Below are 144,179 nucleotides of genomic sequence, written 5' to 3'. Positions count from 1 at the left end.
GCCGAGTAGTACAGACGCACCCCACATCGGCTCCGCACAAAGACAGCGGAATTCGCCAATAGCCAGCATCATCCGCCCAAATTTCACCATCCACTGATCTACGAATGTGAGTGCCGCACGCCATCAATTTTTGGCCCGACTAAGCCATTTTTCGCGCACCCACGGCCCTTCCTTTGTGACCTCTTCGCCTGAGCTAGGCCTTGCTCCGCTGGGAGCTAGGCCTACTGCGTCGGACGCTTCCGCCACCAACACCATCATGGAGGTGCAGGTGCAGGGAGAGGTTCTTAACCCCCACGACTACGACCCAAGGGACTGGACGCACATTCTTAGTGTGCCTGCCCGCTCCAAGGACGTCCTTTCACCATCCCGAAGCCAGGAGGCCGCAGCCTCTGCTACCGGTGCCCCCAAGTCTGCGCGCCTTGACAAGTCAGCGCACCTACAAGAAACGCGCACAGCTGCGCAGCGTTCGCGGCAGCAGCCGCCGCTTCCTGCTGCAGACTACAAGGTCGTGTTCAGATCACGAGGCGGGCTGCAGCTGGACCTGCTTCCACCCCGACAACTACGGGAAGCCATCCTTCAAGCGGCGTCCCAGCTACACGAACCAACGCGTACCCAAATCAGGGTACACCCCATAAACAATACGTGCACCGTAAGCACGCCCATAAAAGCTGACGCGCTTGCCCTGGTTAGCGTAACCAGCATCAAAAACCAAGGCAAGGACTTCGCCGTTGCAGCTTACATAGCCCCGCCGGATGGAGCGGTACGCGGAGTCATCTCCAATGCTTACAGGAATGAGACCCCGACAGAGCTCCTGCAAGACCTGATCACCGGCAACCCAGACGCCCTCATCGTGGACGCCCGCCGAATGGGCTCCACGCGTTCCATCCTAATCACTTTCCGAGCTGGACCTGTCCCTCGCGCCGTTCTTTATGGAGGAGCCCTCCACAGGTGCACACCCTCTCGAGGGCATATAACTAACTGCCGCACTAACTACCGCGTCGCTGGTCACCGGGCAGACGTGTGTGTCCACCCGAGATCCCATAAGTGCCCCCGCAATGGGCACTCCCACCCAAAGGAAGATGAGCCCTCATGCACCCCCAGCTGTATTCTCTGCGGAGGCCCTCTTATGACCGGCACCGGGAACTGCAAGGGACGGGGCAGCAAACTAGCGTCCCCGAAGAACGCTCTCTCTCCTCCAGATACATCGCGGCTTTCCCGCTGCGATCAACCAGGCACTGCCAGCAGACGCAGCTCGACGGCTTCCCGGTCGCCTTCTACAAGCCGGCAGAATGGCAGCAAGAACGCCGCGCGTCTCACCTGGGCAGACCATGTTTCCGGCAAAACCACCCGTCAACCCCCACCACCCCAGTCCTCCCAGGCAGACCCGAGAGACCAGGAACTCAAGGCCTTGCGTGACGAGGTAAGCCGCCTTTCCTCTCTCCTAAGCACCCCCGCCCCCTCCATGCCCCCTCAACCCGCACCCCCTGTCATTAATTCGAGCTCATCATCCACAGACACTTCGAGCACCCCTCCTGCAAAGAAACAGCGCACCACAGACGCCACAACCCCTCCCGTGCCCACAGAAATCGACGCTAAATTAGCAGCACTCGAAGCAAAATTTGACCATAAACTAAAAGAGCTAGACGCCCGCCTCGAGGCCAGATTCAATCACCTTGCCGCCACCCTCACCGAAAAACTTGAGCAGCGCATGGACGCTATGCTTACCAAGATGATGGAGCTCTTGGAACATAATCTTACCCATCGCTTCACCCAACTTCATACCCCCTCCACTCCCCCCATCCTACCTCCGCAAGCACAAAACACCTTTCCTGAGCCACACATACCAATTGACACCCGTCTTACTACCCTCCTCAATCCCCCCACCATCCAATATAGCGGGGCGGAACACTATCTCCCCATTATAACTTGGAACTGCCGCGGCTTCCAGGCAAAGCGCGCACCTCTGCAACTTCTCCTTCCCACCATCACACCCACGCCCCACATACTTATTCTCCAGAAGACTGCACACCGAGCAACCCCTGCAGGTCAACACATCTTGGGACCGTCTCTGACGGGGCACCCCTGGTGCGAAGATCAAGCTTCAGTCTTCGAGTTAAACCAACCGCCTCTGGAGGGGCACCTCTGGTGCAAGGAAGGAAGAAGAGCCTGTGAAACTTGACTGGCGCAGTCGACGAGGATCCTGCGGCCATGGGAAGACGGCGCAGGAAGAAGATTGAACGCAAGGAGAAAGGTGACGATCAGGCAACAGCAGCGTTCGAGAACGGACCTGCGGAGAGACGGCGGCAAGTATGCAAGGACCACGGCAGTAGTCAAGCGACGCGGGACTGCATCCGATCAAGGAAGCAGCGCGTCGAGATCTCGACGGTCACCGGCGGGTCGCAGCAAGTGACGACAGCGGGCACAGGACCAGCGGCGTGCGGCAGCTTATCGCAGCGTGCGGTGAAAGTGGCGGTGGACTCTGACACCAGGAAGCTGGCAATGCGGATCGACGCATCTTCGGCTACGCCGAGCAGGGGCCTCCCCTAGTGTTAGCCAGTTCCACCTTTTTGTTGTGTTGTATATTTTTGCTGCTTAATATGTCTCTAGTGCCTGAACTTGTATACGCTGTAAATATCTGTATATAAAACTTCAAGTATTCGCCTTACCCCTGCGTCTCAACTCATCACGAGAGCGTCTCTGACGAGGCACCTGGTGCAGAGATTAAGCTTCAGTCTTCGAGTTACCAGCCGTCTCTGGCGGGGCACCTCCGGTGCAAAGAAGAAGAAGAAGAACCTGTGAAACTTTACTGCAACCAATCATGTTACACTCTTCACATGATTGGTTTACTGAGAAATGTGGGCCGGGCCTTTAGGTCTTTAAAACTGGACCCTGGACCCGGAAGTGAGGTTCTGCGCTAAGGTGAGATGCTACGCATCTTCGGCTACGCCGAGTAGGGGCCTCCCCTAGTGTTAGCCAGTTCCACCTTTTTGTTGTTTGTCCTTTGCTGTTTAATGTCTCTAGTGCCCAAACTTGTATATTCTGTAAATATTTGTATATAAATCTTCAGCTATTCCCTTTTTTATCCCTGCGTGTCAACACATCTTGAGACCGTCTCTGACGGGGCACCCCTGGTGCGAAGATGAAGCTTCAGTCTTCGAGTTAAACCAACCGTCTCTGGCGGGGCACCTCTGGTGCAAGGAAGGAAGAAGAACCTGTGAAACTTCACTCCTCCCCAGCTACACATCTACATACTCGGATACCACTAACACACCCAGGGCGTCCACACTCATCCACCGCAGCCTCACCTACAAAACTCATCACATTACGTCTGAGACGCCCTGCGCGATCACGGAAATTATACATCACACACATTCACTTCCTTCTATATTTATAGCAAACATATACCACCCCCCGTCCCTGCCGATGGCCCCGCTAGAATCACTTCTGCGAAAGCTACACCATCTAGCAGGGAAACATCCCCTACTCATCGGTGGGGACTTCAACAGTCAGCATACTGACTGGGGATACACAACCACGACACATCGAGGTCGTAGGCTCCGGCTGCTCCTGCAGAACCTCCAACTCACTGTGCACAACACGTTTCAGACGCCTACGCGGATCGGCAACAGTGTCAGCATGGACACCAGTCCGGACCTGACGCTGAGAAGCTGTATCCGCGGCGTTACCTGGAACAGAACACAACATACACAGGGCAGTGATCATTACATTATACAAATCACTGTCCCATACAAACCACCCCGTCACGCAAATATGACACACAAACTCATTAACTGGTATGCCTTTCGCGATGCACGCACCGCCCTCCCAGACACTCCCATCGCAGACATCGATGCATGGGTGCAATCACTCAAGCATGACGTTCACCACAACACGCGACACATTGAAACTACAACCGAAACACCGACCCTTGGCACACGCCTAGCCCACCTCTGGGAGGCTTATCACAGCATCCTGGAACGCTGGAAAGGGAACAAACACAACAGAACGCTTAAAAAGCGGCTTGCCGCGCTGCAGACACAAATCCAACAGCACTCTGAGGAGCTCTGTCGATCCAACTGGGGACAGATATGTGACGGCATCGCCGGAAACCTGTCCAGCAAACGTGCATGGCAACTCCTCCGACACCTCATTGACCCCACACGCACGAAATCAGTAGCACCGCACCACGTGACACGCCTCACACATGAACACATTGACGATCCCGACACCCTTTTAGACACACTTCAAACCATGTACACATCTCCAGGCGGCCCCACACCTCTACCCCACTACACAGGACAACCAAATCCCACACTCGACACCGACGTCACGGAGACGGAAGTCAGAGCGGCCCTCCTAATTCTCCGCGCCAACTCCGCACCTGGTGCAGACCAAATCACAAACTCCATGCTCCGTAATCTAGATGACCGATCGATCACCCACATTACGAAATACTTCAACCAGTGCTGGAGGGAGGGTAACCTCCCGCAGTCCTGGCGCCACGCGAAGGTAATATTTATACCAAAACCCAACAAACCACTTACCATTCAAAACCTTCGCCCGATTTCGCTAACCTCATGCCTCGGGAAGCTCCCCGAGCATGTTGCGTTAGCGAGACTCACAAGTCACATGGCGGACAACAATCTCTACCCGCATAGCATGGTGGCCTTCCGCCCTCATCTATCCGCACAGGATGCCATGCTGCAACTCACACACGACCTTTTTGACCCGCTTCTTCCAGGTCACACCAAGGCAGTCTTAGCTTTGGATCTCTCCAAAGCTTTTGATCGCATTGAACATCAGGCGATCATGACTGCTCTATCCCCATTGAATGTGGGTGTGCGCACGTATGCCTACATTCAAGCATTCCTGACTCACCGCACGGCTGAGATACACTTCGGCCCTCTGTCTTCCCCCTCCTACACACTTCAGAGTATCGGCACCCCTCAAGGGTCCGTCCTTTCCCCCTTTCTCTTTAACATAACCCTCATACCCCTCGCCCGGAAATTGGCAACTATTCCCCACCTCAAGCACACTCTTTATGCCGACGATATCACCCTGTGGACCACCCACGGCAGTGACGGCGACATAGAGAACGCCTTACAGGAAGCAGACACCCTAACCCAAAATTACGCACGGACCATCGGACTGTCTTGCTCCCCAGGGAAGTCCGAACTGCTCCTCATCCGGCCTAAGAACCGCCGCTGTCCCCGCTCGCCCATTGCCATTGAATTGAATGGTTACCCGGTACCTGAGGTTGGCACCCTCCGTGTATTGGGCCTGCACATCCAGAACGATGGCAAAAACACCACTACCCTCAAGAAACTAAAGCAGGTTGCAGGCGTGATATCGCACCTCATCCGCAGGGTTTCGGGACATCATAGAGGCATGAAGGAGGGCGACCTATGTCGCCTCATTCATGCCTTTGTCCTCAGCCGTGTACTGTACACTACCCCATACTTACAACTATCCAAACATGACATAAACGCTTTGGATGCTTTGATTCGCAAGGCATTCAAGGTAGCACTTCATCTTCCCCTCAACACACCCACAGACACATTACTAGGCCTGGGCCTCCACAACACGATCGGGGAACTGGTGGAGGCCCACCGACAGGCCCAATACATCAGGCTCACAAAAACTTCCACAGGTGGGTATATCCTGGACTCCCTCGGAATCAAAATACCGGCCAACGACCCAACCCTCCTCGCCATCCCACGACCCCTTCACCAGGAGCTCCTCATCAGGCCGCTCCCGAGGAATATGCAAGCGTCCCACCATGAGCAGCGCCGCAGAGCCCGTGCGAAGGCACTCCATCGAGCGTACGGCCCCCAGCCGGACGCCGTATGGGTGGACGCTGCCTGCACGGGTGATGAAGCGACAGCAGCTGCGGTGGACTCCTCTTCATCCACCCTCCTCACACTACCTCTCCCTCCAGACACGTCTCCAGAGGCTGCAGAGGAAGCCGCCATTGCACTTGCTATAACCCGCACGGAAGCCCGGTATATTTTAACTGACTCTAAAACTGCGATTCTAAATTTTGCTCGAGGCCGAGTTCATGTCCCTGCTTTTGGCATACTGGACTCGCCCGATGCACCCCCGCCCCGCCAAGTAGAGCTGATATGGGTGCCTGCGCACTCCGGGAATCCCGGAAACGAGGCCGCCAACCTTTTAGCCCGAGGTTCTTTAAACCGGGCTCAGGTGGCCTCGGATCGGGGATTCACGAAGGATCGCATGCACTCATTCAGTGAGCTGACCCAGGCATACAGAGCCTTTCGCCAGCTCTACCCCCCGCCCCACCCTTCCCTAGATAACAGACACGCAACACTCTGGCGCAGATTACAAACACATACTCTCCACTCGCCCCTTACCCTAACCCACTATCATCCCTCCTTCCCCACTCCTGCTTGCGCCCTATGCCCAGAACCCTTCGCTTCTTCCCTCCACATCCTTTCCCTCTGCCCGGAGGAACCTCCCCCGCGGGACCTAGAGAACCTCAAGACCTGGGAGGACTGGGAGACCCTGCTGCGCTCGGAGGACCCGGCCGTGCAGACCATCGCCACCGGCCGTGCTGCCAGTGTTATGGACCTCAGGAACATAAACACTTGAGTGCAGTGGGGTCTTGCCCCGAATTCCTTTGTAAATAAAGGTTTCTGTCTCTCTCTCTATCAGTTATTCACTCACCTAGAGTAGCTTGTCAATCTTACTTCTCTAAAAAGTGCACTGCAGCTGATCAGGCCCCTAGTTATTTCACAGCAGGCTCTTCCTTTCTTTATAAATGAGCGCACGCCTATCTTTTTGTACGCTTGTAAAGCGGTCGCACTCGCGCTTAATACAGCGGTCGATAGAGAGGGACTAAACCATCCTAAAAAAGCGACACCAAGCGCGACGGAGGAAGCGAGTGACGCGGCCATCCGCCTACTGGATGTGACGGCACTCGCGCAGCGCGCAGGCCTCAAGTCTTTCTAGGAGGTATTGGCTCGACGGGCTGTAGTGTAGCTCTAGTAATATGCTTCGCATAAAAACGTTATTGCACAAGGAATTCGGGGCACGCCCCAGGGTCCCCACACGACCCCACTGAACTCAAGTGTTTATGTTCCTAAGGTCCATAACACTGGCAGCCCGGCCGGTTGCGTTCAAAGGGCAAGCATCGCGCCGAACGAGTGGTGGTGTTCCGTGGACTGCCTGGCAGCGCTACAACACGCTTTCGCGTTCCACTCCTAAAGGCGAAGCTTAAGCGTCGTTAATTAGTATTTAGTCATTAATCAGTAATTAGAAACTCATTAGTAATTTATAATTACTTCGTCATCAGTTATGTGTGACGTCATCCAGTGGTGACGTCACCATTGTCACATAGGTAAAGTGGTGCGGAAAACGCTTTCGCCTCTACGCAACGCTTTCGGCTCTACGCACTTAAAGACAGTCAAAGTGTCCCCTGCATTTTTTATGTTCTCTTTATCTCCTTTTGCCCTCTTCTTGTTGTCCTCAAAGAGAGAGAGAGAGAAACTCTTTAATGAAATACAGAGAATTTAGCCGGCGTTTAAAAATCGCTGGCATGCTACTCTGCGTAGGGAGGGGAATTTGGGAGATAAAGACAGAAGGAAAGCAGTGTGAAAAGGGGATAAAAAAAACGAAAATAAAATGCAGCCATGAAATGGGTACTAAGGATGCAACGGCGAGTATTGATGGGCTGACGAAGTTCACTGCATGAAGAATGCATGAAGAAAACGTGCAAGTGAATTTAGAGCTTATCGAGATGTCCAATGTCTTTTAAATATGTAAATAGAAACTTAATTGCCTGCAAGTCTCTGTTGCATAAGGCAGGCTAAGGCACCTAAAACTTTGTCCATCGTTAGCGGCACGGGGCAGAGCTTGTGCATGCAATGTTCCTTGTACGCACGCTCGTTAGGATACGCAGGGCACTCAAGCAGGATATGTTCCACAGTTTCTATCGAGTCACAGTTGCCACAATGCGGACAGTTCATTTCTCCAAAATGGTATCGGAAGCCATTTGTATATGCAGCATTCAGAAGAAGTCGGTGATAAAGTGTTTCCAGGTGGCAAAGAATTCTGGGTGAGAGTCTTGATCTAAGATGTGGGTCGACTGAGTGAAGAAATTGGTACTGATGTTTCGGCAAACTCGAAAGCCGATACATTTCTTCAGAAGCAAATCTTTTAGCCATTTGGGACGCATCAGATTTCGTTAAAAAAGTTCGAATGTATCTCTGATGTTGATGGCCCTTATGGGCCGCTTCATCTGCTTTTTCATTAGCCAGAATGCCACAGTGAGCAGGTACCCACTTAAATGTTATGCGCGAAATGTTATGAGCGTCACCCCTCTAACCCGGCCATGGTTCAGCGGACGCCTTAATCACGTTTAGAAGTATGCGGGGCAATGAGAGAATGTGGACTGCAGGCATTGTCAACCTTGTGCCAGAAACGCGGCGCTGAGGCCCTAGGCCGTCGGTGTTCATTGTGTTCAGTGGCGTTTGACAACGTTTCACACTGCGATCATTTTAAGTAAAGGAATGCGTATAACTGGCTCTCTGGGTCAGTGGGCGCCTGAATCGTGCTTATAGGTTCGTGGGGTTATGTCAGAGAGAGAGGGATGTGGGCTGCATGCGTTAGCGCTGATAACGGTGAGCGAACTCTCCCAATGGTTCACTTCACTGCCGCCTTCCAGGGTGGAAGGGCGGGTGTGGGCTTTAATGCACATATAAAGACAAACACGAATTTCTGACCACTTATGCGGGAGAGCATCCCGTTCCTCTTGCTCACAACAATCCTCAATCGATAATGGACCAAGGATACTCAACGTGGTCCCAACACCTAGTATCCCACTTGAAATCAGTCGAGCAAAATGTTCAACTCTCAGAGGCGAGCCCGGCGGTGGATAACCACCTCCTCCACCTCTGGGAGGCACGACACAGCCTAGTCCGCCGCTGGCGTCGTCAAAAACACAATCGGAAACTCAAAATTCGCATCGCGGATCTCACCCAACAGGCGGCACAATACGCGCCCCAACTCGCCGACTCCAATTGGGTGCACCGATGCAACACTGCAGCTCGGCAAATGTCGAGTCGGAGTACGTGGCGCCTCTTCCGCGCCGTTATTGATCCGGCACAAACCCGTACTGAGGCACAAAAACAGCTTCAAAGGGCTATACATAACTTCACTGGAGACACGGCCAAACTGGCCGATGCGCTACGCGACAAATATTTGAGTATACACCAGGATCCCCGAGGTCAGGCGTACTCGTATGCAGGTTCCGAGAACGCGGATTTGGATCAACCGTTCCAGCTCCATGACCTAAAAGAGGCCCTGGCTAAAATGAAGTGAGGTACAGCACCGGGATGGGACAAGGTGACGGTAAAGCTTATTGCCAACCTCCCAGATCCCGCCTACGAAACTCACCTCGATTACTTCAACACTATCTGGATTGGAGGCACACCACTCCCCATAGATTGGAAAACGGCACTAGTAACTGTCATTCCCAAGCCAGGTAAAGCCATTAACACCGACAACCTCCGGCCCATCTCCCTCACTTCGTGTGTGGAGAAGCTGATGGAGACTATGGTCCGCGACAGATTGTCGGCTTTCCTGGAACAGCAAAACATTTTCGCAGACACCATGTACGGTTTCCGCCCACACCGGTCCGCCCAAGATGTCCTGTTGCAACTTCGCAAGGAGATTCTCGACCCCGTCGAGCACCCCAGCAATGATAAAGTAGTCGTCGCACTTGACCTGCGGGGGGCTTTCGACAATGTGATCCACGAGATCATCCTATCCCACTTGTCGCAAACAGACTGTGGGCGCAATACTTTCAATTATATCAAACAATTCCTTACAGATCGCCAATCCTATATCCGGCTGCAAGACACAGAATATGGCCCATATCAACTTGGCACACGAGGGACCCCACAGGGAGCTGTCCTCTCGCCATTACTATTTAATCTGGCCATGATGAAGCTCCCTACCCAGCTGGCAGAGGTCGCCGGTGTGCAGCACGCTCTGTATGCGGACGACATCACCCTCTGGGCAACACAACAATCGGTTGGAGACATCGAGACCAACCTGCAACAAGCGGCAGCTATTGTGGACGAATACGCTCGTCGCTGTGGTCTTGAATGCTCCCCGAGCAAATGGGAATTTGTGCACATACGCCCCAACTCAAAGTGCACAACCAAAATTGCCCTTTCCGTACTTAGCGGACTGATGCCTGAACACGAGGAGATCCAAGTACTGGGGCTTTTCATCATAGGCGCAAGATAGACACTACCCTAAACAAGCTACGTAAGGTGGGGGACCAGGTGGGTCGGATGCTCCGCCGGGTGTCCAATAAAAGGGGGGGGACTACGATGCAAAGATGCCCTGCGGCTGGCCAATGCATTCGTAACCAGCCGGATTTTATATTCGGCTCCCTACCTCCACCTACGCAAATGCGATGAGAATGCCTTAGAAGTAGTTCTCCGCAAGATTTATAAGAGAGCGCTCGACCTCCCCATAACGACGTCCAACAAGCGTCTCCTCGGTGTGGGGATGACCAACACCTTTGGGGAGTTACGAGAAGCTCATCTTAACAATCAATACTTGCGCCTAAGCAAAACACCTGCGGGGAGCCGCCTTCTGACCCGCTTACACATATCCTACGCAACACATACACAAGAACGGGTCCGCATCCCTGAAGCCTGGCGCTTTGCACTCCAGGTGCGACCCCTTCCGAAGAACATGACTGCAGACACCCATGATGGTCACCGTCTCGCGCGGGCGGAGGCTATTTCTCAACAATATGGCCATAAGCCAGGTGTCTTCTATGTGGATGCGGCCGGCACACACCATGGGGGTTGCTACACGGCGGCCGTCATCCACCAAAACACTACAGTTCAGGGCCTTACTTTCCGTGCCCCAAACATTACATTTGCGGAAGAGATCGCCATTGCACTGGCCGCCGCAGATCCAGAGTCCCGAGTCATTATTACGGACTCCAGGGGCACCTGCCGCAATATTGAGCAAGGGTATATTCCAGACCGTGCTTTCAAAATTCTCCATGCATGCGAATACACAGGGTTTCCGACCCATCGTGCCATCGTGTGGGCTCCGGCTCATGCGGGTCTTGAGGGGAACGAGGCAGCCGACGCTGCCGCCCGCGCGCTTACTCACCGGGCGTCGCCTCATCCGCTGCCTGATCCAGAACTCAATTTCAATCCGGCCATCACTTTTAAAGAGATCACCTCCCTTTATCAAAACTTTTATGTTCTATATCCCCCTCCCTGTAAAGGCCTCACCAGGGTGGTGGTGGTGGTGGTGAAAACATTTATTAATCATAGAGAGAGGTGTTGGGGGTCGTGACCTGAAGGGTCACGCCCTTACAACCACTAGGTGGGATGCCTAGTCAGGCACACCATTGGCGTTTGCCGCAGCCCGGGCGCGCTGCGTTAAGGCCCTTTGGGCCTCGAGGGTGCAGCGTGGAGGAGCGCTGGCTTCTCTGCCTCTATACCAATACTGTACTGTGCCCGGTAGTACTTAAGCACTTCAATTCTTCCTTCTCGGGCGCGTGCCCACACTGTGAGGAGGAGTTTTCGGACACCTACCACATGGTGTGGGCATGCCCTTCCAATCCTGCCTACCCACCCCACCTCCACCCCACTCGAGAGGACTGGGAAGCTGCCCTGCGCGGCTGCTCCGAACTCATTCCCAACAGGCATTGGTAGCTAGAGCCCGGGCCGCTGCAGAAGCTACAGGGATCCCGGACTAGGGATTCCTCCTAGTGTTTGTAAGGGGCGGGCCCTTCCGGCTCGCCCCATCGACCTCTCACTCTAAATAGGAATAAAAGTTTTCCTCCTCCTCCTCCCACGGCTGTGACAACCTCGCGAAATACTTGCGCAGAGCTCGGCTTTTAGAACCAGGGATTGGTGCAGCAAAAACCTCGCAGATTACTGTTCTAAACAGTGTACACACAGTTTTAAATAAAAATCCACCACGTCCTACCCAGCACAAGCTTTTAGTTGCTTGACATTGAGAACCTTTCGTTTTAGCTGGGAATATTAACAAGTGGCTTTAAAAGCACCCAGCATTTTAGAGAACGCCCTTTTTTAGTGTGTGAAACATCTTGATATATCCATGGGCGACGCAGCAATGGACAACGATGGTTCCTCGTGTCCCGTTTTCTACCTCTGACAAAAGTTATGAAGTCCTAGTGACGAATGCTTTGAAAGTTGTCCTATTGATTGGTCTCTCTGTGGCAGTCCTAAAGCCGCACAACCCAGCCCGAGGTTAAGCCGCACAACCAGGTTAAGCCGCACAACCCAGCCCGAAGCGAAGCGGACCCCTGGACGCCGCCAGCCCGCCCCCAGCAGGAGGCGTCGCCCCCCTGGAGGACCGCCGCCCGGGCGCCCGGCTAACGGCCGGCTGCCCGGGAATTCCTGCCGCCCCCCTGCCGTCCCAGGAGCCTGGTGGAGGTGCTGTCAGCGGCCCCCCACCCCCCACCAGCGTCCCGCTTACCGAACCCGGTCCCGTGCCCGGCACCAGCATGGCGTCAACCGGTCCCCCCGGAGGACCGACTTTAAGAGCGCCTCCCCCGAAGGCGCACTGCTTCACCTTCGAGGTGAAAACCGAGGCTTCGGCCGACGACATTGTCGACGGCATCGAGGCCGTCGTTGGCCCCAAGTGGCTGGAGTCCCTCCAGCACCAAGGGGGTTTCAAGTTTTGCGTCGCCGTAGCCTCGGCTGCGGCGGCTCAGAAGCTGATTGCAGAGGGGGCCTTTCACATCAACGGCACCCCTGTCCCGGTCGCCTGCGTGGGTCCAGCCATGGTCAACATCACCGTCTTCCGGCTGCCGCTCTTCGTTGGTGACGCCTCGCTCGCCTCGGCACTCAGCCCCTACGGGAAAGTGCTCGAGGTGAGCCACCCAGTTCTCAAGGGCCGGCGGCACGTCGGCAACGGCCAACGCCTCGTGCGCATGGAAATGCGCAAGCCCGTGCCAAACTTCATCTCGGTGCTGGGCCACCGCGCCATGTGTGATTATCGTGGCGTGCGGAAAGTGTGCTCGCGCTGCGGGCAGGAGGGCCACGTTGGCGCGACATGCCGCACGCCGCGGTGCTCGCGCTGCGAGGCGTTTGGCCACGATACGGCCGGCTACCATGCGGCGTGCCGGCGATGCGGAGGCCCCCACGCAGCAGCCGATTGCCTGCGGCCGCGTTCCTACGCAGACGCGGCTGCCGCCAGGAAACCAGCGACCTCCCGGCCCGAGCTGCCCAAGAGAGCTGCCGACGACCAGCAGCAGCCCACCGCTTCGCACCGCCCTGCCGACGGCCCCCAGGTGGACCGGGAGGAGACCACCCCGGTCGATACCCCCAAGGAGGTCCAGGCCGAACACCATCTGGCCGAGACCCCTGAGGAGGACCCAGCCGCAGTGCCTGCTGCAGGCAGCCCGACCACCTCGGCTGCCGACGCGCAGGCGGAGGGCTCCCTGGAGCTCTTCGCGTTCGGCTCGCCCTCGTCCCCGACCGTCTCAGACACAACGGGGGCGTTCTCTCCCGAGTCGCTCGCACCTTTCGGTTCGGCTGACGAGCTGAGCCGGGACTCCGAATCCTCCAACTCCTCGACCGAGGAGGGTGGGCCCATCGACAGCGGCTCTGTGCTGCGCCTCACGGGGGACCTCACCTGTGAGCAGCGCGCGGCCCTCACCACGTCGACCGACCAGGGCCTGCCCCGTCGTACGCCCCGTCGACCACCGCCCGGGGAGGAGGACGGGCGACGAACCGCCAGCCTGGCCGCCTCGAACGTCCCCGACGCGTCGGAGTCGGCATCCGGAACACCGCTCGCTTCAGTGTCGATGAGCCAGCCACTTGACCTGCGCGCGCCCCCCGTTGAGGATGTGGACACGGGTAAGCTCGCGGGGAAGCACGCCAGGCAGGAAAGCTCTGATGATAACTTAGATGGCGCTGCCCCGCCCCACGCAAAAAAGTCCACACCCAGCTCCGCTCATGGCGGGGCTACTTAGACGTGTCACCACTACGTCGGCACCCTGTCTTACCATCATGGCGTTAGTGCATCTCCTCTCCCTGAATGTTCAGGGATTTCGATCGCCGGACAAGCAGAGAGAGGTGATGCACTTCGCCCGCGCACAGGGCGTCGACATCCTATTTTTGCAAGAGTGTAACTTACGCTGCCCACGCGAGGTCACTGATTTTAAGTCGCGTTTTTGTGTTGAAGCTTTTTTTTCGTTAACCTGTTCTGTTTCGTGCGGTGTTGGCGTCGTTTTTGTCAATAGTTCCCTTCGCTCTGGCGCGCATTGCACCTACGGCGTGGATGGCCGCACCCTCGCGGTCGACTTCTTCCTTGGTGGAATGCGCGTCAGAGCGTTGGTGGTTTACGCGCCAGCCCGCCACTCCGACTCTTCTAGCTTCTTTGATTCGCTAGATTCTTTTATGTTAGATTGTTACCCTTGCTTTCTCGTTGGCGATTTTAACTGTGTTCTGGATCCCGTACGAGACGTTCGCGGTCGAGGCCAGGGGCGAGCCTACGCCGGGGCCCGGTCTCTGCGGGATATTTGTATTCAGTTTGGTTTGACCGACTCGTGGGTTAAGCTTCACGATGGTTGTTTTGGTGGAACTTGGGAGCGGGGCAGCTCAGCGAGCAGAATTGACAAGTTCTTGTTCCCTCGAGAGCTCGAGTGTTTATTGGTGGCCTGCAATGTGCTCGCGTTCCCCCCGGGTACACCGCGCATTAGCGACCATCGACCACTGTCAGCAGTACTGGACATAGGCGAGCGCGCCCCACGTTTGGAAGCGTGGGGTATGGACCCATGTCTGCTGACAGATTGGTCGAGCGTGATAGCCCTTGATCATGCGCTGGGGAACCCGGGTGGACGCGACGCGACGCGCATTACCTGGGACGAGCGAAAAGTGGCATGGCGCGCGCTCCTTATCACCGAAGGGCGCCAACGCCGTAGGCGAATAACGGGCGAAATTAACATCACTCTCGCTCGTATACGCGCCGTGCAGCGTGGCGCGCCGCTTACTTTCGCCATGCGCGATTACTTGAACATCTTGAAGGCGCGCTACCACACACTCCTGCGTCAGTCATCGCGGACAGCAAGTAGGGCGCTCGTACAGGGCCGACCGGTTTCCGATCCGACCGTATTACGCCAAGTACGGGCAGGTAGCCTTGACGAGGAGCGACAGGCCCGCGTGGAGGAGGTAGTTTTGCCGGACGGTACCAGGAGCAGCAGCGCGGCTGACATCTCTGACGCATTTACGCGTCACTTTTCGCAGCTGTTTGCTTCCGAGGCCGAAAGGCGGGACGACGCCTCTTTCACGGACTCCCTCCGTAGTTTCTGCGCTACGCTACCGCAGGTCCCGAGCGATCTCGGCGCGCAGCTGAGCGCTCCCGTAGGCGCGGAAGAGCTCTTCGCCACCGTTAAGGGCATGAACGCCGCCTTAGGTCCAGGCCCTGACGGCATCCCCATCAGCTTTTATGCTAGGTTTTACACCGTCCTGGAGGATCACCTCCTCCGGATGGTGAACGCCTTCGTCAGGGACGGCGAGAGGCCGGAGTCTTTTCGAGAGAGCCGCGTAGTGCTCATCCTGAAGCCCGGCGGGTGTCGATCTGACCCGCAGGCGTGGCGCCCGATCACTCTGCTAAACGCAGACTACAAGATCGTGGCGTCACTGCTGGCTAAAAGGTTGAGTAAGGTTTTATCGGTGCTCGTAAGCCCTGCGCAGACCTGCAGCGTGCCTGGACGCTCGGTGTTCTCGTCTCTCGCACTAACGCGTGACTTGTTCACGTTCACCTCGAGAACAGGAATTCCGGGTTGCTTTGTCTCTCTCGATCAGGCTAAAGCCTTCGATCGGGTCGAGCACCGATACCTTTTTGGAGTACTCGGGGCTTTCGGCTTTCCGCCGGAGTTCGTAGAGCAGTTGGAGCGGCTGTACACCGATCTTACAGCTTGCTTGCTCTTCAACGGGGCGTTGTCCGCACGTTTCGGGATAGAGCGCGGTATTCGCCAGGGTTGTCCCCTGTCACCTATGCTCTTCGTATTATGTTTAGACCCGCTCTTGCGTCGCGTAGCAGAGTCTCCATCGATTCGCGGTTTCCCTTTGCCTGGCCAGGGCCAGGTGAAGGTGTCAGCGTACGCTGACGACGTGTCCTTGTTTCTGAGGGACGCGGACAGCTTCGTAGCGTTTGTACGGCTTTTTTCCAGTTACAGCGAGCTGTCCGGCGCCCTCCTCAACAGGGGCAAGAGCAAGGCTCTGCGTTTCGGGGCCTTCGCGTCGGACCTGCTGGGCGAGGTGGAGTGGGTCCCGGCTTGTAAGGTGCTTGGAGTCGTGTTCCTCTCCTCGGGGGAGGTAGCCCGCGACTCGTGGACCGAGTTGAGAGCGACCGCTGAGCGACGCCTGACGGTAGCAGCGCGTTTCCGCCTGTCGCTGTCGGAACGCGCGTTTATCATCAGGTCACCGGTGTGCGCGCCGCTCTATTATATAGCTCGCGTCGCTTGTCTGCCGCGAACCTTTACGCGCCGCTTGGCCACTCTCTGTGGCAGTTTTTTCTGGGCGGGAAAAACGGAGACCGTCGCTCGCGCGCTCCTCCGTCTTCCCACGCGCATGGGCGGGTTCAGCCTGCCCAACCTGCGCACAATGTGCAGCGTGCTTGCTGTTAGAGGCGTCCGCGACCTGGTCGACGCCACCGACTACCCGGGAAGAGGGCTCCTCGCCTACCTTCTCGGGACTTCGCGGCGCCTCTTTTTTGGTGAACTCGTAGGTCCTTCAGCCGAACGGCAGCCGGCGTTCTTCCGGTATGTCTGTCGGACGGCCGAGTCTCTCACCGCCACCCTGCCCGAGGTCGACGTCTCTCAGACGCAGGCCTCCCGCGTTTGCGAGCTCCTTGCCATCCAGGAGGCTACAGCTGAACAGCTAGAGCGGAGCAGGCGGGTACGGTGGCGAGACTTGACGTCGCACTCGATACCACCAGACGTCCGCGACTTCGGCTGGCTGCGAGGCTGGAGAGTCCTCCCAACGGGGGTCCGCATCGCCGCGTGGGGCATCGCTCCTTCTTCTTGGTGTCCCCAGTGCGGTGCGACAGAGACCCTCGAACACGCGCTTTTTGAGTGCGTCGTAGCGCGCACTTTTTGGAGGCTGATGTCGCGCATGTTTTTTGTTAGCCTCGACTCGCACACCAGGCCGCGCGACGCATTTGTGCGACTCTTGCTGTGTGTCGGGGCCTTTGTTTTGTGGCGCCAGAGAGACGTCGCTTCCTTGCAGGGCCGGCCTCAACGCGCCATGTTCCCCATGCTGCAGAGGGTTCGGGCGCGCCTGTTTCAACAGGCGTGTTTAGATCATGTGACCCTCCCAGAAGACGAGTTCCTGCGGCGGTGGAGCACCCGCTTCATCGCCGCCAGCGGGGGCCGCGTGACGGTGCGGCTCCTGCCATATTGAGTGTGTGGTGCGCGGTGTCGGTGCGCGTTCATCGTATTTAGTGAGCGTGCTTCCCCCCGCGATGCCTGGACATTATGGACCCTTTGAACATTCTGTGCTGTGAATGATTTTGTGTGAACGGCGACAGCAGTCGCCGTCGTGTTCTTGTTTCATAGCTTGTTTGCACCGAGCGACACTAGTCGCTGCATTGTTGTTTTTGTCTTTGTGAGGGACTATGGTCCCTTTGTATGAATAATCAGTCCAATAAACTTCTCTTCAAGGAAAAGCCGTTTTTTAATAGTACTGGCAAAATGAGCTTTACTATAATTCCTGACACGTTTTACTTCTTTACCGCGAGTAGGAACAGGAATGATTAGTTGATCATGAAACAAATGATCACTTAGGGAAGGTACGAAACACGACGGTAGAGGCCGGGTTTAAGAGTAGATCGAATACGGGCTGAAGAAGATGACGTCATTATGCTTGGTACAGAGTTAAATTGCTATGCGCAATTTTGAATGCTTGTACAGAAAGTTGCTGCATTCATTCTAGAAAGAGCTGCGTTACGAGGCTTATTTTGGAGAACGCCCTTTTTCGCTATGTGAAACGTCTTGATATATCACTGGACGACACAGCAATGAACAACAATGACTAGTCGCTCCATTGGGCTCTACACTGAACACCGTGGGAATTACTCGGCTTGTGGCTGCGAACATCCGTTACACGAGACGACCAAGGAGTAAGGAGATCGCTTTCACAAGGCAAAATGGCAGCAACAACTCCTCGCGTCTTACCTGGATAGACCGCGTTTCTGGCAACGCTACCCGTCATCCCCCACCACCCCAGTCCTTCCAGACAGATCCCAGAGACCAGGAACTCAAGGCCTTCCGTGACGAGGTAAGCCGCCTTTCCTCCCTCCTAAGCACCCCCGCCTCCTCCATGCCCCCTCAACCCGCACCCCCAGTTATTAACTCGACCCTATCATCCACAGACACTTCGAGCACCCCTCCTGCAAAGAAATAGCGCACCACAGACGCCACACACCCTCCCGTGCCCCCAGAAATAGACGCTAAATTAGCAGCACTCAAAGCCAAATTTGACCACAAACTAAAAGAGCTAGACGCCCGCCTCGAGGAAACATTCAATCACCTTGCCGCCACCCTTGCCGAAAAACTTGACCAGCGCATGGACGCTATGCTTACCAAGATTATGGAGCTCTTGGAACATAACCTTGCGCATCGCTTCACCAAACTTCAAACCCCCTCCACTACCCCCATCCTACCTCCGCAAGCACAAACCACCTTTCCTGAGCCACACATACCCATTGATACCCGTCTTACTACCACCCTCAATGCCCCCACCATCCAATATGGCGGGGGGAAGAATAATTATCTCCCCATTTTAACTTGGAACTGCCGCGGCTTCCAGGCAATGCGCTTACCTCTCCAACATCTCCTTCCCACCATCACACCGACGCCCCACTTACTTCTCCAGAAGACTGAACACCGGGCAACCCTGCCTTGCTACACATCAACAAACTCGAATACCCCTAACACACCCAGGGCGTCCACACTCATCCACCACAGCGTCACCTACAAAACTCATCACATCACGTCTGAGACACCCTGCGTGATCACAGAACTTTTACATCAACCACATTCACTTCTTTCCGTATTTATAGCAAATACCGCCCCCCGTTGCTGCCGATGCCCCGCTTGAATCACTACTGCGAAAGCTACACCACCTAGCAGGGAAACATCCCCTACTCATCGGTGGAGACTTCAACAGTCAGCATACTGACTGGGGATACACAACCACGACACATTGAGGTCGCAGGCTCTGGCTGCTCCTGCAGAACCTCCAACTCACTGTGCACAACACGTTTCAGACGTCTACGCGGATCGGCAACAGTGTCAGCATGGACACCAGTCCTGACCTGACGCTGAGCCGCTGTATCCGCGGCGTTACCCAACTTTTTTTTTCAAGTTTCAAGCTTATAGCACAGAAAAAATATACAAAGTTCATGGTGAATGAGGCATCTGGATCCTTAGCCAGTGGCTAGTTTCGGATCCATTACTAATATGTTACATATCTAGGCAGTTGAACAAGGCTGAACATACAAAACTTATAACTAATATAATTTGAATAAAAATAATCAATTCAACAGTAAGGGGAGGTGTATTGTTCAGATAGCATGTACTTTTTTAGAGCAGGTGCAATGTTCGAGATGGACAATGCTGAATGGGATGATATTCCAAACTTTGGCGCTGAAAAATGCTATGCTTCTACGTCCGTATACATTGTGTGGTGTGGGTAAATTGATGTTATTGTTGTCAGCGTGTCTAGTGTGACTTGAAGGAAGCTTCAGAATGGAAGAATTGTAAGGTATATCCGCTTTAATAATAGTGCTCTCCAAGAGCGCTGTTTTGTAATCGCGAATTATACGAAAACGCATGATGTTGAGGTCTCTGAAGAGTGGATCTGATGATGAGTGCCAAGGTGCTGACGTTATTATCCTTAATGCTCTTTTCTGGAGAGTAATAAGCGGTGTGAGGTACGATGAGTAAGTGTAGCCCCATGACTGGATGCAGTATGTAAGATGACAATGGAATATACTGAAGCAGACCACACGCAATGTATCAATGCTGAAATGCTTTCTAGCTTTAATTAATGTGGCGCATGCAAAGGTTAATTTTTTACATAATGATTCTATGTGCTCAGCCCAATTTAGAGATTCATCTAATGTTATTCCTAAGTACTTGAAGGTTTTCACCTTTTCAATGGGTATTCCTCCGACCTGTAGTGCACATGTTTTAGGCCCCTGTCTTCTGCTAGAGGCGAACACTACAAATGTAGTTTTTTTGGTGTTAAGTAAAAGCTTGTTCATTCTAAACCACTGCATTCGCAAATGATGAACTGGAGACCCAGTTCATTATTTGCGATTGTTTCGGCTTCTTTTAAACACTTGTGCGTTATAATAAGAGCTGTATCATCGGCGTATAACACTGGCTGCGCGCTCTGTAGGAAACTGGGGTAGTCATTTATAAATAACGAAGAGAAGATAGGGCCGAGGACCGAGCCCTGCGGCACTCCAATTGTAACTTTTCCTAATGAAGATTGGACACCATTACTTTCTACATACTGAGTACGATTTGTTAGATAACTTCTAAACAAATCAATGGCTATCCCACGAAAACCACAACGTTCTAATTTTAGTAAAATAATATTATGATCTACGGAGTCAAAAGCTTTTTTTATGTCTAGAAATACACCTATGGCAACCTGATTATTGTTTAACGCACTGTTAACAATCTCTGCTACTGAAAGTACTGCTGTAGAGGTGGAATAATGCTTACGGAAACCATGTTGGCTAGGCGTAAGTATGCTATATTTCTCCATGAAATGTCATTCTCTTTTCAAAGAGTATGTTTATGCAAGATAATATCGTAATTGGTCTGTAATTTGCTATGACGTTCTGGTCATCCCCTTTGTATATTGGTGTTACCCTTCCAATTTCGAGCTGTTCGGGATACACCCCGGTTAAGAATGATTGATTGAATATTCTTTCTAGAGCATTACACAAGACATCAATGTTTTCTTTTAATATATTGACTGATATTTCATCATAGCCCATTGCCTTATTTGCTTTCATCTCGCGAGTGACATCAACTATTTCTTGCGCGGTAATTTCTTTGAACACAAACGTGTTATCTATCGCATTTGGAAGCGCAGTGTCGTATGACACGTTAGGTGTGGACGAAAAATGGTGGCCGATTTGAATGAAAAAATCGTTAAACGTTTCAGCCAGATATGCGTGATCATTGCTAACACGTGGTAAAATGGCGTTTTGGGGCGACGATTTTATTATCGAGTTGATTATACGCCATATCTCTTTAGAATTTCCTTGTGCTTTTTGAACGAGTGTGTTGTAGTATTGCTTTTTGCGTTTGCGCATCATTGAGAGGGATAGGTTGCGCGCAATTCGGTATTGCTCTTTATAGTAGGCGTTGTCTCTATTTTGCTTTACTTTATTGTGCCAGTGTTCTTTATGTTTGATAACTTGCAGTATTGATTCAGTCATCCACGGACAGATCGGGATGGTAAAGTATTTTGACCGCCGAGTATTGCAGTTAATGCTGACACAGCTTGATTTTAGCAGCGAGGAAAACTTTTCATATGCTACATTAACATCATCGTCTTGAGCCTGTACATCATCGTCCTGAGCTGTGGAGCTCGAGAAGTACGGTGAAGATGCAGTGACCGACCAGTTACTAGCCAAGTACTTGCCGCACACGTCGACTGCACAACACGGCCCTTATGATGGGGATCCGAATGTAGAATTGGATAAGGACTTTAGTGCAGAAGAGATCAGGACGGCGCTGCACAACCTACACAGCAGATCGGCGCCAGGCCCTGATGGTGTGTCGAATCGCGCCCTGAAGAATCTTGACGACAAATCCGTGGAACAGTTAACGGCATTTATCAATGACTGCTGGCAGCGCGGCACCCTCCCGCAACAATGGAAAACTGCGAAAATGATACTAATCCCGAAACCCGGAAAAGCACCGAGCCTCGAAAACCTTCGCCCCATATCGCTGACGTCCTGCGTCGGCAAGACCATGGAGCACGCATTGCTTAACCGCTGGCAAGCCCACTTAGAGCACAAAGGGGCATACCCACCATCCATCATAGGATTTCGCCCACAATTGTCCACGCAGGACGCAATGATACAACTGAAGCACCACGTTCTTGATGGCAAGACGAGAGGCACCAAAGCAATTCTCGGCCTCGACCTTGAAAGCGCGTTCGATAGAATCGCGCACTCGGCGATCTTACACCAGATATCGCGGCATAACCTTGGTGTACGCACATACAACTACGTTAAAGATTTCTTGACAGACAGGCGAGCTGTTTTAGTGGCAGGGGACCTCCAGCTAGAAGAGCAAACGCTGGGGAGCACCGGCACCCCGCAGGGCTCCGTCATCTCGCCCACGCTCTTCAACCTGGTCATGATCGGCCTAGCAGAAAAGCTACAAGAACTGAAAGACGTCCGGCACACAATATACGCCGACGATATAACCCTTTGGGTGCACAAAGGCAGCGACGGTCACATCGAAACGGCACTGCAACTAGCAATCGAGACAATAGAGGAATACCTAGAGGGTACAGGTTTACGATGTTCGCCGAAAAAGTCAGAACTCCTACTCTACCGCCCCACGCAGAGGGGCAGACCACCCGGGAGTGGTCGGAATGCGGCAACGACAAAGCGCGAGTACGAAGAGATCAGACTACGTACGAGAAACGGAGCAACCATCCCGATAGTACACACAATTAGGGTCCTCGGCATGATAATCGAGGCCAACGGCGTCAACGGCGAAACGATCACTAAATTAAAGCACAAGACAGCTAACGCCATTCGAATCCTCAAGAGGATCACTAGCAGAAGAAACGGAATGAGGGAGGAGAGTCTCACACGACTCATACACTCTTTCGTCATTAGCCATATTGCGTACGTTGCGGCATTCCACAACTGGTACAAGGGAGAAGAAGCCAAGATCAATGTCCTCATTCGCAGGGTGTACAAGATAGCACTGGGTCTACCCGAGTCTACCAGCACGCATCGCTTGCTCCAGCTCGGACTTCACAACACGCTTAGCGAAATCGCCGAGGCGCAGCGCACTTCACAACTGGAAAGATTAACGGGAACGACAGCAGGCCGCCAGATCATGGAAAGTCTCGGCATCCGTTACCACGTACAACAAGGCCAGAAAGTCGCCATTCCAAACGCGATCAGACAAACGCTAAGAGTCGACCCGATTCCACGAAACGTCCACCCGGAACACAACCGGGGAAGAAGAGTGGCCAGGGCCAGAGCTCTCCTGCACAGCCATGGAGACGATACGGGGACAAGGTTTGTTGACGCCGCGGAATACGCAGAACGCTCGCGATTCGCGGTTGCGGTCGTCGATTCGTGCGGCAAAACGCGCATAACGTCAAGTGTAGCGTGCGAACGCGCAGAAGAGGCGGAGGAAGCGGCGGTGGCACTCGCCCTCACGGATCCGACGTGCACCGTGGTTCTCTGCGACTCGCGTCAGACGGTTAGAAACTTCGCCAAAGGATGGATCTCACAGAGAGCGGCCCAAGTCCTGAGGAACCGGCAAGTCCAGCAGGAGGTAGAATTCCAAACCAGAATTCAATGGTTCCCGGCGCACATGGGAGAAGTATCGAGGACGTATCGCAACCGCAACGAGACGGCACACGCCAAGGCGCGCGAGCTCGCGAACCGCGCCGGCGACCGTCGTCCGTGGAATAGCACCAAGGACTGCTTGATCAGCTACAACGAAATTACCAAGGCCCTCTGCCTGGCCCGCCGAACCTTCCCTCCGCCCAGCGACAAGCTGGACAGGGCGCACGCGGTGACCCTCAGACAACTGCAGACGCTCACGTACCCCAACCCGGAACTATACCACAGGCTTTACCCCGGTACATACCCGACAAATATATGCAAGGTCTGCAACGCCAATGTAGCCACTTTAACTCACATGCTCTGGGACTGCAACAAAAACCTTCACGGTGCTAATTCCGGAACCCTCCCGCCGCGGTTGGCCGCTGCCTTGCGCAGCCCCAGCCTCGGGGACCAACTCTGGGCCGTCCAGCAGGCCCGCGAGGCGACGGCGAGGCAGCGCCTCGACGTCCCCACGTGGGAGACCTAAGGCCCCGTCGGCGAAAGCTCTGCAGGACTATGAATAAAGTTGTTACCAACCAACCAACCACCTATTATTACCCTCTTGTGTGTGTTCAAAAAATCGTCTAAGGTTTCTTCCAATTTTTGCATGAATGTTGGTAGATGTGAGTTCGGTGGTCTATATAATACTCCAATTATGACGCCACCTTCTAATTCGACAAAAAACATATCATATTCTCCTTCCTTTGTTACTGTATAACGTTCTATTTTTTGGTATTCTAGTGACGATGATATGTAGAGCATCACACCTCCGCCTCTCCTACCATCTTTTCTTGAAAGTGATAAAAATGTATAATTAGGTATGTTCATCAATTCATTTCCTTTCAGCCAGGTTTCTGACAGTGCCATAATATCATAATGAACATGCCTTCGAGTTATCATTGCTAAAAGTGAATCAAGATTTCTGTTGAGACTCCGGATGTTACAGTGCAGAAATGATAGGAGAGGCTGAACACAACATACACTGGGCAGTGATCATTACATTATACAAATCACTGTCCCGTACAAACCACCCCGTCACGCAAATACGACACACAACTCATTAACTGGGATGCCTTTCGCGCTGCACGCACCGCCCTCCCAGGCACTCCCATCGCAGACATCGACGCATGGGTGCAGTCATTCAAGTATGACGTTTACGACAACACGCGACACGTTGAAACTACAACGGAAACACCTATCCTTGACACACACCTAGCCCAACTCTGGGAGGTTTATCACAGCATCCTGGAACCCTCGAAAGGCAACAAAAACAACAGAACGCTTAGAAAGCGGCTGGCTACGCTGCAGACAAACATCCAACCGCACTCTGATGAGCTCTGCCGATCCAACTGGGGACAGATATGTGACAGCAACGCCGGAAACCTGTCCAGCAAACGCGCATGGCAACTCCTCCGACACCTCAGTGACCCCACACGCACCAAATCAGCAACACAGCACCACGTGACACGCCTCACTCATTAACACACTGACGATCCCGACACCCTCCAGACACACTTCAAACCATGTACACACCTCCAGGCGGCCCCATACCTCTACCCCACTACACAGGACAAGCAAATCCCACACTCGACACCGACATCACGGACAGGGAAGTCAGAGAGGCCCTCCTGATTCTCCGCGCCACCTCCGCACCTGGTGCAGACAAAATCACAGACTCCATCCTCTGTAATCTGGATGACCAATCCATCACCCACATTAGGAAACAACCAGTGCTGGAGGAAGGGTAACCTCCCGCAGACCTGGCGCCTCGCGAAGGTAATATTCATACCTAAACCCAACGAACCACTTACACTTCAAGGAAGGAAAGGAAGGGAAAACTTTATTTTCATTAATTCTTTTTCTTGCGGTTTGGGGGCATCTTCAGAGACGTTTTGGTTCTACGCCCTGCAGCCTTGTGTGTCGAAGTCGTCCGCCTCAAAACCTTTGCCCGATTTCGCTAACCTCATGCCTCGGGAAGCTCCTCGAGCATGTTGTGTTAGCGAGACTCACAATTCACATTGCGGACAACAATCTTTACCCGCGTAGCATGGTGGGATTTTGCCCCCATCTATCCGCACAGGACGCCATGCTGCAACACACGCACGACATTTTCGACCCGCTTCTTCGAGTTCACACCAAGGCAGTCTTAGATTTGGATCTCTCGAAATCTTTTGATCGCATTGAACACCAGGCGATCATGACTGCTCTATCCCCATTCAATGTGGATGCGCGCACGAATGCCTACATTCAAGCGTTCCTCACTGACCGCACGGCTGAGATACACTTCGGCCCTCTGTCATCCCCCTCCTACACGCTTCAGAGTATGGGCACCCCTCAAGGGTACATTCTTTCCCCGTTTCTCTTTAACATTACCCTCATCCCCCTCGCCCGAAAACTGGCAACTATTCTCCACCTGAAGCACACTCTTTATGCCGACGATGTCACCCTGTGGACCACCCATGGCAGCGACGGCGACATAGAGAACACCTTACAGGAAGCAGCCACCCTCACCCAAAATTACACACGAACAATCGGACTGTCTTGCTCCCCAGAGAAGTCCGAAGAGCTCCTCATCCGGCCTAAGAACCACCGCTATACCCGGTCCCCCGTTGCCATTGAACTGAATGGTGACCGAGTACATGAGGTAGGCACCCTCAGTGTATTGGGCCTGCACATCCAGAACGATAGAAAAAACACCACTACCCTCAAGAAACTCATGGCGGTTGTAGGCGGGATATCGTACCTCATCCGCAATGTTTCCAAAACTATCCAAAAGATGACATAAACGGTTTGGATACTTTGATTCGCAAGGCATTCAAGATAGCCCTTCATCTTCCCCTCAACACACCCACAGACAGATTACTAGGCCTGGGCCTCCACAACATGATCGGGGTACTGGTGGAGGCCCATCGACAGGCCCAATATATCAGGCTCACACAACCTTCCACTGGTCGGTATATCCTCGACTCCATCGGAATCAGAACACCGGCCCTCGACCTAACCGTCCTCACCATCCCACGAACCCTTCACCGGGAGCTTCTCATTAGGCCGCTCCCGAGGAATATGCACCCGTCCCACCATGAGCATCGTTGCAGAGCCCTAGCGAAGGCACTCCATCGAGCGTACGGCTCCGAGCCGGACGCCGTATGAGTGGACGCTACCTGCACGTGTGATGACCCAACAGCAGATGTAGTGGACTCTTCTTCATCCACCCTCCTCACACTACCTCTCCCTCCAGACAGGTCCCCAGAGGCTGCAGAGAAAGCCGCTATGGCACTTGCTATCAATCGCATTTAAACTGGTATATTTTAAGTGACTAAAACTGCGATTCTAAATTTTGCTCAAGGCCGAGTTCTTGTCCCTGCTCTTTACATCCTGGACTCTCCTGATGTACCCCCGCCCCTCCAAGTCAAGCTGATATGGGTGCCTGCGCACTCCGGGAATTTCGGAAACGCGGCCGCCAACCTATTAGCCCGAGATTCTTTAAATCGGGCCCAGGTGGCCTCGGATCGGGGATTCACGAAGGAGCGCATGCACTCATTCAGTGTGCTGACCCACGCATACAGAGCTTCACGCCAGCTCTACCCCCCGCCGCACCCCTCCCTAGAAACAAACAAGCAACACTCTGGTGCAGACTACAGACACACACTCTCCCCTCACCCTTTAACCTAGCCCACTATCATCCCTCCTTCCCCTACGGCATGCGCCCTATGCCCGGAACCCTTCGCCTCTTCCCTCCACATCATTTCCCTATGCCCGGCGGACCCTCCCCTGTGAGACCTAGAGAACCTCAAGACCTGGGAGGACTGGGAGACCCTGCTGCGCTCGGTGGACCCGGCCGTGCAGACCATCGCCACCGGCCGTGCTGCCAGTGTTATCGACCTTAGGAACAAACAGTTCAGTGCAGTGGGGTCGTGCGGGGACCCTGGGGCCTGCCCCGAATTTGTGCTGTAATAAAGTTTTTCTCTCTCTCTTTCACAAGAATCAAGACATGGGATTTCAACAAAGGCGCACCTGCACGGAAAGCCCCACGGCACAAAGAGGGGCGCAGCAAAGCTTAAATCTTGGCTGGGCAACTACGAGCAAGCGTTTTCCTGCGCCCCAAAGCATTCTTCCTTCCACCTCATCTGCACCCTACCCGAGAAGACTGGGAGCCTGCCCTGCTCCGTTGCTCCGACCTCCAGGCCCAGCAAGCCCTGGTGGCTCGAGATCGTGCTGCCAACGAAGCCACGGCGGTACCGTGCTGGGGAGTCCGCCCCTCCTCCATCCCCCCTAAATTAGTAATTGTCAGACCCTAAACGTGTTATGTCAAGCCCTCTCTGTACATACTTTACTAAGTTGGCCACCACGAGTCCCGAGTTCGTGTGTCCCGACTGTTCGTGGATGTTTTGTCCGCTCGTTATCGTCGCTAAGGTTTCGGCTAGCGACCCAGGCCACTGGCACGGGCGAACGAGCATCGTTGAGATGTGCGGTGTGATGTCAGTGGTGATGGTGAAAAATATTTATCGTTCAACAATCTGTGAGAAAGAGGTGATTGGGTAAGGCCCTATTGGCCCTTTCCCCTTACAATACTAGGTGGAGCCCCAATTCCGGAGCCTCAATGAAGCGATACAAAACTACCGAGGGTATTATCAATGCTGTCGATAGTGGAGACATTATCGAACTATCGACGGTAAAAAAAAACTATCGACAGTACTATCGATAGCGCACTATCGATGGTTAGCACTTTCGATTGTTGTATAAATAGTACTACCTTTAGCACTTTCCATAGTACTATCGATACCCGCAGCAATACTACCTGATATATAGCGCTATCGATTCTGTAGAATCCACCACGCCTACTTACTGCATCCTAAACTTGATTTCCCGAGTGTGGTATGAAGGTGATGGTATAGCTACAGGATTCGCCCGTTTTAGCAGCCTACGCATCAACGCGGGCTCTGCAGACATTCCCTTCATAAAGTTACTGGATAAAGTGTTTGTGTCGTGCATGTTCTAGTTGCGAAGCTGTCACCCACACTTCGCGCACTTTACGCGTCAAGTTTGCAGACACCCTTAGAGCGTGGGGGGGGGGGGGGGGTAGCGGTCTCGGACTCAAAGGAGATGCCCTCGACTCAGTGAGGCAAGCTCAGCGGAGACCAGCTACCAAGTGGCAAGAGGTTTTTGGTCGTTTATGCCCAGCTTTCGCCGGTCGCAAGCCAGAGAATGGGTCGAAGCCAAACGTTCCAAAAACAAAACAAATTTTATACAGCCATGAGACGGTACAGAGGATTTCACAATCACTAGTACAAACACATACAAAGTGATTAACAAAAGAATGGAACTCGTGCAGAGTTAAACACGAGAGAGAGACTACAATACAAAGGCAATACTGCACCTTTCAGTAAATTTTCTGCGAAGGTCAAAGAAATAATTGGCTCTTGCACATCAATAGCTCCCATCACTCATTGGTATTTAGTTCCCCGGAACCCATGGATAGCCAAAAGCCTTCTAAGTTTCATAAATAAAAGAAATAACCTTCTCAAAAAGGTTACAAAGCAGCCTTTTAACGTGCACCTAAAACAGCGCTTTCAAAATACTCGGATACTCTCTCCGCAGCAGTTAAACGCTCCAAACAAGATTACTACCAAAATGAAATACTTAGAAATGGAAATGACACTCGTAAGAATTGGGTAACAATTAAGGAATTTCTGAATATAGCTGAAAACAAAACGGCCATAACGAAAGTCTCTGACGATGAGTGTACTTTAACTGATCAAACCGACATTTGTAATGCATTTAATTTCTTCTAACTTGCGTCGCCGTTCCCCGCCTCCAAGTAGTTACTGTGGCCCTCGTCGATGCCCTCACTATTTTTACTTGCGCCCTACTTCACCAGACGAAGTCTTCCAAACAATTTGTAGCCTAAAAAATACCGCTCCTAAGATCGATGAAATTCCTTCTTTTAAAGTAAAGCTGATGGGTCGTGAGCTGTCTAATGTTCTTAGTCACATTATTAATTTAGTGTTTACGACTGGTGTTTTTCCAACTGAACTCAAGAAAGGTAAGGTGACACCGACATTCAAGAAAGGCGGCAAAGAATGCCTAAGTAACTATCGTCCAAAAAATATATTGCCTTTCTTTAGTAAAATAATAGAAAAGTTAATTGTTAATCGCATAATGAACTGCCTCATTAAATTATAGCTGTTAGCAGATGAGCAATTTGGATTCCAGCCTAATTACTCCACAGAACTTGCTATAATCGAATTCAAGGCACTATTAAACAATATATTGATAATGGGTTGTTTGCCGGTGCTGTTTTCTTAGATTTCACCAAAGCATTGGACACAATTAACCACACTATACTGTACACTAAATTAGAATCTCTAGGCATCTGTGGGCCTGCTTTAGCTCTTTTACGCAGTTATCTCACTAACCGTACACAAGTTGTCCAGCTACAAGAAACACTGTCTTCCCCTTTAACTATTAATTTAGGAGTGCAACAAGGTTCCATTTTAGGTCCAATTCTTTTTCTTATTTTCATCAATGACTTACCTTTGTCCTTTAAATAACACAAGATGTATACTTTACGCGTATGATACGACATTATTCACTCAGGACAGCACTTTCACAAGCCTAATAAACAAATTAAACATGGACTTACAGAATATTGTTTTATGGTGTGAAAATAACTTGATACAACTTAATCCTACAAAAACCACTTTTATGATATTCCGCTCTCATCAAAAGCATGTCATCCCGACCCTACCCACTTATCTGGGACATCATATTATCACTGCCTCCGAATCCGTTGCATTTCTCGGCATCACGCTTGACTCTCATCTAAAATTTCATCTACACACCAAATCTCTCAGTACACAAATTTCGTTTGGAATAAGGGTGCTAATAAAAACTAGACATTTCTTTCAACGCCATGAACTCTTATCCCTGTACTATGCTTTCATTAACAGTCACCTTAATTATTGCCTATCATCATGGGGTAATACCTATTCATGCCATATGTCATGTATTTCTCATCTTCAAAATCAAGCGCTTCGAATTTTATCTTTCAGCCCATACACAGCCACTGCTTCACCTCTTTACTCTGACCTAACAATCTGCCATTGAAATGCCTCCTTAATCTTAGGTTAGGTCTTCTAATCTACCGCGCTCGCAATGATAATAATCAACTTCTCTGTTTTTCCGCATCTTTCCTTGCTAATAGCAATAACACTAGATTCTCTGAACAAAACAACATGCTTCTACTATAAGTGAACACAAATTATGGAAAACAAACTGCTTTTTTCTCCGCCATCAAAACCTGGACTTCATTACCACTAGCAATCAAATCCGCACGTTCGCAGCCCGCTTTCTACACTTTACTAAAAAACATCTCCTATCAACCCATTCAGCTTCATGCCGTGCTTTAGGTTGCCTTAATCTTATTTTCTGTTCTCTACTCTGACAGCAAACGGTCATATTGTTACTCATCTGGAACCTCTTTTTTTTTTCTTTCTTTCTCCGCCTCTGTTTTATATCGGCATTTGTTCAATGCCCATTGTTATCTGATGTCTTTTTGTGTTCTTTCTATTGCTCTTAAGTTTTTCTGTTTTCTACCGTTTTTGTTAAATTACGCCGACTAACTATTGTATAACTTATTCATTGCCGCAAATTACACTAATAGGTTTTAACTTATTTGTATACTTTTATTCCAGCTCCCCTGCAAAACTTGTGCACTTTCCTTATGTATTCCTGATGGGAGGTCCCCCAGACAGTTTTCACTTTTGGACCTCCTACTGTACTAACTTTTTTATGAAACTTACGACTCCTTTTTATTTCGTTTTAATAAACCTTCAAACCTTCAAGCAGCATTGTACTGCTAGCCAGATGTCCTACGCCACTTTTGGGCAAAACTGCAGCGAACGAACCTCATTAGACAGCGCCCAGAGAAAACACACACACCATGTTGTCGCAAAGATTGCAAGCGAATAATTATTATATCCAGACATGCGGCTAATTCAGAAGAGTAAAGCAAAAATGCGTGTAGCGTGTCCCCGCCAAACTAAGGTTGCATTATGGAAATTATCCGTTTCTCGATATTTCTAGTGTCTGCAAGGAAGAATCCAGGATCGAAACCGCGTCTTTCGGATCAGCAGCCGAGCGCCGTAACCACTGAGCCACCGTGGCGGGCGCTGGTGCTTTTGACAGCCTCATGGCCTGGTGTCCACGTGATGAAGCATCTCGTAAAGGTGTTTGTCCTCGCCTTGAGTATGCGAATGGCTGCAGTGGATATGCGTCCACTGCTGTACCTTCTGCACGCCTCTTGCGAGTCTAATGATGTGTGCATAGGGCTCGTCACCCTGCTGGGTGATGGCGAGTGCAATTGCTGCTTCCTCAGCCTCAAGGATGTTGTGGGTTTTTATCGAAGCGCCGTTGATTTCCCTGAGCTGGTAATCCACCACGTTCGCTACTGAGCCTTATCGGTGTCTGTATGTGGTTGCGTCAACGTATAATACGTCTTTTGCACCAGCGAAGCTTCTTTCGTGCAATTCGGATCTTGCCTTCCTTCTCGCCTTATGTATATCTGGACGCATGTTTTTCGGAATCGGACTGATCTCAATGATTCTCCTGATTTCATGTGGTACGCTCGCTGTGTTGTTGGTTTCTTTCAAAGCGTCCCTCGTGCCCTGCAACCGCAGCGTGTTTCTGCCCTTTTTGGACAGCATCAGTCTCGTTTTCTGCGCGAGAAGGTGGGCATCGATATGTTCTTGTACTGTATTGTTTATGCCCAGTTTAAGGAATTTCTCCGTCGAAGTGTTGGCCGGCAGTCCGAGAGCGCATTTGTATGCTTTTCTAAGAATTGCCACTTTTCTTGCTCGAGCGGTGTTTGATAGGGGACGCCGTACAAGATCCTACTGACCACGAGGGCCTGTACTAGCCTACATTTGTCTTCCTCCTTCATACCTCTTCTCTGTTGGAAATTCTTGCAATCTCCGTGGTGATCTGTGCTGTGGTATTTGCTAGCTGTCTGATCGTGTGATCAATACGACGGTTGCTTGGGATTGACATGCCAAGGTTTCTAACTTTCGATACTTCCGGAATCTTCGTTTCCCCTATGTAGATATCTATGGAGTTTTGCAGATCATACCCTTTTCTGTAGACTGAGCACCTCTGAATTTTCAGGGGAGCGTGCAAGTCCGCAGTGTCGGGCGTATGCGTTGACCGTGTCTGCTGCTCGCTGAAGAAGCTCTTTTTTTTTCTCCTAAGGATCCCCTTGTCCCCCAGATTGTGATATCATCTGCGTAGATGGAATTCCTGATTCCTTCAATTTCTTCGAGCGTCCTTGCTAAGCCAAATCATTGCAATGTTAAAAAGCATAGGGAATAGCACAGAGCCTCGCGGTGTTCCTTTTTTGGGGGCGTTGAATTTGTCAGTTCTTATGCCCTCTATTTGCAATAGTAGCGGTTCTGTTAGTCAGGGAGGCTCTCACATAGTTGAATATTTTCTGCCCACAACCCAGTTTGCTAGGCCCTCCAGCACAGCTCTGTGGCTGACGTTGCCGAAGGCCGGTTTAAGATCGAGAGCGACCGAGATGTTTTATTCATATTTTGGGACAGTAGTAAGCACCTCCTCCTTGATCTGCAGGATGACGTCTTGTGTTGATAGGTATTTTTGGAATCCAAACGTAGTGTTCGGCATGAGTTCGTTGTCGTCAAGGTGGGTCGGCAGCCTGTGATGCACAACTGACTCGTACACTTTTCGCAAGCATGATGTTAACGAAATGGGTCCAAGAATTTCTGGGTTTGGAGTCTTTCAGCACTTCGGAATCATTACTATTTCCGCATGTCGCCTGTCGTCCGGGAGGGTCCCCTGTTCCCAGTGTTTATTGACGAATTCCGTGAATCTTTTGATTGAATTGTCATCCAGATTCCTTATCATGGCATTGGTGATGCCATCCTTCCCTGGTGTTGTGTTCTTTGTGGCGGACATCACAGCGTGCCTAACTTCATCTGTAGTAAGAGGTTCGTCCAGAGTGGGATTCGCTTCGCCCGTGAATGCCAAGCTGCTGTCGGTGTGTGTTGCGTTGCCCATGTTACGCTGCTTGATGTTCTGTAGCATTTCCTCATCAGTGCCTTGTAATTGGTGCGCGATCCTTTGGGTCGTCTTACGAGTCTCCGATTTTGTCGTGGTTGGGTCTATGAGAGCCCTTAGCAAGGCCCATGTCTTGGCCCAACCTAGAGTCCCTTGCAGTTCGTTGCATTTGCGGTCCCAGTTGCGCCTCGAGAGCTCCGTCGAATATTCTTCGGTTTGTCGAGTGACGTCAGCGATCTTACGCTTGAGCCGCCTATTATGCTTTTCCCTTTTCCACCTTCTTAGTAGGCCCTGTGTGGCGTCCCAAAGGTTTAAGGGACGATTGTTCACCTCGGGTGTGTTGGTAGTGAGGGTGACCTTTCGGGTTAGTTTTTGCCAGTCTGTGTTGATTCTTGCGACCCAGCCTTTAATGTCAGTGATCTCAGCGCCTTCAGACTGTGCACTGGATTTCCTATAGGCTTCCCAGTTTGTTAGTCTAGCCTGGCCATGTTGTCTCCTGATCGGGAGGGTTTCTATATTGATGCAGAAGATGCAGTGATCACTGCCTAGAGTTTCGCCGTCGTTTTCCCATCGTGCGTGTCTTACCGCTCTGACGAATGATAAGTCTGGACACGAATCTCGGTTGATGCTGTTCTCCACTCGCGTGGGTTGGGTGTGGTCAGTGATGAGGGCGAGCCTTCTACGATCACCTTCTCTGGCTAGAACCCTGCCTTTCTGGGTTTCCCGAACATAGCCCCAACTTTTATGCCAGGCATTAAGGTCCCCCATGATGGCGAGTCCGATCTTGTCTGCTGCTTCTTCTGCCTTTCCTAGCAGGTAGCTGAAATTGCCTTTCTTCTGGCTTGGCGGGCTGTACACGTTAAGTAGGACGGTGCTTTCTTGGCTTCTCTTTTGGGTGATGATTTCTATAAGGACGTGCTCAATGTCTGTTCTGTCGGTGTCGTGGAAGGGAAATCTGACTGTGTGGCCTGCTTGTGCCCCCCCCCCGCCACCGGATACGGGTCGGTGTAGTTTTGGCTACTAGGCTTTGTTGCGGTGCAACGCCAGCAATGGGGATTGGACGGCCGGGACCCATCATCTGTGGATGCAAAACCCCATGGAGGGACTCCCAGGCGACTGTGAGGGCCAGTCGCGTGCGTGGGGTCCGATGCCTGAGCGGAGGGAGGCTTGGGTTTATGCTCAGGTTGGACCTACGAAATCCGGCTCGGAAGGCATGGCGAATGAGCGAAAGGTTTCAAATACATGCTACTTCCCTCCGCACGCGGGGGCGTGCAAGTCTGGCTACCGACGCGCCGGTTTCTGGTTACGGAGAAGCCCGGTGCGCGCGGAGGTTTATAGTAGCCAGGCTCTGAAACGACGCCCCGGGGAATCGGCCTCACGGCCGGCGGCATGGATGTTATGCCTTTGCTGGACGCCGAAGAACGGGGGCGCAGTACGACCTCGAAGCGTCCAAGTGACTCCGGCGATTTTGTGGAGTAACAGCGGAGTAGGCCCGGTCACCTCACCCTAAGCCCCGTTCTTGGTTTGTGGCCTGGTCGGCCGGCCTTGAACGCTCTCTCCTCAGTAGGAGACAAGCAAGCTAGGGGAGAAAGTATGTGCATGGTTGGTTGGTAGGAAGCACAGATGAGTCTCCACGGAGGTGTTAGGTCTGGAGCCGAGGGCCGGTTGTGCCGTGTAGGACGACGATCTAGGGCCTCGACTGGCTGGATCACATCACACACACTTCCGGAGTTTGATAAATCGTGAAAAGCACTCGTCGGTTGGTAGCCGGCAGGTTGGAAACAAACCCTGTCGTGGAGGGGCCCCTAAGTAGCTGCTGACACCGTGTTAGGTTTTCCTGTCTCCAGCGGTCGGAGCCAGTTGCGTTTGGTGGGTGGTCGGGCATCCCGTGAGCGGGGCCGCACCGTTGGGCTATCTCGATGCTCTCCCTGCCCTAGCCAGGTAGGCCAGAAATGGAGTCGAGACAATCGAACGATGTGAACAAAAAACTCGCTGTCCACCTTCCCCACCTATGTCCCAACTTCCCTTCCGCTACTTCCCATGGCGGGTAGGGATCCCCTCCTAATCGTCGGTGATTTCAACGCCCCGAGCAGGCTATGGGGATACCCCCGGGAGGACAGGAGTGGGCGGAAGCTTGCGGACCTTCTTTCCACACTTGGACTCACCCTGCACACTGACCCCGGCAACCCAACACGTGTCGGCAATTCCATTCAACAAGATACTTGCCCGGACCTCACAATTACACGCAACATACGCCATGCCGACTGTCTCAATACAGAGGACACTCTGGGTAGCGATCACTGTATAATCAAAACAACCATTTATATGCGTCCCCTGAAACGCCCAATAATACAAGGTCGTATTCCTGACTGGACGACTTTCCGCACCTCTCTACCTATCGTAGACCCCCTCCAGTCGGGATACGACGCCTTGTCCAGATCGCTCACCTCTACACTCACACAACACAGCTCACAGAAACACAAACAGACGTGGACAACCACCTGCTCCAGCTTTGGGAGGCCCGTCGCAGCCTCACCAAGCGATGGAAGAAACAGAAACATAACAGACGCCTAAAGAACCGCATCCTCAAACTCACACAACAGGCAGCGGAATGTGCTACTCAGCTAGCCGACACTAACTGGGTGGACCAGTGCAACGCGGCTGCTCGCCAGATGTCTGGCCGCAACACGTGGCGCCTGTTCCGCGCTCTCATCGATCCAATACAAGCACGCACGGAAACCCAACGCCAATTACATAGGGCCTTGCACAACTTTACAGGAACGACAAAACAGCTAGCGCACACGCTCAGTGATCGATACCTGTGCACCACTAAGGACCCCCGGCAGGTGGCGTACTCGTATGCAGGCGAAGAGAACACGGAGCTGGACAATCCTTTCCAACTCCACGACCTCCGGGCAGCCTTAAGCAAAATGAAGCGGGGCACTGCACCCGGGCGCGACAAGGTTACGGTCAAGCTCTTGGTCAACCTTCCCAACGCAGCCTACGCCGCGCTCCTCAAATACATCAATAGCATTTGGGACGGAGAGACTCCTCTCCCTCTCGATTGGAAATCGGCTCTCGTGACCTTCATTCCAAAAGCCGGTAAACCTGTGGAAAATGTGGAGAACCTTCGCCCCATCTCCTTCACGTCTTGTGTCGGCAAGCTGATGAAGACGGTGGTGCGCGACAGACTCTCCGATTTTCTCGAAACACAGCATACTTTCGCGGACACCATGCTCGGTTTTCGTCCTGACAAGTCAGCACAGGATATACTTCTGCAGCTTCACCACGACATCTTAGATCATGTCGAATGTCCCCACAACGACAAGATGCTCCTGGCCTTGGATCTTAAAGGCGCATTCGACAACGTCAAACACGAAGTAATCCTGGACCACCTCAGTAACACCAACTGTGGCCACAAAACATTCAAATACATAAAACAATTTCTTACAGACCGCCAAGCCTACATACGCATACAAGATGCGGAACACGGGCCATACACCATCGGCTCGAGGGGAACACCTCAAGGCGCGGTCCTGTCTCCCCTCCTCTTCAATTTGGCAATGCTTCATCTTCCCTCCAAATTGTCTTCTTTGCCCGGGATACATCACGCTCTTTTGCGGATGACATTACAATCTGGGCCACGCAAGGTAACCTGAGCCACATGGAATCCTGCCTGCAAGCAGCGGCTACCCTAGTCGACGACTACGCGGCCTACTGCGGACTCCAGTGCGCCTCATCTAAATCAGAATTTTTGCACATACGTCCCTCCCCTCGGGACACAACTCCGCTTTGCATCAGTCTCTCCTCGGGACCGATACGGGAGTCCAAGGAGATCCGCGTCCTTGGTCTCTTCATACACCATCAACCCAGGGTCGACACTACCCTAACCAAACGTCGCACGGTGGGAGACCAGGTGGGCCGCATGGTCCGCCGGGTCTCCAACAAGCGGGGCGGATTACGAAGCAAGGATGCACTGCGGCTTGCCCATGGCTTCGTAGCGAGTAGAATCCTCTACTCAACCCCCTACTTGCACCTGCGCAAACATGATGATGGCCAACTGGAGGTCATCCATTGGAAAGTCATCAAGCGGGCTCTCGACCTCCCGGTCACCACGTCCAACCAGCGACTTCTGGCCTTGGGCGTGGTAAACACATTCAGGGAGCTTCGAGAAGCTCACTTAGTCAACCAATACACGCGTCTTGCACAGTCCACGTCCAGTCGCCGCCTCTTGGACCGGCTACACATCAGACATGACTACCATATTGAGGATAGGGAGAGAGTGCCAGAACCCTGGAGACGCGCCCTCCGGGTCCGACCCCTTCCCCGCAACATGTCCAGAGAAGACCATAGCGGTCGTCGCAAGACGCGCGCGGAAGCGTTGGCGCGATACTATGGTACCCAACAACATGTGTATTACGTGGACGTTGCCGGCCCACGCCACGGGGGGTTGTACACGGCCGCAGTCGTACACAACACAAACACAGTTAACGGGCTCACTTTCAAAGCCTGCAGCGCAACACACGCAGAGGAGATTGCCATTTCTCTGGCTCTCACTACTCCCAAGTCGAAACACATCATCACAGACTCTCGAGGGGCCTGTCGGAACTACGAGTTGGGCTGGGCCCTCCCGCTTGCCTGGCGCATACTAGAATATAGCTGTCGATGCGAAGATCCAACTCCACGTAACCTGATTTGGGCCCCCGGTCACCAGGGACTCCAAGGAAACGACCAGGCCGATCAGGCCGCCCGCGCACTCACTCCCCGGGCTATCTCCCTGTCCTTGGAAGCCCTACTCCCAATCACACAATCTGGCCCTTACATTTAAACACATCACCGATTACTGCAAGGAGGAGCACCGGCGCTACCCGGCCCCTTGTAAGGGACTGGATCGCGCTGACGAGCGCCTCCTCATCAAAATTCTTACTAACACTGTACTGTGCCGGGCGGTACTTAAACATTTCAACACATCCTTTGATGACACGTGCCAGTTCTGTGGGGAGGTGGCTGACACCTTCCACATGGTTTGGGCGTGTCAGTCAAACCCATCTATCCCCCCAAACCTCAACCCCACCAGAGAGGACTGGGAGGCGGCCCTGCTCGGCTGCCAGGACCTAAAGACCCAAAAGGCCTTGGTTCACCGGACGCGGGCGGCGTTGCTTGCCAATGGGGCCCCGGAATAGGGGCTCCACCTAGTATTGTTAGCGGTAAGGGCCAATAGGGCCTACCCCGAACACCTCTGTGCAAAAATTTATTTTATTTATTTATTATTTATTTACATATACTGCAGCCCCGATGAGGCTATTGCAGGAGTGGGAGGAAGAGAAAAAAAGGGAGATAGGGACAACATATTCACAAGTGAACACCATTAAAATACAAGAACAGAAATGCAACAGACTAATCACAGATTTGCAACAGCATTGAAAATAGGTTTGGTTCGAGGGAGCGTATATCACCGGGTAAAGAATTCCAGCGTTCGATAACACGAGGAAAAAAACTAAATTTGAACATATCAGTGCGCGCGTGAATGGGTGTTACATTCAATGGGTGGTAGCTGCTTGTAGATGAAGATGCTGAAAAATGCAAATACTCAGACAGTGAAGCAAAGCGGCATGAATTAACAATACCATGAAAATATTTTAAACACTCATTGTCGCGGCGGGTACAAAGGAGGGAAAGGCCTATGGCAGGAAGAGTGGATGAAGGTGAAAACTTTCTGTCATACCGTCGGCAAATAAACCGTACTGCTTTCCTTTGGACGGATTTCAACTTACTGATATCGGACTGTTTATGAGGATTCCAGATTATTGAGCCATACTCCAAAAGTGGACGAATTAAAGCTTTGTATGTTACCAGTTTAGTTTCTTGGGGGGCAACACTAAGTGTACGTTTTAGATAACCGAGCCTCCGCATGGCATTATTGGATATTGTGTTAATATGCTTTGACCAGGACAAGTTAGAAGAAAAAAGAAGACCTAAATATTTGTACTCGGACACTTGATTCAGAGAGTCATCTTTGAATGAGTATGTGTAAGAAGATGGTATTGTGCGATTACAGAATGACATCTACACAGATTTACGAAAGTTTATTTGCATTTGCCATGTTTCACACCATGAGCAGAATGACACGAATGACTGATTTAGTTGCGCGTGATCCTCAGGGGTGTTAATTGAACTGTATATCACACAATCGTCTGCATACAACCGAATTTTAGAAATAATACTTTCTGGCAAATCATTAATGTATAATAAGAACAACAGTGGCCCGAGCACGGATCCTTGTGGTACACCGGATGATACATTAACAGTTTCAGATGAACAGGAGTTGAAAGAAACATACTGTGTGCGATTAGAAAGAAAGCTCGATATCCAGTCTACCAGTAATGGGTTTTTGAGTATTGCATTAAGTTTACAAAGAAATTTGCTGTGGAGAACGGTGTCGAAAGCTTTGAAAGGTCAATAAATAAATAAAGCGTCGATTTGTGAGCCCGTGTCGAGGGAACTAGCAATGTCGTGCGTGAATTCTACAAGTTGTGAAATGGTACTGAGCCCGCGCCGAAGCCCATGCTGAAATTTGCACAAGATATTGTTAGCTTCAAGAAATTCGGTAATGTGCTTATGAATGATATGTTCTAGTAATTTGCATGAGAGTGAACTTAACGAAATGGGGCGATAGTTGGACAAGATTTGGGTGCTGCCAGCTTTAAACAGGGGAATAACTATTGCATTATAAATGTTTTTCACCACCATCCCAGGGGAGATCAGGGGAGCCTCCCTGGGCCCACTCCCCCGGCTGTGGGTCGCTATAGTAGTATTGGTAAATTGGTTTTAGAGGAAAGGAAATGGCGCAGAATCTGCCTTACATATATCGCCGGACATCCGAACCGCGCCGTAAGGGAAGGGAGGAAGGTTGGAGTGAAAGAAGGAAGAGAGAAAAAGGTGCCGTAGTGGAGGACTCCGGAATAACTTCGACCACCTGGGGACATTTAACGTGCACTGACATCACACAGCACACGGGGTCCTCTTGCGTTTTGCCTCCATCGAAACACGGCCGCCGCGGTAGGGTTCGAACCCGGAGATTCCAACTCGGTAGACGAGCGCCTTACCACTGAGCCACCGCGGCGAGTCTAGAGTAGCATTCTCTTATTGATTTCTTTCCACCTTCGGGTAGTAAAATTATAATTGCCTACAGGCCAATTCGTTTATTTTGATTGGCTTAAACCCGCGATACAGTAGTGGTGCGATCCCGGCCGCGGCGGTTGAATTTATTTGGAGGAGAAATTCGAGGCCCGTGGTGGTGGTGGTGAAAAACATTTATAATACAATAAATATTTACAGAGAGGTGTTTGGGGTAGGCCCTATTGGCCCTTTCCCCTAACAATACTAGGTGGAGCCCCTATTCCGGGGCCCCATTGGCAAGCAACGCCGCCCGCGTCCGGTGAACCAAGGTCTTTTGGGCCTTTAGGTCCTGACAGCCGAGCAGCGCCGCCTCCCAGTCCTCTCTGGTGGGGTTTGGGTTGGGGGGGATGGATGGGTTTGATTGACACGCCCAAACCATGTGGAAGGTGTCAGCCACCTCCCCACAGAACTGGCACGTGCCATCAAAGGATGCGTTGAAATGTTTAAGTACCGCCGGGCACAGTACAGTGTTAGTAAGAATTTTGATGAGGAGGCGCTCGTCAGCGCGATCCAGTCCCTTACAAGGGGCCGGGTAGCGCCGGTGCTCCTCCTTGTAGTAATCGGTGATGTGTTTGAATGTAAGGGCCAGATTGTCTGATTGGGAGTAGGCGCCCAAGGACAGGGAGATAGCCCGGGGAGAGAGTGCGCGGGCGGCCTGATCGGCCTGTTCGTTTCCCTGGAGGCCCTGGTGACCGGGGGCCCAAATCAGGTTGCGATGTCAGTGCACGTTAAAGAACCCCAGGTGGTCGAAATTTCCGGAGCCCTCCACTACGGCGTCTCTCATAGCCTTAGTCACTTCGGGACGTTAAACCCCATAAACCAACCAACCTAAACCAACAGTAGTGGTGCGGGAGAGGCCCATTTTCTTATTCATTTACTATGCCTCGATCTACTATTTGTCGAAATCGTGTCTGATTGCAGTGACTGCTTTCGCAACCAGCTTGGCGAACTTGCTCTGACCCTGCCCCTCGTAAACGGAGTACCCGGCGAGAGTGAGTGAGCAGCCGGTTTCCTGAAGGGCGATTATGTCTGGCAGAAAGGTGCAATTTCTGATGTCTTGTTTAAGAAGACCCTGCTTTCAGCGGATCCCACGGCAGTTCCACTGCCATATTTCGAGGGCTTCCAACTTGGCTGAGCGTTTACGGTTGCTTGCCATACTGAAATGGCCTGTTAAGGGGTTTTCCGCTGTATTTCATTGCCGTGAATTGTACTAGGCACTGTCTATCCTTGCGCTTCTCGTCAGATGTTGGAGATGAGGTTGCTAAGATTTGCCAATGAATTGTTAACAGCCGTCATGGCAGTTGTAAATTACTGCCGTCCCATAGTTGTCGCCTGATCTTCGTCTGTTTGCGGGTTAGTTTTATTCTGCCTTCTTCTTTGGGCATTTAGTTCGTCTGTGAGATATTTTAGTTTCTGTCTGAGCACGGCGTTTGCAGCCCTGAGAGTCTGAATTGTTTGTCTTAGCTCTTAAACTTCCTCGTTAGGTTGCCCATTAGCGTTGTCACCTATCGTTGTTGTCGGTGTGTTCGTGTTTTTATGAGCAGTGGGAGAGGTAGCGAAAAGATGCTCTTTCCAGCTAACCCTGCTTTCTTCCTCCTTTTTTTGTGTGGTCTTCTTCTGCTGCTGCTTCTTTTTGGTTTCCGGAGCCTCCCTTGTCCTGGACGCCGATCTCGACTTTGATCCTGATCCTGATGGCGATGTGGACTCGGATCTCGAACTCCAGTCCTCGCTAAACCAGCGTTTTTGGGCCCGGCCGCGTCCGCCAGTTCCACCATCCCTTTTGTCTCCGCCGCCTGGTTCCTCTTATTTTCTCGTCCGTGATCTCGGTTTCTTCAGGCGTTCCTCGCACTCCCTTGCCCCTGTAGGATGCGCTTCCGTGCATAGCGCACACCTGGGCTGCCAGGAGTGTCCGTCCTCGATCACTGGCTCGGTGCATTTAGAGCAGTCGATGAGGTCAGGTGTCGGGCATACGTCCGCCCTATGTCCGGCCTTGAAGCATGTAAAGCAAACTTGCAGCGATGATCGATAGAGGGAGCAACGTATCTCGCCGCCTTAGTAGTTGACATAGCGCGGAACGATCTCTCCCTCGAAGCTAATGACCGCGCTTTGGGATTTGCTAAGCATTCTTGCATAAAGTATTTTGGCTCCTTGGGTACGTACCCGAAGATGTGATAGTAATTGAGTTGGCGTGGTCCCGATGTCCACGATTTGTCCTGCGCGGCGACGTTAGCCATGACTGCATAGCCCTTTGCACCAAATCGTAGACTCAAAATACACTGCGCAGCACTGGAAGTGTCCATGCTTGGTGTGCTGAGCACACCGATGTTGGATCCTTTGCGCAGCCGTATAAGGAAGCTGCCTTCGTTGCAGATGTCTCGTTTTCCGCACGCTTTTCTATAGCCCGGGCCATCTCATGCGTGCTCAGTTCGCTGATGTTGAGTCTATTATTCTGTCTAAGGATGGATGACTTTGAAGTCCTTTTTTTGCAGAGGGGGTAGCTTCTCTCTCCGAACGGGATTCCACCTCAGTTTGGGTTGCTCAGCGCTGAGTGGTCCGCGGCATCTGTCCGGGCCTCCGGAACGGGAATCAGTCTCGAGTTGTGGTATTTGGCAGTGAACCATCTCCCGTTGTCGACTATTCTCTTCTGCGAGAGGTCAGTAGCGTTGTCGGTAGTTGTCGCTTTGAACATTCTCTTCCAGCGGTGTCGTGGCTCTGGCCGACGCCGCCGCGTCAGCGTCAGCCATCCTAACGGGTGCGACCTCAGCTCTAGCAGCGTTCCTTCGGGCCGACGGCCCGACGCCGCCTAGGCTTACCGTGGCGTTCTCCGCCTTGGATTTTCCGACGGGCAGAAAATGCGGAAATCTGGAATTACGGATGAAAACCTGCTGGCTACGGATTTCGCTTGATCAAAGGCGCTTCTAGTGAATACTGGTGTTGTCTTAGAAGGGCACTTTAGAAACGTACTTTAGTGTCCATTCCTTTCGGGTGTATACCGAGATATGAGAGACAGGCGTATTTAGTTTTCATAAAACCAACTTCGAATAAAAAATTAGGCAGTGGCTTAGCTCTGGTTAATCCTCGATATACAAGCGAAAAGCTGCTGTATTCCTTTGTTTGACGTCATGGCTGTCGCAGTTGGCGCACAATGCACTGGGAGCACCAGAATAACGGTGGAGGCGTTCAGCCGTCCACACACTGTCTTTACGGAGGCGCAGGAGGAGACGCGCGTGTAGTGACAACGGTGCTGTCTTACATTGCTGCTTTAGAGACATGTACTGTGGTGTCCATTCCTTTCAGGTGTATAACGAGATATGAGAGACAGGCGTATTTCCTTTCCATACAACCAATTTTCGTTTAATTTCTCTTAAGGCCCTTACGGCGCGATTCGGGTGTCCACCGAGGTATGAGAGAGAGAGGCGGCGTTTTCTTTCATTAAAACCAATTTTCCTTTTTTTCCTTCCTTTACGGCGCTGTCGGATGTCCACTGAGGTAGGAGAGAGAGAGAGAGAGAGAGAAAACTTTATTTACAAAGGAATTCGGGGCACGCCCCAGGGTCCCCGCACGACCCCACTTCACTCAAGTGTTTATGTTCCTGAGGTCCATAACACTGGCAGCACGACCGGTGGCGATGGTCTGCACGGCCAGGTCCTCCGAGTGCAGCAGGGTCTCCCAGTCCTCCCAGGTCTTGAGGTTCTCTAGGTCCCGCGGGAGAGGGTCCGCCGGGCAGAGGGAAAGGATGTGGAGGGAGGAAGCGAAGGGATCTGGGCATAGGGTGCAAGCAGGAGTGGGGAGGAGGGATGATAGTGGGTTAGGGTAAGGGGCGAGGGGAGAGTATGTGTTTGTAATCTGCGCCAGAGTGTTGCGTGTCTGTTATCTAGGGAGGGGTGGGGCGGGGGGTAGAGCTGGCGAGAGGCTCTGTATGCCTGGGTCAGCTCACTGAATGAGTGCATGCGATCCTTCGTGAATCCCCGATCCGAGGCCACCTGAGCCCGGTTTAAAGAACCTCGGGCAAAAAAAGGTTGGCGGCCTCGTTTCCGGGATTCCCGGAGTGCGCAGGCACCCATATCAGCTCCACTTGGCGGGGCGGGGGTGCATCGGGCGAGTCCAGTATGCCAAAAGCAGGGACATGAACTCGGCCTCGAGCAAAATTTAGAATCGCAGTTTTAGAGTCAGTTAAAATATACCGGGCTTCCGTGCGGGTTATAGCAAGTGCAATGGCGGCTTCCTCTGCAGCCTCTGGGGACGTATCTGGAGGGAGAGGTAGTGTGAGGAGGGTGGATGAAGAGGAGTCCACCGCAGCTGCTGTCGCTTCATCACCCGTGCAGGCAGCGTCCACCCATACGGCGTCCGGCTGGGGGCCGTACGCTCGATGGAGTGCCTTCGCACGGGCTCTGCGGCGCTGCTCATGGTGGGACGGGTGCATATTCCTCGGGAGCGGCCTGATGAGAAGCTCTCGGTGAAGGGATCGTGGGATGGCGAGAAGGGTTGGGTCGTTGGCCGGTATTTTGATTCCCAGGGAGTCCAGGATATACCGACCTGTGGAAGTTTTTGTGAGCCTGATGTATTGGGCCTGTCGGTGGGCCTCCACCAGTTCCCCGATCGTGTGGTGGAGGCCCAAGCCTAGTAATTTGTCTGTGGGTGTGTTGAGGGGAAGATGAAGTGCTACCTTGAATGCCTTGCGAATCAAAGCATCCAAAGCGTTTATGTCATGTTTGGATAGTTGTAAGTATGGGGTAGTGTACAGTAGACGGCTGAGGACAAAGGCATGAATGAGGCGACATAGGTCGCGCTCCTTCATGCCTCTATGATGTCCCGAAACCCTGCGGATGAGTTGCGATATCGCGCCTGCAACCTGCTTGAGTTTCTTGAGGGTAGTGGTGTTTTTGCCATCGTTCTGGATGTGCAAGCCCAATACACGGAGGGTGCCAACCTCAGGTACCGGGTAACCATTCAATTCAATGGCAATGGGGAAGCGGGGACAGCGGTGGTTCTTAGGCCGAATGAGGAGCAGTTCGGACTTCCCTGGAGAGCAAGACAGTCCGATGGTCCGTACGTAATTTTGGGTGAGGGTGGCTGCTTCCTGTAAGGTGTTCTCTATGTCGCCGTCACTGCCGTGGGTGGTCCACAGGGTGATATCGTCGGCATAAAGAGTGTGCTTGAGGTGGGGAATAGTTGCCAATTTCCGGGCGAGGGGTATGAGGGTTATGTTAAAGAGAAAGGGGGAAAGGACGGACCCTTGAGGGGTGCCGATACTCTGAAGTGTGTAGGAGGTGGAAGACAGAGGGCCGAAGTGTATCTCAGCCGTGCGGTCAGTCAGGAATGCTTGAATGTAGGCATACGTGCGCACACCCACATTCAATGGGGATAGAGCAGTCATGATCGCCTGATGTTCAATGCGATCAAAAGCGACAGGCGTCGTTTCATTTCCTTCGGGCAAGGCTGTCGCGCCGAACTATGGACCCCTTGGCAGCGCTGGAATACACTGTCGCGTCCCACTTAAAGACTAAGATTAAGCGTCCTCCAGGTTTAAATTCTGCCATGCCCTGGGGCACTGGGGCATCTATCTAATTATGTGTTCGAGTGTAGCGGTACGCCCGCAGAACTCACAGGCCTCCTCCAGACGGGGATGCGAAGTTTCTAGCCTGGAGTCTCCTCCAGTCAGAGGCCTCAGCCGAGCAAAGGGATCTATCCAGAGGAGGTTGTTGTGTTGTTGTTGCGACTGAGAGAAGAATGAAAAGGAAAGTGCACGGGCCTGCCAACTGACTCCAGCCGAGCCACCACCGCTGCCACATGCAGATAAAGGAGAGTTTAAAGATCAGAGGAAAGAGAAAAAGGAAAGAAAAGACGCGCGTCGCAGAAACAACCGCGTCCGCCGGAGCGGACGCTGGCTGAAACAGATAAGCGGCCGTAGCCGCGCTTCGTCACAAATAACACCCGGAGGCGGACAGATCATTCTGCTCTTTTATTGCGAAAGCAATACTACGCCAGGTATCGCCTCTTCGCGGTACCGAAGCCTACCCTTCACGGTCGGTGGTCGGTCATGGGACTACTGACGTTATACCAGAGCGAGAGATCGGGCACCAAGCCGGCTCTTCAGCGCGCCGCAGCTTCGCGGCCGAACGACAGTTGGAGGTCGGTCATGTGACTACTGACGTCATACCAGAGCGAGAGATGGGGCACCAAGCCGGCTCTTCAGCGCGCCGCAGCTTCGCGGCCGAACGACAGTTGGCGGTCGGTCATGTGACTACTGACGTCATACCAGAACGAGAGATGGGGCTCCAAGTCGGCTCTTCAGCGCGCCGCAGCTCGAACTTCATGGCCGGTCGGCCACCTGCGACCGAACAAAAGCGCGTCTAGCTAATACGGCGTCTCCGTTCACTCCCATCTTTCTACCTTCCCTTAGGCGAGGTTCGGTTGTCCACCGAGATATGCGAGAGAGATACATTTCCTTCCTTCAAAAACCAATTCACCGTCGAGCAAGGCCTACAGCCGAATGGCCGATAGTATTCTGTGGACTCCCTGGCAGCGTTGCAAGACGCTGTCACGTTCCAATCTTAGACGCGAAGCTTAACATCTTAACCACACATAAGTGACACAAGCAGCAACACTGCGCTTTCATTTCATGGGTAAACACGGACATTAGCAATGTGCACCACCCATAAGCGAAACACGTAGCGTACCCAAGGGGATATTGCTTTCGCAATTACCTAGGCTTAATCAAAGCTAACCCCAGCAATTTTTCTGATTCTCGGTGATGCTCTTAAAAGTGTCGGTTACCTATTTAGTGCTGTAGTCGTTTCAGCTCTCAGCGGCTCTCCGTGCTAAAGAGCAGCGGGCGAGCCTGTGGGCGGCCTCGTTTAGAACCAGGCCCGAGAGGGCTGGGAACCAGATGATTCAAATATTGTCGGCAGGGAAAAAGCCGCTTAGATATTTAGCCGCCATCTCGTGGATGCGCCCCTTGCTGTAATTTCTCATTGCGGCTTTACAGTCCAGTCCCTTACTACATATTTGGTACCTGGCTGAGTTAGAGCGATCGCTATTGCTACCGCCTCCGCCACGAGCGGTGTTAAGTCTAGGTGTCTTTCAACGCGTATAATCACCAGATAAACCATTGCTTTCGCTCTTTAACCAGGTTAACCAGGGGCTTCACCTAGTATTGTGAGGGAAAAGGGCCAACAGGCCTTACCCCAGTCACCTGTCTGTAAAAACAAGAGTTAATAGAAGTATAAATGTTTTTCACAGCCACAGCAATAAGCCGCTGGCGTTCATTGGGTTAATTGTGGTTGTTGACAATGTTAGACTCCGTTAATTTTGAGGAAACGAAAGGTGCATGAACAGCTTCCAGAGCCATTGGACACCTCATTCGCGCTTTGAGGTACCAGATGTAAAACTGGCGGTGGTGGTGAAAACTCTTTTGGTGAAAGAGGTTGGGAGCCTTCAGCAGGCCGCTTCCATAGTCGATGCGTATGCCATTGACTGTGGGCTCCAATGTGCTCCAGCGAAATCAGAGCTTTTGCATGTCAGAGCGAACCCAAAGGATAGGACAGCAATTCACATCTCTCTGTCAGGAGGTCCTATTAGAGAGGTGGAGGAGCTCCGTATTCTGGGCCTTTTCATTCACCACAGACTCAGACCGGACTCCACCATTCTGAAACTCAAGAGAGTAGGCGAACAGGTAGGGCGCATGATCCGCCGCGTTTCCAACAAGCGGGGCGGTCTGCGGGGCAGGGACGCGCTTCGGCTCGTCTATGCCTTCGTGACTAGCCGGATCCTCTACGCCGTGCCATATCTCCGCACTACTAAGCAAGACGAGGCGCGAATAGACGCTGTCATCCGCAAGGCAACTAAGCGAGCCCTGGATCTCCCGGTGGCTACCTCTAATGCCAAACTCAAGGCATTGGGGGTGCTAAACTCCTACCAGGAGCTGCGGGAGGCCCACCTCGTGAACCAATACACGCGGCTCATGCAGACGGCCCCTGGGCGCCGCCTGCTAAACCGCTTACACATCCAACACGACTGCACTCCAGAGGAGGCGGAGCGTATCCCAGTACTGTGGCGCCATATGCTCTGGGTCTCCCCGCTCCCCCGTAACATGGACACCGACATGCACGTAAACAGGCGACAAGCGCGGGCTCGGGCTCTTGAGAGACAACACGGCTCCCGACCCGGTGTATATTATGTAGACGTAGCAGGCCCATCGCCCACGGGATTTTACACGGCCGCTGTCGTTCACCAGGAAATGCACGTTGATGGACTCTCTTTTCGAGCCCCGAATTCAATGCGAGCCGAGGAAGTAGCGATAGCGCTTGCTGCCGCCCACGCCAATTCGAGAATCATCATTACGGACTCCCGAAAAGCATGTGATCATTACTTGGCAGGGGAGATCTCCCCCTTAGCTGCTTGCATTCTAAGACGGACTGCCACTGATCCAACACCCAAAAGAATCATTTGGGCTCCTGGCCACCAGGGCTTACGAGGTAATGAGGCCGCTGACGCGGCTGCCCGAGCGCTTACTCACCGGGCTCCTCATCCCAGCTCTTCTGGCTCGGAGACTAACCAGCCGCTGCTGCGATTCAAGGAAATTATAACGCATTATAGCGACATCCACCGCCTTTTCCCGGCCCCTGCAAAGGGGCTGAGTAAGACGGAGGAGCGAACTTTAAGGCGCCTGCAGACAGGTACTCTACTCTGTCCTGCAATCTTAAAGCATTACGATCCTAACACGGATGGGCGATGCCCACACTGTGGGGAGACCTGTGATATCTTCCACATGGTGTGGGCATGTACTCAAAATCCCCACCTCCCCCCTTCCCCTACCCCTTCCAGAGAGGCATGGGAGACTGCCCTTCTCAACTGCTCCTCGCTTGAGTCCCAAAGGGCTCTGGTGAAACGGGCTAGAGACGGGGCATTGTCATGCGGTGTCCCGGACTAGGGACGCCGACCATGTAGCGTGGCCACTCTGTGGCTCCCAAACTCTATTTCAGAAATTAAAAGTTTTCACCACCACCACCGCTACATGGTCGGCTTCCCTAGTCCAGGACACCGCATTTACGACGCACCGTCTCTCGCCCATTACACCGGAACCCTTTGGGACTCAAGCGTGGAGCAGTTGAGGAGGGCAGTCTCGCACGCCTCTCTGGAAGGGATAGGAGAATGGGGGAGGTGGGATTTTGGGTACGTGCCCACACCATGTGGAAGATATCACAGGTCTCCCCACAGTGCGGCCATCGCCGATTCGTGTTAGGATCGTAATTCGTGTTAGGATCGTAACGCCACGGGTGGTGGCGTTCCGTGGGCTCCCTGGCAGCGCTACAACACGCTGTCGCGTTCCACTCCTAAAGGCGAAGATTACGCGTCATTAATTAGCAGTTAATTAGTATTCAGGCATTTATCAGTAATTAACCATTAATTAGTGATTTGTCATCACTTAGTAATTAGTACCAACTTACATGTGACGCCACCAGTGCCACAGAAGCAGTGAAAGTGGTGCGTAAAACGCTTTCACCTCTGCGCACTTTAGACAGTCAAAGTGCCCCCTGAAATTTTTTGGTTGGTTGGTTTGTTGGTTGGTTATTGGGGTTTAACGTCCCAAAGCAACTGAGGCTATGAGAGACGCCGTAGTGGAGGGCTCCGGAAATTTCGACCACCTGGGGTTCATTAACGTGCACTGACATCGCACAGCACACGGGCCTCTATAATTTCGCCTCCATCGAAATTCAGCCGCCGCAGACGGGATCGAACCTGCGTCTTTCGGTTCAGCAGCCGAGGGCCGTAGCCACTGAGCCACCGCGGCGGGTACCGCGGAGGCTCGGTGGTTATGGTGCTCGGCTGCTGACCCGAAAGACGCGGGTTCGATCCCGGCTGCGGCGGTGGAATTTCTTTGGAGGAGAAAGCAAAGTAAAGGCGTATAACTGCCTTCTTGGAGCAGTGGACACGTCAATCGTGCTTTAAGCTACATGACGGTAGCGACAGATGTGCGCTGCACGCGTTGACATTGGCAAAGTGGTGGCATTTTAAGGAAATGAAGTGCGCATAGCTGTCTCCTTGGTTCAGTGGACGCCTGAATCACGCTGAGAAGTATGTATGTGAGGCAATGAGAGAGAATGTGGACTGGAGGCATTGCCAACCTTGTGACAGAAACGCGGCGCTGAGGCCTTAGGCCGTCGGTGTTCATTGTGTTCAGTGGCGTTTGACACCGTTTTACACTGCGATCATTTTAAGGAAAGGAATGCGCATAACTGTATCTCTAGGTCAGTGGACGCCTGAATCCTGCTTATAGGTTCGTGGCGTTATGTCAGAGAAAGAGAGATGTGGGCTGCATGCGTTAGCGCTGATAGCGGTGAGCAAACTCTCGCAATCGTTCATTCACTACCGCCTTCCATGGTGGCAGTGCGGGTGGGGGCTTTAATGCACATATAAAGAAAAACAGGAATTTCTGACCACTTATGCGCGAGAGCATCCAGTTCCTCTTGCTCGCAAGCCTCCCACGGTTGTGACAACCACGCGAAATACTTGCGCAGAGCTCGGCTTTCAGAACCAGAGATTGGTGGAGCAAAAACCTCGCATATTACTGTTCTAAACAATGTACAGACAGTTATAAATAAAAATCCACCACGCCCTACCCAGCACAAGCTATTAGTTGCTTAACATTGAGAACCTTTCATTTTAGCTGTGAGTATTAACAAGTGGCTTTAAAAGCACCCAGCACTTTAGAGAACGCTCTTTTTAAGTGAAACATCTTGATGTATCCGTGGGCGACAGAGCAGTGAACAGCGATGATTTTTTGCCATGTCAGGAAAAGGCATTTTTTTTTATTAGTACTGGTAAGATGAGCTGACTATAATTTCGGACGCGTTTTAAGGCGAAAGCCTTTAATATCTCATCGTTGTAAGCAGCAGTTGTCGACAGAAATGTCACGCGTTGCAATTGGTAGAAACGGTCCTGACGTCAGAGTGCGCGAATTTCAAACGGGGCCAATTGCACTTCGGCTAATAAAGCCCGAGGTTTCGTCGACCGGGCTGTGGATGAGTCTGGCTCCCTGAATTTCATGGACTCAATGATCACATATCATGATCTCACCAATCATTTTAAATTGGGAGAATTTTCCCCCCTCCAGACAAAAGACTTACTAAAGAAAGAACAAGAGGTTATGTGGCGTCGTCTACAGACGAGATCGATACGCACCCCATCACTCCTCGCGCACATTTATCCAGATCTTTACAACCCAAACTGCAAACACTGTGGCCAACGTGCTACCTACGATCACATGCTGTGGGACTGCAAAATAGAGCCACCTCCGGGTGATCTAGTTACAGCTCCTTCTCTCGAGCGGTGGGAGACCGTGCTGGCTAGCACGGTCTTCGGAACATAAACACTTGAGTGCAGTGGGGTCGTGCGGGGACCCTGGGGCGTGCCCCGAATTCCTCTGTAAATAAAGTTTTCTCTCTCTCTCTCTCTGGCTAGCTCTGACCCCAGAACGCAAGTTTTGGCGGTGGAGTGCGCTGACAAAGTCGTCGAGGGCTATGTACTGTAGTGCCGGAGCCCAAATTTCGCTAGCTAGCCTCTCTGGAAACAAGCGCTGCGCGCCCGCCGTCGCTCATAGCAGGCCCAGACTCTCTCGGACATGTCGCGACGTGCAGCGTGACTCATCAAGCCACACCGGCGCCGACACGGACCCTTCCTCCTCCCCTCCTCTCCGTCGGTGCGGTGGTGGTGGTGAAAACATTTATTACGAATGAGCAGGAGGTATGTTTGGATCAGCCCGTAAGGGACCGATCCGTACAAACACTAGGTGGAGGTCCCTAGTATGGGACCCCAGTGGCGGTTGCCGCCGCCCGGGCGCGCCCGACTAAGGCTTGTTGGGCCTGTAAGTCGTGGCAGCCGAGCAGGGTCGCCTCCCAGTCCTCCCGGGTTGGGTTGGGGATGGGGGGAATAGCGGGGTTGGAGGGGCAGGCCCACACCATGTGATAAGTGTCAGAAGACACTGCACTACAGTGTGGGCAGCTGCCGGTAAAGGAGGGGTCAAAATGTTTTAGCGCTGCCGGGCACAGCAATGTATTGGTGAGAAGGCGGAGAAGGAGCCGCTCATCCGCCTTCTTAAGGCCTTTACATGGGCTAGGGTAAAGGCGATGACAATTTTGATAATATGTTGTAATATCTTTGAATGTATAGACCGGATTAAAATCGGGTTCCTGATCGGACGGGGAGGAGAAAACAGCCCGGTGAGAGCGCGCGGGCGGCTGCGTCTGCTGCCTCGATTCCTGCCAACCCCTGATGAGCAGGGGCCCATATGAGGTAACGGTGTGCGGGGTCCGTATCCCGTATGCAATTTTGGTATATTCGACAGGCTAGGAAGGGAGTGCAGCCTTGTTCGACGTTCCGACAGGCCCCTCGCGAGTCGGTGATTATGTATTTTGAATTGGAATGTGAGGCCGCGAGAGCAATCGCGACCTCTTCTGCTTGTGTTGCACTGCGGGCTCTGAAAGTTAGGCCGTTAACTGTGTTGCTGTTGTGACCTACCGCGGCCGTGTACCATCCCCCGTGGTGAGGGCCGGAGGCGTCCACGTAGTATACACCTGTTTTGTTGCCATAATATCGGGCTAGCGCTTCCGCTCGTGCCAGGCGCCGACCATTATGGTCTTCATGTGACATGTTTGCTGGAAGAGGCCGCACGTGGAGGGCACGTCTCCACAGTTCCGGGATGCGAAACCTGTCTTCCATTGGAGGGGTGTGTTGGATATGGAGTCGAGCAAGAAGGCGGCGACCCGACTCCGTTAGCGGCAAGCGCGTGTACTGCTTTGTAAGGTGAGCCTCCCGGAGTTCCCGGAAAGTATTCACCACCCCAAGAGCCATAAGCCGGCTGTTTGAAGTAGTGATGGGGAGGTCAAGGGCACGTTTAACAATTTTGCGAGGGATGACCTCAAGGGCGTCCTCCTCTTGTTTCCGTAGGTGGAGATAAGGAGTCGAATAGAGAATTCTACTGGTTACAAAGGCGTTTGCCAGCCGCAAGGCATCCTTACTTTGTAACCCTCCGCGTTTGTTGGAAACCCGGCGGACCATGCGGCCCACCTGGTCCCCCACCTTACGGAGTTTGGCCAATGTAGTGTCTGGCCGCCTGTGTTTGTGGATGTAGAGTCCGAGTACCCGTATCTCATCACTTTCGCGCATGGGACCACTCTCAAGAGAGAGATATTTTAGTTGTGCACTTCTGTGAGGGGCGGAGGTGCACAAATTCCGATTTTTGAGGGGAACATTGAAGACCGCAGCGGCGGGCGTAGCGGTCTACTATCGTGGCCGCTGTTTGCAGGCTGGTTTCAATGTCTCCTGTGCTGCCCTGCGTGGCCCACAGAGTGATGTCATCGGCGTTCAGGGTGTGCTGCACGCCGGCTACACCACTCAGCTGGGCCGGCAGGTGCATCATGGCCAGATTGAAGAGCAGCGGGGAAAGTACCGCGCCTTGAGGGGTTCCCCGCGTGCCGAGTAGGTAAGGACCATGATGGTCTCTATCTTGAATTCGAATGTAGGATTGACGATCTATTAAAAATTGGCTTATGTATTGGAATGTATTGAGGCCACAGTCGGTGTGAGTTAGGTTAGTGAGTATGATCTCATGTGTTACATTGTCAAATGCCCCTTTAAGATCCAAGGCGAGTACTACCCGGTCATTATGGGGGCATTCGAGGGGGTCAAGGACTTCCCGATTGAGTTGCAGGAGGACATCCTGTGCGGATCTGTGTGGGCGGAATCCGAACATGGTGCTCGCAAAGACTTGTTTGTTTTCAAGATATGTAGATAACCGATCCCGCACCATCGTCTCCATTAGTTTGCCCACACATGAGCTGAGAGAGATGGGGCGGAGGTTATCTGTGTCAATTGGTTTGCCAGCTTTAGGAATAAAAGTGACCAAAGCCGTTTTCCATTCGATTGGCAGGGGGGTGTCGCCGCGCCAAATCGCATTGACGTATTCCAGGAGGGACTGGTATGCCAAGTCGGGCAGGTTCGTCAAAAGCTTGACGGTGACCTTATTCCGTCCTGGCGCAGTGCCCCGTTTCATTTTGGCGAGAGCCGCCCGCAGATCATGGAGCTGGAAAGGTTGATCCAGCTCCGTGTTCTCTCTGCCTGCATAAGAGTACGCAGATCCACGGGGGTCTTGGGCTGTACACAGATACTGGTCCCGAAGTTTCTGTGCCAGTTGACCGTCGGTGCGGGCTCCTCCGCCGCGTCGCCTCTCGACCATTGGAGTATTTGAACGGCTGGCTGCCGTAACCGTTACCAGCGGCTATAAAAACGGAGCCGCGCTGAACCCGAGCAGCAGACGGGCAGCAGAAGAGCCATCACGCCGGAGCTACGCTCGCCGCCGGGGCCGCCCTTCTTCTGTGTGCCTGCCCGTGGTGCTCTTGGCCCTTGTATCATGTAAAAGCCCTTGTACATACTGTACATAAAGTTCATTTGACTCCCCGTCGCCTCGACCGTTTCATGGCTCGGACTCCCAGTCCCAACAGTGGTGGCAGCGGTGGGATGCCACAGTCCCAACAGTGGATGGCAGCTGCGGGATCGACCGGCGTCAGCTACCTCGGCGCGGTGAGTGCCTGATGTTTTCCCCTCAGTTCGCCAGACTGCTCTAGCACACGTGATTGTAGTTTAGAGTAGGGCTGTGTGTTACACTGGAGAGAGCTTTGCTGTTTCGAGCCAAGTCGGAGCGCTTTGAAACGAAGGCTGGTGCAGAGGGAGTAAACGAGGCGTTGTTGGAAAGAATTACTTGCGCGTGTCGTACTAGTAGCGCTATAGTAGTGAACGGCAAGGGAATTCTAAGAAAAGGGCAAACTACAAGAGGCTATTGTGAGCGATGGAGAACTTCAAAGTGAAGGAACTCATCGAAATTTGTGAAGAGTTGGGCATTGATTTGGGCCCCGCAAAACGAAAGCATGCGATTCTTGAGATCATGCGAAAGGAGAATGTAACGGCTGAGGAAGCCAATGAGGCCTGGGAAGAGATCACAGAACGCCGTGAGCACGAAGAGGCTGAAAAACAGAAACAGCTTGAGCGCGAAGAGGCAGAAAAACGGAGGCAGCTTGAGATAAAACGGCATGCCCGCGCTAAGAAACTGATGGACCTGGAGCTTCAAGCACATCAGATCGATTTCGAGAGATATAAAACATTGTCCGCTCTGCGTGAGACTAACGGTCAGCAGCTGAGAGACAGGCCGCCGCCCTTCGTGATCGCCGAAGATATGGCGAAATATTTGGCGGAGTTCGAGCACGTCTGCGAGAGAAAGCGCGTTGAGCGGAAGGGTTGGGCACAGAAGTTGGTATCCCTGCTTTCCAGCGAAGCGTATGACGTTGTCAAGCGCCTGTTGGACGATGGCTTGGCGAACTACGATGAGCTGAAAAGCTTTTTATTGGCTAGATATAACGTGTCACCGCTGGACCTTCGCCAAAGGTACCTGCGAGAGAATAGCACCCCATCGTTTAACGATTTTCCCTACCAGTTTAAAGCCGACATTTTAGAATGGCTCGAAAATGCGAAAGGTTCGGAAGATCGGGACACAGAGGTAGAGTGCGTCGCTGTGGAGCAGCACTGCCAGTGTGGCACAGAGGAACGCAGTCCGTACGTGGCAGATGTAACTGCTGCTGTAACAGTGGGAATTGCCCCGCATTCGCCAACCGAGAGAACCTCTATACCATCGGGTAAGGTAGCCACAGCATCGGACGATGCACTTACAGAGGTCTCGCCCATTGAAATTGTGGCGGAGTTACCGGAAAGCGAATCTTCTAGCGCGTCGAAAGCAGGAGAAGTTGCCGAACAGGGCAGAGGGGACGTTCGTCTGGACATTAATGAAAACGCCTGCGCCGACGCAAGCGAAGTAGATGAGGACGGCACACCGTGTTGTGCAGCGCGTTCGGCAGAGATGCAGAAACCCGAAACTTACGATCAACGGAAGCAGGCGCATGGAGAGTTTGCGGACGCTGAGTTGTCCGTTAGTGTCTCTGGCGAGGAATGCAAAACGAGTCCCGTGCTTTCGCACTGCTCTGAGCTTTGCGACATTCCAGAAAGCAGCTGCAGTAGCGGGAACACCGCGACTGAGTGCACAGCCGACCCTCAACCGAAATTGGCTGAAACGCGTCAGGAGCAGGACGAGAGCTGCGTGTCAGCAGTAATGTCAGTAGAAAACACTGGTTCGTCTGCGCTTGAACAAACTAAGGTGCTGGACGACAGTGGAGAACAGAACGTTCCAGACGACATAGGGGCGGTAGACGTCAGCCCGTCCGAGAAAGATGAGGACGAATGCGCACTCAGAGACGCTGACAAGGAAGAACGCAGTTTGGAGGAGGCTAGTAAAGGCGCCAAAGACAGGCCTGATCTAGGTAGCACATATGAATCGGCTGACAATCAAAGCGACGTTGTCAGAGAGCAGAAACTTAGGCGACGGAAGCAGAATGTGCTTTCACAGGCGAAAGTGAAAGGAAAGCTCACGATAAAAAGCTGCAACCGGAAGGAAAGGCACTGCCAGTTCAGGAATGTGAGCTATCGCCACAAGGTGATAGCGAAACAAGAGAAACAGTGCTGCCGTCGAAAGGAGAGGAAAGGCAAGCTCAAGAGAGAGAGCTGTCACCGAAAGACGATGGAAGGCAGGCAAAAGAAAGAGTGGTGCCGCCGAAAGATGAAAGGCAGGCATAAGAAAGACAGGTGCCGCCGAAAAGAGAGAAAGGGCAAACGCGCGAAAACGGGTTTCCACCATCGGAAGCGCCAGCGTCGCCGGCAAAATGACTTCAGTAAAGTCATTCACGTTGTTAGCCCTGAAACTAGAGTCAGAATCAGAGCTAAAGAAGTGTTCGAGGCGTCGCTATCGCGCAAAGCGAAGCGCATCAGTGTGTCGAGGCACATAGATCTGAGCAGTCGAATAAACTGCAAAAAGAAATCGTACAAGTATTCGTGCGGGAAAGAGTATCTTGGGGGGAAACCGAGATACAAGAGAGCGCTGCCCGTGAGGCGAAAAATTAAGGAGCGGGACAAGTGTGAATCTTTCCGCCAGCACAGAGAGAGCAAGACGCGCAAAGGCACGTGCTCTCATGCGGGCTCTCGCTTTCCGCTGCATTCACGGGAGAAACCGCGCTCCCACAGAGAGCGGCACGCGCGCGGAAGGAAAGCGCGTGTACGGCTCAAAGAGCGAAAGATTGTACGAGGCCGCAGTGACAGGAGCAAGAAAATTAGCAAGAAACCGCGATCCCACAGAAAGCGGCACGCGCGCGCAGAGAAAACGCGTGCACGGCTCAAAAAGCGAAATCTTGTGCGTGGCCGCAGTGATAGGGGCGAGGGAATTGGCCAGAAGAAAACGCTGGAGCGCTCGGCCAGGCATAGGTGTCGCGATAGAAAGCCGCGTGTCGAAATAACGCTATTCGGTTGGTTGGTTGGTTTATGAGGTTTAACGTCCCAAAGCGACTAAGGCTATGAGAGACGCCGTAGTGGAGGGCTCCGGAAATTTCGACCACCTGGGGTTCTTTAACGTGCACTGACATCGCACAGTACACGGGCCTCTAGAATTTCTCCTCCAAAGAAATTCCAGCCGCCGCGGCCGGGATCGAACCCGCGTCTTTTGGGGCAGCAGCCGAGCACCATAGCCACTGAGCCACCGCGGCGGCGTTCAACGCTATTCGGTAGGCGTGAAATGTCTCGCGCGCCTTTTTGCCTCTCCGCTGAATGTGAGGTTCGTATCTACACGGCCTTTACATTTAACGCTATTCGGTAGGCGTGAAATGTAAAGGCCGTGTAGATACGAACCTCACATTCAGCGGAGAGGCAAAAAGGCGCGCGAGAAATTAAAGCCTCGTGGGTCTCACTTACCGCCTGAAACAAAGAAAAAGAAAGGACGGTCCCACCGGAAGCGTTGCGCGCTTGCTATGGGACGTCGCGACTGGCGCGCGAAGCGCAAAGAAAGGGACAAGTTGGAAGTCAATGAAAGTGAATCGCTCTCGTACTGTACCTCCCCTAGAAACTGGAAAGAAAAGTACAGAGAGGAAGGAAAGCGCGTCTACCGCGAAAGAGGCAGAGACCTTAGCTTCCACGGTAGTAGAGAGAGAGAGAGAAAAGCGCAGCTACAGCGAAACAGGCAGAGTCATTAGCTTCCGCTGTAGCGAGTGTCGTGTAACGTCCGTTAGAACCGAGTTGAACGCGGACGCAGACGCACTAAGCCGTGCGCTCTGAGCAAGGCTGCCTTCGCCTCCTCGTGACCTACATTTTGTCACTTCGCGAACCGCTGTTAAGTTCGCTCGCAGATCGGGGAAAAACTTATGACCTCATTCGCGGCCTCAGCCGATTGTTTTCCTGCCCAAATGATCTCGAGGGACCCAATTTACAATCATTTCATTCCTTGTGTTGCTTGCGTTTGCCACTCTGTTTGAGTTCATTATTTTAAGAGTTCTGGTAATTCCACATGTGTCTCTTGTGGAAGAGGGAACAAAAAGGGGACAGAAATATAGCCAGCAGAGTTTTTTTACTTTTAAGTCTGGTGTATTGACGGGTGACAGAGGGCACTTGCTCGTGTTGGGTGTTGCCTGTTGTCGGTCGGTTCTTGGCAGCATGCAGAACGATCTAGTGCACTGCACGGGCTCGGGCCGGCCCGAAAGCCCGGGCCCGGCCCGGCCCGCGGGCCGGGCCGGGCCGGAACATGATTTGTTCTGCCGGGCCTGGGCCGGGCCCGGGCCTGAAGTGGCGGGCCCGGGCCGGGCTCGGGCTTAAAGCTGCGGACCCGAGCCGGCCTTGGGTCCGTACAGAAACGGCTGGTGTCCGACTACTAATTCACTATTGCAGAGTGAAGTACACAACTGCGTCATTGGAGCAGCAACGAGGATGAGCTATGGGTTATAGTACGCGCTGAGAAAAAAATTACCGACGATTACGTTACTTCCTAATGCGAAATTTGAGCGCAGCAAATAAGCTGTTTCACCTTTTCGATAGATTGAGGCAAAGAAATCGAGCAACACATGTATGCGCTATCACAGAATTTTTTTTTTTAGCAGACGGAGGACTTCCATCGGTCGTCTCGCTCATGGCTCAGAAAGAACTGGCAGATAATTTCGCAGTGGCGAACGGCAGCGGCAATTTCGGCTCGGGCGGTGCACACATACAGATCCGCCGCCACCGATCTGGCTCTCTGATTGCCACCGCACAGGGCGAACGGCAGCGGCAATTTCGGCTCGGGCGGTGCACATATACAGATCCGCCGCCACCGATCTGGCTCTCTGATTGCCACCGCACAGGGGTTGCATTGGAGGAGGAGCGAAGAAAGGAATTAAGTTCGAGCCGGCGCTTTGACAACCGGAGACTCGCAGGAAGAGGGGGGAGGGGGGCGGCGTGTACACCCAGCGGCAAACGATGGGGGCAGAAGCGCGCGCAGCAAGCGGACAACACGATAAAGGGAGGAGGGAAGAGATAGCAGCGACTGACTGATGCCGCTGACGCCGATAGTGAGTCAACCCCAGCTGCGGATGAAAGGGGGGCGGAGCTGGTTACGAGGCCGACGACAACGCCGACGACGACGCGAAACCCAGGAACGGACGCCAAAGAGCTGCGCTCTAAAACTAAGCTTCATTCATTGACTTATTTATTTGCCCTATTTCCATGCCGCGGTGGCTTAGTGGTAAAGTTTCTTGACTACTGAGCCGGGGAACCAGGGTTTGCTCCTAGCCTCGGCGGCCGCATTTCTGTTTAGGCGGCAAGCATGACAGCCATGTACTTTGTAGTATCATTGCTCATTGAAGAAACCCAGGCGGTCGAAATGATCCTTTGCTTCGGTGTCTCTCACAGCCTGACTCCCCTGGGGCCCTTAAGCCCCAAAAACATAGTTTTTATTTAATAGCTATATTTTTCTCATGAGAGAAAATTCACAAACTAAAGCGGGTTTGGTTTTCTTTTTGATCAGCTGACAGGAACATCTCGTAAATGAAATAGCCGCAAAAGCTCGCGAAAGTTTGTAAATCTCGTCTCATAACCACATCTATCCCTCCTCCCTTCTTCAGCCTGGTTGTCATGAAAAGTGTTTTACCCAGTAAGTTATCACATGGTTCGCGCGCGTTATCTTCTGCTCCACCAGTAAGAGTAAAATTCAACCGGCCTTAATTGGCCATTGATCGTTCGTCATACCAAAACATGCCTATACACTATTAGAAATGCATTCGGGGAGAACATATAAGTTTAGGACGCTTATAGTCTTCAAACACACACCGTGAAATACTCAAGCCTTTTAGCTTTTCGTTTCTACTGAAAGGCGACCATTTCGGCTATAAGTTCAACCTGAGAGATTGCGTTCACTAAAAAAAATGTCATCCTACTACTTGATAGACAGCTTTAATGTTTATGCTGCGCGGGCGCCAAAATATAACTGATTAAAATCATGGGGAAATGCAAAGTAGTGTATTACGCTCGTATGCAGCCTTTTTATTTCGCTCTCGGAACTTCCGAGTTTATTTTTGCGCACCTACACGAGATCACTGTCCAAAAGACGGGCCTGGCGAGCACTACTCTTAATCACTTTCTTCTGGGTTAAAAAGAACCAACTTTCTGCAAGCCAAACTGTGCTTTCAGATCCTTTGCTGGCCAGTTTCTTATCGGTATAGTAGCAGTCTACTTGCTCAGAGTGAGCAGTATACTTCAAGCATTACTGTGAAACGGGCCGGGCCGGGCCCGGGCTGGGCTTCACTCCGGGATTCACGGGCCGGGCCGGGCTCGCTAGAGCGATAATTTAGCGGGCCTGGGCCGGGCCCGGGCTTGAAGCCGCGGGCCTGGGCCGGGCTCGGGCTTCAGGTCTCGGGCCCGGGCCGGGCTTGGGCCTCTAATTGAGGCCCGTGCAGTGCTCTAGAACGATCAACGACCGATGCTGAGAAGCAAGCTCTTCCGAAGGACCGAGCGAAGCTGATCTAGTCACCTGGGCGACAAAGCTGCGGAGCAGTGATCCTGTCCTAACGAGCGGGACCTGTTCACGGAAAGGAGCTACCTGCGGCTGAACACCGGACGAGAACTTGGAGGAGCCTGGCGTACGAGCGCGCCCCGCATCCGAGCCACGCGGAAGTAGCTCGTCTTCGTAGCGCATTGTCTGGCGGCGGTGGTGCTGTAGTGCCGGAGCCCACATTTCGCTGGCTAGCCTCTCTGGAAACAAGCGCTGCGCGCCCGCCGTCGCTCACAGCAGGCCCAGACTCTCTCGGACATGTCGCGACGTGCAGCGTGACTCATCAAGCCACGCCGGCGCCGACACGGACCCTTCCTCCTCCCCTCCTCTCCGTCGGTGCGGGCTCCTCCGACGCGTCGCCTCTCGACCATTGGAGTATTTGAACGGCTGGCTGCCGTAACCGTTACCAGCGGCTATAAAAACGGAGCCGCGCTGAACCCGAGCAGCAGACGGGCAGCAGAAGAGCCATCACGCCGGAGCTACGCTCGCCGCCGGGGCCGCCCTTCTTCTGTGTGCCTGCCCGTGGTGCTCTTGGCCCTTGTATCATGTAAAAGCCCTTGCACATACTGTACATAAAGTTCATTTGACTCACCGTCGCCTCGACCGTTTCATGGCTCGGACTCCCAGTCCCAACAGTACTCTCGACCACTTAACGCGGCCTCTTGCCAAGCTGTTCCCGGCGAATAAAATGTTTTACAATCTAGTAATCATGCAACCAATTGAAGGGATCGTATAGTGATGCTCCAAGTGGGACTGAGCTTAGTTAATTACTTAATTACCCAATTAGCCTAATTAACTTTTCTACTCAGGCTATATAAATAAATAAAACCGAGTAGGAAATTGGTCGAGCTCGGGAATCGAACCCCGGTCTTCGGCGTGCGAGACGAGCATGCTATAAACTCCGCCATGCCAGCTCGATGGTTTGGATTGAACAAAGGCGCGTCTAGTGAATAGGGTGTCTTCGCTCACTCCCATCCGCCTCCCTTTCCTCCTGGCGAGTGAGTGAGTGAAGAAACTTTATTTCCGCCAGAAGAAGACCCGTGCCCCTCCGGGTCCGCACGCAGGCGTCCGGGGAGGGGCAGCGTCGCAGTTGGAAGACTAGCAACGATATAGTCGCGCAGCTTCTGCTGCCAGGCGGGTAGCGTATCGTTGTATGCTAAGGTCGGGAATTCTGAGTATGGTCTCCCATTCCTCTGCATTATTGATTCTGCCATATACTGGGGCACTGGGGCATCTCCATAGTATGTGTTCGAGTCTAGCGGTATGCCCGCAGAACTCGCACACCTCCGCATCCTCCCTCGTGTCACCTCCTGTCCAGCTCCTCCAGAGCGGGGATGCGAAGTTTCTAGCTTGGAGTCTTCTCCACTCATAGGCCTCAGCCGAGCTAAGCGATCTATCCGGAGGAGGATAGATCCTTTTGTTCTTTTTCTGAATGTCTGTGATGCTATTAAAGGTATTGGTTTCCTCTTTAGTGCTGAATTCGTATGAGGTGTCCACGGCCAATACCTCCTAGAAAGTCTTTCTAGGAGGTATTGCCACGGCTCCCCGGGGTAAAGAGGAGCGGGCGAGCATGTGGGCGGCCTCGTTTCCAACCAGACCCGACTGGGCTGGGGTCCAGATAATTAGAATATTGTGGGCTGGGATAAAGTCTTTTAGATATTTAGCCGCCATTTCGTGGATGCGTCCCTTGCTGTAATTTCTAATTGCGGCTTTGCAGTCGCTTACTACGTATTTGGTACCTGGCTGAGTTAGAGCGATCGCTATTGCAACCTCGTCCGCCACAAGGGGCTTTAAGTCAAGGTGTCTTACAACGCGTAACGTCCTGCCTGAGTCCCCGACGTTTAGTTGTCCACCGAGGTATGAGAGACAGATACATTACCTTTCCTCAAAAACCAATTTACCGACGAGCGAGGCGTAGAACCAAATCGGCGATGACGTTCTATGGACTTCCTGGCAGCGTTGCAAGAAGCTGTCGCGTTGCACTCTTAGAGGCGAAGCTTAACATCTAACCACACATCAGTGACCACACTTTAGGTCAAAAAAGTGCCCCCCCCTGAATTTTGACGGCTGTCCATCGAGATATGCGAGACAGTTACTGCGTAATATCCTTTCCTCAAATACAATTTTCATTTTCTTCATTACGGGCCCTCTTTGTCTTCTTTCACTCCCACTTCCTCCCTTCCTCTACGGTGCGGTTCAGGTGTCCACCAAGATGACAGAGAATTACTGCGCCATTTCCTTTCCTCAAAAAGCGTTGCGTTCAAAGGGCAAGGCATCGCGCCGAACGGGTGGTGGCGTTCCGTGTTCTCCCTGGCAGCGTTACAACAAGCTGTCGCGTTCCACTCCTAAAGGCGAAAGTTAAGCGTCATTAATTCGCAGTTAATTAGTATTCAGGCATTAATCAGTAGTTAAACATTAATTAGTGATTCGTCATCACTTAGGCCCGTGTACTGTGCGATGTCAGTGCACGTTAAAGAACCCCAGGTGGTCGAAATTTCCGGAGCCCTCCACTACGGCGTCTCTCATAGCCTTAGTCGCTTTGGGACGTTAAACCCCATAAACAACTTAGTAACTAGTACTCAATTATATGTGACGTCACCAGTGCCACAGAAGCAGCGAAAGTGGTGCGGAAAACACTTTCGCCTCTACGCACTTTAAGCAGTCAAAGTGAACCCTGAATTTTTACTTCTTTATCGCGATCGAAGAAGATAAAGAAGATTTCTTTATCGAAGAAATGATCACTTAGGGAAGATACGAAACACGACGGTAGAGGCCGGGTTTAACAGTAGGTCGAATACGGGCTCATGACGATGACGTAGTTATGGTTGGTTCAGAGTTGAATTGTTATACAAAATTTTGAACACTTGTACAGAAAGTTGCTGCATTCATTCCAGATAGAGCTGCGTTACGGGGCTTATTTTCGAGAACGCCCTTTTTCACTATGTGAAACGTCTTGATATATTGTGACGGACTAGAAGACGACGAAGCGGGCAGTGGCATGGGCAGGAGCGCTCGTGCTAGGCTCGCAGACATTAAATCATATCATCGCCATCGGTCATGCAGTTCTTTCTTCAACGCTTGCCGTCACGTAACATTTGGTGGAGGTGCGGGGCCCTTCTTCATCCCGGTCCCGGAGCTTAGGAGCCTGCTGTACACCGAGGTCTTCTGTGGAGAGCTCACGGCTTCGCACCTTCCGGCGCTTCCGCAGCCTGCCAGGTATGCCTCGACGCCGCCGCTCTTCACCGCCCCGCCCCAAGCCCCGACCAGAAGACACGACGACACAACGACCGCCGCAACTGCCCTGTGACCCCACTCACCGCCCACATGAGAACCTAGAAGACCCAACGGCCTACGACCCCACTGAACCGAGACCGCCGGCACTCACCAGAGAACCCATTGAACACCGACACTCACACGAGAAACAAGTACCCCAGCCCCTGCTGTTGGGTGTGTCCACGGGCCTCGACGTTGACTTCCAGAAACCGGTGGCTCCTCAGTCTTCGTGGACCTGGCTTCACCCGCTCATCATCTCTTTCATCGTGACGGCAAGCCCTTCATCTTCTCTTCTCTGTTCATACGTTCTGCCACGCCCATCGTCACGTCCTGCTTGTCATCGCCTGTGGCATTCTTCTAGTTCGCGCGATCGGGACGATCGCTTCGTGGCCCCGAGTCATGTGACGGACTAGAAGACGACGAAGCGGGCAGTGGCATGGCAGGAGCGCTCGTGCTAGGCTCGCAGACATTAAATCATATCATCGCCATCGGTCATGCAGTCGTTTCTTGATCGCTTGCCGTCACGTAACAATATCATTGGACGACACTGCAATGAACAACAATGACTAGTCGCTCCATTGGGGTCTACACTGAACACCGTGGAATTACTCGGCTTGTGGCTGCGAACATCCGTTACACGAGAGGACCAAGCAGTAAGGAGATCGCTTTCACGAGACAGAATGGCAGCAACTCCTCGCGTCTCTCCTCGGCAGACCGCGTTTCTGGCAACGCTACCCGTCATCCCCCACCACCCCAGTCCTTTCAGGCTGATCCGAGAGACCAGGAACTCAAGGCCTTGCGTGACGAGATAAGCCGCCTTTTCTCCCTCCTAAGCACCCCCGCCCCCTTCATGCCGCCTAAACCCGCACCCGCTGTCATTAACTCGACCTCATCATCCACAGACACTTCGACCACCCCTCCTGCAAAGAAACAGCGCGCCACAGACGCCACACCCCCTCCCGTGCCCTCGGAAATAGACGCTAAATTAGCAGCACCCGAAGCCAAATTTGACCACAAACTAAAAGAGCTAGACGCCCGCCTCGAGGCCAGATTCAGTCACCTTGCCGCCACCCTCACCGAAAAACTTGATTACATGCGTGTATTGGCATGTAAATGGTTGTCTTGATTATACAGTGATCACTACCTAGAGTGTCCTCTGTATTCAGCCAGTTGGCATGGCGTATGTTGCGTGTAAATGTGAGGTCCGGGCAAGTATCTCGTTGAATGGAATTGCCGACATGTGTTGGTTGGCGGGGTTAGTGTGCAGGGTGAATCCAAGTGTGGAAAGAAGTTCCGCAAGCTTCCTCCCACGCCTGTCCTCCCGGGCGTATCCCCATAGCCCGCTCTGCGCGTTGAAATCGCCGACGATTAGGAGGCGATCCCTACCCGCCCCTGCATAGCTTGAGTGAAAATTTCATTGAACGTGACTTTCTTAAGTCTCGGTGAACAGTAAATATTTAGAATGTGTACAGGTGGGTCACACCGCTTTAGGGGCAGCACTGAAACCATCGTGTATGGGAAAGACGGTGTTGTGGGAAGTGTGACCTCCTGCGCAGTGTATCGCTTGTGAACAAGTATACATGTCTGCGGGTTGTGTTGAAATGTAGTGTAGTTTGTGAGTTTGGCAACGGCGCGGCGCCGGGTTCCTGAAGGGCAACCACGGCGACGAGGAAGTCGAGGTTCTCAAGATAGAGGCGGAGATGAGTCCGCTTCTTGTGGTTCTTGAGACCTCGGCAGTTCCACTGCGTTAGTGCAAGCGGCTGTGTTGTTCTTGCTCGCGACTTAAGGTTGGGGGCCATGGTCGGAGGCGGAGGGGGGGTCGCGTTCTTAAGATTCCCGAGTCCGCTAGTGCCCGGCGCAGACGTGCAGGAGTCTTCCGAAAAGTCAAACTCATCGGGAATAGCTCTATTGAATTTTGAGGGGCGGTTAGCGTCCCTGATGGGTCCTACGCGTTTAAGGACGCGCGGATTGTCCTTTATCCATTTTTGGATAATGTGCGTTACAGCTTGTGTCACCTGTGCGATGAAACTCTCCACCTGACGCGAGATGGCATCATGGATAATTTTGGGGAGGTCAGCCAATTGTGTTCCCTTTTGCGATCAACCGGGTCTCCAGGGCCGCGGCGCGACTCTCCATAGGAGGAGGGATCTCCCTGTCTGTTTTCTGCCTCGTCGCTCGAGGAGAAAAGCATTTATTTTGTAATGTACAGAGAAGTGCTCGGGGAGAGGCCCCTAATGGGTCTCACCCCTTACAATACTAGTCGGAGTCCCTCATTCCGGGATCCCGTTGGTCGAGACCGCTACACAAGTCCGCCGAACTAGGCCTGTTGGGCCGATAGTTCCTGGCAGCTGAGCAGGACCGCCTCCCAGTCCTCTCGGGTAGGGGAAGGGGTGATTGGGGGGAGAGAAGGATTTTTTCTGCATGCCCAAACCATGTGGAAGGTGTCGGCCACCTCCCCACAGAATGAGCAGCAGCCGTCAAAAGAAGGATTAAAGTGCTTGAGAACCGCCGGGCACAGCAGGGTGTTTGTAAAGAGCCTGAGGAGAATTCGTTCGCCAGCTTTACCCAGTCCTTTCATAGGAATTGGGTATCGCCGGTGGTCGGCACGATAGTGCTCAGTAATTTCTTTAAAAGAAAGGAGAGGGCTGTGGTCTGGGTTAAGCTCCTCCCAAGGGACGCCTGGTGCCCGGTGAGTGAGTGCGCGGGCTGCCTCATGGGCGGCTTCGTTACCTGGCATGCCTTGGTGGCCGGGGACCCATATGATTGAGCGATGAGTTGGATCGCCGTCGCGAGTAGTGCGGTATAAAATTTGGTGAGCGAATGGAGTGATCTAACCGAACTCAAAGTTACGACAGGCTCCGCGAGAGTCTGTGAGGATAAATTTAGAGTCGGGATGGGAGGCTGCGAGGGCGATCGCCACCTCCTCCGCATGCGTTGAGTTGGGCGCTCTGAACGAGAGGCCGTCCACCTGTTTTCCCTCGTGTATGACTGCAGCCGTGTACCATTCCCCCCTGGAGCGGTAGGGGCCTGCAATGTCGACGTAGAAGACGTGTTTCTTTGGGCCATAGTGGCGGTGCAGGGCATTCGCCCGCGCCTGGCGCCGGCCATTATGGTCCTCCTTGTTCATCTTAGTAGGAAGGGGTCGAACGTAGAGGGCGCTTCTCCACAGTTCTGGCACTCGAACCCGTTCCATGGTATGGTGATCATGTCTGATATGTAATCGATCCAAGAGGCGGCGACCGGACACGGTCTGGGCGAGACGCATGTATTGGTTAACGAGATGTGCCTCGCGGAGTTCTCGATAGGTGTTCACCACCCCCAACGCAAGGAGTCGCGCGTTGGAAGTGGATATCGGGAGGTCGAGGGCTCTCTTGAAAATTTTGCGGAGTACAATCTCCAAGTTATCTTCGTCATGTTTCCGTAAGCGGAGGTAAGGAGTCGAGTACTGTTGTATCGGCCGCTGTGTCATTGTGCGGGCTACACACTGCGCAAGCGTGAAGTTTTCTTTGTACCTCGCCATGTCCCCCCTTTCCATTTCCCCTCTCCCCTGGAATACTATATAATCACCCTCTGTTGCAATAAACGTTGGTTTTCGCTTGTCTCGTTCCCAGGCGTGTACACTCGTTCCGTTCCTGCCGTGCCCTATCGGCCGCGGCTATGTTACAGTGGCGACGAGTCAAAACGACACCCACGCTGTCAAGGCAGACCAAGACGCTCCGGCCCTGAAGACAGCACTGCCAGCGACTTCCATGGCCTTCCAGATGCTCCCGAGCTTCGACGAAAGCACAGATAAGTGGAAGCCGTACTTGATCAAAGTGGAGGCGTATTTCGAAGCAAATGCCATCGCTGAGTCAAGTAAGAAGAGAGCACTTCTTGTGGCTGCACTGAGCACGCAGACTATTCAGATCCTTGCCGGAAGGGTGGCTCCTCAGGCGCCGAACTCTTTGAGTTATGATGAAGTTATCAAAGCCCTGAATGAATACTATGACCCAAAACGGAATGAAATTTCTGAGAGCTACAAATTCTTCAGTCGTTGCCAACTGGAGGGAGAATCTATTCAGGCTTTCCTCGCCGAGATCCGCCGCATCGGAGACAACTGCAACTTCGGCAGTTGCTTTGACAGGATGATCCGAGATAGAATTGTCTGCGGTGTACGCTCAGATGCAGTACGGAAACAACTGCTGGCAAAGAAAGAGTTAAAACTAGACGAAGCCGAAGCGATAGCGATAGCTGCTGAAGCCGCGGAAAACGATGCGAAAAAAATTTCTCCAGAAGTAACACCACTACTGAAAATGCAAGCGCGACGCCGGCCAACACCGAGACAAAGCGCCGAAAATGCAGCGTGTCGGCAATGCGGCAGATGTGGAAGCTTGAAGCATGACGCTAACAGCTGCAGCTGGGCCAAATCGCGCTGTTATCACTGTGGTCAACGTGGACATCTCGCAAAAATGTGTCCCAATCGCCGTGACAAGCTACTCGGGGCTGCTGCACCTGCGCCTCGTGGCCAAACATTAACAGTGCAAGAAACCACTTCGGAAGATTGCTATGGAAATGCTCATATCTGGACTTTGCTGTCTGCGCGAACGAAGTGTCTCGAGCCGCCACTTCGCCGCACATTCAATTGGGGCGGTGTAGAACTGGCAATGGAAGTAGACACAGGATCACCAGTATGCGTCATAGCGCGACAGGTTTTCGATAAGCATTGCAAACACTGGCCAAAATTGAAGCCTTCACATCTGAAACTTTCGTGCTACGCTGGAAGGCTGCCTGTGTTAGGCGAGCTTCAGCTAGTTGTTGCGCACCAAGGTGTGTCAGTTGAATGCACACTCATAGTGCTAGACTGCAACGGACCAAGCCTGTGCGGGCGAGACCTATTAACCCTGCTGGATAGAGCTGGAGTTCCGGTACTGAAAGTCAGTAGAGGTGAAGTGCCAGTGGCGGGAGAAGCCATCAGCCGCATCAATGCCTTACGGAGCAACTACGAGGATGTATTCTCGGAGGAATTGGGCCTGATTAAGGGACCCCCAGCCAGCTTGGTGCTGAGGGACGGTGCAGTTAGCAAGTTTTGCAAGGCAAGACCGCTTCCGTACGCGCTCCGCGACAAAGTGGCAAAAGAGTTGGATCGGCTAGTGTCGCTAGGCATAATATCTCCCATAAAACATTCGGACTAGGCGACCCCCATAGTACCAGTGCTTAAAAAAGATGGCACAGTGCGGATTTGCGGGGATTTTAAAGCCACCTTGAATCAGGCTTGCGCAACTGAGCAGTATCCCCTTCCGGTTATTGAAGACATGTTCGCGTCTTTAAGCGGTGGTGAAGTTTTTAGTACACTCGACCTGAAAGACGCCTACAACCAGGTGCCACTAGACGAAGCTTCACGCAAGCTGTGCGTGATTAATACGCACCAAGGGCTCTTCTGTTACAACAGGCTGCCGTTCGGCATTTCCTCTGCTCCTGCTATATTTCAAAGGAAGATGGACACCATTCTAGCGGGCCTTCCTGGAGTTCAGGCATACTTAGGTGACGTGCTTGTGTCTGACAAGGCGGCAGACAACGGGGCTCGGCTGACAACTGTGTTGCAGCGATTTCGAGAGCACGGCGTAAATCTGCGATACGACAAATGCAATTTCAGCCAGCCATCGGTTACTTATCTGGGACACCGTATCGATCGTCTCGGTCTTCACGCGACGGAAAAGAACGTGGAAGCTATCATGAAAGCACCGAGCCCTCGTAACGTGAGCGAGCTGCGTTCGTTCGTCGGAATGATAACATTTTATTCAAGGTTTCTGCCGAACATGTCAACCGTGTTGTCCCCGTTATACCAGTTACTGGAAAAGAATACGCGATGGCAGTGGAACCACCCCCAGGAAACAGCGTTCGTCAAGGCCAAACAGTGCCTCAAGGATGCCGAAGTGCTTGCCCATTTTGACCCGTTAAAGGAGCTGAAGCTAGAGTGCGACGCTTCGCCACACGGCATTGGCGCAGTTCTGTTTCACACAGTAGGCAGCGTCCACAGACCGATCGGATTCCGTTCAAGGACTCTAACTAAAGCCGAGCGGAATTACTCGCAACTGGAGCGTGAGGCGCTGGCACTAGTTTTTGGGGTCACCAGATTCCGAGACTATCTGTTGGGCCGTGAATTCACCTTGGTTACAGATCACCAGCCTCTCCTTGGATTGCTAAGACCCGACCGCCCGACACCCTCTATGGCTGCAGCCCGCATTCAGCGTTGGGCACTCTATCTCGGAGGATATCGGTACAAACTTCAGTACACTCCCGGAAGACAACTGCTGAACTCGGACGCCCTCAGCAGGCTTCCTCTGCAGTCACCCGGTCCTAGTATGGAGCCCCAAGAGCCGCAAGAGTACGTTTTTTCTTTGGAAAGCCTGGACGAAGGCACCGTTACGACACGAGAACTGAAGGAACTCGCAGCTGTCGACTCGACACTAGATCGCGTCAAATATTACGTGCTACACGGTTGGCCGAAAAGCTTTAAAGGCCTTGAGCCGTGCCTGGCGGTATTTTTTGACCGTCGACTTGAGTTGTCCCTGGCACATGGGTTAATTTATTGGGGACATCGAGTGGTTATACCTGCCGGTGCACGAAAACGATTGCTGCAGCTGCTGCATGAAACCACCAAGGGTCTTCGCCGATGAAATTCATTGCGCGATCGTTGTTTTGGTGGCCAGGCCTTGACCGAGAGATTGAGGAAATGTCGGCTCAGTGCAAGAATTGCATCGACAATCTGCCCATGCCGCCAGCCGCTCCACCAGCAAGCTGGCCACAAACGTTTGAGAAGTGGTCGCGCATCCATGTGGATTTTGCCGGACCGATAGAAGGCAAGACGGTGCTTGTGCTAATCGATTCGCACACCAAGTGGATAGAAGCAATCCCTCTGAAGCACGCTACCACGACAGCTACAATCCACTGTTTGCGGGACATATTCAGCCGATTTGGCGTGCCAAGAACGATCGTTCCCGTAACGGAACACAATTCACTAGTCGTGAATTTGCAACATTTGTCGAGAACAACAACATATCCCACGTTAGGACCGCCCCCTTCCACCCGCAATCTAACGGGGCTGCCGAAAGAGCAGTCCGAACGGTGAAAGATGGTCTCCGGAAGTTGAGGCCTGGCAAATTGGAGCACGAACTTATGCGTCTACTGCTCAATTACAGAAGGACGCCCCAGAAGAGCGGCAAGTCGCCATCAGAGATGCTTCTAGGATACCAGATTAGATCGCGCCTGGATACGTGTTTCCCGAAGGGTAGTGGAGACGCACCGTTGGACAGCCAGGAGTGGCTGCCCCAACTGAAGAGCCGTGTGCACGTTCGCAACTATCGGACAGGAGACAAATGGATACCAGGGCATGTGAAATCTACTTCTGGGACCAGAATGGTTACAGTAGAAACACCTGGAGCAATTGTCCGGCGGCACGTGGACCAGGTACGTCTTCGGCATGCAGGAAAGCAGTCACCCGACACTGCGGAAGAGGCACACCCCGACGGCGCTACAGAAACACAGTCACCCGACACTGCGGAAGACGCGCGCCCGGACGGCGATACATCAAGGCCAGAGGAATCTGCATCACAGCTCGATATGAGACTAGAAGGATCTACTTTGCCGCCTGCAGTTGGGGATCATCATGCTGACGGCGCATTCCCGGCACTTCCGTCATCCGGAGCAGTAGTGCCAAGCGAACCCGCTCAAGCCTTACGACGCTCGACGAGGACGAGGAAACCAGTTGACCGATTTTAGGAGGAAGAAGTGTTGTATCGGCCGCTGTGTCATTGTGCGGGCTACACACTGCGCAAGCGTGAAGTTTTCTTTGTACCTCGCCATGTCCCCCCTTTCCATTTCCCCTCTCCCCTGGAATACTATATAATCACCCTCTGTTGCAATAAACGTTGGTTTTCGCTTGTCTCGTTCCCAGGCGTGTACGCTCGTTCCGTTCCTGCCGTGGCCTGTCGGCCGCGGCTATGTTACAAGTACAGTTTAAGAGCGTACGTTGTTGGGCTAGTCGGTCAATCATGGTGAATACAAGGGGGGTACTGCGCACAAAAAGACAAGGACAAGAAGATAACACAACAAGCGCAGACTCGCGACTAACTTTATTTGAAAACACGATACTCCTTTTATAGTTTCAAACTGTCACATCACACACATGTGGAAACCAAAAACCTTTCTTCATTCTTATACAGTTTGATAGACGGGTCACTTACGCAATCTTTATCCTTCTGTTTGATACAGAACGCCTCCGCCAACTCACGCGCCACCTGGTCACGGCTCCTCCTCAAAACTTTCGTATCTGTCAGCAAAGGCAGGCAAGGGTTATTGCGCGTAGCATCCGGGCATGCGCCACAATGCAGGGGTAAATTCGACCCTGTCCCTGATTTCATGGAAAGCTGGTGCTCTCTTAAGCGCTCATTCAGACATCGGCCTGTCTGGCCGATGTATACCCTGCCACAGGTGAGGGGAATCTGGTATACGACACCCGTCTGGCACCTGACAAATCGAGTGGCATGACGCTTCTCGCAGTCCGCTTTCCTCTTCCCAGGGTATACATCAGGGTATACATCGGCCAGATAGGCCGATGTCTGAATGAGCGCTTAAGAGAGCACCAGCTTTCCATGAAATCAGGGACAGGGTCGAATTGACCCCTGCATTGTGGCGCATGCCCGGATGCTACGCGCAATAACCCTTGCCTGCCTTTGCTGACAGATACGAAAGTTTTGAGGAGGAGCCGTGACCAGGTGGCGCGTGAGTTGGCGGAGGCGTTCTGTATCAAACAGAAGGATAAAGATTGCGTAAGTGACCCGTCTATCAAACTGTATCAGAATGAAGAAAGGTTTTTGGTTTCCACATGTGTGTGATGTGACAGTTTGAAACTATAAAAGGAGTATCGTGTTTTCAAATAAAGTTAGTCGCGAGTCTGCGCTTGTTGTGTTATCTTCTTGTCCTTGTCTTTTTGTGCGCAGTACCCCCCTTGTATTCACTACAAGTACAGTACTCGACTTGTTACGAAGGCATGCGCGAGCCGCATCGCATCCTTACTTCGCAACCCTCCTTGCTTGTTGGAAACGCGGCGAACCATTCGGCCCACCTGGTCGCCGACTTTGCGGAGTTTGGCAAGAGTTGTGTCTGCCTTACGGTGTTGATTAATGAAGAGACCGAGTATTCGTAGCTCCTTCGCTTCACGGATGGGGCCGCTTGCGAGAGAAAGCTGAACGGAGATTTTGCATTTCGGAGAAAATCGAATATGCACAAATTCAGACTTGGACGGGGAGCACTGGAGGCCGCAGTACGTGGCATAGTGGTCAACTATGCTCGCCGCTGCTTGCAGGCATTCCTCCATCTCTCCTATGTTTCCCGTAGTGGCCGAGATGGTGATGTCATCGGCGTACAGCGCATGCTCAACACCGCCGACAGCCGCCAGCTGTGCCGGGAGATACATCATAGCAATGTTAAAGAGAAGCGGGGACAACACAGCGCCTTGTGGTGTGCCCCGCGTTCCCATCTCAAACGGGCCGTACTCGGTCTCTTGTATACGTATATAGGCTAAGCGGTCTGTTAAGAAATCTTTGATGTAATTGAATGTACGAGGACCACAGTTGATCTCGCTAAGGTGCTTTAGTATGACGCCGTGTTTTACATTGTCAAACGCACCCTTGAGATCGAGTGCTAGGACTATTTTGTCGTTGTGTGGGTGTTCTATGGGTTCGAGAACCTCGTGATGAAGCTGTAAAAGGATGTCTTGTGCGGCCTTACTGGGTCGGAAACCGAACATGGTGTCAGCAAAGGAGTTCTTGCTCTCGAGATATTCTGAGAGGCGGTCACGGACCATCGTTTCCATCAGTTTTCCTACACATGAAGTGAGGGAGATGGGCCGGAGGTTGTCTGTGTTTACCGGTTTCCCCGCCTTTGGGATAAAGGTTACCAGTGATGTCTTCCAATCCGGTGGCAACGAAGTGTCCCCGGTCCAAATGGCGTTAATATATTCGAGTAGGGTTTCGTATGCCCGATCAGGAAGGTTCGCCAATAATTTGACTGTGACCTTATCCCTCCCGGGTGCCGTCCCCCTGCGCATTTTGGCAAGAGCCGCGCGAAGGTCGTGAAGCTGGAAAAGTTGATCCAGTTCCGGATTATCGCAGCCTGCATACGAATAATCCTGCCCGCGCGGGTCTTGATCCTGATTGAGGTATTGTGAGCGCAAGGTGTTCGGTAGCTGCTTCGTGTTTCCTTGAAAGTTGTGTATCGCGCGATTGATGTGTTTCTGTGTTTCCGAGCGTGTTTGTGTGGGGTCTATGAGAGTCCTGAAGAGCCACCAAGTGTTGCGGCTGGACATATGTCTTGCTGCGCTGTTGCATCGATCTACCCAGTTAGTGTCTGCGAGCTGGGCAGCATACTCGGCAGCTTGCTGGGTGAGGTCAGAGATGCGAGCGCGGAGTTTACGGTTGTGTTTCTGCCGCCGCCATCGCTTAGTGAGGCTGCGGCGAGCTTCCCAGAGGTGCATCAGGTGGTTATCCAGGACAGGTGCACGCTCCGTAAGCTGGATATGCTTTTCGTGCGAACGGAGTGTTTGCATGAGTCCGTGTGCCCAAGTGGAGTAGTCCTGCTCCATGAGAGAAGTTACTGGGAGGGCCTGGCGGAAAGCGTTCCAATCGGGAAGTTTGGCTTGCGCAAGGGGGCGACGTAAGGGCCGAGTGTAAATGACAGTGTTCAGTATGCAGTGGTCGCTACCGAGAGTGTCCTCGGTGTTGATCCACTCTGCGTGTTGGATGTGTTTCACGAGGGTAAGGTCGGGGCAAGTGTCCCGAGTGACGGAGTTCCCTACACATGTTGGGTGGACCGGGTCGGTTAGAAGAGTGATGCCCAGCGTAGATATAAGTTCCGCCAACTTACGACCACGCGTCTCTTCCTTGCAATAACCCCACATGAGACAGGGCGCGTTAAAATCGCCCACTATCATGAGGGGGTCGCGACCCGCGATCCTTAGCGCTGCGCTAAAGATGTTAGAAAAAGTGATGTTTTTGAGTTTCGGGGGGCAGTAGATATTAAGTATGTGTGCGGGGCTATCTGTTCGCCGCAGGGGGAGGACAGAGACCATCACGTACGAATATTCCAAATTTAGGTCGAGATCAACCTCCTGCGCTGTGTAACCCTTATGTACTAGGATACAGGTGAGCGGGTCTCGTTGAAAAGTGTTATAGCCCGTGAGCTTAACCGCATCTCCGGTTTCTTGCAACGCAAGGACTGCGGCGGGGTGTTCGAGGTTGTCAATGTACGCCCTTAAGTGGGCGCGTTTGGTCCTGTTTTTGAAACCCCGACAATTCCATTGCACAAGGGAAAAAACTTGCTGTCTTTGCGGGGGGCGGCGCCCTTTAGGGTGTTGGTTGGGAGGGGACGCAGCCATGTTGATTTGAAGGGAGACTGCCTTGGAGAGCCGGCACAGGTTCCGTCACCTGCGGCTGGATCGGTTCCGGCTCTTCCTTGAGTTCGGTTAGATCGATGGGGCGGTTTAATATTGATGGGCGGTTTGCGTCTTTGAGGGGCCCCATTCGGCGTAGAAGCCTGGGGTGTGACTCCAGCCACGTCTTAATATTGGCCGTCACGGTGGCCGTAACCGTGGCCGTGACTGACTTAAACAGGTTTTCTTGAATTTGGCCGAAATTTGACATCTGAGTCGCTAATGCGGCAAGGGCGTTTTCGAGGGCGGTGAAACGCGCGTCAGAGCTAGATGATGTCGGGTCCACCGGCACTTGTTGCATCGGTTCCGGAGCTACCTGGGCAATAGGCGGGGAGGACCGAACCGTTTCTAGAGCATGAATTTTGGCCTGGAGTTGAGCATTTTGAGCCCGGAGAGTCTCGAGCTCACGGCGGAGGTCCGCAACCTCAGAGTTAAGGGAGGGAGGAGGAGGAAGGGTTGGTGGGGAAGAAGGCAGGGGAGTGCGGGGGGACGGAGGAGGCCCGTGTCGGCTGCCTACCTTTGGCTGTGATGTCTTCTTTGGTGTGCCAAGCGGACGGCCCTCGAGAGGCGGAAAATCTCCGTTCTGGAATACGGGTGCGCCTGGATCACGTGACGACTTTTGGCTTGTTGATGGAGGGGACTTGGAGACACGCCCGGGCAATACGCCCGCCGGTGGCGCTGGTCCGGATGTGCCTTGCACCAGCTTGTTGCCAGGCACTTTTGGAGTCGTGTCAGCTCCCGGGGGCACTGCACACTGACGTTGCTTTCGTTGACCGGTTGGGTTTCCCGGTCGTTGCAGCCGCCGGAATTTTGCTTTGCAGTCTTGCGAACCCGTAAGGTGGCCGCCACCGCAGACGATGCAGGAAGGGGTGCACTCGTGGGTCTCCAAGTTGCCGTCTTCGAGGACTGCGACCGTTTGGCCGCAGTGTCCGCAGCGATTGCGTTGAGGATCCGGGCATAAGTCCACACGGTGGCCGATGGTGCCGCATCGGAAACACGCGAGAATAGTCCGCTTGTATTCGCGTACCAAGGTCACCACACTGTTATAGTGCACGTAACGTGGCACTATATGCCCCACGAAGGTGAGCAGGGCAATCGTCGACTTCCCCAGCTTGCGGATGAAGGCTATCTCTCTTCCGCGCCACTGGACTTTCGATTTCAGGGTGGTAGAAGTTTCCTGCTCATGGACGGTAATGATCCCCCTGCAGACTTCACCGTTGACTTTGGCGTGACCTACCATCGGGATGGAGCCTTTGGAAGCTTTCAGAGTAAATTCACGAGCGAGCGCGTTCGCCGCATTCACGTCTTGAGTGGTGGCGATAACGATATTCTGGTCCCAGATGGGCCAGATACTAAGAGTGTCCACCGAGGAGGCATTAACATAGGCGGAGAGCAAAGCACCAAGCTCACCGTTCTGCAGAACCGTCTTCAGGGAGACCGTCATTCTGGGCTTGATGACGATCGTGAAGTCTTCTTTGCGGAGTCGAGGCATAGCGGTAGGCCGCCATTTCGTCGATCCCGCTGTTTGCGAGAGCTGATGGTTTGAACTTGAAGTATTTGGATGCACAGAAGCAGGGGCACTCATGGAGGGTCCGTTCACTGCCGAGGTGTTCAGGCGCTGCTGGCGTTTGCGAAGTGCCACGAACGAGAAGAGGCCTTCATCCACGATCGCCTGCGTCGGAGTGGAGGTGTCAGGAGAAGACGGTGCTTCTGCGACGACTTCAGTCCATGCCATCGTCTCGGGATCGTACCCGCGGCGAGCGGAGGCCGCCATGGCGTCCGCGGAGAACGCTGGAGACCGGCTGCTTGGCTTTAGGCCTGGCTAGGGCTCCCACGGGATGAAGACATAAATGGGCCTAAAAGGCCCAAAAATTGGCCCACCCGGTCGAGAGCGATGTCTTCGGGTGCCGGGTGATGTTAATCGTCGAGTACAAACAAAATTTTCGCTGTCGTAGGGAATTTTTCGGTAATCCGGACGAAAATTGTCGGAGCCGAAATGAGGCGCGTCCGCTAGAGACGCGGGCGGAGTATGGAATTGGGATTTGAGCGAGTTAAGCTCGCTGGCTAGTTTTATGCGAAGCATACTAAAATAGCCCAACCCAGCTCCTCGAGCGCGGCGGTGTCGTTACCATTGACCTTTCGTGACCTCCATGTCATACCACGTGGTGCGTGACGTCACAGCAGATGAGAAACGGGGCCCAGCTCGCGCCGTCGCGCGAGGCGTCGCGACCAAGGAGGACCACGTGATGCGTGACGTAACGACATAGGAGAAACGGGGCCCCAGCTCGCGCCGTCGCGCGAGGCGTCGCGGCCAATGTGTTTCCTGCTTCTGCCGCTAGGTGCGCTGTAGTGAACACGTGATGCTGGAGCGGTGGTATACAAGGGGGTGCGCCTGCCTCTGCTAGGCGTACACGGGATAGAGATGCTTCCTGGAGACAGGGCTGCTCGTAGGAATGAGAAGCAAAAGTTGCGGCGTGCTACAGAGACTGATGAAGAGCGTGAAGAACGTCTAGCCAAGGGGCGTGCTCGATATGCAACTCGGCGACAATATGCTTCGCATATGACTAGGCTTAACCTAAGCTAAGCCTCAGCCATTTTTTCGTTTTGAGCTCGCAAGAGGGCGAGCTCGCGCTTGAGTTCCTGAGTCTCGGCGGTGCTGGTGGAGGAGGAGGGAGGAGGGGAAGGAAGGGAGGCGACCCTCGCCCAGCTGCCTACGTTGGGTTGGTTGTAGGCGCCGCCGCCAGATGAAGGGCTGAGAGCTGGGAACTCCGCTGCTCCGGGTGGTGGCGTTACCGTTGCTGTCTTGCCAGGGGGAGGCATCACGCCACGCCGTGGCGTCTTCTGGTTGTTTTGCTGCCGCCCTCCCTGTGTATCGCCGGCATTGGCTCCCTTGGATGGCGTCCTGGGCCCTGGCTGCGGCAACTTGATGAATTTGGCGGTGCATTCGCGGGAGCTGGTGAGGTGCGGGCCCCCACAGATTAAGCACATAGGATTGCAGACGTGGGCTGCCATCCCCTCAGTACCAAGCCCCATGTTTTGGCCACAAAGGCCGCATCTTTCCTTGACCGAAGTGGGACAGTTGTCCACCCGGTGCCCCAGTGTGCCGCAACGGTAGCACGCTGGCACTGTTTTTGTGTACTCCTTGACGGGAGTCAGTTCTTCGTTATAGTGGACGTAACGCGGAACGGTGCGTCCCTCGAAAGTCAGCACAGCTGTTTGATTGTCCCAGCTTGCGCACATGAACAAGTTCATCACTGTGCCACTGCACATTATGTTTTAGTGACTCACTGGTTTCTAAGTTGTGAACAGATATCACACCGCGACACACATCACCGGTGAGCTTGAGGTGGCCGTGAAATGCGAGCGATCCTCTGCTGGTGTTGAGTTGAATGTACATGAGCAGCCTTTTAGCCACCTCTGGGTTCTGCGTGCCCCAGACGATGGTGTTTTGTTCCCAATTTGGTGAAATGGTGATGGTGTTCATGTGCTGCCTACCGATGAGTTGCGAAATGGCAGCGCCGAGCTCACCTTGCTGGAAGGCCGTCTTGAGGGAGACTGTACTGCGTGGCCGCAGCACGACCACGTAGTCGTCAGGGTTCATCCTGACCGTTGGCTTGGGAGTCCACTTCGAGACTGGTGAAGTCTTCTGTGGAGGTGTAGAAGACAGAGCGCGAGCGTCTCCCGTTGTTGAATTGTTGAGAGGACTCTTGGGCATTGCCGCTCCTCGTGCGTTCTGCCGGCGGCGGCGCGGGATCTAAACGACTTGGAAAAGGGCAGCTTGCTGCGCCGAAATGGTTGATGGCCCGTCCTCTGGCTCGCTTACAGGGACAGATGAGCCGTGTTGAGAGGTTGGCCGGCAGGCGTCTCCGCAGCCAGCTGCGGAGGAGCGGCGGAGGGGGTCGGAAAGTTCGCTCCTCCGTCTTACTCAGCCCCTTTGCAGGGGCCGGGAAAAGGCGGTGGTTGTCGCTATAATGCGTTATTATTTCCCTGAATCGCAGCAGCGGCTGGTTAGTCTCCAGGCCGGAAGTGCTGGGATGAGGAGCCCTTTGAGAAAGCGCTCGGGCAGCCGCGTGAGCGGCATCATTACTTCCCCCCTGGTGGCCAGGAGCCCAAATGATTCTTTTGGGTGTTGATCAGTGGTAGTCCGTCTTAGAATACAAGCAGCTAATGGGGAGATCTCCCCAGCCAAGTAATGATCACATGCTTTTCGGGAGTCCGTGATGATGATTTTCAAATTGACGTGGGCGGCAGCAAGCGCTATCGTCTACAGCTCACGCGTGGCTACCGGCCGCCGCTGCGCGACGACTCAAAGCCTATTCGGTATTTGTTGGTTGGTTGGTTTGTTGGTTGGTTATTGGGGTTTAGCGTCCCAAAGCAACTCAGGCTATGAGAGACACCGTAGTGGAGGGCTCCGGAAATTTCGACCACCTGGGGTTCTTTAACGTGCCCTGACATCACACAGCACACGGGCCTCTATAATTTCGCCTCCATCGAAATTCGGCCGCCGCGGCCGGGATCGAACCCGCGTCTTTCGGGTCAGCAGCCGAGCGCCGCAACCACTGAGCCACCGCGGCGGGTATTTTTTTATATTTTGTTTTTGATGTTGTTGCGACTGAGAGAAAGAAAATGGCTGAGGCTTAACTTGGTTAACCCTGGTCAGATGCGAAGCATATTAATGGCTAGGCTTGGTAATACATGGCTTTCCTTGGTTGAATACTTGGTCATTTTAATACAACCACTAGAAGCCTTCGTCGTGGGGGAAGACAACGGCATGGCTACAGCGGAACGCCGACTAACCCCGAGACGCGCGTTGGGTGGGCGCCTGGATTTCCACGGAAGCCGCGTCCGCCTGCCCGGTGGAGCGAGCGTTTCACCTACACCGAGTGTGAACGCGCGTTCGAAATGCGCGGGAATGCCGCTCGAGGACATTCCGGTGTCTGTGCGATGACATCGTTCTCCCTCTCCCAGCGCGTGACGGCGATCCGTCGTGACGTCATGTGCCACGTGGTATGTCACGTGGTGTGACGTCACTGTACCACGTGTTCTGCACGGCGTGCAACCACAGCGACGGCGCGAGGTGGACGCCCATCTTCCTCTGTCGTGACGTCATGTGTCACGTGGTATGTCACGTGGTGTGACGTCACTGTACCACGTGGTGTGCACGGCGTGTAACCACGGCGAAGGGCTGTAGTGTACCTCTAGTAATATGCTTCGCATAAAACATAATCTACAGCTGGTATGATGTCACAGCGGCAGTAGCGCCACAGGGGCGCAGCACGGCAAAGACACACCGTAACTGCAGCCGGGCTCTTTGAAGGAGTGAGTTGGTCGCCCATAATCTACAGCTGGTATGACGTCACAGCGGCAGTAGCGCCACAGGTGCGCGGCGCGGCTTAACTGACCGGGCTATCTGAAGGAGCGAGTTGGTCGCCCATATTCACTCTGCTAAAGGTCACACGTAACTGCGGCCGGGTCACGCGAAGGCTTGAAAGTGCGAGTAGTATTGCTTTCGCAATAAAATCGTGCTGCGGTGGCTCAGTGGTTGGGGCGCTCAGCTACTGATACGGACTACCCAGGTTCAAACCCGACCGTGGCGGCAGCCTTTCGGTGGAGGCGAAGCGCCAAAGGCACCCGTGCGCTGTTCGACGTCAGTGCAGGTTAAGATCCTCGAGTGGTCGAAATTATCCGGAGCCCTCCACTACAGCACCTTTCAGCTCTTTGGCGCCCGTGTCTTCGTTTCACGGCGTTGCCGTCGGGGGGACAGGCGAAAGTAACCAATTGGCAGCAATTTCGAACTCAGGACACCCCTCCCGTACTTTTCTCCGACGGCTATGCGGAGTGGGCAACACAGGTCACCAACATACAGAAACAACACACGCAAACACTTCACGCCACCGACGAGATCCCCGCAGTGGAAAATCACCTCCTGCATCTATGGGAGGCGCGTCGGAGCTTAACAAAACGATGGAAGGAACACAAGACGAATCGCAAGCTTAGAGCTCGCATTGCACAACTTACGGAGCAGGCTGCGGCATATGCCGCCCAGCTCACAGACACCAATTGGATAGAACGCTGCAACTCGGCAGCGCGTCAGATGAGCTCGAATGGGACTTGGCGTCTCTTACGCAGCCTCATCGACCCTTCTCAAACGAAAGGGGAGACGCAAAAACAGCTCCGGCGGGCTCTGCACGGGTACCAAGGTACGACGGCGCAACTTGCGGACATTTTGTGCGACAGGTATCTCTGCCGCACAAATGACCCGGTTGGGCCCGAGTATACGTACTCCGGCAAGCCAAATCAGGATTTAGACGCCCCTTTTGAGTTGCATGACCTTAAGGCGGCCCTGGCTAAAATTCGTCGAGGTGGGGCACCGGGTCGGGATCGCATAACAGTGAAACTGTTGGCGAACCTCTCCGACTCTGCATACCTCCACTTGCTACAATACATAAATCAGATCTGGGATGGGTGTCCACTCCCACTCGAATGGAAAACATCGCTTGTAACATTCATCCACAAAGCAGGTAAAACCGTGACTACGGACAACTTGAGACCCATCTCATTGACCTCGTGTGTGGGAAAACTCATGGAGACGATGGTTCGGGATCGCCTCTCTCCATACATGGAGGGTAAGGGCCTCTTTCCAGACACTATGTTCGGGTTCCGCCCGCACATGTCTGCACAGGATGTCCTACTCCAACCACACAGGGACATAATACGACCCACAGCTATGCAACAAAACGACAAGGCCATTCTCGCCCTCGATCTTAAGGGGGCGTTTGACAATGTTAAACATGGCACCATACTCTCTAACTTGAACACCACTAACTGCGGGGCGAAGGCCTTCGCCTATGTCAGAGACTTCCTCTCTGCGCGTCAGGCACTCCTCCGGATCGAGGACGAGGAATACGGCCCGTACTCTATGGGTACACGAGGTACACCACAGGGGGCGGTGTTATCACCGCTCCTTTTCAACATCGCCATGATGCACCTGCCCGGCCGACTGGCTCAGGTGGAGGGCATAAAACACGCACTCTTCGCAGACGATATTACAATCTGGACCACCGAGGGGAGCCTTGGAGAGATGGAGGATCGCCTTCAGCAGACCGCCTCCATAGTCGATGCATATGCTGCCGACTGTGGTCTCCAATGTGCTCCCGCCGAATCAGAGCTTCTACACGTCGGCTCAGTGGCTATGGTGCTCGGCTGCTGGCGCGAAAGACGCGGGTTCGATCCCGGCCGCGGCGGCTGAATTTCTTTGGAGGAGAAATTCGAGGCCCGTGTAATGTACGATGTCAGTGCACGTTAAAGAACCCCAGGTCGTCGAAATTTCCGGAGCCCTCCACTACGGCGTCTCTCATAGCCTTAGTCGCTTTGGGACGTTAAATCCCATAAACCAAACCAAACCAAACCACAAACCACAAGGAAAACACGTCTCTACACATATCTCTGTCGGGCGGTCCCATCAGAGAAGTGGCAGAGCTCCGGATCCTGGGTCAGTTCATCAATAACAAACTTAAGCCGGACTCTACTATAGCAAAACTCAAGAGCATAGGTGAACAGGTAGGGCGCATGATCCACCGTGTTTTCAGCAAGCGGGGTGGTCTGCGGGGCAGGGACGCGCTACGGTTCGCCCATGCCTTCGTGACCAGCCGGATCCTCTACGCCGTGCCGTACCTACGCACCACCAAACAATAAGACGAGAGCATTGACGCCATCATCAGTAAGGCAACAAAGCGACCATTGGACCTCCCGGTGGCTACCTCCAACGCCAAACTGAAGGTGTTGGGAGTGGTAAACTCCTATCAGGAGTTGCGGGAGGCCCACCTCGTGAACAAATATACGCGGCTATCGCAGACGGTTCCTGGGCGCCGCCTGCTAAACCGCTTACACATCCAACACACATGCATACCAGAGGGGACGGAGAACATCCCGGTGCTGTGGCGCCACATGCTCTTGGTCGCACCGCTCCCTCGTAACATGGACATGGCTTCACATGAAGGCAGACGACAAGCGCGGGTTCGCACGCTTGAGAGGCAGTATGGATATAAAGAGGGCGTCTACTACGTGGACATCACAGGGCCGTCACTCACGGGATTCTTCACGGCTGCCGTAGTCCACCGGGGAATGAATGTCGCTGGCCTATCTTTTCGGGCCCCAAATTCAACACGAGCGGAGGAAGTCGCAATAGCTCTCGCTGCCGCCTTTCCAAAATCGAAAACGGTTATCACAGACTCGCCGGGCCTGTGAACATTATCTTGCAGGCGAAATATCCCCTCTTGCCTCCCAAATTCTAAGACGCGCTCCCGCCGATCCAACTCGCACAAAAGTGATCTGGGCTCCTGGCCACCAGGGTCTACGAGGCAATGAGGCCGCTGATGCGGCCGCCCGAGCGCTCACGCACCGGGCTCCTCATCCTAGCTCTCCTGGCTCAGAAGCTCATAAACCGCTTCTGCGGTTCCGCGAAATCCTAATTCATTATTGCGACAGCCACCGTCTCTACCCAGTACCTGCCAAGGGGCTGAGTAAGGCGGAGGAGCGAACTCTGCGGCGCCTGCAGACAGGAACTCTTCTCTGTCCTGCCATAGCAAAACACTTCGATCCGAACACAGATGGGCGCTGCCCGCACTGTGGAGAGATCTGCGATATCTTTCACATGGTGTGGACATGTACTCAGAATCCTCACCTTCCCCCTTCCCCCACCCCCAGCCGAGAGGCATGGGAGACTGCCCTCCTCAACTGCTCCACACTGGAGTCTCAAAGGGCTCTAGTAAAGCGGGCGCGATACGGGGCCTCGTCGTGCGGTGTCCCGTACTAAGGATACCGACCATGTAGCAGGGTTGTTTGGCCCTCAAACTCTCTTTGAAAATTAAAGTTTTTCACCACCACCACCACCACCATGCCCCCGGATTTTTCAGCGAAAGCATCACTTTGGTAGGTGAACATAAGGTCACTGTGTCTGGAGATTTCACCTTCATTTGACATTCAGATAAAGCAAAGGAGCATAACTGCTCCACCCCCCGTCCCCCGGCTTCCCTAGGACAGTGTACACCTCAGACGCGCCTTAAGATATGAAATCGATGAAGACCCGGAGCTTGGAAACCAAAGGTAGGGCGCATAACTGGCAGCGTGGGAAAGTGGGCACCGCAGTCGCGCTTTAAGCTAGGTGGAAGTAGCCAGAGATGTGCACTGCATGCGCTGACAATAAAAACATTGTGGCAGAAACGCGGCACTGAAGCCATAGCCCGTCGGCGTCCATTATGTTTGGCGTTGGCTTTGACAACGTTTTAGACACAGGTGATTTTAATGAAAGGAAGTGCGCATAAGTGGCTCCCTGGGTCAGCGGACGGCTGAATCGCGCTTTGAGTTATGTGGGGTGGTGAGAGAGAGAGACGTGGGCTGCATGCGTTAGCGCTGACAACGTTGTGGCAGCCACGCGGCACTGGAGCAATTGGCCGCAGCGTTCATTGGGTGAGCGAACTCTCGCGATGAACATTAACTTCCACCTGCCAGGGTGGCAAGGTGGAGCGCTGCCTATCCAGTGGAGCGCTGCCTATCCAATGAAAGTTAAAGACGCCAAGCCGATGAGTGAGTGAGTGAGTGGAGTGAGTGAGTGAGTGAGTGAGTGAGTGAGAGAGTGAGTGAGTGAGTGAGGGAACATTATTTCCGCCAGAAGGAGAACCTTGCCCCTCCGTGTCCCCACGCAGGCGTCCGGAAAGGGGAGCGTCGCAAGACTAGCAACGACATAGTGCGCAGCTTCTGCTGCGAGAGTAGCGTTGCATACTAAGGTCGGCGCTTCTTGTATGGCCCGTGTTCCGCATCGTCTATGCGTATATAGGCTTGACGGTCTGTAAGAAATTGTCCGGTAATGAAATGTTTTGTGGCCACAGTTGCTTTGTGGCCACAGTTGGACCACACAGGTGGTCCAAGATTACTTCGTGTTTGACGTTGTCTGAGTATGGTCTCCCATGCTCTTCATTATTAACGCGACAGCGTTAAGGACCCCGTGTCGCAGAAGAGCCGGTGTCGGGGTCGGCGTCGGCGGCCGTGAGTGAAAAATCCCAATTGCTTGGTTTGGTTTGGCTTATGGGGTTCAACGTCCGAAAGCGACTCAGGCTATGAGAGACGCCGTAGTGAAGGGCTCCGGAAATTTCGACCACCTGGGGTTCTTGAACGTGCACTGATATCGCACAGTACACGGGCCTCCAGAATTTCTCCTCGAAAAAAATTCCGCCACCGCGGCCGGGATCGAACCCGCGTCTTTTGGGTCAGCAGCCGAGCACCATAACCACTGAGCCACTGCGACGGCAAAAATCTCAGATGTATTAATTGATTTTTAATAAAAAAAAACTTCTAGGAAATTGGCTCCGTTGGGGAATCGAACCAGGTCCTACGGTATGCGAGGCGAGCATGCTAACCACTCCGTCACCCCACCTCTTTTATTTTTCTTCAATATGGTATTTATTACAGTGATGTAATATTCTACGTACATGAACTATATACAAGCCATTATGAAAACAGTATTAAACAATACATATTGAAAAGACCATGCACTAGAAAAGGGGCAATGCAGAGCACATCACTAATAGTGAGTACCACTCCGGTTCGTACTCAGTCTGGGCATACATGTCTCTTAGATGAACAACCATTCGACTGAAGTAATCCTTTGCAGACACAACAGGTTCACAGTGTCTGTCCATCATGCGGGTTTTCCAGAGGCTGTGCAGTCCAATCAGAAAGAACATGTCCAGTGGTTCATCAACAAATGGCAGCGCAGTGAGATAGCGAACAGAATGTGGAGTCAGATGATTTTTTTTTAATGTGCGTTGGAGGATATCCCAGAAGAGTACTGCATCTTTGCAACTGATGAAACAATACTCAATTGTTTCTGGTTCATCACAAAGGCGGCAATTAACGGTAGACAGAAAAAATGCCGTTTTTCTCTAACCATGTTCTAACGGGCAACGTACCGGTGTGTAGCTTAAAGAAAAAGGTATTTGTACACGGCGAGACTGGCACCTTACATACTCTTTTGAGTACGTCATGCCCCGTAAACCAAAATAGAGAGAGCGGTACATGGGCGGAGGGAAGAGCATACTAATCAAATCCTTGTACAACTTTTTCCTCGACACTAAAAAAAGGAACTCAGGAGAAAAACGAACAAGTAGGAAACGGACAGCCAAATACACCTCTTGCATTATGCCCCACAAACACGGACGGTCACAAACATTGGAAGACACAGTGAGGTTGGGTAAAACATGAACTAAATTTGTTTGCAGGAATAAACGTACTGTTGGGTGTGTAGTGTCACGGAAAAACATGAAACGTGACACTATCTGTCGGACATACAGGTGAACTAGACCAAGGCCGCCAGCACTTACAGGCCGAAAAAGGTTATCACGCCTCATGGATTCAAGAGACGAATCTCACAAAAAAGTAGCGAAACCCCTGTGAAAACTCTGGATAGGAAGTCTTGCGCAATGAATAATTTGCAGGACATAATATATATTAGTGCCGAGAAACAGATTACAGGCGGTCGCCCTGCCAAAAATTGAGAGGCCATGGGGGACAAACGTTTGAGCATAGCGCTGAAGAGTTGACACGCGGTCTTTCCAATAATGTGCGCTATGCTTATAGGCACTCAAAGGGACGCCAAGGTACTTTGGTGGCCTGCATGTCCATGTTATATGTCGTGTCCGGTCGCTGTGTTGAATGCAGCGAAAGACGCACACGGTACTTTTAAGACTTTGTTTATTTAAAGCTGATGAGGGTGCGACCAGCGTCGACCGAGGCAGGAGCCGAACTGGCCGCCCGAAGAAAGGAGGGAGCGGAGAAGCGTCCACGGGAGGGAGTGGCTTCCCAAAAGAGGAGGAGGATGCGGGTGTGCACCATGGGGGGCATCTGGCGACAGCGTGCGACGAGGGGCAAGTGGTCGTTAGGACGAAGCACTGCACTGGTAACACACAAGAGGGGGGTGCGACGAGGGGCAAGTGGTCGTTAGGACGGAGCACTGCAGGGGTAACACACACACAAAAGCAGTAAGGGGACACAACACTTCCTTCCCCCTTAGAAAGTTGCCTGGTATCGTGCAGGGGGTCGGCGCTCACGCGTGGGGGCGCGCTGGCTTTGTGCGCTCGGGGGAGAAACACTTGTAGGCTGGCTGTTGTTCGCTGTGTCAGGTCTGTCCTGGGCGAAGTCTCTTCTTCCGGGGAGAGGTGCCAGGCTATGTGGGAAGATGGTGCACGTGTTCTCCCCGCTGGCGGACAGCTCTCAGACGGCGTCGTAAATCTTCGCAGCTGGTTGAGATGTCGGCGTGCTACTGTGCCATGTATGTTGACGAGCCAAGAGCGCAGGCCTATGCGTCTGACAATTGTAGTTCCTCCCAGCGTGGCGTTTTCAGAAACTGTCGGGCGAGTACGCGCTGCCCCTCATTAAGCGTGTCGCAGCGCGGAATTGCTTTTTCTTCCCGGAACGTCTCTGCCTTTGGCTCGGGGAGGATGGCTGTGAGCTGGGTTCGCATTTCACGCTCGAAAATCATTTTCGAGTGGGTCTCGCCTGTTGTGCTCTGAACCGTCGTGTGCTGCTTGAAGAGAAAGCGCGCAAGGCGGCGCTGCAGCGAGCCTGTCTGATCTCTTTCAAGGGCGCGTTTTAGCTCGGCTACGTAGCGCTCGGCTTGTCCGTTTGTCGCTGGGTGGTGGGGGGCCGATGTAACAGAGGAGATCCCGTTGTCGCGATAAAACTTGAGAATCTCCGCAGACACAAACGGTGTTCCGTTGTCCGATACTACCTTGCGTGGCAGGTCGAACGTTGCAAATAGTGATCGGAGGTTGTCAATGACTGCTGCCGAAGTCGTCTGTCCCATTTGCCTTATCTCAAGCCACTTTGTGTGGGCGTCTACGACCACAAGGAAAGTGCAGCCCTCAATTGGTCCTGCAAAATCAATGTGCAATGTGTGCCAGGGTGTGTCTGGCTTTTCCCATTCTGGGACAGGAGCTTTCGGCGGGGCGCTCCGGCTGCTCTGGCAAGGCTTGCATTCTCGCACCACTGTTTCGATGTCGTTGTCAATGCCAGGCCACCACATGTAGCTTCTGGCACACTTTTTCATTGCAACGATGCCCCGATGTCCGGCGTGGATGAGAGACATAGCTTGTGCGCGTAGTTCTCTCGGAATCACAACTCGGGACCCAAATATGATACAGCCGCGATGGGTGCTCAACTCTGTAGCTCGCCTGCGGTAAGCGTCGAAGTTGTCCCCTTTGAGTTTGTGCACGTTGCCTTGTTGAACAGCTGTGTAAACTAGCCGGAGAGCTGCGCACTTCTGCGTAGATGCTGCAACTGTGCCTGCTGTAAGCGGAGGTTCTGGCAGTGCTTCGAACATCAGAACGTCTCCTGGTGGAAATGGTTCGTCAACAGTTGCGTCTAGTGGCAGACGGCTTAGCGCATCGGCGTTTTGATGTTTACTCCCATTGCGGTAGACCAGAGCGTAGTCGTACGCTGAGAGTTTGATGCACGAACGTGTCATTCGCGGAGACAAAGTTGGTGGCATAGGCCTTTGTGGTCCCAGAATGCCCAATAGCGGTCGGTGATCGGTTATAAAGGTCACCTTTCGGCCGGCAATGTACTGGTGAAAATGTGTCGCCGCGTAGACGATGGCTAGCCCTTCTTTGTCAAGTTGCGCGTAGTTGCGTTCTGCTTGCGACAACGTACGTGAGGCGAAGGCGATGGGAGCTTCCCTTCCTTGCTCGTCAGTTTGCGATAGAACCGCGCCGACTCCGTACGGTGATGCGTCGCAAGCCAAAAGCAGAGGCTTCCTTTCGTCGTAGTGGCGGAGGACTGTACATCTTCGAATCAGGTCTTTCAGGGCATCGAATGACTACTGATGGCGTGGCGACCATGTCCATGTCACATCTTTCCGAAGGAGTTGGTATAAGTCGTTGGCCACGGTAGCTCTTTGTTCCAAGAACCGGTCGTAGAACGTCAAGAGTCCGAGAAAAGCCTGTAGCTCCTGCTTGTTTGTTGGAGCTCGTGCTTCTGTGATCTCTCGCACTTTGTCCTCGGTAGGGTGAATGCCTTCTGCATCAATTCTGTGTCCCAGAAATTGCACCTCTGGCATCGCAAAACAGCACTTCGCTTTGCTTATGCGCAAATTTGCGTTTGCTAGCCTTTCGAGAACGAGCTCTAGGCGCACTGCATGCTCTTCAGTGGAAGTGCCACTGATGATGACATCATCAACGTAGACACAAACTCCTGGGAGGCCCTGAAAGACTGTCTCCATGAATTTTTGAAATATGGCCGGGGCTGCAGCTACGCCAAAAGGCAGTCGCTTGACTTTGTACAAGCCTTTCAGTGTATTAATTGCCAATAATTCAGCAGTTGACTCACTCACCTTCAGCTGCTGATACGCCTGGGTGTCGGTAGCGGGTAAGAGGACGCTTTAGTCGCAAGATTGACGGTGCTCCGGTAGTCTCCGCAGAGGCGTATGGTTCCGTTCTTCTTGCGAACTACGACAAGTGGTGTGGCCCATTCTGAATGCTGCGTCGGCTCGATGACACCTTGCTGCTCCAGTTTGTCCATCTCCTTTTCAACTGAATCTCGGAGAGCAAACGGCACCGGCCTGGCCTTCAGAAATTTGGGTTGCGCGTTGTCCAACAACTCCAGTGTGACCGGGGGCCCTTCGTTTCCTGGAATCTCTTCCGAGAATACTCTTTCGTATTTCTCTTGCAGTTGCTCAACCATGTTCTGGCTCGGCGTCTGGTGTATGCCGTATATCATCACGCCTAGTGGAGAAAACCAATTTCTCCGTAGAAGGCTTGATCCTGTGTCCTTCACAACAAGCAGAGGTAGCGTATGGGTCTGGCCGTTGTAGTTAACCTGCACGTTGGCAGAGCCCAATAGTGGCAGATTCTGTCCTGACCACGTTCGCAGGTGCGTGTCGTCTTGTTGCAGGGCTGGTGCGTCAGATGGCCATGAAGTTCGGAACGTGTCCTCACTGATCAGAGTACAGGCTGCGCCGGAGTCCACCTCGAACTTAATCAGCTGGTGATGTACGCTTACTTCTGTAAAAATCTTCGGTCGCGTGCCGAGATACATGGTGTTCAGGTCGTACAACACAGATGGTGTTGCTGATGTTGTTCCATGGAGATCAGATAGCGGCGTATTCTCTGAGGCGTTGACGCTGTGATTAGGCTGGGAAGGTGACTTTATCTTGGCAAGTCTCCGTTTCGTAATGCATGCTCTTTCGAGATGTCCTCGCTTGTGGCAAAAATTACACGTGGCTGACTGGAATCGACATCCCTGGGGGTTGTGTTGGTCGTCACACCGCCAGCAGCGTTGTGCCTTTTTGACCGATTTTACAACAACAGAAGGCTTGCGCACCTGGTTGCTTGTCTGGTGTACCGGCTCGGTGTTCCGGCGAATCCCTCTCTGCTGGTGACCGGCGCTCTCCGCTCGAACGGCGATGTCGTAAGCTTTGCTGAATGTGAGGTCCTTCTCAGCGAACAGGCGCTGCTGCAGTGACTCGTCACTCAGTCCGCACACAAATCTGTCGCGTAACATCACCTCCAAGGGAAGCATGGTGGTGTTAGCAGAAGAAGCTGCGTCCATTTCCTGCCCGGTAGCTGTTGTCGACAGCGTTCCAAAATTGCAGTCGGCAGCGAGCGTCTTGACCGCGGCTACGTAGGCGCTCACAGTTTCTCCTCCCAGTTGATCTCGTCGTTGGAAGCGAGCCCGGCTGTAGACCTCTGATGGCCTTGGGTCGTAGTGCTTTTGCAGTGCTGATACGATGTCGTCGTAAGACACTGCCGCTGGTGTGCTTGGCTGAATAAGGGCGCAGACAGTATCGTAGGTCTGCTCCCCGCACAGCGTCAGCAGGTTGGCCCTCTTCAAGGCTGGGTCTGTGATGTTGTTAGCTTCAAAGTAGAACTGAAGGCGTCCAACCCACGATGACCACGATGAGCCGTTGAATTCTGGTATCTGACTGGGAAACCCTCGCGTAGCCATGGCTTGTCAATAGCGTTGCGTAGCGCGGGTCGAATCCACTTTCTCGTCGCCACTGTCGTGTCCGGTCGCTGTGTTGAATGCAGCGAAAGACGCACACGGTACTTTTAAGACTTTGTTTATTTAAAGCTGATGAGGGTGCGACCAGCGTCGACCGAGGCAGGAGCCGAACTGGCCGCCCGAAGAAAGGAGGGAGCGGAGAAGCGTCCACGGGAGGGAGTGGCTTCCCAAAACAGGAGGAGGATGCGGGGGCGCACCATGGGGGGCATCTGGCGACAGCGTGCGACGAGGGGCAAGTGGTCGTTAGGACGAAGCACTGCACTGGTAACACACAAGAGGGGGGTGCGACGAGGGGCAAGTGGTCGTTAGGACGGAGCACTGCAGGGGTAACACACACACAAAAGCAATGAGGGGACACAACATTATACCAGCATATTCAGCAGGTGTCGAACCCCAGCTACCAAACCAAAGACCGCAACTCTTAGAGCGATTAATCCGACTTCCTGACACCGAACCAAAGTCCTCCGTTAAACGAATAACCTCATCGATGCTTGGCTTATCAGTGCAAAAAAACGCAAGGTCATCTGCATAAGCCAATACCTTCAGTTCGAGGCCCATTATTCGGAAAACATTGACAGCTCTACTGTTTATAACGGTTATGCAAAGTGGCTCCAAGTATATTGCGAACAGGAGCGGAGACAGTGGGCACCCTTGTTTCACCGAAGACTGGATTGGGACTGGTTGCGAGAGACAACCATTAACAATCAAGCGCGTGGTACAGGATTTGTAACAAAGGCGTATGCCAGTAGAAAGTATTGAACCGAGATTGACGTGATTTAAAAGTGCAAAAAGAAATGAATGGCACACTCGACCAAATGCCTTTGCCAGGTCAATTTGCAGCATTGCTAATTTTTCTTGAGCGTCACAGCAATACTGCAACACCGTACGCGCTACATGTAGGTTAGATTGTATTGATTGTCCCCGCAACCCACATGTTTGATGAGGCCCAATCAAAGTAGACATTGCAAGCTGCAGTCGATTTGACAGTATTTTAGCAAAAATCTTATAATCTACATTAGAAAGCGTGATTGGTCTGTAGGCATCTACAAATCGAAGTTTTTCCTTATCCTCGGTTTTTGGTATAGAGACAATATGACTTTTCGTAAATGAGTGAGGCAGAAATTCAACATCAATACTTGTCTCAAAAATTTGGAGCAGGACAGGGGCTAGAACGGATTTAAATGCCTTGTAAAATTCTCCTGAGAGGCCGTCAGGCCCTGGGGTTTCCGAAAGCGGCAATTGATCAATTGCATCTTGCAATTCACCCAAGCTTAAAGAGCCACTTATTGCCTTGCACTCATCCTCATTGATTAGGTTAATCATGGACACCAATCGCGCTATACGATCATCATCATCAGTGCTAGACGTGACAGCAAAGAGAGCTATAGTGGTTTTCAAACTCGGTAACTATGACATGTGTACTTGTGACCAGTGCACCACCACAGTAGAGCTCAGAAATTCGCTTGGCAGCCACGTGACGACGCTCATCTAGCAAGGCCTGTCTAGTAGGCTCCTCAAAGTGCAGAGCACGGTTGCTGCGGGATTGTACACGGGCCGCACGATATCGTTCTGCATCAAACTTCTGAAGGTTGCACTTAACAGCACCAACTTCGTCTGTGTACAAGCCAGGAGCCTCACATTCAAGCGCATGCAGATTATAAAGACTATGAAGTAACCGTTTCTCTTCACCATGCTTAAGATAAGACTTCACGGAGCCGATCTCAATAGCTATGCTACGAACTTCTAGCTTGAACATCTCCCAAGCTGCAAATAATGCGACATCCATGACCAAGCAAGATTCCAAAGCTGTCATAACTCGCTGCTGAAAATGCTCTTTAGAAGCTCAGAATTAAGCTTCCACAGTTCCCACTGCGGCTGAAATTTGGGACGGGCTCATTCTCCAATCCGCGCAATGACCATAGCATGATCTGAAAAAGAAACAGGCTTGACATCACATGAGATGTGCCGTTTAAGGAGATCTACGGAAACGTAAATGCGATGAAGGCGTGAATGTTGGCTCCTCTGATGTATGTGAAGGCGGATGACAATCCGGAATCAATTAAACCTGCGTTTTCGGTAGTAGACAATAATATACCAGAGCTCTTATCGGCGTTTTGGTTAGGACCTGTGCGACCGCGTGGCTCGCACACACAGTTGAAGTCACCCATGAAAACGACATAACGATCACATCCTAGGAGAGTTGCAATGTCATGAAAAAAAAAACTGCTCGTTGCACAGGATTATTTGAAGCATACACATTGATAACCCTCCACGACTCGCCATGCAGTCGAAAGTCGCAACATATCAGACGGCCTTCTATGTCAACCTGGTACTTAAAGGGCCACGGACCACCCCAGCTCAGCAGACACTCTCTACCTCTCTTTCAGCGAGCCTCCTCTCCTTCCACTCCCTCCTCGAAATTTTTCTCTCCCGCTCCTCGTCGAGTAGGCTCGGCAAGGCAAAATCACCCCTTCGTTCTCCGGTGTAAGCCGGAGGCGTGGTGTCTGTGGAGTGCGTCACAGGCGACGTCATGGCCCCGCCTTCAATAGAATTCTTTTCTTGGTTTTTGCATTTTCTCCGCACACTGAACGATCGAGAGGCGCGATCGGCTCGACCACCTAGACTTGTTAGCGAGCGCATCCTTTCATACATCTGTTTGTCATTCCCAGTTAACGAGCCACCTTTTCATTTTCTTTTTAGGCCTCCCCACCGTTTCACGAGCGGAGGGGCGGAAGTCGGTTGTGTTCGAAACACACGGCGAAGCGCGGACCCGGCAACCGCCCGTTTGCTTTTCTCCATGCGTGTTTGTGTTCTGTGTGTTTGTGTCTTTTCTCCGCTCCAAAGCATAAGTCATTCATTGGAGTCAAGGCGTACGCAAGATGCACGAAAGATAAGCGGTATGTGTGCGGAGCGGTAAAGTGGGCGAGCGAGGGAAAGGCTCTGCTGCACTACTAATTAAAACCTTGTTTTGGGGGGCTCGCATAGAAGAAAAGAAACTGAGAAGGGAGCGCGCACGCAGAGCGTCTCGTGACGGGATCACGGCGGGGGGGGGGGGGGGGGAGGGGGAGGGGGGGGGCGAGCCAACTCCCTCAGTTTTACTGTTTTTTTACTTTTTATGGCTAGGGTTCAAGGCTGTCGCCGCACGCTCCCTCCGCAGTTTTTTTTTTTTTTTGTTCCTTCATGCGGGTTTGTAGGCATGAGCCAGAACAGAAGGCGCTGCGGAAAGCGTTGTGCAGACGACGCGACGCCAAGGCTACGCCCAACCTTCTCCCGTCAGTCAGAACGATGCACCAATGGAGTGCCTTTAGCGAAAGTAGCCCCCCCTGACGTCAGCGGGGTGCAGAGTAGTGGGCCGGGCCCGTTTTTGAAGGAAGGAAAGAACGAACGGGCTTTGATTTGAATTTTCGCAGCTTTTCGGGGCGCGCATGGCTCTAGTATTTTGCAGAGGCTATCTTCGATGCCTCATCTATGCAGTGGGCTTGTTTTTCAAAAATGTCCGGACCCTGGTCAGTGGCCCTTTAAAGTCAGAAATAGGTAGACTCTTGTTTAAGAAAAGAAAGCAACCTGCCGAAAGACCCACTGAGTGCGACACAAAGACTTTGTAATCTGTTAGGAAAGGTCGCAGGGCTATCTCTTTATCGACTTCACTTTCTATCTTAGTTTCTTGAATAGCGACAATGTCTAGCCGATTGCCCTAAAGCAATCGGCGTAAATGTACCTCGATGGTCTGGATTGAATGAATGAATGAATGAATGAATGAAAAAAATTATTGTTACAAGGGTTCTCTCAGTGTAGGTGGAGCCCTCAGTCCACGGCCCCAGTGGCCTTTGCAGTCTTGAGAGCCCTGTCGATCAGCTTGAGCTGCTCTTCTGGCTTCGAGCTGGAGAGCGCAAGCCTCCCACCTCTCCGGTGTTGGTGTGTTGTTTATCGGCGCTGCCTGCATTTTCTGACAGGCCCATGTAAAGTCGTAAAGTGTTGGGTGTTCACCGCATAGCGGGCATTTCTTGTCATATGCGGAAGGATAGATTTGGTTTAGTAAACTCAGATTAGGATATTTATTAAGGGGGGAGACTTTAATGACTCGTTGTTGTAAGCAGGAGTTGTCGACAGAAATGTCACGCTTTTCAATTGGTCGAAATTGTCGTGACGTCACAAACGGGGCCAATTGTACCTTGGCTAGTAACCATGCAACCAATTAAAGGGGTGCTATAGTGATGCTCCAAGTACGTGGCACTGAGTTTTAACCAATTCGCCTAATTAAGCTTCCACTCAGACCAGATAAATAAATAAAACCCAGTAGGAAATTGGCCGAGTTGGGGAATCGAAGCAGGGCCTCCGGAGTGCGAGACGAGCACGCTAACCACTCCGCCATACCAGCTGGATAGTTTGGAATGGACAAAGACGCGTCTAGCTAATACGGCGTATTCGTTCACTCCCATCTTCCTCCCTTCCCGTTACGGCGAGATTCAGGTGTCCACCGAGATATGCCACACAGATACATTTCCTTTCCTCAAAAACCAATTTACCGATGAGCAAGGCGTAGAGCCGAACAGGCGATGGCGTTCTGTGGATTCCCTGGGAGCGTTGCAAGACGCTGTCTGTCTCTTTTAGTCTGCAGTTGTCTCCAGGCAACCGACTGCTCTCTACTAATCTCTCTGTGGGGAGGAAGGTAGGTCCTCCTGAGGGCTCGTTGGTGTTCTAAGGCGGCTCCATATCGTCTAGTGACAGCGTCCACTACCCCTTCGGTGCGCGCTTCCCGGTTGGCGTATGCTCGGGCGTTGGCTACCGTACGTTGGTTCCCTTTGACAGCCTCATGTCCTGGTGTCCACGTGATGGAGCATCTCGTAATTTTTATTTTCCTCGCCTTGAGTGTGCGAATGGCTGCAGTGGATATGCGTCCACTGCTGTATCTTCTGCACGCCTCTTGCGAGTCTGTAATGATGTGTGCATGGGGCTCGTCACCCTGCTGGGTGATGGCGAGTGAAATTGCTGCTTCCTCACCCTCGAGGATGTTGTTGGATTTTATCGAAACGCATTTGATTTCCATGAGCTGGTAATCCACCACGTTGGCTATCGAGCCGTATCGGTGTCTGTATGTGGTTGCGTCAACGTATAAGACGTCCTCTGCACCAGCGAAGCTTCTTTCGTGCAATTCGGATCTTGCCTTTCTTCTCGCCTTACGTATATCTGATTGCATATTTTTCGGAATCGGGCTGATCTCAATGATCCTCCTGATTTCATTTGGTATGCTCGCTGTGCTGTTCATTTCTTTCAAAGCGTCCCTCGTGCCCCGCAACCACAGCGCGTTTCTGCCCGTTTTGTAAAGCATCACTCTTGTTTTCTGCGCGAGAAGGTGGGCCTCGGTATGTTCTTGTATTATGTTGTTTATGTCCCGTTTAAGAAATTTCTCTGTCGAAATGTTGACCGGCAGTCCGAGAGCGCATATGTATGCTTTTCTAAGAATTGCCACTAACTGCTCCTTTTCGTGCTCGAGCGGTGTTTTGTAGGTGACGCCGTATAAGCTCCTACTGACGACGAGGGGCTGTACTGGCCGATATGTGGCTTCCGGCTTCATAGCTCTTCATCCGTTCGAAATTCTTGCAATCATCCTGGTGATCTGTGCTGTGGATTTGCTAGCTGTCTGATCATGTGATCTATACGACGGTTGCTCTGGATCGACATGCCAAAGATCCTAAATTTAAATACTTCCGGAATCTTCGTTTCCCCTATGTAGATATCTATGGACTTTTGCAGATCATACCCTTTTTTGTAGACTGAGCACCTGGGATTTTTCAGGGGAGCATGCATGTCCGCAGTGTCGGGCGTATGCGTTGACCGTGTCTGCTGCTCGCTGATGAAGCTCTTGTTTTTCTCCTAAGGATCCCCTTGTCATCCAGATTGTGATGTCATCTGCGTAGATGGCATGCCTGATTCCTTCAATCTCTTCGAGCGTCCTTGCTAAGCCAATCATTGCAATGTTAAAAGCATAGGGGATAGCAGGGCCTTGAGGTGTTTCTTTTTTAGGGGTGTCCAAGGTGTGAGTTCTGATGCCTTCTATTCCAATGGTAGCGGTTCTATTAGTCAGGAAGGCTTTCACATAGTTGAATATTTTATGCCCGCAACCCAGTTTGCTGAGCCCCTCCTGCAGATCCCTGTGGCTGACGTTGTCGAAGGCTGCTTTAAGATCGAGAGGGAGCAAGATGTTTTCTTCATATTTTGGGACGGTAGTACGCACCTCCTCCTTGATCTGCAGGATGACGTCTTGTGTTGATAGGTATTTTCGGAATCCAAACATAGTGTGCGACATGAGTTCATTGTCCTCAAGGTGGGTCCTGCAACCTGTGATGCACAACTCTCTCGCACACTTTTCGCAAGCATGATGTTAACGAAATGGGTCTAAGAATTTCCAGGTTTGGAGTCTTTCCGGATTTTGGAATCGTTACTATTTCCGCATGTCGCCAGTCGTCCGGGAGGGTCCCCTGTTCCCAGTGTTTATTGAAGAATTCCGTGAATCTTTTCATTGAATTGTCATCCAGATTCCTTATCATGGCATTGGTGATGCTATCCTTCCCTGGTGTTGTGTTCTTTGTGGCGGAGATCACAGCGTGTCTGACTTCTTCTGTGGTAAGTGGTTCGTCCAGAGCGGGATTCTCTTCGCCCGTGAATGCCAAGCTGCTGTTGGCGTGTGTTGCATTGCCGATGTAACGCTGCTTGATGTTCTGTAGCATTTCCTCGCCAGTGCCTTGTAATTTATGCGCGATCCTTTGGGTCGCCTTACGAGTCTCGGATTTTGTCGTGGTGTGGTCTATGAGAGCCCTTAGCAAGACCCATGTCTTGGCCCAACCTAGAGTCCCTTGCAGGTCGTTGCATTTTTGGTCCTAGTCGCGCCTCGAGAGCTCCGTCGGATATTCTTCGGCTTGTCGCGTGACCTCAGCGATCTTACGCTTGAGCCGCCAATTATGCTTTTGCCTTTTCCACCTTCTTAGTGGGCCCTGTCTAGCGTCCCAAAGGTTTAAGAGACGTTTCTTCATCTCGGGTGTGTTGGTAGTGAGGGTGGCCTTTCGCGTTAGTTTTTGCCAGTCTGTGTTGATTCTTGCTACCCAGCCTTTAAATCGGTGATCTCAGCGCCTAAAAACTGTGCCCTGGATCTCCTATGGGCTTCCCAGTTTGTCAGTCTAGCCTGGCCATGTTGTCTCCTGATCGGGAGGGTTTCTATATGGATGCGCAAGATGCAGTGGTCGCTGCCTAGAGTTTCTCCGTGGTTTTCCCATTCGCGTGTCTTACCCCACTGACGAATGATAAGTCTGGACATGAATCTCGGTTGATGCTGTTCTCCACTCGCGTGGGTTGGTTGTGGTCAGTGATGAGGGTGAGCCTTCTACGATCAGCTTCTGTTGCTAGATCCCTGGCTTTCTGGGTTTCCCGAGCGTAGCCCTAGCTTTTATACCAGGCACTAAAGACCCCAAGGATGACGAGACCGTTCTTGCCTGCTGCTTCCTCTGCATTGCCTAAAAGGTAGCTGAAATTGGCTTTCCTCTGGCTTGGCGGGCTGTACACGTTAAGCAGGGAGGTGCTTTCTTGGCTTCTCTTTTGGGTAATGATTTCTATAAGGAGGTGCTCAATGTCCGTTCTATCGATGTCGTGTCTGATTGCGGTGACTGCTTTCGCAGCCAGCGTGGCAAACTTGCTTTGCCCCTGCCCCTCGTAGTCGGAGTACCCCGCGAGAGTGAGTGAGCAGCCGGTTTCCTGAAGGGCGATTATGTCTGGCAAAGAGGTGCAATTTTTGATGTATTGTTTAAGAAGACCCTGCTTTCGGCGGATCCCACGGCAGTTCCACTGCCATATTTCGAAGGTTTCCAACTTGACCGAGAGTTTACGATTGCTCGCCATAGTGAGACGGCCTGTTATGGGGTTTTCCTGCGGATTTCATTGCCGTGAATTGTACTAGGCGCTCTGTATCCTTGCGCGTCTCGTCTTTGATGTTGGAGATGACGTAGCTAAGATTTGCCAATGCATTGTTAACAGCCGTCATGGCAGTTGTAAATTCCTGCCGCTCCATAGTTGTCGCCTGATCTTCGTCTGTTTGCGGTTTAGTGTCGTTCTCTCTTGTTCTTTGGGCCTTTAGTTCGTCTATGAGATGTTTTAGTTTCTGTCTCAGCGCGGCGTTTTCAGCCCTGAGCATCTCATTTGTTTGTCTTAGCTCTTAAGCTTCCTCGTTAGGTTGCCCTTTAGCGTTGTCACCTATCGCTGTTGTCGGTGCGTTCGTGTTTTAATGAGAAGTGGGAGAGGTAGCGAAAAGATGCTCTTTCTAGCTAACCACGGTTTCTTCCTCCTTTATTTGGTGTGGTCTTCTTCTGCTGCTGCTTCTTTTTGGTTTGCGGAGCCTCCCGGGTCCTGGGCGCCGATCTAAACTTTGATCCTGATCTTGATGGTGATCTGGACTCGGATCTCGAACTGGTGTCTTTGCTGAACCAGCGTTTCCGGGCCGGTTGCGTCCGCCACTTCCACCATCGCCCTTGTATCCGCCGCCTGGTTCCTCCTATTTTCTCGTCCGTGGTCTCGGTTTGCTGAGGCGTTCCTTGCACTCCCTTGTCCCTGCAGGATGCGCTTCCGTGCATAGGACACACCTGGGCTCGCAGGAGTGTCCGTCCTCGATCACTGGCTCGGTGCATTTAGAGCAGACGACGACGTCAGGTGTGGGGCATACGTCCGCCCTATGTCCGGCCTTGAATCATGTATAGCAAACTTGCCGCGATGATCGATAGAGGGAGCAATGTATCTCGCCGCCGTAGTAGCTCCGGTACCGCGACACGATCTTTCCCTTGAAGCTAATGACCGCGCTTTGGGATTTGCCAGGCTTTCTTGCATAAAGTATTCTGACTCCTTGGGCACGTACCCGAAGATGTGATAGTAATTCATTTGACGTGGTCCCGATGTCCAGTCCATGAATGACACCTTTGCGCGAATTGTCCGGCGCGGCAACGTAAGACGTCACTGCGTAGTCCTTTGCACCAAAGCGTAGACTAGAAATACACTGCACAACAGCACTGGCAGTGTCCATGCTTGGTGTGCTGAGTATACCGATGTTGGATCCTTTGGGCAGCCGTATAAGGAAGCTGCCTTCGTTGCAAATGTCTCGTTTTCCGCATGCTTTCGTATAGCCCGGGCCATCTCATGCGTGCTCAGTTCGCTGAGGCTGAGTCCATTCTTCGGTCTAAGGATGACTTTGAAGTCGTTTTTTGGCACAGGAGGTAGCTTCTCTCTCCGAACGGGATTGCACCTCAGTTTGGGTTGGCTCAGCGCTGAGTTGTCCGCCGCGTCTGCCCCGGCCTCCGGAACGGCAATCAGTCTCGAGTTGTGGCATTTGGCAGTGAACCATCTCCCGTTGTCGATTGTTCTCTCCTGTGAGAGGTCGGTAGCGTTGTCGGTAGTTGTCGTCGCTTGAAGATTCTCTTCGAGCGGTGTCGTGGCTCCGGCCGACGCCGCCGCGTCAGCGTCAGCCATCGTCACGGGTGCGACGTGAGCTGTAGCAGCGTTCCCTCGGGCCGACGGCCTGACGCCGCCTAGGCTTAGCGCGGCGTTCTCCGCCTTGGATTTTCCGACGGGCAGAAAATCGCTAAATCTGGAATTACGGATGAAAGCCGGTTGGCCAAAGATTTCGCTTGTTCATGAACAAAGGCGCTTCTAGTGAATACGAGTGTTGTCTTAGAACGGCGCTTTAGAGACGTCTATACTTTGGCGTCAATTCCTTTCCGTTGTATACCGAGATATGAGAGACAGGCGTATTGACAACACGCTGTCGCGTCCCTTCAGGTATAGGCACCCCACATCGGCTCCGCACAAAGACAGCGGAATTCGCCAATCGCCAGCATCATCAGCCAAAATTTCGCCACCCACGGATCTGCGAATTTTTGGCCCGCCTACGCCATTTTTCGGGCTCCCACGGCCCTTTCTTCTCTGTGACCTCTCCGCCTGAGCTAGGAGCTAGGCCTACTCCGACGGACGCTTCCGCCACCAACGCGATCATGGAGGTGCAGGTGCAGGTGCAGGGAGAGGTTCTTAACCCCAACGACTACGACCCAAGGGACTGGACGAACATTCTTAGTGTGCCTGCCCGCTCCAAGGACGTCCTTTCAACAACCCGACGCCAGGAGGGTGCAGCCTCTGCTACCGGTACCCCCAAGTCTCCATGCCATGAAAAGTCAGCGCACCTGCAAGCAACGCGCACAGCTGCGCAGCGTTCGCGGCAGCAGCCACCGCTTCCTGCTGCAGATTACAAGATCGTTTTTAGATCACGAGGCGGGCTGCAGCTGGGCCTGCTTCCACCCCGACAACTACGAGAGGCCATCCTCCAAGCGGCGCCCCATCTTAAGGAGCCAGCGCGTACCCAAATCAGGGTACACCCGGTCAAGTATACCTGCACCGTAAGCACGCCCCTAAAGGATGACGCGCTCGCTCTGGTTCGGGTAAACACCACCACACACCAAGGCAAGGAATTCGCCGTAGCACCATACATAGCCCCGCCGGACGGAGCTGTACGCGGAGTCATCTCCAATGCTTATTGGAATGAGACCCCGTCAGAGCTCCAGCAAGACCTGCTCACCGGCAACCCAGACGCCCTCATCGTGGACGCCCGCCGAATGGGCTCCGCGCGTTCCATCTTAACTTTCCGGGCTGGACCTGTCCCACGCGCAGTTCTTTATGGAGGAGCCCTCCACAGATGCACACCGTACCGAGGCCATATAGACGCCTGCACGAACTGCCGCGTCCCAGGTCACCGGGCGGATGTGTGCGTTCATCCAAGGTCTCATAAGTGCCCCCGCTGCGGGCAGTCCCATCCCAAAGAAGATGTGCCCTCATGCACCCCCAGCTGCATTCTCTGCGGAGGCCCTCATATGACCGGAACTGGCAACTGTAAGGCACGGGGCCGTAAACTAGCGTCCCCGAAGAACGCTCTCTCTCCCCCTTCTTCATCGCGGCTTTGCCGCTGCGATCAACGCAGCACAAGCAACGGACGCAGCTCGACGCCTTCCCGGTCATCGTCTAGAACCAGACGGAATGACAGCACCAACTCCTCGCGTCTCACCTGGGCAGACCGCGTTTCTGGCAAGGCTACCCGTCATCCCCCACCACCCCAGTCCTCCCAGGCAGATCCGAGATACCAGGAGCTCAAGGCCTTGCGTGAAGAGGTAAGCCGCCTTTCCTTCCTCCTAAGCACCCCCGCCCCCTCCATGCCCCCTAAACCCGCACCCGCTGTCATTAACTCGACCCCATCATCCACAGACACTTCGAGCACCCCTCCCGCAAAGAAACAACGCACCACAGACGCCACACCCCCTCCCGTACCCTCAGAAATAGACGCTAAATTAGCAGCACTCGAAGCCAAATTGGACCACAAACTAAAAGAGCTAGACGCACGCCTCGAGGCCAGATTCAATCACCTGGCCGCCACGCTCACCGAAAAACTTGAGCAGCGCATGGACGCTATGCTTACCAAGATGATGGAGCTCTTGGAACATAATCTTAACCATCGCTTCACCCAACTTCAAACCCCCTCCACTCCCCCCATCCTTCCTCCGCAAGCACAAACCACCTATCCTGAGCCACACATACGAATTGACACCCGTCTTACTTCCATCCTCAATCCCCCTACCGCCATGGGGGGGAACAGTAATTATCTACCCATTTTAACTTGGAACTGCCGCGGCTTCCGGGCAAAGCGCGCGCCTCTGCAACTTCTCCTACCCACCATCACACCCACGCCCCACATACTACTTCTACAGGAGACTGCACACCAGGCAACCCTCCCCTGCTACACATCTACACACTCGGATACCAGTAACACACCCAGGGCGTCCACACTCATCCACCGCAGCCTCACCTACAAAACTCATCACATCACGTCTGAGACGCCCTGCGTGATCACAGAACTTATACATCACACACATTCACTTCCTTCTATATATATAGCAAACATATACCACCCCCCGTCCCAGCCGATGGCCCCGCTAGAATCACTTCTGCGAAAGCTACACCATCTAGCAGGGAAACATCCCCTACTAGACGGTGGGGACTTCAACAGTCAGCATACTGACTGGGGATACACAACCACGACACATCGAGGTCGCAGGCTCTGGTTGCTCTTGCAGAACCTCCAACCCACTGTGCACAACACGTTTCAGACGCCTACGAGGATCGGCAACAGTGTCAGCATGGACACCAGTCTGGACCTGACGCTGAGCCGTTCTATCCGCGGCGTTACCTGGAACAGAACACAACATACACTGGGCAGTGATCATTACATTATACAAATCACTGTCCCGTACAAAGCACCCCGTCACGCAAATACAACACACAAACTCATTAACTGGGAAGCCTTTCGCGCTGTACGCACCGCCCTCCCAGACACTCCCATCGCAGACATCGACGAATGGGTGCAGTCACTCAAGCATGACGTTCACCGCAACACGCGAGACATTGAAACTACAACCGAAACACCTAACCTTGAAACACGCCTAGCCCACCTCTGGGAGGCTTATCACAGCATCCTAGAACGCTGGAAAGGCAACAAACACAACAGAACGCTTAAGAAGCGGCTGGCCGCGCTGCAGACACACATCCAACAGCACTCTGAGGAGCTCTGCCGATCCACTGGGGACAGATATGTGACGGCATCGCCGGAAACCTGTCCAGCAAACGCGCATGGCAACTCCTCCGACACCTCGTTGACCCCACGCGCACCAAATGAGCAAACACAGCAACACGTGACACACCTCATACATGAACACATTGACGATACCGACACCCTTCTAGACACACTTCAAACCATGTACACATCTCCAGGCGGCCCTATACCTCTACCGCACTACACAGGACAAGCAAATCCAACACTCGACACCGACATCACGGAGACGGAAGTCAGAGCGGCCCTCCTGACTCTCCGCGCCAACTACGCACCTGGTGCAGACCAAATCACAAACTCCATGCTCCGTAATCTGGATGACCAATCGGTCACCCAGATTACGAAATACTTCAACCAGTGCTGGAGGGAGGGTAACCTCCCGCAGTCCTGGCGCCACGCGAAGGTAATATTCATACCTAAACCCAACAAACCACTTACACTTCAAAACCTTCGCCCTATTTCGCTAACATCATGCCTTGGGAAGCTCCTAGAGCATGTTGTGTTAGCGCGACTCACAAGTCACATGGCGGACAACAATCTTTACCCGCACAGCATGGTAGGATTTCGCCCCCATCTATCCGCACAGGACGCTATGCTGCAACTCTCACAGGACATTTTCGACCCCCTTCTTCCGGGTCACACCAAGCCAGTCTTAGCTTTGGATCTCTCCAAAGCTTTTGATCGCATTGAACATCAGGCGATCATGACTGCTCTATCCCCCTTGAATGTGGGTGCGCGCTCGTATGCCTACATTCAAGCATTCCTCACCGACCGCACAGCTGAGATACACTTCGGCCCTCTGTCTTCCCCCTCCTACACTCTTCAGAGTATCGGCACCCCTCAAGGGTCCGTCCTTTCCCCCTTTCTCTTTAACATTACCCTCATCCCCCTCGCCCGAAAATTGGCCACTATTCCCCACCTGATGCACACTCTTTATGCCGACGATACCACCCTGTGGACCACTCACAGCAGTGACGGAGACAGAGAACACCTTACAGGAAGCAGCCACCCTCAAACAAAACTACGCACGGACCATCGGACTGTCTTGCTCCCCAGAGAAGACCGAACTCTTCCTCATCCGGCCTAAGAACCACCGCTGCCCCCGCTCCCCCATTGCCATTGAACTGAATGGTGACCCGGTACCTGAGGTTGGAACCCTCCGTGCATTGGGCCTGCACATCCAGAACGATGGCAAAAACACCACCACCCTCAAGAAACTCAAGCAGGTTGTAGGCGCGATATCGCACCTCATCCGCAGGGTTTCGGGACGTCATAGAGGCATGAAGGAGCGCGACCTATGTCGCCTCATTCATGCCTTTGTCATCAGCCGTGTGTTGTACACTACCCCATACTTACACCTATCCAAACATGACATAAACGCTTTGGATGCTTTGATTCGCAAGGCATTCAAGGTAGCACTTCACCTTCCCCTGAACACACCCACAGACAGATTACTAGGCCTGGGCCTCCACAATACGATCGGGGAACTGGTGGAGGCCCACCGACAGGTCCAATACATCTGGCTCACACAAACCTCCACAGGTCGGTATATCCTGGACGCCCTCGGAATCAAAATAGCGGCCAACGACCCAACCCTCCTCGCCATCCCACGAACCCTTCACCGCGAGCTCTTCATCAGGCCGCTCCCGAGGAATATGCACCCGTCCCACCATGAGCAGCGCCGCAGAGCCCGTGCGAAGGCACTCCATCGTGCGTACGGCCCCCAGCCGGACGCCGTATGGGTGGACGGTGCCTGCACGGGTGATGAAGCGACAGCAGCTGTGGTGGACTCCTCTTTATCCGCCATCCTCACACTACCTCTCCCAAGTCCAAGAATTGGGACTTGAGCATAGTGGCGCCGAGGGAGCTCGGATGTGCCCTGAGAGCGGCAGCGAAGCTGACGAACGCGACTGCGGTGGAAGAAGACCTGGTGCGGGTCAATGAGAGAAACAACACGATGACGGTGAGCACGCGGTGTATGAATCGAAGTGGGGCATATGCGAATGTCAAGACGCTCAAGCTGGGCGGTCGTGACCTTGAGGTTTCGGCGTACGTGGCGGCGCCGGAGAACTCTGTGCGCGGAGTAATTTACAATGCGTGCAACGGATGCCCACTGGCAGAAATTCGCGCAGGATTCTTGAAGAAGAATGAAGACATGGAAATTTTGGATGCCAGACCTTTGGGCAAGTCAAAGGCGATTCAGATCACGTTCGGGGGAGAGCGCGTTCCCCGGCAAGTCATCTATTGGAACTGTCTGTACGCTGTGATCCCATATAGAGAGTTAGTCGAGACCTGCTATAACTGCAGACGAGTGGGACATCGGGCGGACGTTTGCTATCGTCCGAAGACTAATTTGTGTCGCCGCTGCGGGAAAGAACATCCTGCACCACCGGAGGGAGAGTCGCTGACCTGCACGCCGGACTGCATCGTGTGTCATGGGGCGCACAGCACGGGAAGTCGGAACTGCAAGTTTCGCCTAGCCCGTCAGCAGCCGACGGGTCTACAGCAGAGCAACGAGGACAAGAGCCAAACTGGCGAGGAGGAGCGGCGTTCGAGGCCCAGGAAGCGGTCATCTAGCGGTGCGAGAGGCGATAGCAAGAGCAGGGACCGGTCAGCTTCCTTCCCGCCACTGTCCGGACCCGAGCCTGGCAAAGGAGGAGGGCAAGGTTCCGGTCATGGAAGAAGCCCAAGTGCCACGAGGAAAAAGGTGAGCTGGCCCAACGCGGGCTCCCAAAATGAGACTGCTCGAGAGAAGGAGCTACAAAGGCAGGTGCTGCAGCAAGCCGAAACTATCAAAAAGATGGAAGCTAGGATAGCAGAGATGGAACGCGCGCTTAAAACCGGCAGAGTAGAAAGGGTACAGACGCCGTTGGCCCAAGCCCCACAGCAAGCGGCGCAGGCGAACGCTTCTCGCGTGGACGATAACACAGCTATGAAAGTGGAGAAAGTGGAGAATCGGAGGACGGTCAAAAGGTCACCTCCGGCAGATGAGGGAGCTCATGCAAAGAGAGTAGCAGAAACTTCGGCGGCGGACACGCCGCAGCCAGTATTTAAAGTCACTTGCCTTAAGAGGGACATGCTTACCCTTGCGGAGAGAGTAGGAAAAGTGGAAGAAAGACAGGATAGGTTGGAAGGCCGGATCGAGAAGATAGAAGCTAGACTAGGCAACATTGAGGAGCGTCTTGACGCCTTCACCAATGACATGCGGGGTTTCCAGACCCAGGTAATGGGCATGTTTAAACAGCTAAATGCTATGCTAGAGATTAGATTGCCTCCCGTAGTCGGCCAAGAGCCGATGTTAGTGAACCTACGGCCTCACCATGGCCCCTCGCCAGCAAATTGAGGTTTGGTAGTGGAACTGCAGGGGCTTCCGTCGCAAGCGGGGGAACCTGCAGTTGCACATACAAAATCTGGATAGTAAGCCGGACATTATAGCTTTGCAGGAGGCTAGCGGCTCGGTGAAATTACCGCGATTTAAGACATTTACACCACCAGAGATTGATCGAGGGGGCGTATCGAGCGTCTTCACGGCCGTGTTAGTCCATCGCAACACCACAGTGATTCAGCATACCATAGATAGCAGCAGGGAGGACTACGTCCTGCTGGAGATTTTGCCCAAAAGAAAGGACGATAAGAGTCTATTTGTTCTTAATGTATACTCTTCTCCAAAAGATAAGGGGGTGGGCTTGCCAGACCTTTTGATAAAGACGCAACGGCTAGCGGCTAGGTCTCAACTCATCGTGGTGGGAGATTTCAATGCGCCTCATCCGGAATGGGGCTACATCCGAGCCAGCCCGAAGGGAAATAAGCTTTGGCAGGTTGCCAAGGACCTGCGATGGACGATCTTGAACAACCCGCTAGATCATACCAGGATAGGCAACAGCGTAAGCATAGACACCTCTCCAGACCTCACATTTGTGAATGGTATCAGGGATGCAAAGTGGGTAAACACGAGACAGCCACTGGGAAGTGATCACTATATCCTTTCCACGATATTTAGTGCTGCTAAGCACAAAGACACGGTGAAAGGAGCTTGAGTGACGGACTGGGACCGATTTCGGCAATACAGGAATGACACAGTGAACGGGGAAATCGAGGACTTAGGAGCCTGGATTGACACACTCAAGCAGGCCGTGAAGTGTACCACAGAAGAGGTTCCGACGGAGGAGGAGGGCTTTACGGCTGACTCTATGTGGGAAGCACATGCGAGTCTCCTTCGGAGGTGGAGGAAACAAAGGCATAATTGTGTCCTCCGTAGGAAGATGGCCAAGCTAGAACGAGAAATCGAAACCTACACATTGGAGTTGCAGTGCAAACAGTGGGGGCAGATTTGTGACCGGATGAATGGGCAATTCGGATGCAAAAAAACATGGCAGTTATTGAGGCACCTTTTAGACCCGGCGGCAACCAAATCTGCGCAGAAGGAGCAAATGGATAGGTTAGTGCATCGGTATCAAGGCACGATTGGGGAATTTATACATGAACACCGAAGTCGTTACATAAACAGAGAGGCGGGCGGTTGCTTGCCGGATTACTCGGGAGAGGAAAACCTTGAATTGGATGCAGACTTTACGGTGGCGGAAGTGGAGTTTGCAATGGGCCAGCTTCGTACCACGTCAGCAGCGGGTCCGGACGGGGTTACTAATAAAATGCTGAGGAACCTGGATTTCAAGTCAGGGGGGGCACTCACGAATTTGATGAATAAATATTGGGCGGCCGGGGAGATTCCGCCAGAGTGGAAGCATGCTAGGATTACATTTATTCCTAAAGCAGGGAAGAAGCTCTGCATTGAGAATCTGCGTCCCATCTCGCTAACGTCGTGCTTGGCCAAATTGATGGAGCATGTAGTCCTGAACAGGCTTCAGGGTTATGTAGAGGATAATGAGTTGATACCTGAAACAATGATTGGCTTCAGGGCTAATTTATCAACGCAGGACGTCATGTTACAGCTCAAAAAAGACGTGGTTGATCCTGGGTACGGCACGGGCACCAAGGCTATCTTGGGGCTCGACCTCATTAAGGCCTTTGACAATGTTACCCATGAGGCAATATTGAGGAACCTATCGCACATAGGACCGGGGGGTAGAACCTTCCGGTACATCAGATCGTTTCTGGAGGGTAGGACTGCGGAGATTGTAGTCGGAGAAATGAAATCGGATCCCTTCCCATTGGGGGGCAGGGGGACACCGCAAGCGTCGGTATTATCGCCCTTCCTATTTAATCTCGCCTTGATCAAGATACCACCCAGGCTGCAAGGGATATCGGGACTTAAACATACATTTTATGCGGATGACATTACTCTATGGGTAACAAGAGGCAGTGACGCACAATTGGAAGAAACTCTACAACAGGCGGTGGATATTGTGGAGGAGCTAGCAGGGGAAGCAGGACTCTCGTGCTCTCAGCCCAAGTCCGAGCTTTTTGTGCTGAGGGATAAACCAAGAGGGATACATGCGAGGCACTATATGCCGCCACCACCTTTAGAGGTGAAAGTGGGGGGAGTATCGGTCGCTGAGGTGCAAACGATCAGGATCCTGGGTATGTATCTGCAGACTAACAGGAAGAATAGCGAGTCCTTGCAAAGGCTTAAATATACGCTCAATGCTACCGTGCGGCTAATCAGGAGAATCGCCAATCGTAAGAGAGGTGTTAAGGAAAAAGACTTGTGTAAGCTAGTGCAGGCATTTGTGCTCAGTAGAATAGTGTATGCGACGCCTTATTTGAAGTTGGACGCGGCGGAAAAAGGAAAGGTGGAGGCTATGATTAGGCAGGCGTATAAAGCGGCCCTTGGGTTGCCTCAGAATGCGTCTACCGAAAGGCTGCTGGGATTAGGGGTGCAAAACACCCTAGAAGAACTACGGGAGGCGCACTTGGTGATGCAGCTCGGTAGGCTTTCAGAAACAAAAGCAGGAAGGGACATATTAGAAAGGGTCGGCATTGGAGTTGACGTTCCAGCCGGTGACACGAAAATTCAGATGAGGTGGGAAATGCACAAGGGCTTGTACATAAAACCTTTGCCCAAGAACATGCATCCAATACATCATGAGGACCGCAGGAAGGCAAGAGCCAAAGCTTTACATGCCAAGTACGGGAAGTACAAGGGGGCAGTCTGTGTAGATGTCGCCGAGTATAAGGACAAGGATGCATTTGCAATTGCGGTGGTGGACGGGCGGGGACGCTTGACCGCCTCCGGATCAGTCAGAACCCGCTCCCCAGAAACTGCAGAGGAAGCGGCGATAGCACTAGCTATGACTAGTAATAATGCTGACCTGATCTTCAGCGATTCAAAAACAGCCATCCGAAATTTGGCGAGGGGCAGAATATCTGTCACAGCGGCGCGGTTGCTGAATCGGGCCACGGAGCGAGGGATTACGGAGGCGGAAATTGTCTGGGTACCTGCACACTCTGGGAACCCTGGGAACGAGACGGCTCATATGAATGCTCGAGGTTTCGTCAGCCGAGTAGGTGAGCCGGACGTCCCGGGAAGGTCCACGAGAGATGGGCTGGTATTCTTTCATGACATTACTAATCATTTCAGACTTGAGCGGAGGATTTACCCACCCCCGGACAAGCAATTGGTGAAGGCGCAGGAATGCGTCTGGCGACGATTGCAGACTAGATGTTTCTTCAACCCATACGTGTTGAGCAAAATCTACCCGGACATTCAGCCGGAGTGCAAATGGTGTCACGAATTGGCAACATATGACCACATATAATGGAGCTGTAGCATAGCACCGCCACCGGCGGACATTATGCGTGATCCTTCCCTCGAGCAGTGGGAGGCCGTGTTGGCCAGCTCAGACCCGGTCGTCCAGACCAGGGCCGTGGAGTGGGCCACCCAGGTCGCCGTCAGCCATGGGTTGATGGCCATCTAACACGGAATCGTCCACACATGCTCTCTGACGAAAATAAAGTTTTTCCATTCATCCATCCCCATCAGGCCGCTCCCGAGGAATATGCACCCGTCCCACCATGAGCAGCGCCGCAGAGCCCGTGCGAAAGCACTCCATCGAGCGTACGACCCCCAGCCGGACGCCGTATGGGTGGACGCTGCCTGCACGGGTGATGAAGCGACAGCAGCTGTGGTGGACTGCTCTTTATCTGCCTTCCTCACACTACCTCTCCCTCCAGACACGTCCCCAGAGGCTGCATAGGAAGCAGCCATTGCTCTTGCTATAACCCGCACGGAAGCCCGGTACATTTTAATCGATTCTAAAACTGCGATTCAAAATTTTGCTCGAGGCCGAGTCCATGTCCCTGCTTTTGGCATACTGGACTCGCCCGATGCCCCCCCGCCCCGCCAAGTGGAGCTGATATGGGTGCCCGCGCACTCCGGGAATACCGGAAACGAGGCCGCCAACCTTTTAGCCCGAGGTTCTTTAAACCGGGCTGAGGTGGCCTCTGATCGGGGATTCACGAAGGAGCGCATGCACTCATTCAGTGAGTTGACCCAGGCGCACAGAGCCTTACGCCAGCTCTACCCCCCCTCCCCACCCCTCCCTAGATAACAAACACGCAACACTCTGGCGCAGACTACAGACACACACACTCCCTTCACCCCTTACCCTAGCCCATTATCATCCCTCCTTCCCCACTCCGGCATGCACTCTATGCCCAGAACCCTTCGCTTCTTCCCTCCACATCCTTTGCCTCTGGCCGGCGGACCCTCCCCCGCGGGACCTAGAGAACCTCAAGACCTGGGAGGACTGAGAGACCCTGCTGCGCTCGGAGGACCCGGCCGTACAGACCATCGCCACCGGCCGTGCTGCCAGTGTTATGGACCTTCGGAACATAAACACTTGAGTGCAGTGGGGTCGTGCGGGGACCCTGGGGCGTGCCCCGAATTCCTCTGTAAATAAAGTTTTCTCTGCCTCTCTCTCTCTCTTTGCTTAAAACCAATTTTCATTTCATTTTCCTTAATGCCCTTACAGCGCGGTGCAGGTGTCCACCGAGGTATGAGAGGGAGACAAGCGTCAGTTTCTTTCATTAAAACTAATTTTCCTTTATTTTCCTTCCTTTACGGCGCGGTCGGGTGTCCACAGAGATAGGAGAGATCATCGTTTTCCTTAAAACCAATTTTTATTTCATTTTTCTTCTCTTACGGCACGGTTCGGGTGTCCACCGAGATATGAGAGACAGGCGTCGTTTCCTTTCCTTCGGGCATGGCGTCGCGCCGAACGGGTTCCGGGGACCCCCTTGCAGCGCTGGAACACGCTGTCGCGTCGCCCTCTCAAGGACTGAGCTTAAGCATCCTCCAGGTTTAAATTCTGCCATGCCCTGGGGCACTGGGGCATATCTCTAATTATTTGTTCGAGTGTAGCGGTATGACCGCAGAACCAACGCCCCCTAGACGAACTTTCGTCTAGGTGGTGTTGGCAGAACTCGCAGGGCTCCTCTCCTGCGCAGCTCGCCCAGAGGGGGGATGCGAAGTTTCTAGCCTGGAGTCTTCTCCAGTCAGAGGCCACAGCCGGTCTAAGGGATCTATCTGGAGGAGGACTGATCATTCTGCTCTTTTATTGCGAAAGCAATACTACGCCAGGCGTCGCCTCTTCGCGGTACCGCAGCCTACCCCAGGCAGCATAAACCATTGGCCCAATATTGGGAGTCTGTTGGCTATGTGTGGCCCTATACAGGGCCAATGTTGCCTTCATTGTCCCCATATTGGCACTGCCACAATGTGCCATTTCCAACATTGGCCCTACTTGTCCGATGTTTTCCCCATATTTGCAATGCCGCTTAGTTACACCTCCAACGATGGCCCTACTTGTCCGATGTTTTCCCCATATTGGTAATGCCACTTAATTACACCTCCAACGATGGCCCTAAATGTCCGCTGTCATCCCCATATTGGCAGTGCCGCCTCATTACACCCGCAACGATGGCCCTACTTGTCCGCTGTTTTCCCTGTATTGGCAGTTCCGCTCCACGACACACCAAAGGATGTCCCTGTGATTATCTGTGGTTATTTCTCTCAATCCGTTTTTTTTCAATATTCGGACTTGTTTATTTATTTATTTTTTATGACCAACAACAGCGCTAGCGTCGAACTCTGACGCGAAATTACAATAAAAAGCGCGATGTAATTGATCGTTCGAAAGTGAGCAGAGGTCAGATTCATTCACGAAGGTATACGAATTTTGAAAAGCGGCGTCTTTTGTAATTATGGTATGCGAAGAAAAAAAGAAAGAGAGAAACAGGTGCCACAATCAAGAACATGAAATTTCGATTCGAGGAATGGTATAATAACGCACTAATTAACGTACTGCCTCGCATATCTCTCGCATACCTCTCATACCACAGCCCCCGATTATAGGTTGCCGGTTCAAATTCGTGTCTCAAGATATAGGCTCAACTTAACTAATAAGTTTATGCTGCACGAAACGCTGAATCGTATGACACAATCCGGAACACAATGCCTCACCCACAGGATGCTCACCCTAGAAAAAACAAATAAAGCGCTTTTTCCTCTACTACAATTTAACTAGGTCACACATTATTGCGTGGCGCATTTGGAGAGAAGAAACGATCTGAGTAAAACGGGATTTTGGTTTTGTCGCAAATAAACAGTTGACGTGAACAACTTGCTGCACATTTACTGCGTGAAGAAGCAGCAGACGGGAAAGAAAATGTAGATGTATGTTAGATTTAAAAAAAAATAAGCGAACAAACCGCTCTGCTTCCTGAAGCCGCGAAACTAAGGTGGCTAGGTTTTTTTAATGTCGCATATTGTTTTGTTATTCTGCTGTGCTTTTTGGGTATTCTATAACGACGGCTCTAGCATGCGTTTTTGCTTTAAATTATCACGCTTATCAAATTAAAGATCGGAACTTTTTCCCGGTCGCATTTTCACTAGTTTTTTTTGCCTTTTCATTGCGCGTATCTTTAATACCAATGACCCATAACAGGTGCATTGCTGAGTAGCGCGCCGCGTCATTTCGAGCTAGCGCAGACACGCACGGGTGGGCCGCATGACTATGGCTTAGACCGACCTGCCTACACTGGTGTGTACAAAATGTAGGGTATTCGTCGCTCTAGAAGCGAATCATTGGATTATATTGATGAATGGTGTTGCTTGGACGCATGCCATCCTACTTTGTCCGCCACAAGTATCATATATGAAACACTCAAAGAACACGCATTGTTCCCGCTAATTTTATTTATTGTTTTATATTTCCGGTATTTTCATAGTATATTTCCGGTATTTTCATAGTAAAATACCAGGCGTACGAGAAAAAGCGGAATTCCTGGTCCCAGCGCACTTTAACCATGTTGTCTCGGAATTAATCACCCATGGACTATCGGAAGAGTGATTTCGTGTGGTTTTCAAGTAAGATTTCCGTCTGCCCCGTTACATGCATGCCAAGCGGCATCGATAATCTGCTTACTTAAAAAAGTGTATTCGGTCTCCTGCGTTCAGCGCATCTCGCAAAACTGTGCAAGCCGTCTTTGCATGGAATATTATATTTCATAGCGAAAAAAATTGCTCATAGCTGTTCAATGGGGAGGAGCTGCTACCACCTGTGCCATGCTTTGCTGGAACAAAAAGGCAAACAACCAGCTCGCAATAGACATGTAATTTTGATAGGAAATATAAAAATAGATTGATTTGTATTAAACACTATATTTATCTCTTTTTGTGACTTTTAATATGTATTTGAGGGTGTGACACGGCAAATTGGGATTAGAAATTAGTAATACGGTGGAAAAAAATTGGTAAAGTTCAACATTTTGCTATTAGTGTGGGGATTTATATCAAGAGTCATTTAGAAATTATACTTTCAACATATGTTGCGAGTACCTTCTCGCACACTGCGCGCCACTAAGATCAATGTGTTATTTTATTTCTTGTCTTTTTTCTGCGATGGTTGTACTTACACTCATGCACCTCTTTGCAGCTGCGATGTACAGCCAGGTCATCGTGCAAGAGCTTGGCGAGGAATTTGTTTCAAGGGACTGCAACAGTTCTCTTACAAGAAGAGTGCAACGATTAGTGCCGATATGACTCATCGATTCAGCGGCTCCGGCACAGTGCATTTCACGATGTACTGGCACCGTAGATGCAATAAATTTCGTTCTTTGAATCCGTTCTTTCTTTTTTGTATGTCTGCTGACTGCTTATAAGTAAAATGTTACACATACAAGCTCTGGCTGGTGGAAAACAAGCGGTATATGTCTGCATTGTTGCTGGCCAGCAAGAGGTGTGGTACAAAACTAGGTGGGACCCCCGATCGCATACAATTTCCCACTGGCCTTGCAATTGATGTGCCACCTATAAAAGTTAGATCAAGGGTGGAAAAGTGGGCGCAAGTCGGAGCGAACCTGGGGCTATTATTGATACTGGCGGAATGTGGCCATACTATTGGCGCGAATTTCGGGCCATTATTGACAGATCGACTGAATGTGGGCATACTATTGGCGTGAATGTCGTACCATTATTCATAGATTGGCTGAATATGGGCATAGTATAGGCACGAATGTCGGACCATAATTAATAGATTGGCTGAACATGGGCATAGTCTTGGCACGAACGTTGGCCATTTGTGGATGACTGGCTGAATGTTGGGTCAATGCTGGTAGCTAGACTGGCTGAGTATAGGCACAATCTTGGCATGAATGAAGGGCCATTGTTGGAAAAAGTCTCGGATTGCTCAAATGCCAGTGTAGGACCAATATTCATGCCAATTTCAGCCACTCTTTTGCCACTGTTGGACCAATCAATTTGTGCTGCTTGGGACCCTTCATGGTCTGTGGTCGGATATGCGACTACTGACTTCATACCAGAGCAAGAGATGGGGCACTAGGTAGGCTCTCCAGTGCGACGCAGCTTCGCGGCCGAACGAGAGTTGGCGGTCGGTCATGCGACTACTGACATCAAACCAGAGCGAGAGATGGGGCACCAAGTCGGCTCTTCAGCGCGCCGCAGCTAGAACTTCGCGGCCGCTCGACCACCTGCGACCACTTGCGTCATCGTTCACTACCATCTTTCTACCTTCCTTTAGGCGAGGTTCGGGTGTCCACCGAGATATGCGAGAGAGATACATTTCCTTCCCTCAAAAACCAATTTACCGTCGAGCAAGGCATAGAGCCGAATGGGCGATGGCGTTCCGGGGACTTCCTGGCAGCGTTGCCAGACGCTTTCGCGTTCCACTCTTAGAGACGAAGCTTAACATCTAAACCGCACATCAGTGAGACAAGCAGCAACACTGTGCTTTCATTTCGTGGGTACACACAGACATTAACAATGTGCACCACCCATAAGCGAAACAGATAGCGTACCCAAGGGGGTATTGCTTTCGCAATTACCTAGGCTTAACCACAGCTAAGCCCCAGCAATTTTTCTGATTGTCGGTGACGCTATTAAAAGTGTTGGCTACCTGTTTAGTGCTGAAGTCGTTTGAGCTGTCCACGGCTCTCAGGGCTAAAGAGCAGCGGGCGAGCCTGTGGGCGGCCTCGTTTGCAACTAGGCGCGAGTGGGCTGGCATCTAGTTGATTAGAATATTGTGGGCTGGCATGAGGCCGCGCAGATATTTAGCCGCCATCTCGTGGATACGCCCCTCGCTGTAATTTCTCATTGTGGCTTTACAGTCCAGTAGCTTACTACATATTTGGTACCTGGCTGAGTTAGAGCGATCGCTGTTGCTGCCTCCTCCGCCACGATCGGTGTTAAGTCTAGGTGCCATTCAACGCGTATAATTGTCCGATACGCCATTGCTTTCGCTCTTTAACCAGGTTAACCAGTACTTAAACCGCAGCTAATTTTTCTATGCGAAAGCATTGTTGGACTACTGGACCACAAAATCCGCCTGTTGGCATGAAGGCTCTAAGAGTCAGGAGAAAGGCCCATAACTGGCTCCCAGGGTCAGTGGACACAACTGCCGTTTGAGCTACGAAGCACTAGACATAGGTGCGCTGGCATTGACTACCCTGTTGCTGTAACGCGGGTGGCGCTGCTTGCCAATGGGGCCCCAGAATAGGGGCTCCACCTAGTATTGTGAGGGAAAATGGCCAATAGGGCCCTACCCCAATCACCTCTCCTTAAAAAAAAAGAGTTCATAGAAGATGTTTTCACAACCGCACCAATAACCCGTCGGCGTTCACTGGGTTCTTTGTGGTTGTTGAGAACGTTTTAAGCCGGAAGCCTTTAATGCCTCCTCGTTTTAAGCAGGAGTTGTCGACAGAAATGGCACGCTTTTCAATTGGTCGATATGGTCGTGACGGCACATTGCGCGAATTTCAAACGGGGCCAATTGTATTTTGGCTAGTAACCATGAGGGTAGAAGACAAGCAAGAGCCAAAGCCTTACATAACAAATACAGACAGTGCGCTGGAACACTTTATGTAGATGCGGCAGAATACAAAAATACCAATGCCTTTGCAATTGTGGTTGTGAACGAGAATGGTGACCACATCGTCTCGGCGACAATCAAAACGAAATCCTCTGAAACGGCAGAAGAGGCGGCTATAGCCCTCGCCCTAGCGCATACCCAAGGGAGCATCATCTTCAGCGATTCCAAAATGGGTATCAATAATTTCGCTAAAGGGCGAATTACAAACACCTCCCTTAGAATCCTTAACGCAACCAAATTCTCACCAAATTATTCCCAATTGATATGGGTCCCAGCCCATTCGGGGAATCCGGGGAACGAGCCAGCCCACAATAAAGCCCGAGGTTTCGTCGACCGGGCAGTGGATGAGTCTGGCTCCCTGAATTTCACGAAGTACTCCATGATCACATATCATGATCTCACCAATCATTTTAAACTAGAGAGGAGAATTTTCCCCCTCCAGACAAAAGACTTACTAAAGAACAAGAGGTTACGTGGCGTCGTCTACAGACGAGATCGATACGCACCCCATCACTCCTCGCGCACATTTATCCAGATCTTTACAACCCAAACTGCAAACACTGTGGCCAACGTGCTACCTACGATCACATCCTGTGGGACTGCAAAATAGAGCCACCTCCGGGTGATCTAGTTACAGCTCCTTCTCTCGAGCGGTGGGAGACCGTGCTGGCTACCTCTGAGCCCAGAACGCAAGTTTTGGCGGTGGAGTGGGCTGACAAAGTCGTCGAGGGTTATGTACTCTCGACCACTTAACGCGACCTCTTGCCAAGCTCTTCCCGGCGAATAAAATGTTTTGCAATCAATAGTAACCATGCAACCAATTAAAGGGATCGTAGTGATACTAAATGTAAGCGGGAATGAGTTTAGTTAATTGCTTCTTTACCCAAATTAACCTTTCTAGTCAGGCCAGATAAATAAAATCGAGTAGGAAATTGGTCGAGTTCGGGAATCGAGCCCCGGTCTCCGGAGTGCGAGACGAGCATGCTAACCACTCCGCATGCCAGCTCGATGTTTTGGAATGCAAAAATGGCTGAGGCTTAACTTGGTTAAGCCTGGAGAATGCGAAGCATCATCGTGTCGCGTAATTTGGAGGCGCACAACCACAGCGACGGCGCGAGGTGGGCCCCCGTTTCTCCACTGTCGTGACGTCATCGTGTTACGTGGTGTGACGTCATGTAGCACGTGATTTGGAGGCGCATAACCACGGTGAAGGGCTGAAGTGATAGCTAAAGTAGTATGCTTCGCATAAAAAGGCCCGTCTAGTGAAATACGGCGCCTTCGTTCACTCTCATCTTCCTCCCTTCCCGTTACGGCGCGGTTTAGGTGTCCACCAAGATCTGCGAGACAGATACATTTACTTTGCTCAAAAAACAATTTACCGACGAGCCAGCCGTAGAACCGAACGGCCGATGGCGTTCTGTGGACACCCTGGCAGCGCTGCAAGACGCTGTCGGGTTTCACTCTTACAGGCGAAGCCTAACATTTTAACAACGCATCAGTGACACGAGCAGCAACACCCGATTTTAGGCTTTCGCCTGACCGCACTTTAGGTCAACAAAGTGCTATCCCTGAATTTTAGACTCCGTCGATTTTGAGGAAAGGAAAGGTGCATGGCTGGCATCCAGAGGCATTGGAAACCTCATTCGCGTTTTGAGGTACTTGCCTGCGGTGTCCACTTGAAAAAAAATTCAGGGGACACTTTGGCTTTCTAAAGTGCTACACGGCGAAAGCTTTTCCTGGCGCACTTTGTTTTTGTTTATTTTTTAGATTTCATATTTTGTTTTTCTGTTATTATATTTTATTTTTATTTTTGTTTCTTTTCTTTCTTTAATTTTTATTCTTCACATTTTTTCATTTTGCTTATTTCTGTATCTTTTATTTTTATTGTTTCATTGTTTTTTTTTCATTTTTTTGTTTCCTCTATTTTTTCTATTTTTATTTATTATTTTGTTTATTATTTATTATTTATTTATTATTTTGCGAAAGGTCGCCCTCACTACCGACACACCCGAGGTGGACAAACATCTCTCACACTTTTCGGACGCCAGACGGGGCCTACTAAAAGGTGGAAAAGGCAAAAACATAATAGGCGGCTCAAGCGTAAGATCGCTAAGGTCACTAAACAAGCCGAAGAATATGCGACGGAGCTCTTGAGGCGCGACTGGGACCAAAAATGCAACGAACTGCAGGGGACTCTAGGTTGGGCCAAGACATGGGCCTTGCTAAGGGCTCTCATAGACCCAACCGCGACAAAATCCGAAACACGTAACACGACCCGCAGGATCGTGCACCAATTTCAAGGCACTGACAAGGAAATGCTACAGAACATCAAGCAGCGTTACATCGGCAATGCAACACACGCCGGCAGCAGCTTGCCACAGACGGGCGAAGCGAATCCTGCAGTGGATGAACCCCTTTCCCATCGAAGAAGTCAGACACGCTGTAATGTCCGCCACAAAGAACACAACACCAGGGAAGAATGGCATCATCAATGCATTGATGAGGAATCTGGATGACAATTCAATCAAAAGATTCAAGGCATTCATCAATAAACACTGGGAACAGGGGACCCTCCCGAACGACTGACGACATGCGGAAATAATAATGATTCCGAAGTCCGGAAAGACTCCAGAACTGGAAAATCCTAGACACATTTCGTTAACATCATGCTAGAGCAAAGTGTACGAGAGAATTTTACATCACAGGTTCCAGAGCAACCTTGAGGACAACAAACTCATGCCGCACACTGTGTTTGGATTCCGAACATACCTATCAACATAAGACGTTCTCCTGCAGATCAAGGAGGAGGTCCTTACTGCCGTCCCAAAATATGAAGAAAACATCTTGCTCGCTCTGGATCTTAAAGCGGCCTTCGACAACGTCAGTCACAGGGCTGTGCTGGAGGGGATCAGCAAACTGGGTAGCGGGCAGAGAATATTCACCTATGTGAAAGCCTTTCTGACCAATAGAAACGCTACCATTCGGATAGGAGGCATCAGGACTGACACCTTCAACTCCCTCAAAAAAAGGAACACCGCAAGGCTCTGTGCTATCCCCTATGCTTTTTAACATCGCGATGATTGGCTTAGCAAGGACGCTCGGAGAAATTGAAGGAATCAGGCATGCCACCTATGCAGATGATATCAAATATGGATGACAAGGGGATCCTTAGGAGAAAAACAAGAGCTTCATCAGCGAGTAGCAGACACGGTAAACGCATACGCCCGACACTGCGAACCTGTATGCTCCCCTGAAAAATCCGAGGTGCTCAGAGTCTACAGAAAAGGGTATGATCTGCAGAACTCCATAGATATCTACATAGGAGAAATGATGATTCTGAAAGTATGGAGAGTTCGGATCCTTGGCATGTGGATCCAAAGCAACCGTCGTATTGATCACACGATCAGACAGCTAGCAAATACCACAGCACAAATCACCAGGATGATTGCAAGAGTTTCCAACAGAAGAAAAGGTATGAAGGAGGAAGACATATGTAGGCTAGTACAGGCCCTCGTGGTCAATGGGGTCTTATACGGCGTCCCCTACGAAACACCCCTCGAGCAAGAAAAAGAGCTGTTGGAGGCAATTCTTAGCAAAGCATATAGTTGCGCTCTCGGACTGCGGGTCAACACTTCGACGGAGAAATTCCTTAAACTGGGCATAAACAACACAGAACAAGAACATATCGAGGCCCACCTTCTCGCGCAGAAAACAAGACTGATGCTGTCCGCAACAGGCAGAAACACGCTGCGGTTGCTGGGCATGAGGGACGCTTTGAAAGAAATCAATAGCACAGCGAGCGTTCCAAATGAAATCAGGAGGATCATTGAGATCAGTCCGATTCCAAAAAACATGCATCCAGATATACATAAGGCGAGAAGAAAGGCAAGATCTGAATTCCATGCAAGAAGCTTCGCCCGGGCAAAAGACGTATTACATGTTGACGCAACAACATACAAACACCGATATGGCTTGGTAGCCAGCGTGGTGGATCACCAGCTCAGGGAAATCAACTGCGCTTCGATAAAAACCAACAACATCCTCGAGGCTGAGGAAGCAGCAATTGCACTCGCCATCACCCAGCAGAGTGACGAGCCCCATGCACACATCATTACAGACTCGCAAGAGGCGTGCAGAAGGTACAGCAGTGGACGAATATCCACTGCAGCCATTCACATACTCAAAGCGAGGAAATTACCTTTGCGAGGTGCTCCATCGCGTGGACACCAGGCCATGAGGCTGTCAAAGGGAACCAATGTCCCGACGGCAACGACCGAGCGTACGCCAACCGGAAGGCACGCACCGAAGGGGAATTGGACGCGGTCACTAGACGGTATGGAGCCATCTTAGAACACCTCCGAGTCCTCAGGAGGACCTACCTCCCCCCTCACAAAGGCCTTAGTAGAGGGCAGTCGGCTGCCTGGAGAAAACTGCAGCCTAATGCATACCCCAATCTGAGTTTACTAAGCAAAATCTATACTTCCGCATATGACAACAAATGCCCGCTATGTGGTGAACACCCAACGCTTTACCACATTACATGGGCCTGTCAGAAAATGCAGGCAACGCCGATAAACAACACATCAACACCGGAGCAGTGGGAGGCTGCACTGTCCAGCTCGAAGCCTGAAGTGCAGCTCAAGCTGATTGACAGGGCTTGCAAAACTGCAAAGGCCACTGGGGCCCTGGACTGAGGGCACCACCTACGCTGAGACAACCCCTGTAACAATAAAGTTTTTCATTCATTCATTCATTCATTCATTCATTCATTCATTCATTCATTCATTCATTCATTCATTCATTCATTCATTCATTCATTCATTCATTCGATGTGCCTTTATAGGTGGTCGAAATTTCCGGAGCCCTCCACTACGGCGTCTCTCATAGCCTTAGTCGCTTTAGGACGTTAAACCCCATAAAACCAAACCAATCATGATCAAACCTTGAGCATTCTTGCCGGAGTGGTAGCGTCTCAGCTTCAAATGCTAAAGGCCCTGGTTCGATTCCCAACCTCGACGCAGTTTCTTTTTAAGCAGTGACGCCGAAACGCGGACAAATTTGCACGACGTGGCTGCCGACGCGGCTGCTAACGACAGTATGAGGCATTAAAGGCTCTCTCGCCTTAAAAATTGTGCTGCGATGGCTCAGTGGTTGCGGCGCTCGGCTACTGATAAGGAGTACACGGGTTCGAACCCGACCATGGCGGCAGCGTTTCGGGGGAGGCGAAGCGTCAAAGCCGCCCGTGCGCTGTGCGATGTCAGTGCAGGTTAAGATCGCCAGTCGGTCAAAATTATCCGGAACAATCCACTACAGCACCTTGCAGAGCACAGCTCTTTGGTACCCGCTTCAACTGCCCTCTTGGAACAGTGGACACCTCAAACGGGCTTTAAGCTACGTGCTGGTAGTGAAAGATGTGCGCTGCACGCGTTGGCTTTGACAAAGTAAATTGGTAAGTTGGTTTTTGAGGAAAGAAAATGGCGCAGTATCTGTCTCACATACCTCGGCAGAAACCTGAACCGTGCCGTAAGGGACGGAGGAAGCTGGGAGTGAAATAAGAAAGCGAGAAAAAAGTGCCGTATTGGAGGTCTCCCAAATATTTTCGACCACCTGGGGATCTTTAACGTACAGTGACATCGCACATTACACGGGCGCCTCTTGAGTTTCGCCTCCATCGAAACGCGGCCGCCGTGGTCGGGTTCGAACCCCGGCACTCCGGCCTGGTAAACGAGCGCCTTGCCACTAAGGCACCCGCGGTTGTGCCATTTTAAGGAAATGAAGTCCGCATCACTGTCTCCTTCGGTCAGTGGACGCCAGTATCGCGCTTAGAGGTATGTACGTGGGGCAATGAGAGAGAGATGTGGGCTGCAGGCAATGCCTAAGTTGCGCCAGAAACGCGGCGCCGAGGCCATAGGCTGACGGCGTTAATTGTGTTATTAGCGTTGACGTTGACAACGTTTTACGCTTCCATCAATTTAAAGAGAGAAAGTGCGCCTCATTCGCGCTTCTAGTTACATGGGGGTATGAGAGAGAAATGTGGGCTGCAGGCATAGGCAACGTTTTGCCGGAAAAGCGGCGCTGAAGCCGTAGGCCGTCGGCGTTCAAGGCGTCGGCGTTGACGACGCTTTACAATTCGATCATTTTAAGAAAAGGAAGTGCTGGCAACTGGCTCCCTGGTTCAGTGGACGCCTGAATTGCGCTTATTGGTACATGGAGTGATGAGAGAGAGATGTGGGCTGCATGCGTTAGCGCTGACAACGATGAGCGTACTCTCGCGATCAGCCATTAACTGCCACCTGCCAGGGTGGCAGAGCGGGTGGGGAGAAAGAGAGAGAGAAAACTTTATTTACAGAGGAATTCGGGGCACGCCCCAGGGTCCCCGCACGACCCCACTGCACTCAAGTGTTTATGTTCCGAAGGTCCATAACACTGGCAGCACGGCCGGTGGCGATGGTCTGCACGGCCGGGTCCTCCGAGCGCAGCAGGGTCTCCCAGTCCTCCCAGGTCTTGAGGTTCTCTAGGTCCCGCGGGGGAGGGTCCGCCGGGCAGAGGGAAATGATGTGGAGGGAAGAGGAGAAGGGTTCTGGGCATAGAGTGCATGCCGGAGTGGGGAAGGAAGGATGATAATGCGCCAGGGTAAGGGGTGAAGGGAGTGTGTGTGTCTGTAGTCTGCGCCAGAGTGTTGCGTGTTTGTTATCTAGGGAGGGGTGGGGCGGGGGGTAGAGCTGGCGTAAGGCTCTGTGCGCCTGCGTCAGCTCACTGAATGAGTGCATGCGCTCCTTAGTGAATCCCCGATCAGAGGCCACCTGAGCACGGTTTAAAGAACCTCGGGCTAAAAGGTTGGCGGCCTCGTTTCCGGGATTCCCGGAGTGCGCGGGCACCCATATCAGCTCCACTTGGCGGGGCGGGGGGGCATCGGGCGAGTCCAGTATGCCAAAAGCAGGGACATGGACTCGGCCTCGAGCAAAATTTAGAATCGCAGTTTTAGAATCGCTTAAAATGTACCGGGCTTCCGTGCGGGTTATAGCAAGGGCAATGGCGGCTTCCTCTGCAGCCTCTGGGGACGTGTCTGGAGGGAGAGGTAGTGTGAGGATGGCGGATAAAGAGGAGTCCACCACAGCTGCTGTCGCTTTATCACCCGTGCAGGCAGCGTCCACCCATACGGCGTCCGGCAGGGGGCCGTACGCTCGATGGAGTGCCTTCGCACGGGCTCTGCGGCGCTGCTCATGGTGGGACGGGTGCATATTTCTCGGGAGCGGCCTGATGAGGAGCTCTCGGTGAAAGGTTCGTGGGATGGCGAGGAGGGTTGGGTCATTGGCCGGTATTTTGATTCCGAGGGTGTCCAGGATATACCGACCTGTGGAGATTTGTGTGAGCCTGATGTATTGGGCCTGTCGGTGGGCCTCCACCAGTTCCCCGATCTTATTGTGGAGGCCCAGACCTAGTAATCTGTCTGTGGGTGTGTTGAGGGGAAGGTGAAGTGCTACCTTGAATGCCTTGCGAATCAAAGCATCCAAAGCGTTTATGTCATGTTTGGATAGGTGTAAGTATGGGGTAGTGTAGAGCAGACGGCTGAGGACAAAGGCATGAATGAGGCGACATAGGTCGCGCTCCTTGATGCCTCTCTGACGTGCCGAAACCCTGCGGATGAGGTGCGATATCGCGCCTACAACCTGCTTGAGCTTCTTCAGGGTGGTGGTGTTATTGCCATCGTTCTGGATGTGCAGGCCCAATACACGGAGGGTTCCAACCTCAGGTACCGGGTCACCATTCAGTTCAATGGCAATGGGGGAGCGGGGGCAGCGGTGGTTCTTAGGCCGGATGAGGAAGAGTTCGGACTTCTCTGGGGAGCAAGACAGTCCGATGGTCCGTGCGTAATTTGGGTGAGGGTGGCTGCTTCCTGTAAGGTGTTCTCTATGTCTCCGTCACTGGTGTGAGTGGTCCACAGGGTGATATCGTCGGCATAAAGAGTGTGCTTCAGGTGGGGAATAGTGGCCAATTTTCGGGCGAGGGGGATGAGGGTAATGTTAAAGAGAAAGGGGGAAAGGACGGACCCTTGAGGGGTGCCGATACTCTGAAGAGTGTAGGAGGGGGAAGACAGAGGGCCGAAGTGTATCTCAGCTGTGCGGTCGGTGAGGAATGCTTGAATGTAGGCATGCGTGCGCGCACCCACATTCAAGGAGGATAGAGCAGTCATGATCGCCTGATGTTCAATGCGATCAAAAGGTTTGGAGAGATCCAAAGCTACGACTGCCTTGGTGTGACCCGGAAGAAGCGGGTCGAAAATGTCGTGTGAGAATTGCAGCATAGCGTCCTGTGCGGATAGATGGGGGCGAAATCCTACCATGCTATGCGGGTAAAGATTGTTGTCCGCCATGTGACTTGTGAGTCTCGCTAACACAACATGCTCTAGGAGGTTCCCAAGGCATGAGGTTAGCGAAATAGGGCAAAGGTTTTGAAGTGTAAGTGGTTTGTTGTGTTTAGGTATGAATATTACCTTCGCGTGGCGCCAGGACTGCGGGAGGTTACCCTCCCTCCAGCACTGGTTGAAGTATTTCGTAATGTGGCTGATCGATTGGTCATCCAGATTACGGAGCATGGAGTTTGTGATTTGGTCTGCACCAGGTGCAGAGTTGGCGCGGAGAGTCAGGAGGGCCGCTCTGACTTCCGTCTCCGTGATGTCGGTGTCGAGTGTTGGATTTGTTTGTCCTGTGTAGTGCGGTAGAGGTATAGGGCCGCCTGGAGATGTGTACATGGTTTGAAGTGTGTCTAGAAGGGTGTCGGTATCGTCAATGTGTTCATGTGTGAGGTGTGTCACGTGGTGCTGTGTTTGCTGATTTGGTGCGCGTGGTGTCAATGAGGTGTCGGAGGAGTTGCCATGCGCGTTTGCTGGGCAGGTTTCCGGCGATGCCGTCACATATCTGTCCCCAGTTGGATCGGCAGAGCTCCTCAGAGTGCTGTTGGATTTGTGTCTCCAGCGCGGCCAGCCGCTTCTTAATCGTTCTGTTGTGTTTGTTGCCTTTCCAGCGTTCTAGGATGCTGTGATAAGCCTCCCAGAGGTGGGCTAGGCGTGTGTCAATGTTAGGTGTTTCGGTTGTAGTTTCAATGTCTCGCGTGTTGCGGTGAACGTCATGCTTGAGTGACTACACCCATTCGTCGATGTCTGCGATGGGAGTGTCTGGGAGGGCGCTGCGTACAGCGCGAAAGGCATCCCAGTTAATGAGTTTGTGTGTTGTATTTGCCTGACGGGGTGCTTTGTACGGGACAGTGATTTGTATAATGTAATGATCACTGCCCAGTGTATGTTGTGTTCTGTTCCAGGTAACGCCGCGGATGCAGCGGCTCAGCGTCAGGTCCGGACTGGTGTCCATGCTGACACTGTTGCCGATCCTTGTAGGCGTCTGAAATGTGTTGTGCACAGTGAGTTGGAGGTTCTGCAAGAGCAGCCAGAGCCTGCGACCTCGATGTGTCCTGGTTGTGTATACCCAGTCAGTATGCTGACTGTTGAAGTCCCCACCGATGAGCAGGGGATGTTTCCCTGCTAGATGTAGCTTTCGCAGAAGTGATTCTAGCGGGGCCATCGTCAGGGACAGGGGGTGGTATATGTTTGCTATAAATATAGAAGGAAGTGAATGTGTGTGATGTATAAGTTCTGTGATCACGCAGGGCGTCTCAGACGTGATGTGATGAGTTTTGTAGGTGAGGCTGCGGTGGATGAGTGTGGACGCCCTGGGTGTGTTAGTGGTATCCGAGTGTGTGGATGTGTAGCAAGGGAGGGTTGCCCGGTGTTCAGTCTCCTGTAGAAGTAGTATGTGGGGCGTGGGTGTGATGGTGGGAAGGAGAAGTTGCAGAGGCGCGCGCTTTGCCCGGAAGCCGCGGCAGTTCCAAGTTAAAATGGGTAGATAATTAGTGTTCCCCCCCGCCATATTGGATGGTAGGGGGATTGAGGATGGAAGTAAGACGGGTGTCAATTGGTATGTGTGGCTCAGGATAGGTGGTTTGTGCTTGCGGAGGAAGGATGGGGGGAGTGGAGGGGGTTTGAAGTTGGGTGAAGCGATGGTTAAGATTATGTTCCAAGAGCTCCATCATCTTCGTAAGCATAGCGTCCATGCGCTGCTAAAGTTTTTCGGTGAGGGTGGCGGCAAGGTGATTGAATCTGACTCGAGGCGTGCGTCTAGCTCTTTTAGTTTGTGGTCAAATTCGGCTTCGAGTGCTGCTAAGTTAGCGTCTATTTCTGAGGGTACGGGAGGGGGTGTGGCGTCTGTGGTGCGTTGTTTCTTTGCGGGAGGAGTGGTCGAAGTGTCTGTGGATGATGGGGTCGAGTTAATGACAGCGGGTGCGGGTTTAGGGGGCATGGAGGGGGCAGGGGTGCTTAGGGGGGAGGAAAGGCGGCTTACCTCTTCACGCAAGGCCTTGAGCTCCTGGTCTCTCGGAGGATAATCACCTTTACGAGATGCTTCACCACGGGGACACCAGGCCATCAGGCTGTCAAAGGGAACCAACTTGCGGACGCCAACACCGGAGCATACGCCAACCGGGAGGCGCGCACCCAAGGGGAACTGGACGCAGTCAGTAGACGGTATGGAGCCATCTTAAAAGACCAACGAGCCCTCAGGAGGACATACCCCCTCCTCACAAAGACCTTAGTTGAGAGCAGTCGGTTGCCTGGAGACAACTGCAGACTATTACATACCCCAATCTGAGTTTGCTAAGTAAAATCTATCCTTCCACATATGACAACAAATGCCCGCTATGCGTTGAACACCCAACGCTTTACCATGTTACATGGGCCTGTAAGAAAATGCAGGCAGCGCCGATAAACAACGCATCAACACCGGAGCAGTGGGAGGCTACGCTCTCCAGCTCAAACTGGAAGAGCAGCTCAAGCTGATCGACAGGGCTCGCAATAGTGCAAAGGCCTTGGGGCCCTGGACTGAGGGCTCCACCTACGCTGAGACAACCCTTGTAACGCGGACAAATTTGCACCACGCGGCTGTCGACACGGCTGCTAACGACAGTATGAGGCATTAAAGGCTTTCGCCTTAAAATCGTGCCGTGGTGGTTCAGTGGTTGCGGCGCTCGGCTACTGATAAGGAGTACACGGCTTCGAACCCGACCATGGCGGCAGCGTTTCGGGGAAGGCGAAGCCTCAAAGGCGCCCGTGCGCTGTGCTATGTCAGTTCAGATTAAGATCTCCAGACGGTCGAAATTATCCGGAGCCCTCCACTATAGCACCTTGCAGAGCACAGCTCTTTGGCGCCCGTTTCAACATTTCACTGCGTTGCCGTCGCCGTTGTCCGTTGTAACAAACAGTAGACACCTTAACGCACTTCAAGTAGTAGTAGTAGTAGAAAACTTTTATTGAGATCTTTTAAGAGATTCGCGGATTCGAAGCCTCCGTCGTCTTTCGTGGCGCCGGCGACTTGAGGCTTCTCTTCAGCAAGGTTGGGCCCCTAGTCCAGGGCTCCACTGAGTCGCGCTGCATCAGTAGCGTGCCGCACTAAGGCCCTTTGGGCCGCGAGCTCGCTGCTGGTGAGCCGGCTCTCCCATTGCTCCGCACTCGGGAATTCGTGTTGGTGGAATGCTTTATTTCGTTCGCACTCCCATGTGATGTGGTATAGTGTGGGTGTGCCGCCGCACCAGGGGCAGTTTGCTCTGTATTGTGTTGGTGACATCTTGTTATAGATGTACAAGTTGGGGAAGGAGTTTGTTTGTAGCCTACGCCAGCCGACTGCTTCCTCCCTCGTGAGGGCTTTGTGTGGTGGTGGGTACTTGAATCTAGTCCCCCTGTATAGTTGTAATGTCTCTGTGTATCCCCCCTCGCATGCTAGTAGCTGAAGCTCCAGAACATCTGACATGCCTGCTCGGTATGTAAGCCCTCGAGCTAGGCTGTCTGCTCTTTCGTTCCCCGCTACGCCTGGGTGGCCTGGGACCCAGATTATGTGTTGTATGGGTGTCTTCTCAGCAGAGGCTGCTGCCCCACTGATTATCCTGAGGGCCATGCTGCTAATTCTGCCCTTCGTATAGTTTTTACACGTGTCTTTCGAGTCTGTTAAGATGTTTAGGGATCGGCCTTTCCTATAGCCTTCTGCTACCGCCAGCGCGACGGCAATTTCCTCGGCCTCCGTTATGCCCGCGACCACCACTGAGGCGCATGTGGCCATGTCTCCTGTGCTATTAACTACCACCGTAGCGGCTAAGCGCTTCCCTGCATGTACGTACATGGAGGCGTCCGTATAGACTGTGTTCTCTGATCGGCCTAGCCTCCTTTCTATCTGCTCGGCCCTTGCTTTTCGTCTGTCCTAGTGTAGGTTAGGATCCATGTTTTTAGGCAGGGGTCCTACACTAAAGGTCTTTCTAAGGTCGTCCGGTACGTCCGCGTATCTGTCTATCAGTCCGCACGTGTTCCGACCCAACCTTCTCAGGAGCGCCCTTCCCGTAGAGGAGCCTCTGAGTCTGATGAGTTGTGCCCCCAATTGAGCCTCGGCAAGCTCATCGAAGGTATTGCTGATTCCGAGTTGGAGTAGCTTCTCGTTTGATGCGTTTCTGGGCAGGTGTAGAGCAATCTTGTATGCCTTCCTCAGAATACAGTCGGCTTGCTCTCGCTCCGCCTTTGTTGTTGCGTGGTAGGGCAAGGAGTACATAACTCTGGTAACGATTAGGCTGTTGACGAGTTTGAGGGTATCTTCTTCTTTCATCCCGTACCTTCTCTGAGAGACTCTACTGATCATTCTGCCAACCTGCTCCGCGGCTCTTCTCAGCAGGCTGATGGTATGGCTGCATTTTCGGCTGCTCTGAAGCCACATGCCTAGGATTCGTACCATGTTCTGTTCTTGGAGCAGTTGCCCCTCTAGAACTACTTCCAGCGAGGCTTTGGTAGGATTTCTTCCGATCCTGATGATTTCCGACTTCTCCGTCGAACATCTCAGGCCTCTCTCCCTGACGTAGGTCTCTACGCAGGTCGCAGCTTCTTGTAGTCTGTCTTGCTTCTCCCCTAACGATCCTTGGGTGACCCACACCGTGATGTCGTCGGCATACATCGCGTGTTGGATGCCCGGGATTTCCTTGAGTCGTCTTGCTAGCCCGATCATCGCCATATTGAACAGGACGGGCGATATCACGGAGCCTTGGGGTGTTCCTTTGCAAGGCGTGGTGAAGACGTCGCTTCTCAGCTCGCCTAGTCCCACGGTCGCTGTTCTGTCGCTCAGGAAGGCCCTGATGTAGTCGTGGGTTCTTCCCCCGCAGTTGGTGTTGTTGATGCCTTCCATGATGGCGGCGTGGCTCGCGTTGTCGAAGGCTCCCTTTATGTCGAGGGCCATGACAACGTTTTCGCCACTTCTCGGCATTTTCTCGAGTACTTCCTCCTTGAGTTGGAGTAGTACGTCCTGCGTAGACAGGTGGGCTCTGAACCCGTACATGCTGTCTGGGTACAGTTGGTTCTTCTCTAGGTGCGACTGGATCCTTTTTGTGATTACTTTCTCGTACATCTTGCCCAGGCACGACGTGAGGGAGATCGGCCTGAGGTTCTCGACCTGGAGTTTCTTGCCTGGCTTCGGGATCATTACCACTACCGCGTGTTTCCACTCGGCCAGCACTGTTCCTTCTTGCCAGAGCTTGTTGAAGTAGGCTGTGAGCTGATCTATGGCTCCATCGCTGTGGTTTCTTATGAGCGAGTTCTTGATTCTGTCCGCCCCCGCTGCTGTGTTTTTTGTTGCCGACCTGATCGCCTCGACGACTTCCTCTCTCGTTATGGGCCGATCCATGGTTGGATTCTCTTCGCCCTGGTACTCTTCTTGGTAGCTTTCGACCTGGTCTCTGCGGTAGCATTTGACCCGGACTTCCTCGAGTAGCTGTTCGTCCGTGCCCGTGTACTGGTGCACCAGCCTCTGAATCGATTTGCCGCTTTCTGATTTGTTCTTGCTCGGGTCCATGAGGGACTTGAGGAGCCGCTTGTCCACCTCCGGAGTTTGTTCGGTTCTATCCACCTCTTTAGTATAGAGTTCTTGGATCTGTCTGAGTTGCTGGCTCCACTCCTCCGCAGATACAATGTCGCCCTTGATCTGCTTGCAGTGTGCTCTGAAGGCGTCCCAGTCCGTTAGGCGGACCTTGCCTATTTTCCGCTTGATATTGTTTGCGGTTGTGCTGATCCTTATTATGTGGTGGTCGCTTCCAAGGTTCTCGAGCAGGTTCTCCCATTCTGCTTGTCTGGCGCCCCTTACGAAGGTTAAGTCAGGGCACGTGTCTGGACTGACGCTGTTCCCCTGTCTAGTTGGGTGGCGTTCGTCGGTTAGCAATTCGCACTCTGCCTGTTCTGCTGCAGCGCAAATGCCGCGTCCCTTCTTGTCGTCTTTATTGTAGCCCCACCTCGGGCTCTTGGCGTTGAAATCACCTGCTCTTACTACGGTGTTGTTCCCCGCTAACTTTTTTGCCTCCGTAAAGTGCTTAATAAAGTCCCCATCTCTCTGTCTGGGCGGGCTGTATAGGTTTATATTATAAGTGCTTTTAGATCGTGCTTTCTTTTTGGGGATTATCTCCGTGATCACGTGTTCGATCCGGGTGTCCTCTATTTCGTTATGTGCTATGGCTACTACTTGTTTGCTAATGAGAGTTGCCGTACGGCCATTTTCCTGACACGTGTAGCCCCTAAGCGTAGGGGTGCGGTTTGTTTCCTGTAGCATAATTACGTCTGGTGGGGTTCCTCTGGCATAGATGAATTGCTGCAGGAGGCCTTGTTTTTGCCTGTACCCCCTGCAGTTCCACTGCCACATCTCTAATTGTTGGAGGCGTTCTGCCATGATGGGTTACCATTGTTTGCGTTGGGGGTTTCTGTGCCGAACCTGCGTTCGTTAAGTAGTCTGTCTCTAGCATCATTGGTTATTCTCTGTGTGTTTTGGCTCTTGATGTGCGTCCTGACATTCTGTTCTAACAGGGCAAACTTTTGTTGTCCCTGCTGCATTTCGCTTTTTAACTGCTGCATCTGCTCTTGCATCTGCCTCTGCATGTTCATCATGAAGGTTTTAAGCTCATCGTTGGAGGTCCCTCCCTCGTGGTGTTGTTGCCCCGTCTCCATCGCCCTAGGCGGTGGGGTCTGAGTCCTAGGCGGTGCATAGCCTGTCCTCGATTCACGTAGTTCTCTGATAACCTCGCTTAGCTGCTTCCTAAGCTGCTCAAGTTCACGTTTAAGTGTCTTATTTTCCTCCGCTAGCTGTTTCTCGCGTGCGGTTTGTGTGTTATTTGTGTTCGAGTGCGGAGCAAAGAGTGATTTGGGAGGGCCGTCTCCCCAGCTCACCTTAACGCCGCCGCTCTTCTTCTTTTGCTGTTGCTGCCCTTGCGTCTGCTTCTGCTGTTGCTTGCCGTTGCCGCCCAAGGGTGGGAAGGACTCGTCCCTTTCGGATCCCCGGCTCTGGCTCCGGTTCCGGCTGCCCCCGCGGCTGCTCCGGGCCGACTCCTGACTCTCGTCACGAAACCATCTTGGTTTTCTTCCCCGGCTGCGGCCCCGGCTACGGCGTTGCTGCTGCAGGGGGCCCCACCGCAGCTCGCTCGCCGACTTGAGTCGCTATTTGCAGTCTCTCGTGCCCGCCACGTGGTCGCCGCCACACAGCAGGCATTTGGGTGTGCATTGGTGGTCTGCCGCCGGGTTCTGGAGTCCGCACTGTCTGCAGGCCCTAGTCTCCGGATTCGGGCAGACGTTCATTCGGTGCCCCTGTTGGCCGCAGGTGTAGCATACCTGCCTCGTGGGCCGGTACGGGTAGCACCAAAATTCTCCGCTGTGGTAGAGAACTTGCTTCGGGAGGGTGGGGCCGTCGAAGGTGATGACGGCCGTGCTGGATCTCCCGAGCATTCTGGCTGTTAGGATCTTCACGCCTTGCATGCGAACTCTGAGGCTTGCCTTGAGTTCCTCGGTCGAAGTCTCCGGATCCACTCCGTGGATCACCCCGCGTAGCGTGCCTTCCGGCGCCGCCACGTGTGCGTTTACGGCGTAGTTCTTGCCTCCGAAGCTCAGCTGCTTGATGCGCATAATCTTCTTGGCCGCTTCTTCGTTGCTGGTGCTCACAATTATGATGTTCGATCCATTGCGCAGCCGGATGATCAGGTCTTCTTCCTTACATCCCCGCTCGGTAGCCGCGACTACCGCCCGCGCCACGTGGTGTTGGTGCAAGTCTCTGACTGCGAGTCCTCTCGGCCGGAGGACGATTTTAAAGTCGTCTCTGGGAAGCGGAGGCAGGCGTCGCCTCGGCGCTCCCTCCCTCTCGTTCTTCTCCGCCGCAGCTGGCGCGCCAGCTGCGTTCTTCGTCGCCCCTGAAAAAGGCGCGCAATCTGGGCTGTTTACCGCCAAAACTTGCTGCTTGCCGCCGCCATCTTGGCGTTTCCTTTGTTTCTTCGACATGGCGACTATCCAGTCGTCTTCTTTCTCTCTGTCGATTCCGCTTACTTGTGAGCGTTGGATCGGTGAGGTGCTGCTTCCCGGGGCTTGGATCCCTGCTGCAGCGAGGCCGTCTCGGTCTTGCTGCATGTGGGCCACTTCGATGGTGTCGTGGAAGTCTTCTTCCATGTTTTCCTGGGATTCTGCCGAAAATCTTGTCGGTCCTAAGGTCACGGGTTGGTCGTAGCTCGGATTTCTCGTTCGGGACATCGCTCCGATGCGTCTTCTTCTTCTTCTTGTGGTTCTTGATGAAAATGATTTGAAATGTGGGGACACGGCGCGTTCAACTGTCTCCTCTGTGAGGGAATCACCGCCGTTGCGCCGTGTTTAGGGAAGGTGGAATGAAAGGATAGTGATGAAAAGGGTCCGGGTGAATGGCAATGAAGGCAAGCAAGGGATAAAATTACGGCCAAAAAGGCGGAAAAGGAAAATATGCCCAAATCCAGCATTCACGGGACACGCGCGGACCGGTGGGAGGCGCAGACGCTGATTGGCTGATAGAGGCGAGCGAGGGAGCCAATGGGAGAAGTAAGCGCTCGAAATCGAGGGCTGTGGGCTTAATATCCATGAAATAGAAAAGATAGTGATGAAAAGGGCCAGAGTGAAAGGAATTGGAGGCAAAGGAAGGACAAAATGTCGCGCGGAAGTCGGAAAGAGGAAAATATGTTGAAACCCAGCATTCAAGGGACGCGTGATAGCTGATTGGCTGAGGGGCGCGTGTGTGAGCCAATGGGAGAGCGAGCGCTCGGAATTGAGGGCTGTAGGTTAATTTTGCGTGAAATAGGGAATTGTCTTGTGCTATAATGATGTTTGGAGAGCTATAGTCGCTCTCTTAGTGTGGTTTCTTCGAGAAAACGAAGAACGAGCTTCAAGGCGCGTCGTGTTTTTTCACGCGGGCCATTTGGAAATAGGATGTTGTCAACAGATGCTGAAGGAAGAGCGAGCTCGCGAAAGCCAGCACGTATAGACTGTCTGGGGCCATTAAAGCTTGGGCAGTCGCAGATGAGATGTGAGAGGGTTTCAACTCCACCACATTCCTTACAGGAGGGGTCGCCAATGCCGCGAAGGCGGTGGAGTCGCTCTGCCGTCCACACACAGCCAATGCGCATTTTAAGGAGCGTGGCTCGGTCGTGGACTGAGAAGTCGACGCAATGAAGAGGGCGAGGTGGCTTGTGTGAAGCAACACGCTCGTCGGGGTGTCGAGAAAGGACGGTTTCGTAGATGGCGAGGTGGGCGGTGTCAAACTTTGTGACATCTGAAGAGATGGGAACATCCTGGTTGTGAGCCCATTTGGCCAGGGTGTCAGCCCGCTCGTTCCCAGTTATCCCGACATGGGCGGGGATCCAGTGGAGCGAGACGTTTGTGCCGCGATCTTTGAGAGCGCGAAGCTTGCGGTCGAGAATTGGTACCACGGGGAGATGACGGGTGTGGTGTTGGTTTAGCTGCATGAGAGCAGCTTTCGAGTCGCAAAGTATGGCGACTGGATTGAGCCAGGGTCGTTCTAGTACGACATCTGCAGCCAAGTTGGGAGCGGCGAGTTCGGCCGTGGTAGAGGAGGCGCGGAATGGAATGCTGCATTGTCTGGTGAGATTGAGAGCAGGGACGACACATGCAGCAGTGACAGAGGTGCCGCCAGGGGCCACAGAGCCATCCGTGTATATGTGTGTGCTGGTTTGGAGCTCGTCGTGAATGAGCGCCGCGGTGTGTTGCTGCATGGCACAGAGGGGCGTGTTGCGCTTATTTCTGATGCCAGGTATTTCGAGGCGGACGGCGTGTGGTGTTGCACAGTGCGGAGCAGGTGGTAGAGGCGCTCTAGGAGGGGGTTTTGCAATGTTGGCGTCGAAAGACCTCAGAGCGCGGCCCATTTTTGAGTCCGGCGCTTTAAGTACGCGGGAGATGAGTAAGTCAGTGCTTGTTGTGCCTCTAATGCGGCGTATGGCACTTAGAGCGACTCGTTCGGCGCGCAGAGATACAGGCCAGGATGATGTTTCTGCGTAAGTGGCAGCAACGTGGGAAGAGTGCGGGAGACGAAAGAAACAGCGGATGGCGTTTCGGTGGTCCGTGTCTATGCTGCGCCAAAGGTTGGGACGAATGTCAAGAAATGGCAGAGCATACAGGAAACGAGCAACTGCGATGCCGTTGTAAAACTGCAGAACAAGTGCAGGAGAGCAGCCGTCGCCCTTCGCGATGAGCTTGTTGGTGGCTGATGCGACTTGTTTTGCCTGCTTCCTGAGATGGGTGACTGGGGGCGCCACGAGAGTTGGCAGTCGATGATGAGGCCGAGGTATCGGGCAGAGGGCTTCCATGGGATGGGGGTGCCATCGAGTTGGAGAGGGGGAATGAGGCTTCTTGCGGCAGCGCGTGGGTGGAAGACGAGAGCCTCTGTTTTGGTAGGCGAAAGAGAGAGGCCAACAGAACGGAGGAAAGTGTGGACTACATTTAGTGCAGCTTGGAGTTGAGCACGAACTATTCGTCCCTGTAGGGTAGGTCCAGAGCAGTAAAGCGCAATGTCGTCCGCGTAAATGGAACAGCGGACTGGAAAGCCGTTTGTGACATGGAGGTAAGCTGGAAGTTTGGCCAATACTAGATTAAAAAGAAAGGGGCTCAAAACGCTGCCTTGTGGCACCCCAGCAACTAGTGGGCGAGGTGTGCTCATGGAGCTGCCAGCTTTGACGCGAAAGGAGCGGCCAGTGAGAAATGAGTGTATGTATTGGAACAGCCTTCCCGTCACGCCAAGAGAGCGGACGGAGTCCAATATTGCAGTGTGTGAGAGTTTGTCAAAGGCACTTTTCACATCGAGGAGAAGGAGGTAGGTGCGTTGTTTGTCGTGCTTGGCTTGTTCAAGGGAAGCTACAAGTTCGATGATACAGTCGGCTGTCGAGCGGGAGTTTCGGAAGCCACTTTGCTCTTGAGCCAGTGCGTTGGAGGCGTTGGCAATCCACTCAAGTCTTTGCAGGGCGAGCGCCTCCAGGAGCTTCCCAGGAACTGAGGTAAGGGAGACTGGGCGATAAGATTTAATGCTGTTGACAGGCTTCCCCTTCTTGAGAATTGGGATAACGGTGGCAGTGCGCCAATCGTCCGGTAGCTCACCGTTTTGAAAAATACGGTTGTAAGCAGCGAGTAGTCGGTTGCGTTCTTTGTTGTCAAGGTTCCTGATCATTTGATATGTAATGCCGTCGGGACCTGGCGCGCTTCTGCGTTTCCTGGTGGCGATGCATTTATCCAGCTCATGCATTTTAAAGTCTTCCATGCAGAGAGTAAGGACATCATCTGCTATGTGCGCTGGCACAATAGTGATATGGAGAGCAGTAGTTGGGGATGAAGTTGCTCCACTCACCACTGTTGTGAAGTGATCTGCGAGGATGTTGGCAAGGTCAGCGTTGCTCATGCGCCGTGTGATAGCGATGGCCAGGACTGGGTGACGTGGGATTCTCGGATTGAGGATCGCAGACAGAATGCGCCAACCACGTGCAGGCGAGCCGGGGCGGTCGATTGATGCACAGAGTCTGGACCAGCTGCGGCGGCGAAGGCGCTTGGAATGGCGGCGACAGGCGGCATCCAAGCGGTTATAGAGCGTCCAGTGATCTGGTCTGTCTGTGCGGCGTGCCCTTCGTTGGGCTCGGCGGCGAGCAGCACGAAGATTAAGGAGTTTTATGTCAGGCACTGGTGATGGAATCTGCACAGTGCATAGTGTAGTTGCTGAGAGGGCACATTTGTTTATATGCGAGAAGAAGTCTTCATCATGACAATCACTGGCGCAGAGTGCGCGGAAAAGAGACCACCGCACGACACTGTAGGTTTTCTTGAGCGGTGAGGATGGAGAGGAAGGGATGATGTCAATTAGGAGATGGTCAGAGCCCTCCGTATCCGGAGCGATGTGCCAGGAGTACGAGCAGCCGGTTGAGGCGAGGGTGAGGTCGATGGCCGTAGGATTGCTGTGCGGGCCGATGCGAGTGGGACTTCCGTCATTCAGAAGAAAAAGTCCTGCAGCATGGATGGCGTCCATAAGTTCGCGGCCTTTTTTGGTGGTTATGTGGGAGCCACAGGTGGTGTGGTAAGTGTTAAAATCACCACATATCACTTGGCCTTTAGCCAGACGGGCAGAGAGAGTTGTGACAAAACGGGCGTCCCAGTTGTAGGTGGGAAGGCGGACATAAACAGATGCAACAGAGGTGTCATGGCCGGACATGCGAACAGTGACAGCTGCGCACTCGACACGATCGGTGGAAATGTCCGTGAGATCGATGAGAGTATGTGGGAGCGAAGCGCGCACATAGATGCCAACACGAGGGGGACGATGCGGGTGAGCAGAGTCGGCACATGGAGAGTTCCTGCATGAATCAAGAATGCAGGGAGTGGGGCTACTGTAGCCTATGTAGCCAGGTATCTTTAGCTCCTCCGCGCGTGCGTAAGTTTCTTGTAATGCAAGTATGTCGCACTCAAAACGCGGAAGGAGCTGAACCAATTCAGCGTGACGGCGGCGCAAGGAACGGCAGTTCCATTACCTTATGCGCGGCCGGGGGATTGTTCGCTGGTTAGCCATGCTGGCTCAAGGCCTGTTGTGCGGCCAAGGCCGCTGCACACAACTTGCGCGCAGTTGATGGCGGCGGGAGCTCCTCGATGATTGCCTGAACGGCCGCAGTGAGTGCGGCGATGATCGTGTCACGCTGGTCGGAAGGTGACGATGAGGTTGATGGAACAGCACGAGGTCCTAAGACGGCGTCGCGGAAGGAGCGGCCCGTGGTTGCGACGGTGGGAGGAGCGCAGGGCGCCGAGTTGCGTGCAGCAGCTGAATCTGTGCGCTGCGCAGAGCTGAGAGCGCTGGGCTGGACTTGGCTGCTAGGTGCAGCAGTTGCTGGCGGTGAGAGCGAGGTGGGTTCTTTGCCTTGCCGTTCTCGGACAATTCTATTGGCCTCTTGTCGTGTGAGATGTTTTTCGCTCGTGGCGAGAACGATGGCAACTTGTCGCTCGTGTTGCCAGCGTGGGCAGCGGGGCTCGATGGTTGCGTGCGTGCCGCGGCAATTAGCGCAGCGTGGTTTAGGGGCGTCGCAGTTATCGGTGGCGTGGTCACCGCCGCAGCGAAGGCAGCGAGCCTTGTTTCGGCAAGTTGCCGTGGTGTGCCCGAAGATGCCGCAGCTGTGGCATTGTAGCGGGCGAGGGAGACGGGCGCGGACTCGTCGGCAGAGCTTGAATAGGGCCTCCTCTTGTGGGGGTTCGATGCCAGCGAAGCGGACAATGATGTTGGCACCACTGCGTGTGCAGCTGATGACGGGGACCTTGCTGTCGAGTCCAGCTGCGATATCTTCTTCGGAGAGGCCGCGGTCGACACCAAAAATGACGCCAGTGCAGGTTTTGGGGCCAAGGTGTTTGGCGCGCACCCTGACGCCACAAATCTCTTACACGGCGAGGAGAGGAGCTATATCGGCTGTCGAATGGGCGTCGACGGCGCAAACATTGCGGTTGATGTTGACACGCACTGCTGTGACACCAGGGAGGTGGGATAGTTGCGCGGCAAGTGCGTCGCGCGAAGTGTTCCTAAATGTCCCTTTGTTTCCCAGAGGGAAATAGAGAACAGTAGCGGGCTTGGCCTTGCTGCATTCCTGAGGCCTTGGCGCTGAAAAGCGACCAGTGGAGGGGGGGGGGCGATGTCTGGAGCTCCCGAAGGGGGTGCCTGTTTGGGCTTGGTTTGCTCAAGAGGACGGAAGGCGAGACGGCGCTTCTTCCGTTTGTCTGGTTTGCGACCTTGCTCTTTGGAAGGGAGAGCTTCGTTCTCGCCGTCTGAGGGGCGAGGGGGCGAAGGGGGATCCTGCTGAGGGGGGCCACGCTTGGCTTGTAGGTAATCTTCTTCAGTGAAGGCATCCACTATTGTGGGAGTGGAAGTGGTGAAAGTGTTCTTTTCTTTGGCTTCAGAACAGCTGATGCCAGGGCGAAGGCTGGGAGGGGAAGTCTGTGTTGCTGCAGCGAGCTTCCCTTCTTGTGGAGGAGGCGTTTGGTTGCTCTGAAGGTGCGCAGTGCTTGGCTGTAGAGGAGGAAAATCCTCTTGGCCTTGAGGTGTGAGTTGTAGGGCCTCTATTTCTTCATTTTGGCAGTTCGGAGGTGGAGTAACGGGGTTCTCGGGTGCACTGAAAAGTTGTGCCTGTGCATCGGTTGCCGCGAGTTGAAGCGGTGATGGAGAGGCCAGAGAGGGATTCTCGATGGGCTCTGTGGTTTGGATGAAGGCAGGTGCCATTTCAGTGCCCTCGGGGCTCATAAAATAGTAGACTATTGTGTCTTCTCCACTTTCGGTGGACACGTTTTGAAGTGCAGCAGTCGGAGTGACGGGTGCTACTTGAGTAGTTGGCTGCGACTCGGCATTGAGTGGCTTGCGTGTGGTGGGACTTGTTTCAGTCTTGCTGTCAGCCTTGGGGGAGCGGTGAGCAGCAGAGAGTAGGCGACGAGCGTCGTCTTGAGACTCGATAATCTTCTGTGCCTCGACGTAAAGTTGTTGAAGCATGCGCGAGCAGCCGACGCTGCCGGCGCGGCGGTGGTGGCGGCCCGGAAGCCGGGCGCTAGGAGTTGGAGGCAGCTTCTCCATGGTCCGTTACGGACAACAAAAAAAAAGGGGAAAAGAAATTAAGAAAGAAAAAAGGACCCCAAGGTGGGGTGAAAGGCGCGACGTTTACGCGACCTTAAGGTAGGAGTGGTAATACAGCAGCGATAACGAAAGATGCTGCAAGATAATACTAGAAGAGAGGGCTGATGGCTGCGGGAGCAGGATAAAATTGCGTCCGCTCGTTAAGAGAGTAAGACAAAGAATGTCCGATGCGTCTTCACCGCGGGCCGAAGCCGGGAAGGCCGCGGAGCCCCGTGCTTAACGCCTTGCCGACCACGTGGGAACTTCAAATGCCGATAAAATCCGAAAAAATGGACCCACCGGCTTGAAATTGGTATCCTCGTGGTCCTCTACGCTTCCGACGTCGATTCCGACCAAAATTTCGGTAGTCCGACGGGATTAACCGGGTCAAAGGACCCCAAAATCACGGATCGCATGTGAGGCACGTCCGCACTCTTCGGCGATCGCAGCGTTCCCCCAACGCACTTCAAGCTGCGAGGCCAATGGAGCCGGAGCATGGAAAGCAAAGGAAAGGCGCATAACTGCCCTCTTGGAATAGTGGACACCTCAAACGTGCTTTAAGCTATGTGCCGGTAGTGAAAGATGTGTGCTGCACGCGTTGGCTTTGACAAAGTAAATTGGTAAATTGGTTTTTGAGGAAAGAAAATGGCGCAGTATCATTCTCACATACCTCGGCGGACACCTGAACCAAAGCCTGAACCGCGCCGTAAGGGAAGGGAGGAAAGTGGGAGTGAAAGAAGACAGCGAGAAAAAAGTGCCGTAGTGGAGGTCTCCGATATAATTTCGACCACCTGGGGATTGGAGGCTTATCAAGGTTAAGCCCAGTAGATGCGAAGCATGTCCTTAGCGTTTGGAGGCATCTTGACCACATACACGCCCGGCGCAAAGACGCTGGCGCGGTTGCGGGCACAGAGACTGACGCGACGCCGTCGCGCGCCGCCTCATTCCTGGCGTGACGTCACATATCACGTGATGCAGCGATGGTGGCGCCGCCGCCGCGTCGCGCGCGACGACGCGAACCGAAGCGTGGAGGCCTCCGCCGGGGCAACGTCCGACGGCGCGATATAAGGCCCCATCTGCAGCCGGTGTGACGTCATCACGTGACGTCACATCATGTGATCTCACTTCAAGGTCAATGGTGGCCACCGCCGGGAGGCGACCGACTGCGCGATATGAGGCCCCATCTGCAGCCGGTGTGACGTCATGTCACGTGACCTACTTGAAGGTCACTTGAAGGTCAATGGTGGCCACCGCCGGGCGTCGCGCGAAGGCCCGAAACCTACGTTAATATGCTTCGCATAATAATTTCGACCACCTGGGGATCTTTAACGTACGCTGACATCGCACAGCACACGGGTACCTCTTGCGTTTCGCCTCCATCGAAATGCGGCCGCCGCGGTCGGGTTCGAACCCGGGCACTCCGGCTCGGTAGACGAGCGCCTTGCCACTGAGGCACCCGCAGTTGCGCTATTTTAAGGAAATTAAGTCCGCATCACTGTCTCCTTCGGTCAGTAGACGCCAGAATCGCGCTTAGAGCTATGTAGTACGTGGGGCAATGAGAGATAGATCTGGGCTGCAGGCATTGCCAACGTTGCGCCAGAAACGCGGCGCCGAGGCCATAGGCTGACGGCGTTCATTTTGTTATTGGCGCTGACGTTGACAACATTTTACGCTTCCATCATTTTAAAGAGAGGAAGTGCGCCTGATTCGCGCTTCTAGGTACGTGGGGTGATGAGAGAGCAATGTGGGCTGCAGGCATAGGCAACTTTTTGCCAGAAACGCGGCGCTGAAGCCATAGGCCGTCGTCATTCATAGTGTTCAGTGGCGTCGGCGTTGACAACGTTTTACACTTCGATCATTTTAAGAAAAGGAAGTGCTGACAACTGGCTCCCTGGGTCAGTGGACGCCTGAATCGCGCTTATAGGTACATGCGGTGATGAGAGAGAGATGTGGGCTGCATGCGTTAGCGCTGACAACGGTGAGCGAATTCTCGCGATCAGCCATTAACTGCCACCTGCCAGGGTGGCAGGGCGGGTGGGGTCTGTAATGCACATATAAAGTCAAACCGAATTTCTTACCACTTATGCGGGAGAACATCACGTTCCTATTGCTCGTAAGGCCTCCCACGGCTGTGACAACCTCGCGAAATACTTGCACAGACCTTTTCTTTGAGAACCAGGCATAGGTGCAGCAAAAACCTCGCCTATTACTGTTCTAAACAGTGTACAGAAAGTTCTAAATAAAAATCCACCGCGACCAACCCAGCGTAGGCTTTTAGAGGCTTCACATTGAGCAGCTTTCATTTTAGCTGTGAATATTAAAAAGTGGCTTTAAAAGCACGCAGCACTTTAGAGAACGCCCTTTTTCAATATGTGAAACGTCTTGAATTTAAGGGACGACAGCAATGAACAACAATAATTCCGCTATAGTACGGTGCTTAGTGTACAGAAAGCATTTTCATATATCATTGGACGACACAGCAATGAACTAAAAT

At 52.7% G+C, this 144,179-nt stretch overlaps 1 protein-coding gene and 2 pseudogenes across 1 annotated transcript; all 3 read left to right on the top strand.

The window, feature by feature from the left end:
• Positions 1-68,853: 68,853 nt before the first annotated feature.
• On the top strand, positions 68,854-70,275 carry LOC149337427 (uncharacterized). Its single transcript, XM_089554426.1, has one exon. It carries the CDS (start codon positions 68,854-68,856, stop codon positions 70,273-70,275), a length of 1,422 nt encoding a protein of 473 aa, XP_089410552.1.
• Positions 70,276-72,499: 2,224 nt separating this feature from the next.
• LOC149337426 (uncharacterized) lies at positions 72,500-108,726 on the top strand (annotated as a pseudogene).
• A 13,563-nt stretch (positions 108,727-122,289) lies between these two features.
• LOC149337425 (uncharacterized) lies at positions 122,290-123,346 on the top strand (annotated as a pseudogene).
• Positions 123,347-144,179: the final 20,833 nt, after the last annotated feature.

Source organism: Amblyomma mixtum, chromosome 7, assembly GCF_055824585.1.
Source record: "Amblyomma mixtum isolate Tamu chromosome 7, ASM5582458v1, whole genome shotgun sequence".
Lineage (NCBI taxonomy): Eukaryota > Metazoa > Arthropoda > Arachnida > Ixodida > Ixodidae > Amblyomma > Amblyomma mixtum.
This window is presented reverse-complemented; position numbering and strand designations above follow the sequence as displayed.

Excerpts from the sequence above, each read along its gene's own strand:
- LOC149337427 (XM_089554426.1), top strand. The coding sequence starts at position 68,854 with ATGGCCTTCCAGATGCTCCCGAGCTTCGACGAAAGCACAGATAAGTGG.